At 37.4% G+C, this 121896-nt stretch overlaps 6 protein-coding genes across 6 annotated transcripts; 3 read left to right on the top strand and 3 right to left on the bottom strand.

The window, feature by feature from the left end:
* Positions 1-60195: 60195 nt before the first annotated feature.
* LOC128869685 (zinc finger protein 362-like) lies at positions 60196-71855 on the bottom strand. Its single transcript, XM_054112292.1, has 2 exons — positions 71614-71855; positions 60196-60317 (listed from the first exon to the last, which is right to left on the bottom strand). Exons 1-2 carry the CDS (start codon positions 71840-71842, stop codon positions 60301-60303), a joined length of 246 nt encoding a protein of 81 aa, XP_053968267.1. The 5' UTR covers positions 71843-71855; the 3' UTR covers positions 60196-60300.
* A 23079-nt stretch (positions 71856-94934) lies between these two features.
* On the top strand, positions 94935-95623 carry LOC128869206 (putative nuclease HARBI1). The gene is made up of 3 exons (XM_054111733.1): positions 94935-95152; positions 95188-95401; positions 95464-95623. Exons 1-3 carry the CDS (start codon positions 94990-94992, stop codon positions 95621-95623), a joined length of 537 nt encoding a protein of 178 aa, XP_053967708.1. The 5' UTR covers positions 94935-94989.
* Positions 95624-95686: 63 nt separating this feature from the next.
* Positions 95687-96202, top strand: LOC128870097 (putative nuclease HARBI1; the record flags this gene model as incomplete). Its single annotated transcript, XM_054112698.1, has 1 exon — positions 95687-96202. A coding segment is annotated over one exon (516 nt), but the record flags the coding sequence as incomplete, so codon positions are not given.
* Positions 96203-96258: 56 nt separating this feature from the next.
* Positions 96259-96836, bottom strand: LOC128870098 (uncharacterized). The gene is made up of 2 exons (XM_054112699.1): positions 96681-96836; positions 96259-96537 (listed from the first exon to the last, which is right to left on the bottom strand). The coding sequence occupies exons 1-2, from the start codon at positions 96708-96710 to the stop codon at positions 96259-96261; spliced, it is 309 nt and encodes a 102-aa protein (XP_053968674.1). The 5' UTR covers positions 96711-96836.
* Positions 96837-118147: 21311 nt separating this feature from the next.
* Positions 118148-119771, top strand: LOC128869266 (putative nuclease HARBI1). The gene is made up of 4 exons (XM_054111803.1): positions 118148-118423; positions 118479-118920; positions 118978-119122; positions 119189-119771. The coding sequence occupies exons 1-4, from the start codon at positions 118308-118310 to the stop codon at positions 119563-119565; spliced, it is 1080 nt and encodes a 359-aa protein (XP_053967778.1). The 5' UTR covers positions 118148-118307; the 3' UTR covers positions 119566-119771.
* An 818-nt stretch (positions 119772-120589) lies between these two features.
* LOC128870099 (uncharacterized) lies at positions 120590-121123 on the bottom strand. The gene is made up of 2 exons (XM_054112700.1): positions 120882-121123; positions 120590-120797 (listed from the first exon to the last, which is right to left on the bottom strand). Exons 1-2 carry the CDS (start codon positions 121019-121021, stop codon positions 120590-120592), a joined length of 348 nt encoding a protein of 115 aa, XP_053968675.1. The 5' UTR covers positions 121022-121123.
* Positions 121124-121896: the final 773 nt, after the last annotated feature.

The raw sequence follows: 121896 nt of genomic DNA on the forward strand, positions 1-121896 counted from the left end.
ATAATGGAGCTGCTAATAGCGGGTCAAATGATTGTTTGTTCACGTACGAGGAAATCACTCAACTGACTCTCGATATTATTTCTAAGCTTAAAACATGTACCAGTAAAGACCAACAATTTAATGTTATAACTCAACTAGCTATTAAATATTTGTACTCAAGTAATAAGTGATGTCTGAACTGTCTATAATTTTTTGGATCTGTAGAAGTATCCGTAATAAGTATTATGAGTTTTTTGATTTTCTATATCAAAACCACATCGACATTTGTTTGCTCAGCGAAATATGGCTCAAAAGCGAGAACAAATTATATCGTCCACACTATTCGGTCATACGTAGGGAACGACTTATTTCAGCTGGAAGTGGGGTTGCCATCTTAGTCAGGAAAACAATTAATTATTATGAAATAGAAAATATAAAAACTTAAGTAATTGAAAACGTAGGAATTGAAATTGTTGGTAAAAATAATAGCAAAATTAAGATTTTTAGTGTATACTATTCGGGTATACTATCAGGTTCACCAACAAATGATCTGCGTAAATTTTACAAAAAAGATTTCAGACGTCTTTTTAATGTTAAAGAAAGTGTAGTATTCTGTGGCGATTTCAATAGTAAACATCGTGAATGGGGTTGTGTAAGAGCAAATGCTTGGGGAAATATACTCAAAGAATTTTTAACATTTTTTTCAATTACCATTTCTTATTCAGATAATCCTACCTATATTCCATCTACGACAAGATCTTCACCGTCAAATCTAGATATTGTATTGACTAACATTCCAACTTATGTCTCTAAGCCAAAATTAATTGAATTCTGATCATTTGCGCGTAAAATTTAATTTGAAGATAGATCCATATATTTCCAATTTTTAACTGGGACTTCTGGGATATTTACAAAGATGTTGACGAAAATATAAAATTTTTGAGTAGTCAAATAATGAATGCAGTAAGAATTTCAGTGCCTCAGAAAACACCAAAGATTAATAGTGTCAAACTGGCACCTCATATATTATATTAAATTTAATTAAAATAAGAAATTACTTTCGAAGGCAATGGAGCCACTATCGGCAACAGGAAGATCAGTTAGAAATATTTAGATTGTCTGGGCTCATACGGAAAGAAGTCTTTCAACATAGGAACAAAGAATGGAATAAAAGGATAGGTGAACTAGATACAAGAAGTAAGCCTTTCTGGAATATAAGCAAAGTTTTAAAAAAGAGGCATATACAATGTCCAGCTCTCTTCGATCAAAACAAAACTATTGTGCTAAGCCACGAAAAAGCAAAGGCATTTGCTCACACTTTCCAAAATAATCACAAAGCTTCGAAGCACTTAAACTCTAAACTACATGAAGATGCGGTAAATGAAAAAATTTTAAAACTGAATTCTCTATATGTTAATACCTCACCAACCGACTATGTTAAGTGTGAATACATCGATTTATTAATTCAACAAACAGCTTTACGAAAATCCTCAGGTTTAGACGATATAAGGAATATAATGCTTAAGAATTTGCCTAAAATAGCAGTTATTTTCTTTACATTTATTATCATTGCATGTCTTAAACTTCAGTATTTTCCGGATACATGGAAAACGGCAAAAGTAACTCCAATACCAAAGCCCGGAAAACCCCCAAATGAAATCGGAAGCTATCGACCAATAAGCCTTTTAAGGAGTCTCGGTAAAATATTCGAACAAGTACTAATAGATTAATTAACAGCATTTATTAATGAAAATAATGTATTGCCTGCTGAACAGTTTGGATTTAGGAAATTTCACGGTACAACACACCAAATCCAGAGAATTTGCAACCATATAAAATCTAATTTCATTAATAAAAAGTCCATCGCTTTAGTCCTCTTCGACGTTGAAAAAGCCTTTGACTCCGTTTGGCACAATGGATTGATAATTAAACTCATAGATTTTAAATTTCCAATCCAACTTATCAAGATCGTTCAAAGCTTTCTAAAAAATTGTTATTTCTGTGTCTGTATAAATAATGAATTTTCAGACCTAACGGAAGTTCCAGCTGGTGTCCCTCAAGGATCAGTCATAGGACCTATTTTATTTAATATTTATGTGTCTGACGTCCCTAAGTTTGACAACTGCCACTACGCCGTGTATGCTGATGATATCGGTATTTTTTATTCGCACAATTCTGCTCATGACATAGTGAGTAAAATGCAAAGTGCGCTGAATCATATCGCAAGTTATTTTCACAGATGGAAAATAAAACTTAATGTTAGTAAAACGCAAGCCATCTTTTTTACCAAAAAAATAAGTCCATGCAATTTTCCCAGCATAAATCTAAATATTAATAGGCATGATATAAATTGGTCAAACACCGGTAAATATTTGGGCTAGTATTAGACAAAAATCACATTCACCACATAATCCATCAAAATGCTATATCCTTTAATCAACAGGAAACCGGAGCTCAGTACTGAAAATAAGCTTGTAATATGCAAAGTAATTTTCCAATCAATTATGCTCTATGCATGTCCTGTATGGTAAACATATGCAAAAACACATATAAAGACCTTGCAAATACAACAAAATAAGCTTCTGAGAATGATGCTTAATTTAGCATGGGATTATTCCACAAGACGGCTACACAACGAAAACAAAATAGAAGTGAATTTCCCACGAATCGAAAAACTTAATGATAAGTTTAAGATAAAATGTAGTTATTTTAATAACCAATTAACATTAGATCTGCTTCAGTATGTTTAAGTCATCAAATATCTGCATTGTACATGTACATAACTTCCCTTTTTTTGTTTTTTTTTGTTTTTTCATAAGGGTTTTTATAGTAGTTTTTCCCCTTAATTTAATTTATATATATTGTTCAACATTATCTTATGGAAAAAGTATATTTAAGAATTAAGGTAGCGTACACCATATTCTGCAAATTAGGTTTAACCCAAAAAAATTTTATATTGAACGTTTTTTACTACTTAATAAATAAATAAAAAAAGATTATAATTAAATGCATTTATACGAAACAATATCTTTCGAATAAAGCGGAAGAAAAAATAGACAAAGTAATTGCTGTAACTTCAATTCAACTCGCAGTACAAGGACGAGCTACTGGGAGCTCACTAAACGTATTGCTTGATCAAAGAAACAGAGTAAAGCGTACTGAAGTAAATTGTTTTAGTGGGCCTTCTCATATAAAATTTGTATTTAAAATATACCGGCATGATAACAAATAATATAGTATTTTCAAAAAAGCTAAAATTGTTCAGAATTTAAAGTGATATTTCAAAATTTGAGGCCTCTGCAGACGTCATTCGAGAAAGCAGCACAAAGCATATTCACAGACTACTAACACACACAAACGAAGATATGCTGGAAATTCCACATTCAGAACAGCAAAAACGAAGACTAAAACGAATAACTCCGACATCCCTAGCAGATACTTCATCACTAAAATAAATATCAACCTGTTCTACGTTTTATGTCATATAATTCTTATTTGCATTATCCCTCTTATGTTGTAAAAAGAAATGTACTTTAAATAATGATTTAATGTTACACTTATATTTCCATAATTTTTTATAAAAATTACTAAGAGTCGAAAGTTGCCAGATGTAATAAATTGAAAAAAAAAACTAAAGAAATGGTTACAAGTGAATCATTGAAAGTATTGCCCATCGCTGGCTACTACTTTTTCCCATCTTTCTGGTAGATCTCGTATACCATCGCGGTAAAACTGTTCATCTTTTGAGGCTATCCACAGATCAAGCCATTTTTTGATGTCTTCATATGAATGGAACTGCTGGACAGCTAGACCATGTGCCATCGATCGGAACAGGCGATAATCGGATGGCGCAATATCTGGAGAATAAGGATTTCTCATTTCAGTGTTTTCAGGTAGGTTTTAACGGGTTTGGCCACGTAAGGCCGAGCGTTATCATGCTGTAGAATCACTTTTTCATGCCTCTCCTCGTATTGCGGCCGCTTCCCGCGCAGTGCTCGGCTCAATCGCATCAATTGAAGTCGAAAACGATCCCCAGTGATTTTTTCGCTTGGTTTTAACAATTCATAATAAATAACACCAACTTGGTCCCACCAAATACATAGCATAACCTTCGCAGCGTGAATATTCGGCCGAGGCGACGACGTATGTAGAAGCTTGACCGGGCAGTCCCCATGACTTTCTTTTCTTTGGATTGCTGTAATGAATCCATTTTTCATCACCCGTCACGATGCGATGAAGAAAACCCATCCTTTTTTGAAGCTGGAGCAGTTGTTCACAGGGGAAAAAACGACGTTCAACATCCCTTCGTTTTTACTCATAAGGAACCCAAGTCCCCTGTTTCTGAGTCATTTCCAAAGCAAGCAATCGCTTGGAAATGGATTGACGCAAGCTCTTCGTGCGTTTGACACGGATCCTCATTGACCAATGCATCCAATTTAGCGTCTTCGAAGGTTTTTGGCCTTCCTTCACGCGGGCGATCGTCAACATTAAAATAACCGTCTTTCCATAACGCTATTAACGCTAAATCTGTCATAGCAAATAAAAACATTTGGTGAAATTTTCAAAGGCATGCGTGCGGGTCACGTGGCTAAAACTGTTCTTGATGAAGAACTAAACCAATAATGATATACCTGTTTTAACAAGTATTTACATATGTATACATCTTCTGGATTTATAATTGAATTAAATGATTCGTTCGTTATAATAGGGCCTTTCAAAGGACGCGCCTAGATGTTCTTTTAAAATGAAACAGGTAAAAATTTAGATTCTTTCACGTTTCACAAATACGGTTCTTAACAATTATATGTATGTGAAAAATTACATCATTTATAGTAAATGTCCTTCATGAGCATGTTTACAGGTAAACCAGTTAAATTCCGCCAAAGAGTCGATTTCTGATTGCCTAATTGTTGAGAACGTGTATATATTGTGATTGAAGATCAAAGATGATATAAAAAAGATACCGTCCAGGAATTATTCTTTCTATTCCCATGAATCATTCATAAAATGAAAATGCCTTTCAATTTCTCAAAAATAGTGCATATTCACTTTTTTCAATCAAATCACAATTTAAACACTCCGAACACACACAGTAATTGAAACTTCGATTAATTCTATGGATTTAGAAGCATCCTTTCGCCACTCTAACATTAGAGCTGGCTCTGTGTGAAAAAACCGACTATAACACGATTTAATTAAGATAAAGTGCTCTTTTAATTAGAGTATGGTCGAACTTTTAGACGGCTTTAACTTGAGTACGATTACGCGCCATAGTACAGGGTCCGGTACTCGAAGTGTAACCAAATTCACACTGCTCGCGCAGCCGATGCACGAGCATCAGCTGTCTGTTGATTAGCTAAATGACAGTCCAGAGTATTGTTTACAACCGCGCAGAGTATTGTTGCCAAGAGTAAATGCGAAAATAGAAAATCTGTAATGAATTTGAAACGTAATAGTGTGATTGCATTATATGTGGCTAAAAAATCACAACCAGCGATTGTTCCTGAGCTCGAGCACCTTAAAGTAAATACAGTTTTTGTTTATCGCACCATTACTCGTTACAATGATACTGGTCACATCGCGAAACGTTATGAAGGTGGTCATCAAAAGATTGCACCGTCACTTTGAGCAGAATCCCCGACGAAATGCCAATCGAATGGCGAAAGAATTGAAAATATTTGACCGTCGCATCCGCCGCATACTGAAAAATTATCTCAAAGTCAGGCCTTGAAAGATCCAAAAGGCGCGTGATCTCACACCAAAGCAGCAACAAGTCAGACTTGAGGGAGCGAAGGAGTTGCTTCGCTTAACCGAAAGTGGTCAATTTCCGAAAATTGTGTTTTCTGACGAGAAATTTTAGAGTTTATTTTACCAACCGTTCATACGAGAATCTGAGTCATCGATTGGCCACCAGGAGGCAGCACCCGCCACAGGTAATGGTTTGGGCCGCTGTAACCGCAGATGGGCGCTCTCTAATCATTTTCATCGAGCCAGGCTTCAAGGTAAGTGCGAAATATTATCGGGAAAGTATTCTGGAGGCAATCATTTCGGCGGCAGACCATGGACGTTTCAACAGGACTCGACACCGTCTCACAAAGCTTGAGTGAACCAAAAATGGCAAAAAAAACACGTTCCGAACTTCATAACGTCCACACAATGGCTCTCAAATTCACCAGACACGAATCCGATGGATTATTCTCATTGGGCCGTTTTGGAGAGCAAGGTGCCAACTAAAAGATTCACCAGTCACGAGGCGCTGCAGAAAGCCATTGTCCGCGAGTGGGCCAAAATACCTGAAAGTCACATTCGGGCAACTTACGATTCGTTTCTGGACCATCTCAAGGCCATAGTCAAGGCAAAAGTTGGTCATATCGAGCAAAAGTAAATTGATTCTTAATTTTGTATTATTTTCACACATGTTTTATTTTAAATTGAATAAAAGTAATTTTCCAAACTAAATTTGTGACCTTTTTAATTGGCTACACTTCGAGTCCCGGTCTCTGCATTGCTGCGGAGACTCCACAGGAAAACGTGTTTGATCTATCTGGATGACATCATCATCATCCATCTGAAAAATTTGGAAGAAGTCCTTCAGCCGCGGAATTACGATTGAATACGAAGAAGTGTGCCTTCTTCAAAACATAAATCACATATCTTGGACATAAGGTGGCAGCCGAGGGCATCAAGACGGACGAGGAGAAAATAAAATCAGCAAAAGTATATTAAAATGTCCACGAGGTGCGATGATTTATCATTCGGAAGAGGTTCCACTCCTTCAATGAACGAAGGTAATCATTGGGAAACACTGCACGATGACATGAATGAGTTACACAATCATGTGAGGCAGCATGCGCAGCTAAAGAGTGACAGATTTGACCGTGCTGTGAACTCCGAAGGATTCAGGGAAGGTAGTTTGGTTAGTTCTTATAACTCGCAAAGAAAGAAAAGGATTTATCCAACATTGTAAGTTTCCTGGTAAGGTCCATGCAATGCGATTAAAAGATTGAACGATGTGGTGTACCGCATGTAGCAATGCAAAACTGGACAGGGAAAAGTCAAAGTAGTGCAGATTTGGTGTCTAATCGAGACGATCAGACTTCATCGGAGGGCAGTGTTACTATAGCGAAATTTAGCAAACCGACTGGCAAAAATAGCGAACTAGAGGCCAAAACAAAAATATGAATTAGCCTTGATAGCGACAGCAGATAGCAAGATAGAGCACGCTTTCTGGGTCTACCGCTATATGAGTTAGACGAAGACGACAGGTGACTAGTAAACTGCTGCTAGAACAGAGCTCTCCGACCTGCCAGATCTAGAACTTACGATAGTTATTAAGTACATGTATATAAGCCGAGGGGCATGTGCATGGGGTATTCAGATTGAAATTTAACTTCTGAGCGAATAAAGGAATAAGAGTGATTCAGTCTTAAAGGGAACGTGTACTTTTAGATGTAAAGCATTGGAAATAAAGAAAAGCAAGTGTGTTGCCATTAATTTGTATCTTTCTTTCGATAATCCAGTGACCAAACTCAGAAAGTTATTGTAAGAGATTTATTTGAATTTTAACGTAAGAAAATTCGTAATAATGCATAATACAAATTATTGTGAAGTGTGTTCCAAAGATCCGATGAATTTTAAAAATTCGCAGGCTATGTACATTCGACTTTCGATCATTATTATTTTTTTTATTGGTACACTCGTCTCGAAGATATGTTCACGGTTTTAGCAATACAGAATGTTTAGTTTGTTTGTGAGAGATATAAATAAGACAAGTGTTTTGCATGTTCGACAATTTTCTGCTATCAAAAAAAATGGATCAAAGAAGTTGCATCAAATTTTGTGTAAAAAATAGAATTAAGTGCTCAAAAACACTTGAGATGTTGACAGTGGCATAAGGTGGAAGTACTTTGAATCAAAAAAATGTTTACAAGTGGTGCAAGCTTTTCACAGAAGGCCGAGAAGATGTGAATGACGACGCTCGCTCTGGACGCCCAAGCACATCAACAACCGATGAAAATGTTGAGAAAGTGAAGAAAATTGTTATGGGGAATCGTCGAATCCGAATTAGAGAATTTCCTGAGGATGTCGGCATATCGGTGGGCTCATGCTATGCAATCTTTTCGGAAATTTTGACCATGAAGCGTGTGCCAGCGAAGTTCGTTCCAAAATTGCTGAAATTTGGCCAAAAACAACGTCGCATGGGCATCGCTTATTAATTGTTGAATGACGTGAACGATGATACAGATTTTCTTAAAAGTGTCATAACTGGTGACGAATCATCGGCATACAGTTTTGACATCTAAACAAAAGCCCAATAGTTTCAATGGAAGGGTCCAGAAAATCGCCGAACACGCAAAACACAAACTAAACATGTTATATTGGTAAAACCTTGAACATATCTTCCAGACGAGTGTACCAACATAAAAAAAATAATAATAAAAAGTCCAACGTACGTAGCCTTGGCCCTATTCTCATACATATGCATATAAATTTTATATATATGTACTTAGTCCTGCCATAAGTTCTGTTACAAGTTAAATCCGTTATAGATATGAAATTATAATACTTTTTTAATTAAGCTAGTTTTGTTTAATCATCTAAATTAAAAAAAAAAGTAATTTTCATTCCAAATTGTTACCATTTTCTTTTACAAAGCCTTCAAACGACTAGGCCATTCAGATATTGCAGCACGCACGGTTTGCATGGATATTGACGTCGCTGCGCAAACCAAATATTGTTTGAGACTCTCCAAATTTCTGTGAAGTCTTCGACAGGCCATGCTCTCCAACTCTGACCACAAACTATCTTCATTTAAGATAGTACTGCTCAACTACTTCACCACGCCTTTTTTGACATCCTTCTGGTACACTTTTGCCCCGGTCTTAACCCCTATTTAGCAGAAATAAAGAGATGTAACACTTCCCACCAAACCATTAAGGGGGCTGGATGGTGGCCACGCTGAATCCTTGGAGCAACATTTTTTGGGCCTTTAGGAGTTTCAGAAGATTTTTTCGTTTTACTCATTGAAAACTTTTTCAACAGTGAAAATGTTCTCACTTGTGAAAATAATATTTTCATGGCCATTGATTGCGTGTCACCGAAGAAGCTCCTTGCATCTGTCAAGTCCAATTTTCTTCAGAGGTTTCATTTGGAGATCATCTCTAACTAGTCTTGACATGGATCTAGTCGATACAGAAAAGATTTTCTGCTTGTACATAAGTCTGGTAAAAGTGCAAGTGAGATTTATGAATTGCTAAAGAAACTTAATCTTTCGAGCATGTTTGTTTACCACACGATCAATCGGTTTTCCCAAACGTCTGAAAAAGAAGTGATCGTCCTCGCGTTGCTCGAACCAGTGCAGCCTACAAGCCGTTCGAGAAAGAATTCGTAGGAATCCACTCAGAAAGCAGAAAATCATGTCCTGTGAAATAAATGTATCGACCAGATCCATGTCAAGACTAATTAGAGATGATCTCCACATGAAACTCTTCCGTCGCCCAACTGGTCATCTTTTGACAATGCACTTGAAGACAGATGCAAGCAGCTTCTTCGGTGGCACGCGGTCTACGGCCATGCAAATACTCTTTTCACAATTGAGATTTTCATATAAGCACTTCCCGCTTATAAGCATTGACTATGTATTCACTCAAATCCACGGTTGTAAGCGTTACCGGTGCATCTAGTTGAACGAAACGAACGATTACTTGTATTAAATTAAATAAATTTCCATTTAAAACAAGAATATATTGAGATTTCGTTTATTTACAACAAATACATGTAGATCAAATGCGCAGAAAATTATACCGAATTTTCGATCATTCTCTGTGTTCTAAATATTTATATGATGTAATTTAAAAACAGTCTTTAATTTTCTACTGAATGTTCTTTTTAGCGAGGCCTAAATAACATAGTACTGCTTAATATTATATTATCAATTTCAAGCATACATATATATTTTGTAAGGATAAGTGGTTATTGCCCCAATAAAAAAGGAGAAGAGTGCAAAACTAAATTTAAGTGCTATAAACGGGAAGATGATACATTTTTCGTTGCTTGTAAGCGGGTAATGCTTAAAAGTGGAATGCTCATATCGTGTTTCTTGTGTATATTTGAACAGGTGAAATTCTCTTACAGTTTTTTAGTGCTTATAAGCGGGAAATGTTTATAAGCGAGAAATATTGTAGTTATGCGTATATTTGAACAGGTGAAATTCTCTTACAGTTTTTTAGTGCTTATAAGCGGGAAATGTTTATAAGCGAGAAATATTGTAGTTATGCGTTTTCAACTCATACCGGCTATATCAACACAAGTAGGATAACTGGGTTGCTGCTTCGAAAATTTTCCTGGTATTCTTTTGCAGTTGCGATACAAAAAAATACAGCGCTACTATACGAGAAATCCAACCGGTCAGGAGGGAGTTCTGTCGCCACCAATTCGAACCAGAATTATAATCATTATAATCACACACCTCAGTACGTATAAAATAAACCCTTGCAAAATATATCTCAACCTTTTTTCCACAGTCCAAAATAAATTGTTAAAGCAAGTGATTTTGCCTTAGTTTCCTTTAGCTTCCATTAATGTAATACCTACTTAAGATGTGACAGTCCAATAAAAGTAACATTGGTTTAGGCGGGATTTCGTTTGTTTTCGTTTTGTGCTGATTAATTTGTTGCATTATCGTATATTGAATTGTTGAGATGCAACGGTTTGAACGATAATTTTACTTATGTCTATCCTCAACAAATTTACCTTATTGTTGTGTTATTTTGCACACCGTTACTAATTATATAAGTATTATATTATTTTTATAACATTGCAAATTTTACTATTATGTTTCCGACAACACAGTTTCCACTGGCTTTGAATTTAGCTGTATTGTCATTCCGTGATACAGAAGAGGATAAGTGGAATAAATATGTGAAGGATGTCAGAAAAAACATAAAAATGTGAAATACGCAAATAGCAATTTAGCGAATAATTGGCACTTTGTGCGGCTAATTTACGTTGTCATCGTAAACATTGCTGACAATGACAGCAACATCACAATTTTTGAATATATTCGTATAGATGTATGTATATATGCAGGAAAAATTACACTTATAAAAACGCAAGCAAAAAGTGACTGGAATTGACATTAATGAAGCAGATGACCGCTTGAGATTCATCATCACCATCACAATCCACGTCCGTATAAGCACACCTTTTCTCACAAATCCCGCACGCCATTATGGACCAACTCGACCATACACCGTCGTTTAACCCTAATGGTAAAAATAAAAACAATAGTAATAATAAAAAAGACACATCGTGAATATATCAAACTCCTACCGTTACGTGCGAGCATTTGTATTCATACGTTGAAATTTTTTTAATTTTTGTTTGTTTTGTTTGTTTCTTTAGGGTTTTAAAGGGAATACGTTTAATTTTTTCAACGCTATCATGTTCAATGGCGCTTCAACCACGCTAAAAGACTTGCCAGTGGTGAAGGTAATGCTTCCGGTTTCTTTAAGTACAGTGTTTCAGAGCAAAACGGCTGTTGGAGTGTTCAATCTAATTATTGACAGAATAATTTTTTGAATTCGTCCACCGGTTAAATGGTAAAATTATGTAAAAACAAACACCGCAACTAGTTCTTGTTTTTTTGAGACATTTCCTTGACTATCAACAAAAACAAAAATTGCCGAAACATGCATCTAACACGGTTCCTCTTCCAGAACTGTCACAAATTCTGCGTTTTTAAACTTTGTCGCAAAAATTGTTTGAATGTTAAGCAAAAGCAAAAAGTAGCATTTCCCGAAAATTACGCTCATAAATCTCAAATGAATAGGTTTCACATGAACAATAATATTTGACTTATGCCGACTCCGTACGGCAAATGGTTACTTATGAGGAGCTTTTTCATGGTACAAAAACACTTGCAGTGTTTTACCGTGAACCTACGTTCTCTCTGTGAGTTCCGAATGGTAATCACGCACCAACCCATTCGGCTACAGTGGGTTTTAATTACTAAACCTTAAATAAGAAAACCCTTGAAGTTATATATATTTTTTTGTAATGACTTATTTATTTTCATTTATTTTTGTCTGTGCTGAGAAATTACAAGCAAAACTCGAGTGCGTGACTGCAGCTTGTTAATGCTGGTCAGCGCAATAAAAGCAACTGCATAAGGTGCGCAGCTATCTTCCGAATTGATTAATCGATTTAATGGTTATAAACACTGTACTTTGCCCTCAGTTGTTCCAAACCTGTGTGACATAAAAACACATTAGCAACGTTTTCAGCACGGCGGGTAAGTACGAGTAACGGCACCAGCCGTGGTGTTGAGCTACTCCCCAGGTGCCATCGCTTCACTCAGCTTGTTGCGCATTATCTTTTTCCTGTTGTTCAACAATCCTTTTTAATTTTTTCAGCTTTTCATCTGTTCTTGTTTTTCCCCCGCTCAAGTTACTCGCAAATTATTGAGCAGTAGTCACACATATTGTTACATTTTATATTTAACCTTTTCACGGTTTTTCATGGCGACTCCTTTTCGGTGTATTTTTTTTTTTGTCTTTTTTTCATTTTGTGATTATATATGGGATCGGCGTTTTGGTATGTAGGTGAGTAGCGGTGAGGTTTGAGTAATGAAATCTGATTGGCATCACTTTGGCGTTGTGGCATGCTTCGTGGCTTTACAAATGAGTTTTTAATTAAAAATGAAGTGGGCGAAAGAATTGCAGCAATTAAAATACCTCAAAAAATGTACCAACAGGTACTCGTATTAAGGTTATTTTTATTTAACTTCAATATTCATGAGGGCCGTTTATAACTCTTTCAACGTATTTACTGTGGTAGCGCTGTTATCTAGGATGTATGTACATTAAATCGCTCAGTGCCTAGTACCCATACCAAAATTTTCCGGGATTTGAACCATCCATCCCCGATGTAGAGTTCTGTAAAGGCCCGCAGTCTAGATAGCTCAACCAATAGAAATTATGTTTAGTTTAACCAATTGGACTTTCACGCTGTAAAATTTATATCCAGCTAGGCACCATTATGCTAGCAGCATTTGTGCGGAATGGTTTATCCTTCTTCAGCACAACATCTTCAAATTTAAGATTTCCACAGAGAAACCTCCGCATTAAACATTCTTCGGCCAAGTGGACATCGCTATCTCTGTAACCTATTCTTAGTACTTAGTAGCTGGGGTGTTTGACTAAAGGTGATAAAGTTATGGGAAGTTATACATTTCCAAAGCATCGACAGTTGGAATAGTGAGAAATGGTTGTAAACTCCTTATATTCCAAACATCATAAATTGTATGCAAAGAAACAAACATACCGCTTAGAAGATATTAAGGACTTTGTCTACTTATAAATCACACACACGTCGCTGCGCAAGGAGTTGTCCTAGATGCTTTAGGAAATTATTATGTAGATCATTTGATTAATTTGGTTATATTACATGATGCCCAAAACTTAACCGTTTTCTAGGTAATTGATTTTAAATATTATTTAAAATAAAATATTTTTTTTTGTTTGCACGTCGACTTTATTTTAACTGTTAGTTTAAGGGTAGATTTTTGGTGGAACCTAATATCTAAGTATCATATATTTAATTAGCTTTTTACTATAAATTTAGCTCTTGATTATTGATGTGATTAATTAACCTAAATACGATTATAGTTTTTGAATAATATTTTATGGAAAACAAAGTTCAATATCTTTCACACAGTGCGAGTTGAAGTAAGCTAATCGACACAAAAAGCAATAAGCAACTTTAACACAATATTATAACATTTACGAATGGCACAGCTGCAAATATAATTTTCTTGTAACCCTTTCCGCGAGTATATCTGTGATGATACTCTCGCATCAACAAAATCTGTAGTCTCTGGAGCGCATTTTAGCGCATAACCACATCACCTGGTCCGACTTCATTACTCCCATCATTGTGGTGGCCGCTGCTGTTTTATTTTATTTATTTCACGCTTTTCACACTTCATCGTTTTAATGACGACGGCACCCCCTGCTCGCAGTTCTAGCAACATTCTGTTCCTCCAAATGCGTGTAAGCAGTGAGGAGAATTTAAGTTCGAATTCAACTCATTAGGATAGGGTTGGGATGTGGTTTAGTTGGTGGTGCGTGCAACTTTTTATGAAGTAACGCCGCGACCGTTTCCAAAAAATTGATGAACTTTACGATGGTTACTATCGGTTCAAGAATGCAGTTAACTGTAACCAGCACAGGCACGTGAGCGGGATAATCACAGCGACCATTACAATTTCAAAGTGACAATACGGATACAGAGAAGACCACCAGAAAATTGAAATTCATAGTAATAATTACAAAATTGGGTTTGGGGAGCTTTTCTGACGCATGGCCGCTGAAGTGAATAAAACTATGTGTATTTGTAATTTTTGAGTAGAGGGAGTTTATTATTAGAGTACAAAGGAATACAAACTACACCAGTTGCAGTTCTTCCTACTGCAGGCAATGAAAAACTTAACACACTCGGAGGTTGTCATGAGAGAGCTTCTCATGGCATAAACGGCCTAAGATAAACCCTAAGGTAACCTGCCAATTACATAAATAAGGACTTACTTAAGCATATACATATATATATATACATGGTGGCCTATCTAGCCTTTGGAATTAAATTATGAATATGAATATTTTCTTTTTTTACTGAAACCGTACCATAAAACAAGTAAAGAATTCAATACAAATGAAATCCATGACTGGCCTCAGAACAGGCCATTCTGTCAACCCAATATTCAATACATTTTTGTGAGACTCGGCACTTATCTTACCACTGGCAACGTCGATTTCATGTTTCAACTCTAACCACAGCGTACCATGTATCCTTAACAGCGCCCATTTCGGCCAATTACTCGATTTTCGATATTCGATTTTAATATTTCCCATTTTTCTTCAAGCAAAAAGCGAAATAGTTTTTAAATATCTAACTATAAACTAAATTTCCGGCACTAACAAATGTTACTATAGTTTTGAAAGTAAACAAAAACAGCGTTAAACTAAGTATTAGGTTTAAGGACATAAAATAGTAAGTTCTTTACAGAATTCGCTTAAAATTTGTATGCTATTTATGCAATAAAGCGAAGTAAATAAAGTAATTTATATACCTTATTTCAGATTGGAAAAATTCCATTAGAAACCGCCGAAATAGTGAAATGTTTTGAAAAAATCCAATGGTTCGTCAATGGAAACTACTACCAAGAATGATAGAGGCAAGGTGAAAAAATGTATTGTTTATTATTTTAAGTCTTCCTATTATTTTATAGTCGAAATAAATTTCGCAGGAATTTCGCTTAGCTAACACATGGGCTGAAAAGTGCCGGGCCTAACACATAGATGGCATAACATTCATCTCTTTTGTAGTTAATACTGATCTTTAAAAAACAGCTGTTAAAATTTCATGATATTCTATTTATTAGTTCGTGAGTTATTGTGCTAAGAGTAACCCTACTTTTGTTATTTTCAAACCAATGGATCAAAAAGGATTTCGTGTTTTAATTTTACACTGCTTCTTGATTAGAAAAAATACCGTTCACGCGAAGCAATGGCTTGAAAAGTGTTATGAGAACTCTGCTCCATCAGAAACAACAATAAATCGATGGTTTGCTGACTTCAAACGTGGTCGTAAAGATACCGATGATATACAACGCAGTGAACGTCCAAATGAGACGATAACACTAGAAAACATCAAAAAAATGCACAAAATTAATTTGAATAATCGAAAAGTGAAGTTGCGTGAGTTAGCTGACATAGCTAAAGATATATATGTACATATGACATAACTAAAGATATCAAAAGAACGTGTTGGCTTTATATTGCAAGAGCATTCCGCGTATGCTCACTGTTGACGAAAAACAAGTGAATCACAAGTCAATTCAACCAATGGCAAAACTACATGAATTGAACTTCATATTGCTCCCATATCCACCGTGTTCGCCAGATTTGGCCCCTAGCGACTACTAGCTATTCGCAGACGTAAAAAAAATGCTCACTGAAACTGAGGCCTATTTTGAGGCAAAACATAAGTCGTTCTACAAAAGTGGTATTAAAATGTTAGAGCAGCTCTTGAATGATTGCGTTGTTCTTGATGGAAATTGCGTTGATGAATAAAGCTAATATTGAACAAAAAAACGTGTTTTCTTTGTTAGGCCCGAGACTTTTCAGCCTATGTGTTATGTGACCGAGATATGAAAAAACTGTTACTATCCAATAATTTTAAACAATGGATAACCTTTCTTAAAATTCTTGATATGGAGGTATGAGACGAAATTTAATTTTATGGAGTGATGGATCGACCTTTGTAGGTGGTTAAATCATTTACTCAAGATAGGTTAAATAAATACTGTAAGGTATACTTAAACATTTTAATAAAAGCCCGGTTTCACTTTTATTAAAATGTTTAAGTATACGATTGGGTGGTCAGAACAAGATCCTTACATAATATAGAGTTTGTGAAATGATTTAAACAAAAAATTAAGAAATTCCGCCACACATTGACTGAACATTAAACAAGCTGTTATTCTGTTAAGAGACGTGTGTAGGTTCGAAACTCCGTGAAACACCAAAAAGAAGAAAAAGTTTTTTCAAATAGCTGCTTATAAAAATATTTCTCATTCGGAGTCAGCTTAAAACTATATATATAATAGGACTATGAATAAGTTCGTGCGGTTTTTTTTCGAAATTTGAAACTTTATTGACGTAAAATGGTTACAAATTTAATATTCAAAATATTGTCCATCGCTTACTACTACTTTTTCCCATCTTTCTGGCAATTCACGGATTCCCTTTGTGAAAAATTCGGTCGGTTTTGCCGCAATCCACGAATCGATCCATTTTTTGACTTCATCGTAATTACGGAAGTGCTGGTCAGCCAGGTCATGTTGCATCGATCGGAAGAGATAGTAATCGGATGGCGCAAGGTCTGGACTATACGGCGGGTGGGGTAGGACATCCCATTTGAGCGTTTCTAAGTATGTTTTGACCACTTGTGCAACTTGTGGCCGAGCATTGTCATGTTGCAAAATAACTTTGTCGTGTCTATCGGCGTATTGCGGCCGTTTTTCTCGCAGTGCTCGGCTCAAACGCATCAATTGTCGTCGGTAGACATCCCCCGTAATCGTTTCATTCGTTTTCAGTAGCTCATAATACACAACACCCAGCTGGTCCCACCAGATACACAGCATAACCTTCAGGCCATGAATATTCTGCGCCGACGTCGATGTTGAAGCATGGCCAGGGTATCCATACGTTGCCCGACGTTTTGGATTGTCGTAATGGACCCACTTTTCATCGCCAGTCACAATTCGATGCAAAAAACCCTTTCTTTTGTGCCGTTGAAGCAGTTGTTCGCATGCCATAAAACGGCGTTCAACGTCTCTTGGCTTCAATTCATACGGCACCCAATGGCCTACCTTTCGGATCATTCCCATGGCTTTTAAACGTTTGGAAATGGTTGATTGATCAACTCCCAAAGTTTTTGCAACCTCTTCTTGCGTTTGAGCCGGATCTTGATCGAGCAATTCCTCCAATTCGGTATCCGTGAACTTTGGCGGCGCACCCTCGCGTTCTTCGTCTTCCAAGCCAAAATCACCACTTTTAAAGCGTGCAAACCACTTCTGGCACGTTCGCTCAGATAGAGCATGCTCACCATAAACTTCCACCAAGATACGATGACTTTCGGCTGCTTTTTTCTTCATATTAAAATAATGAAGAAGAATTCCCCGCAAAAACACATTATTTGGCACGAAATTCGACATTTTCAAGTGTGGTAAAAATATTGTTGTTTACGCTTCAAATAAAAAACTTATACTGACGTTTGTGCCTTACGACAGTAGCTCTCCAATGAATGTTTGGAAATGTGGATCGATGGAATAATAATCAAGTTACGCCATCTGTTGTAAAACCGTAACGAACTTATTCATAGTCCTATTATATATACACAATATATACACAATTTTGGGGTGTTAAGCCCGATTAAGCGATTATATATATATATACAATACAATATATATATATACTAGAATTTTCTATTCAGTAATAATAATATTTCTCTTCCGAATTCCTTCTACAAGAAATCACATAATTACAGGATAATAAATAGTTCTAGAATAATAAATGTAAAATAAACCAATGGCATAGAGAGTAGCAGAATAGACAAAATCTTACTTACGAGTATCGCGAATTTTGTGTTTTTTCAAAAATTATTTATTTATTCATTAATTTCTATTTTGTCCCCTTCAAAGTAGTCCCATGAGATATACACAGGTGCATAGCCAACGTTTTTTCGAATATTCGAAGCACTTTAAAAAATCATTTATCTTGTTCAGCTCCTCCTTCGATGCCGTCTTTATCTCGTCAATCGTAGAGTAGCGTCGTCCTTTCATGGGCCTCTTCAGTTTCGAGAACAAGAAAAAGTCCCAGAGGGCCAGATCTGGGGAATACGGTGGTTGTGGCACCATTAGCGAGTTGTTTTTGGCCAAAAAGTGGCGCACAAGCAACGATGTGTGAGCAGGGCGTTATCGTGATGCAAGAGCCAATTTTTGTTCTTCCACAAATCCGGGCGTTTCTGAAGGATTGCTTCGCGCAAATTGCGCATAACTTACAGGTAATATTACTTATTGACCGTTTGGACCCTGTGGCAAGAACACATGATGCACAAGGCCCTTGCAATTGAAGGAAACGGTAAGCAAAACTTTTACATTCGACCGAACTTGGCGCGCTTCTTTCGGTCTTGGTTCGTGTGGCAGCTTCCATTGAGATGATTGAGCTTTGGTTTCCACGTCATAACCATAAACCCACTATTCGTTACCAGTTATGACCCTCTGGAGCAAATTTGGGTCGTCGCAGGACAGAGTCTATCATCTCATTAGCAATGTTCATGCGATGCTTCTTTTGGTCGAGCAGTTTTGGTACGAATTTTTCGGCGATACGTCTCATGCCCAAATCATTGAAAAAATCGAGTGGTACGAGCAAATCGATATGTCTAGGTCCTCAGCAACTTCACTAGCGGTGATTCGACGATTGGCCAATACCATTTTCTTCTCTTCATCAGTTTTTTCGTCTGCCCGGTTTTCGTCGTTCACATCTTCCTTGCCTTCTGAGAACATTTTGTACCACCGATAAACGTTGCTTTGGTCCAAAGAAGCTTCTCTGTATGACACAGTCAACATTCGGAATGCATCCGCGAACTTAATTTCGGTTTTCACACAAAATTTGATACAGATTTGACCCATCTTTTTGAATAGGTAAAAATCGAAGACGAGCCGAAACACGTGCAAGCAAAGCAGCTGTCAACAATTAACTGAACATTCAAAATGGCCGAACTCATCGGCATGAGTGAGAGACATGAGTACCAACATATCGCCACACAAAAATCGAAATTCGAATATACGTAACCTGCGAAAATTCAAAATTCGCGATACTTTTTGAGCACACCTCGTATCTAAAATTAAGTAGCATTCAGTGTACTCAGTTTAAATTGTAGGGCCTTATTTTAGCATGGTGACTTTCACAGATAAGAATTATATTCCCTTTATTCGGATATTGAAATAGTTTCCGTTGCTAGATCTTTAGTTTTCTATTCATTTCTAGAGGGAATTTCAAATTGTGAAATTGTGTTTCAGCGAGTACCGTGATTCCTCTTCACATTTTTGACTATTTTCTCATCAATCTGCTCTAAAAACTTTGATTCTCCCCCGAACCCCTATGAGTTCATCTATGAGCATCCACTGATTTTAATCTGTCTGCCAGGAGACCAGGTCCTCCCCGAAAGCAAGACTACGCTCGTGTATACCTAATAATGAAACTAGAATGTTCATACACAATCGTTTCAACACTCTCTTGGCTAAGAAAATTGTTTCCGAAGGGACGAATATGCAAGAATGAGGACTGATAATACCCAATCGTTTATTAATTTATATATTTCCTAATTTATTTGAAAGAATGATTATTTGGGAATTGATCATTCTACATATCAGTTCCCCTATTAGCCGCGTTATAGGTTCTGCCTGACATCACAATATATGTACATATATGTATATTTGGGAAAATCAAAAACTAACTTTATTCATAAGAGTGGTTGTATCGCTACCGATAGGCAGAAGTCCCTACTATTGGCATAAGTTTTTGAATATCGTTTAACTGAAATGACTACAAACCATTATTTTGGTTTAAACAGTTAATTTTGTAAATGGGAACAGTGAAAGTCTTTGGGCGAATCTAAATACGTTACAGCGAAGAGAGTCGAAATCGTGAAACCCAAATCGTTTGTGTAGTTCCATCAGCAAGTGCGGTTTTAAGCGGGCGTCTGCCTTGAAGCAAGCGAAATTTAATACATGTATATAACGGGTGATTTTTTAGCTATTATCTTTTTAAACAGCTGGTTTAAACAGCTGTCGCACGTTTCGTGTTTTGTTTCACTGTCAAACATCTTCAGTTTGGTCTATAATTTAACAATGAATCGTCTTACAAACGAACAACGCTTGCAAATCATTGAATTTTATTATAAAAGTTCTGTTCTGTTAAGAAAGTATAAGATCCACTTTTTTGTCGACAAATTGTGTTCAGCGACGAAGCTCATTTTTGGATCGATGGGTACGTAAATAAGCAGAATTTTCGATTTTGGAGTGAAGATCAGCCAGAAGAATTGCAAGAGCTACCAATGTATCCAGAAAAGGTCACAGTTTGGTGCGGTTTATGGGCTGGAGGTATCATTGGACCGTACTTCTTCAAAGATGCTGCGAATCGTAATGTAACTGTGAATGGTGAGCGCAACCATGAAATGATATCCAACTTTTTTTCCCCAAAATGCAAGAGCTTGACTTGCATGAAATGTGGTTTCAGCAAGACGGTGCCACATGCCACACAGGACGCGTAAGAATGGACTTGTTGAGAGGCGAGTTCGGTGAACATTTTATTTCACGTTCGGGACCTGTCAATTGGCCACCCAGATAGTGCGATATAAAGCCTTTAGATTATTTATTGTGGGGCTATGTTAAAGCTCATGTCTATTCAGACAAGCCTGCTTCAATTAACGCATTTTAAGACAACATTAAAGCATTTATATCTGAGATGCCGGCCGAAACATTGGAAAGAGTATGCCAAAATTGGACTAAGGGGATGGACCATTTGAAGCGCAGTCGCGGTCAACATTTGCATGAAATAATCTTCAAACATTAAATTATATGGACTGTACTATCGATTTAAATAAACAGTTCATGCATTTTTCTGAATTTTACGTATGTTTTTTTGAAAAACTTTTCTATAGCTCTTAAAAAATCACGTGATCGTATATTTAGGAATCACATCTCGCTGAGCTTGCTCGTGAACTGAAAGTTGTTTTGTAGCCAGATTAGGCGAAGAAAAAATCAACGACCAGAATATCTTCTAAAGTAAGAAGTTTTCTGGTAGCTTATAAGTTTTAATACGCATCCACTCCTGGCAAAAAACATCGATTTGAGTCAACAACAATCCAATTAAATTTAAGCAATAAAAAACGGAAAAGTAAGAAAAATCTGTACATTTATAGAAAACAAATAAAAACACATTGAAAAATAAATACAAAAAAAAAAATAAAATATTTATTTTGTTTCATATTAATTTCATCGCACAAAATGAATTTTTAGGAAATTAACACAATTTTTTTTTTTTTTTTTTTCTCTTATTTTAGTTTGCATAAGCAGAAAGAATTTAAAAAAGGGAACGCTTAAGGTAAATGCAAAGGTTAAATATTGTCGGTTGGTGGTTGCATCTGCAGAAATAACAAGCATTGATAACAAGCATTTGTCTCAATACTACAACTTCGACACAACCAACAAGTGGAACTCACGGTCTCGGTCTAACGTTTACTATCTGACGTAATTGAGTGATTGATTTTATTTTAACAAGATTACAGTTTTTAAAGTGTCAGTAATACTTGGCAATGAACAACAGAAGATGCCAACCAGCGCGAAAACTCACTACCATGAACGCGGACAAAACAAAAACTGCAAAAACGAAAAGATCTCTTTTGAACACAGCACTCACATACACATAAAGCTTTAAGGCTAGGTAACCCAACTCCCCACACGCGCCTACCAAAATTTGACATGAAAACGGACGAAACCGAAAGACGACTTATGGTGAGTGGACGTGCATTTAGCATTTTGCGTTGTATTTGTATTTTTAGTGTTAGTTTAGTGTATTATAAACGATCTAGATAGTGACTCTTATTAATTTGTGTGGAAATGGCGTATGTTCCTGGCCATTTGTGGCACTTTTGTCTAAGTGTAACGAATTTTTCAATTAAACCTATGTAAACATTCATCCTTCAGATTTTAGTTTTCGCACCATGGTTGGCAAAAATAACAAGAAACATACAAAGCGCAATGAAACTGTTTTCTCTACTTATATGCGCACCGACAGCTGAGCTTATTGTTGACTATCGCTCCGTCTGAAATCATTTTCAACTTGCAGCTATAAAATTGACTTCAAGCCATATTTTGAATTTTGATCGTGTTTACCCTTGATATGACAATTTATATTCCATCATCCGCTATATTATTATTATTATTGTTAGGCTACTGCGCACTGCGACCAAAAGAGATATATGTATTGTGCAAAGCTTGTTGAGGTACCCTATATTTTAAGGTTTTTTTTAATTTTAGCACATTCTGTAATTTTGTTTAAAGGATATCTCAGGCTACATTTGCCTGTTAAGTAACAAGATAAAAGTCTTAAATTCACTCGGCTGGGCGAAAGTAGCTTATCAGAAATTTCTCTGTCCGGCGTTTGGAATTGTTTCGCTTGTCGCTGACCGATTGAATTCCGTCGGTGTTCAATGAATTTTTTCTTTTCTAAATTTCTAAGAAATTCGTTAATGTTAAAAAAACGACCAATTAGAGGCATATTTGACTCTCTTTTAACTATATGGTCAGCCATTTCATTTACCTCTTGTCCAGAAACTCAACCTAATAACACTGTGTTGAAGTTACCTATGTAAATGTTAAGAAGGTTCAGACAGTAATATACCATTTTTGAGGTGATTACTTCTGATAGAAGTGATTTCAAAGCTATAAAAATACTCAACAATTCGCAGATTAGGCCTACACCGCGCTTACACATATCGTATAAGAGGTACATAAGCGTTTAGATATAATAAAATTATATGAAAAATTCACATTTGTTTGTTAACAGTAATAGTAGCCCCGCCAGTGTCGGGTATATCACCTGTCATCTTCGTCTAGCTCATCTAGTGGTAGGCCCAGGAAACATGCTGTTTCGACGGGATGGGTCCAGAGGGAGAGGGGTGTTAGATGAGTCGGTTTTAGGGGGCATGTGAAAAGGTGGTTAGTGTCGTGCGGGGTGCCTTCACTTGCCGAACATATATTTGGTATGTCGGGGTAGATTCTGGATAGGTAGGAGTTTAACCTGCTACAATATCCAGAACGTAGTTGTGCTAGTGTTACACGTGTCTCACGAGGAAGCTGAAGCTCTTCATCTGCTGTAGGTGGTGGTTGGACTCCGATTACGGCATTCACAGGACGGGAGCTTAAGAAGGTGGTGACGGTCTCCCGGTGAATGTCGTTTATTGACTGTCTAAATACTGTCAGGTCCAGCAGATTGTGGTCCGTTTTGTAACATCCCGTTTAGTAACATTAAAAATAGGCCAGTCTCATCAGTATCGAAAATGTCTCGGGCATCATAGTTTCCAGAAACTTTTTTAAACACGACTCCATTCCTTTTTTTGAAATTTGTAAGCCACCCTTCACTTGCCGCAAAGTTTTGTATGTTTAGAGTAGACGCGACCTCTTTTCATTATTCCTTTAACAAAGTTCCACTAATAGATACTTTTTGTCCTCCACACTGTCTAAGCCAAATGACCAGGCGAGGAAATGCACCTTTAGTTGTTCTTTTCCGTGCTCCAGCAGTTTGAGCAGCAGTAACTTTCTCCTTGTTCTTTATCGCTTTTCTTCTCACCACCTTCTACTTTTTCAATTAATTTTTTCTTTTCAGCAATCGTCAAGTATTTATATTTTTAGGACTCATATTTAACACAAATTTTTAATCTGTATACCAACAAAGCGATACGTGCGGAAACAAGCGTCAAAATGTGCCTATGTTTTATGCGTAACACGCAATCACGCACAGTAAAGGTATTTTCGGTGGAGTCCCAAGTTTCAAAGCTCTTACTAACACACCAAGAAGCTTTGCAAATTTGAATTGTCCAGTGTTTGACCACATGAGTACGATCTCGACATGAAACCCTTCCGGCGCTAAACTGGTAATTTTTTGACAACGCTCTTGAAGAAAATTAAAGTCGTCAGATGCAAGCAGCTTCTTCGGTGGCACGCGGTCAACAGCCATGAAAATATTATTTTCTCAGGTGAAGGAATGGAGTCGTGTTTACAAAAGTTTCTGGAAACTATGATGCCCGAGACATTTTCGATACTGATGAGACTGGCCTATTTTTAATGTTACTAAACGGGATGTTACAAAACGGACCACAATCTGCTGGACCTGACAGTATTTAGACAGTCAATAAACGACATTCACCGGGAGACCGTCACCACCTTCTTAAGCTCCCGTCCTGTGAATGCCGTAATCGGAGTCCAACCACCACCTACAGCAGATGAAGAGCTTCAGCTTCCTCGTGAGACACGTGTAACACTAGCACAACTACGTTCTGGATATTGTAGCAGGTTAAACTCCTACCTATCCAGAATCTACCCCGACATACCAAATATATGTTCGGCAAGTGAAGGCACCCCGCACGACACTAACCACCTTTTCACATGCCCCCTAAAACCGACTCATCTAACACCCCTCTCCCTCTGGACCCATCCCGTCGAAACAGCATGTTTCCTGGGCCTACCACTAGATGAGCTAGACGAAGATGACAGGTGATATACCCGACACTGGCGGGGCTACTATTACTGTTAACAAACAAATGTGAATTTTTCATATAATTTTATTATATCTAAACGCTTATGTACCTCTTATACGATATGTGTAAGCGCGGTGTAGGCCTAATCTGCGAATTGTTGAGTATTGAAAATAGAAATTGGTGATTATGGAAATTTTATTTTTTCAGAATGTCCCGGTGGTAGCCTCAAAATCCTCTATACTTATTTCTTCATTTGTTGAGAAGTTATTAACCTTTGATAGTAGCAATGAAAGCAGGTTCTCTTTTATTTCTTCATCATCTAATAATTTCAAAATGTATATAACAGTTTCGTAGCTACAATGCTGGCAAATTCGTGACCATTTTCATTCAGCTTTTCGGCATCCTCATGCTTTACCACACTCACTTTAAAATCTTCGCAAGTGTAGCAGGCTTAGTGCACTGTATCGACATAAATGTCGGAATTGTTTTTGAACAGCGCCAAGATTCAGATAGCCACGCAGTATTGCCATAAATTCTGTAACAAATTTTACAATGCATATGGCGAGAACAAATTGTCAAAAAAAAGTTCAGTTATTTCTTCTTTTGTTTGTATACTTTGTCTACTCATAAATTATACTCAGTTTCGTGGCAAAACAGCAAAAGAAGTGGGCGTCCTCGCGTGGCTCGAACCAGGGCAGCTATAAAAGCCGTTCGAGAAAGAAATCTTAGAAACCCCCTTAGAAAGCAGAAAATCATGGCCAGTAAAATGAATGTCCCTACCAGATCCATGTCAAGACTAATTAGAGATGATCTCTGCATGCAACCCTTCCGTCGCTCAACTGGTCATCTTTTGACAATGCGCTTGAAGAAAATTGGAGTCATCAAATGGAAGCAGCTTCTTCGGTGGCACGCGGTCAACGGCCTTGAAAATCTTCTTTCAGCGGGATTCCGCTCCAGCCCTTAGGGGAAAAACAACCTAGCAGTGGGTGAAAAATAATATTCGTGGGTTCATGGCTGCAGAAGATTGGTCGTCCGGAAGTCCAGATCTGAATCCGTTGGATTACAGTTTGTGGTGAGAATTGGAGAACATTGCCTGTCGAAAGCCCCACGGAAATTTTGTGACAATTTCGAATGAAAAGCAAACTTTTTTTGTATATTAATATTGACATGATTAAATAAAACTAACTTCATTAAAAAAAGTATTATAAGTTCATATATACAACGGACTTAACTTGTAACAAAGCTTATGGCAAGGACAGTATAATTACACTGTGGAACAAATTCAGGTTAGCAAAAATTAGGTCCATTCTGAGAGTGGCGGGTGAAAATAGAGGCGAAATTAAAAGACCCGTATCGCGCCGTTTTTTTATGTTAGTTCGAACTTTTTTTTAATCGGCCTTCGAAGTTCGAAATCGGAGCAAAATTGTTTATATGGTTTTTTGACTATAACTCGTCGACTAATTGATATTTTTTCAATCTGTAAAAGCCAAATTAATGCTAGATGTGTAGCAATTACAATTTTTGAAAAAATTGATTTCGAAAATTTTTGTGGTACTTATGAAACAATATACTGAAAATCGGCATTTGACTGCAAACTTCGAAGGCCGATTAAAAAAAAATTCGAACTAACATAAAAAAACGGCGCGATACGGGTCTTCTAATTTCGCCTCTGTTTCCACCCGCCACTCTCAGAATGGACCTAATTTTTGCTAACCTGAATTTGTTCCACAGTGTTATCCGAGTCAAGTTTGAGCTTACGACTCTCATCGGATGTTCTGAATTGCGTTCTTCATTGAAGGAAGATAAGTTAAATTAAATTAATTTTTGCAACTTATTTTGTAAATAATTTGTACCGTAGTGCACCTGTTGATTGTTTTTTTTTTTGCTTAAAAAAAAATACATTTAAGGTGTTCTATGCTTAAGTAAAACAAGAATGCCTACATATGTCTTCAGCTATAGTAGTGACAGAATCAAAAAGGATGGATTCTTGCACAGCAGTTGTAACGACTAAAAATCTACATCATTTTTAACTTTAGCAATGCTGTGCATGTTTCTTCCAACTCATTTTCAGAAGATCGATGACAGCTTTTTTATTATTTTCGTTACCATGTAATTTTTCTTGTGGATTAGTATTTATACCTCTCGACCTTCGACCTTCTCAAACGCTACCTTCATTTAGTATTAAAGATGTTCAGATTATCAAAATAACCATCAAAAATAATGCTCACATTCGAACCAAAATGATCTTTGACATATATGAAATATTTTCCGCAAATAACTTTAGAGATACGATACGATCCCACACAACAGTGTGCACTTACCATCAATAACAAATTTCTTTTCTCCAAAATTTAGCGTTGTATCCAGAGGATTTAGAAGCATTAAATAAAGTGGACTTTGTACCTTTGTGCATAACATTTTTAGAAAATTATGCTATGCTAGCATTGAAGGTGCTAGTTCATACTCAAACTATTTTTTCCTCTTATTAATTGATTCCTTAGACACAAACATTCATTGGAACATAAGGAAAGGATCTAAAGCAACCGAAGATTTATGTACTACAATAGAACTCGAAGCTGCTGATGGAAAAAGTCTCTTACTTTTTTTTTTAAATCATTTCATGAAAATCATAATTGATAATTTCAGAAATCACGCGTCTCCAATTTTTTCAGAGCGAACACAGTTAATATTAAAGTTAGAATGATATCTTTACCTGTACTGTACATATCAGTTCAAGTATCGCAGAATTCGTGAGTTCCTGTGATCAACATGTTGTTTAGAGGTATGCATAAAAATATCACAGAACAATTCCATTTGCATATAAACATCTTGTAAACGTATCATTCCCTACGTCCAAAAAGCAAGAGTATTCGCATCTATGCCACCTCTATGGGATAATCGTTCAAATATTTTCATCATTTTCATAAAGGTTTGTTAAGCTCTTGTATCAGACATTTTTCCATTCCAAAGATTATCTGTTCGTCTGATAGTAAATCTACCACCAAATGTTATAAGAGTGAAATTCACTATAAGGCATTTGCTTATGCAATTCTCACATATCTTTAAGATATAAATTAGCTAATAGAAAAAACAGCCACATACATAAATAAAAAATAGTTTAAAAAAACTAAAAAACACGCTTTTATTGCTAATCGAACTAAAAAGTAGAAAATAAATTTTAATGACAAAGAGACCTATAATGAAGTAATAGCAAATCGAACGATCAGTCATAGTCAACTACCTCAGAACAGAATTATAACAAAAATTAAGATACAAATAGAGTAATTCAAATTAGAGTTAAAAGCGTGGGATGCATTTTGCTTCACTTTCATAACCTTCTGTACATAGGTAGTTGCCAATAGAATGATTGTTATATTTACTATATCAAGCATCCCACGCTTTTAACTCTAATTTGAATATTACTCTATTTGTATCTTAATTTTTGTTATAATTCTGTTCTGAGGTAGTTGACTATGACTGATCGTTCGATTTGCTATTACTTCATTATAGGTCTCTTTGTCATTAAAATTTATTTTCTACTTTTTAGTTCGATTAGCAATAAAAGCGTGTTTTTTAGTTTTTTTAAACTATTTTTTATTTTGTACTTTTTAGTTCGATTAGCAAAAGAGCGTGTTTTTTAGTTTCTTTAAACTATTTTTTGCTTATTATGAATGAAAATTATTGTTATCATTGCAGTCAGTGAATAAATGATTCGATATATTCGTGTTATATTTAATTCCTTTCTTATCGACTGTGAGTCTAAAGCTATGCAGTTATCGGCCGTGATAAAGAAGTAATCGGGATGAAGAACTTATTTCGTGGAGGGAGCCTGAGAAACTGATTTACAAGAATAAAAAAAGATTTTTCATTTTACAACCAAATTCACCTTACTTTTTGCCCACAGGTAAAAAAAGAAAATATTAATCCTGGCAGTCCTAATAATGATAATGGAAAACTTTTATCAAATTATTGCATTGTCATCGGTCCTTGATAGGTGTGCAAAATTTCAAGTCGATCAGATTTTTAGAACCCAGTGAAAATTAAGCTCAAAGATTCCGTTACATGCATACATACATACATACATACATACAACCCGACCTAATAAAAGTGTGTTAAAAAAAGATTTTTCATTTTACAACCAAATTCACCTTACTTTTTGCCCACAGGTAAAAAAAGAAAATATTAATCCTGGCAATCCTAATAAGGATAATGGAAAACTTTTATCAAATTATTGCATTGTCATGGGTCCTTGATACGTGTGCAAAATTTCAAGTCGATCAGATTTTTAGAAGCCAGTGAAAATTAAGCTCAAAGATTCCGTTACATGCATACATACATACATACATACATACATACACACACACATAGATACATACATACATACTAACATACATACAACCCGACCTAATAAAAGTGTGTTAAAGAGATTTTTCATTTTACAACCAAATTCACCTTACTTTTTGCCCACAGGTAAAAAAGGAAAATATTAATCCTGGCAATCCTAATAAGGATAATGGAAAACTTTTATCAAATTATTGCATTGTCATCGGTCCTTGATAGGTGTGCAAAATTTCAAGTCGATCAGATTTTTAGAAGCCAGTGAAAATTAAGCTCAAAGATTCCGTTACATGCATACATACATACATACATACATACATACAACCCCACCTAATAAAAGTGTGTTAAAAAGGAAGCTTTCTTTGTACAGTATCTAGGTCTAACAACCAATTTCCGGAACATTCAACCTCAATAAAACTATTCAATAATGTGTTTTTTTTTAACTAAATTTTTTTGGCGGCGACAACTGCGGATGAATGTGCTGGTGCGTTATCGTGGTGAAACAGCACCTTCTTTTTCGCGAAATGCGGCCGTGTCTCCTTCATTTTTTTGTGAAAGCGGTCCAATAACTCACTGTAGTATTGTCCAGTGATCGTTCTTCCTTTTTCTAAAAATCCATGAGGATGACGCCGTTTGCTATAACCTTTCCGGCCGATGGGACTGTCTTCGCTTTCTTTGGAGCAGATTCACCGGGAGAAATTCATTGCTTTGATTGCTGTTTAGTTTCTAGAATGATGAATCCACCGTTGATGAAGGTGACAACTCAACGTAAAAATTACTTCAGATTTTGCTTAAATTGCTTCAAACACTGCTTCGAAGTTGACAGCCGCATCCGCTTGTTGTTGCTTTTGAGCAATCGCGGCACTCGTCGGACCGACAAATTTTTCATCGCCAACTTATCATGTAAAATAATATATTAATTGCCATTCTGTTACTTCGCGTTCGTCGGTCAGCGAGAATCATGTCGTAGACAGCATCCAACTTTGCTTTTATCTCCTCCCTTTTTTCCTATCTAAAAACAATACTGCTCTTTTTCCATCTTAGCGAAAATCACGAAACACGTCTTATTCGAATAGCTTTCAATCAGTCTGAAATTTGTTTTGTCGTCGTTTGATAGATGGCAGCACACGATGCTAACACCAACTTCCCTCAAGGGTGTCCTCTGTCACTGGTACTTATTAAACCACCCTCGTATGTATGCAAGTCAAAACAATCAATAGACGTATATTTGTCTATGGAAAATAAGCCACCACCTGGATCTTCTAATCAAGCAAACCTTCGATAAGAATTCGTCGATTAGGCCCACGGGGTACACCACACAAAATAACGCGCGGAAGGCTCGTCTTATTAATGGTGTAGAAAGTAGTCTAATGAAATTTTTTTAGCAGCATAAGAACTATTGATATCGATAATTATGGTTTGACAGTTGAGAATGGCAAACTATGTGGACATTTCCGTTCAGTAAGGTCTAGCAAGACATCATGAATTGTTTAACGCCAGAACAATGCCTCCAAATTGTGGAAATTTACTTTGACGGTATTATTGGCCTGTATTTCTTTCGAAAAGAATGAACAACGAATGTTATCGAGCCATGCTGACTGAATTTTCGTTTCCAAAAATTAATCAGCCAAACTTCGACGACATTTGATTGCAACAACGGATCGGATGGACAATGTAACTCGTAGCTGTGGCGTACTTATGTAGAATATTAAAAAAAAAATGAAATTATCTACCAGATAATAATAAAGTAATATTGGAGGTTGAATTAGTTTTAAAGGTTTTTTTCGAAGATTTGGGGCTTTATTGTGAAAAAACGGTACAAAATATTTTATTCGAAGTATTGGCCATCGCTAGCTACAACTTTCGCCCATCTTTCGGGCAATTTCCGAATGCCGTTTCTCCAAAATTCTGGCCGCTGCTTGGCTATCCATGACTCAACCCATATTTTGGTAGCCTCGTACGAGGAGAACCGCTGGTCCGCCAAATCGAGACTCATATGCCGGAACAAATGATAATCGGAGGGAGCTATGTCTGGACTATACGGCGGGTGGGGTAACACTTCCCAGCCAAGCGTTCCAAGGTATTTTTTGACAGGTTGAGCAACATGCGGCCCAGCGTTGTCATGTTGCAAAATAACCTTGTCGTGCCTTTTTACCGTTTCCGGCCGTTTTTCTTTCAATGCCCGGCTTAAACGCATCAATTGCAGTCGGTGACGATCCCCCGTGATTGTTTCGCCCGGTTGGAGCAGCTCAAAATATACGACGCCGACCTGATCCCACCAAATGCAGAGCATGATTTTCTTGCCGTGAATATTCTGCTTGGCCGTCGACGTTGATGCGTGGCCGGACAAACCCCATGATTTTTTGCGTTTTGGGTTATCGTAGTGGATCCATTTTTCGTCGCCAGTCACCACCCGATGCAAAAAACCCTTCCGATTTTGTCGCTCGATCAGCAATTCGCACGTAAAAAGTCGCCGTTCGACGTCGCGCAGCTTCAACTCGTACGGGACCCAACGTCCTTGCTTTTGGATCATTCCCATCGCTTTTAGACGCTTGCAAACGGTTGATTTATCAACGCCCAATGATTCAGCAAGCTCTTCTTGGGTTTGGCACGAGTCCTCGTTTACCAATTCCCCCAATTCCGCGTCCTCGAACTTTTTGGGCTGGCCAAGACGCTCCTTGTCTTCGGTGTGAAAATCACCACTTTTGAATCGTCGAAACCAGTACTCACATGTTGAAATCGACGGAGTATGGTCTGGGTAGGCCTCCTGCAGCAATTCACGGGCTTGGGCTGTATTTTTTTTTCAAATTGAAGCAGAAAAGCAAAGCTTCCCGGAAATTGCGTTTCGACGGCACGAAAGTTGACATACTCGGAGCACGAAAACACTGCGTTGTTTATACTTCAGCGAAATGACAGATACTGATAAACAAAGCCTAGGGATGAGGCTTTGTCATGAATATATATTCAGTATTGCCATCGCGATAAAGGGATAAATAGCGCCATCTGTGTGTCACCTTTAAAACTAATTCAAATTTGTCTCTTTTGTATTATCGTTTTAAGTACTCAAGCTCTTAAAAAAACCGATACGTGCATAAAAATGCTTCGAAGTTCTAGAAGTTTCTCAAGCTACATACTACATACAGTCACTCACACCTTATTTGATACAGGAACGCTTTTTTTGTACAATATTCTATATATAATATTTTGCGAAAATGGAAAAACATTTCACTTCCCAACATAAAATACCAGCAAGTAATCACTCACGCCGTAGCTTAAATGATACAGTTCTCAACAATTAGCCATTAATGAATCGACTGTTTCGCGAATTTTACCTGGAGACGTGCTCATGGTGCACAATTGTATAATGTCATTTTCGACATATAGTCCTTAAGAACCGTTTTGAATAAAAATAGTAAACCTTGAACGAATTTAATGTTTAACGGGTTATATTATAAAACAACATCTAGGCGCAACTTTTGAACGACCCTTTTCACACCTTATTTGATACAGATACCATGTTTTGTAAGTTGTTCGATACTTTAAAATATTTTGCGAAATTGTAATTCCCGCTTGAATTCTACGTAGCATGGAGTCAACCAATTTTTTTGTGTATTCTGGACTATTTGGTTCCATTCTTCAAGTATTTCACTTTTAGGATAAGATTTGTCATGGATGTCATATTTTCTTATAAATGTCTTCAAAATCGACAACAAATCCAGTGATTGTACAGGAGTTTCAACAATATGGGGACCGTCACGCGCAAACTGCAATCTTTTACTGATATTTTACACTTACGAAAAGTTTATTACGTGGCTACCCTGTCATTTAAATTTGCTTTCACTCTTTCTTTGTGAAATTTTATTTGGAGTCTGTCATCCCTTATTTACCACACGATTTTCATGCATTAGGCGTTCAATAATGTGCTAAACTGTTGACGAACTGAAATGTACAATTTCAGCTATTTTACGATACGACATTCCTTTTTTTGAAAAGGTCCTAAACTAGCTCAAGCCCTTCTTTCGAAGTAATGGACCGTTCCCATGGTTAAAAGATCAGGCATACATAAAATTGAATATTGCTTTATGCCAAACTCACTCTACATAACTCGCATACTAAAAATACAATTTCATTCGCTGAAACTTGCGCCAGGAATAGCGGTATTTCTAGCTCTGTATATTTTTTGTTTTTTTTTTTGTATTACAATGAAATGAGTGGACACTTTTTTGTATTTTTTACTGATAAATGAAATAAATCAAAACAAATAAGACTTGGTTTTTCTATTTTCGCAAAATATTGTGAAATATGGAACACTTTACAGAATGATCGTATCTGTATCAACTAAGGTGTAAGTGACTGTATATAGAAAACTCTAAGTATTAATAGGTAAAAATTTTCGCTAAAAGCGCTACAAGAAAGCTCTAAAGACTTTTTGTTATCAAAAACTAATGCGTTTTGGAGGAATACATTACTAAATTTTGAATTTATTTTTGCCTATAACATTTAAACCAAATAGAATAGGTACAAAGAAAATTTTAGAAAAACGTTGTAGGTAACATTATTATCTACAAGAAAGCGCTCATGTTCCTTACATTTGACTAGATGAATTCAAAAAACTAATCAGCTTTTGTTGTCAAGATGACGGCCGCGGTACACTCCGGACCACGAAAACTGGAATTTAAGTTCATGGTGATGTGTTTTATTGCATCGAATATGAAGTGTACGGTCCGATGATGTATTTACTGCACTTCTTGAAAAATGTGTGATTTGAGGGTAGAGCTACCAGCATTGGCATGAATAGAATGAAGCGGTTTGTCAAAAATAACGAACTGCTTAACACGAAGTTAGGAAAACATTTGATCTAGCAATATCATAATGGTATCTATGTCTAAAGCATTCGCACGCACCTATCTGCCAAAAGTCAGTGACGAAAAGTCACGAAAGGTAATGAAATATGTTGTCATATTATTTAATTTTAAACCTTTTTATTACCCATCTAAGACATATATCTTTGGCATAGTAAAGTTCATGAACGAGCAATATTAACACTTAATGCTGAAGCTCAGGATAATGGCCGCAATCTTGAGAGTGCTCACTTAATATTCGATCTTAATTACTATCCACTGCATTGGTAGATAAATTCGAGATAAGAAATTCACTACTAAATGCTGGATGCCGTCTAAGGTCGTTCCTCCAAATCTTCCACATCAATAATACATAGAATCTTGTCGAGCTGACACTATGACACGTAGACATAAGTATATATACCTATATGTGTACATTAGATGCATTTGCTACTGATGTATTTAAGATCTTCGGCCGCTGTAGCCGAATGGGTTGGTGCGTGACTACCATTCGGAACTCAGAGAGAACGTAGGTTCGAATCTCGGTGAAACACCAAAATTAAGAAAAAGTTTTTCTAATAGCGGTCGCCCTTCGGCAGGCAATGGCAAACCTCCGAGTGTATTTCTGCCATGAAAAAGTTCCTCATAAAAAGTATTTGCCGTTCGGAGTCGACTTGAAACTGTATTCCCCTTCATTTGTGGAACAAACTCAAGACGCATGCCACAAAATAGGAGGAGGAGCTTGGCCAAACACCCAAAAAGGGGTGTACGCGCCAATTATATACATGTATATTTTTTTAAGGCTGGCGAAAATCCTCCATTGAACCCTCCCCGAGGGTGCCAGCTGGTAATAAGAACCACAGTTTTCCTATTTTCAGGAGGCACTTAGCTAAGTTAAGGGTACTATGGGTAGGGCTCGATACTCCTCAATAGTACAGCACTACTCAAAGTACTTTTAACGTGGTCGGGCTGGATTAAGGTGGATTAAGGTGTGATGCGACCCGTGCCGAGAATCTGTCCGACTTGGGGCCCTTCTAATAAATAACCAAGAACGGAGCTTACGGATAACTGGCGCCCTCCGTAATAACTAGCCTTACCCGTGTATTTCGGAGGTATGCACGGGTGGACATCCTTTCTCCGACACTCGTGGGTCCAAAAATGCAAAGTAACTATCCAAAAACAAAAAAAAAGGAGATCGGTCCTCCTTCTAATAGACCGACAGGAACAAACAGTTCCGCAATAAGAGCAACGGTCGCACCCAGCTAGAAGAAAACGGCCTCCATCGGCTTAGTAAGTCGATCGAAACAAACAGCGACAACCTCAGCGAAAGCGAGACCAGTTGCCACACAATCAGTACTGGACACAGGTCTAAGTACAAGTAGAGGTGCACTAGCCCGGCAGTCAACTGCGATTCAGCCCCCAAAAACGGTCCCGACCGGAAGCACTGCTACTGCTAGCTCCGGTACCGAAGGATGGCCGCTTGTGAGGGTGGTAGACCCAGCGAAAGCGAGCTACCAGGATTGCAGAAACGCAGCTAGGCTCCTAAGGAGGGTGCACGAAACTCACCCAAAGGAAGGTGAAATGTCACAGGAGTTGAAAGAGGCGACTGAAAGAGCGAAAGCGATCATTCCTGATTTCAACCCCGACTTCAAACCAATACAATCAGCTCCAAAACGACAGCGGTCCTTGGAAGATAATAAGCCAAGCGCAAAAAGGCACAAATCAATGGGCGTCACGCCCAGAAGATCATTTGCGGAAGTTGCAAAAGACCGCATTATCATAGGAGTCCTGGACGAGAACCATCCTGAAGGTATGATACCCAAGGCCCAATGGAAATGGATCGAGGCCGAGCTAACGAAAGTGGCACTGAAGGTTATTCTGGAGAACCCCGGACCCCCGCCTGCGTGCGAAGACTTAGGCTGGCACCAAGGCCAGATAAAAATAATAGCGTGCGACGATGAGAGATCGGTTCAGCTGTATAAAGAGACCATCTCCAAAGTCGGCGAAGTGTACCCAAATGCCAAGCTAGTGGTCGTGGACAGGAAGCATATTCCGTCCAGACCGCGAGCAAGGGTTTGGTTACCTTCAACTGTTGAAGACCCGGTAGAGATTATGAAGCTCATTCGGGTCTGCAATCCGGATATCCCAACGCAGGAGTCGAGGTATGTTAAAACACTTACCAACAAAAGCAGCGTGGAAGAATCGAAAGAACAGAAGCGCGCCACCATGCAGGCTCTCCTGCTCTTGACTGAAAACTCAATTGAACCGTTAGTGAAATGCGATGGGCAATTGAGATACGGTTTTGTAAAAGTAAAGCTTCACTTCTACAAAACTGCTACGGAAGCAATAGAGTTAATCACCACGAGGGAAAGTACAAAGTCCATGAGCGAACTAGAACCCATAAGCGAAACCGAGCCAATGAGCGAAGACGACCATCCCACCGAAGAAGAATACGCCTCTCCAGGCTCAGAAATGGGCTTAGGGAGGTTGTACTTCGAACGGGAGGGTAAGTATTCCGTACAACTGCGTAAGTATTCCGAAAGGGAACTTTTATGCGAAAACAAAGAAGACCCAGACATAACGCTGATGCATCTTCTGCAGATAAACCTACACCATTATAAGGAAGCCTGCCTTGCCCTCCTGGATCGTCTGGCAGAAGATCAGCCGGACGTAGTCCTCATCCAGGAACCCTGGGTACGGAATGGCGAAATCTGCGGTCTGAGGACATCAGGGTATAAAGTATACAAGACCAATTGTGAAGGTACTAAAGGAGCATGCATAATGGCAAAAGCACATCTTAATATATTTATGATTCAAAATTTCAGTAACGCAGATACTACGACGGTTAGCTGGGAAGTGAGCGGAAGCAACATCTGGCTAATCTCGTTCTATTTTGCCGGAGACGACACAGGTCCACTGCCGTCGCCGCTAATAAGAAGCCTTGTGGAAGACTGCAAAGCACACAACCGCGAACTAGCCCTAGGAGAAGATGCCAATGCCCACCATACCGTATGGGGGAGCTCGGATACAAACGAACGAGGTGAGTCTCTCTTTAATTATATTATATGTAGTAAGCTTTTAGTGTGTAACAAAGGCAACGAACCCACATTTATTATGCGCAATAGATAAGAAGTTCTTGATATTACGCTAGCATGTCACACCCTCTACGGAAAGATGACGCATTAGAGGGTTTTGAATGAACACTCTTACTCCGATCATCGCTACATAGAACTAAAATTTGGGGGAAACAGCTCACGGGCCCCGCCCGCCAGCAGGAACTTGAAAAAGACCAACTGGCTTATATATAAACGGGAACTTAAGGAAAGACTTCCAAATTCCCAAAATATTACTATTGAAGACAGAGAATCACTGAACGAACACGTACAAATCCTAACGGAGGTCTCTAGAACTGCGCTAAACAAGGCTTGCCCTTTAATTAAGTATAAGGGGAAGAAAAAGCCGCCCTGGTGGTCAGAAGACCTGACTACATTAAGAAACGACAGCAGAAGACAGTTTAATAGAGCGAAAGCGACACGAGAGAGTAAAGACTGGGACTGCTATTACAGTAAGCTAAAAATTTACAAAAAAGAAGTTAGGAAAGCGAAAAGGTCTGGTTGGAGAACGTTCTGTGGAGAAATCGAAGGAACCACAGAGGCTTCCAGACTGCGCAACATCTTTTTAGAAAAAACACTATTCCACCGGATACCTCCAAAAACCGGACAGGAGTTGGACTACTTCGAGTGACGAAACTCTGAAGTTGCTAGTGGACACACACTTTCCCAGCAACAATCATCTAACGTATTAGTCAACAATAGTATAGAAAGACCAAACTCTGACATTGAAGAAATAATCTCTGAAACTAGGATAACCTAGGCAGTGAACACGTTCAAACCATTTAAATCACCGGATCCAGATGGATTACTCCCGGCCCAAATACAACATTCACTCAACTACATCATGGAGTGGTTGACGGCCATATTTAAGGCTGCTCTGAAACTTGAAAGTGTCCCATCTCGATGGAAAGAGGTAAAAGTGGTCTTTATCCCTAAAGCGGGAAAAAGTTCACACACAACACCTAAGGATTTAAGGCCAATCAGCCTATCCTCCTTTTTGCTAAAAACATTAGAAAGAATTTTAGAGGAGCACATTAGGGCTAACATCAGCCCTTATAAGCTTAAAATCTCACAGCATGCGTATTGTAAAGGGAAATCTACTGAAACAGCACTTAACTCACTTGTTACAGAAATCGAGAAGTCAATGTATAATAAAGAATTCTAGATATCGAGGGCGCATTCAACAACATCCTACCGGATACCATAATAAAGGCACTGACGGATTTCGGGATCTCTGACGCTCTCGTTGAGTTCATCAAAAACATGCTCTTGAGCAGATTTGTGATCGCAACCCTAGGGGCCTCAGAGATCAAGAAAAAAGTTAGCAGAGGAACACCTCAAGGCGGTGTGCTGTCCCCTCTCCTATGGGTGCTGGCACCAAACTCCTTGCTAAAGAGCCTAGAGGAGAGAGGACAGCACGTAGTATCATATGCGGACGATGTTGCAATGGTAGTAAGATGAAAATTTCCCAATACACTTAGAGAAGTCATGCACGATTTATTAAACATGGTTGAAAACTGGTCAAAAGCAAATGGGCTAAGCGTCAACCCCAATAAAACTGAACTCATCCTATTTACCAGGAAACACAAAATTCCAAATATAGCTCCTCCGACTCTAGGTGGAACGGCCCTGTCATTTAGTGATGAGGCCCGCTACTTAGGACTAATACTAGACCGAAAGCTAACTTGGAAGGCAAATGTCGAAGATAGAGTAAAAAAGGCGACAATAGCACTATACTCTTGTAAACAGCTGATAGGACTAAGTTGTGTCTCTCCCCATCTATCGTATACTGGCTTTACACGGCAATTGTCAGACCAATCCTAACATACGGCATATTAGTATGGTGGCCAGCTCTAGATAAATTGTACATTAAAAGAACCATGGCACACGTACAAAGAATGGCCAGTCTTTGCATCTGCGGGGCCCTCAGAACCACACCCACAGATGCACTAAATATTATGCTTAACATTTTACCAATAGAGCAGTACGGTAAGCAAACAGCTTCCAAAGCAACTCTCAGACTAAGAGAAATCGGCCTACTCAGAACGAACCAAAGAGGACACTCCTCAATTTTAGAACAATTCCCCTGCATTCCCAGCACAACGGATTTCTGTAGGACCAAGGACATCAATTTTAATAAATCCTTTGTCACAGTGTTTCCTTCCAAAGAGGAATGGGATAACGGGCTTATTGTTAAGATAAATGACTTAAACATCTACACAGATGGCTCAAAACTGGACAACAAAGTAGGTGGAGGGGTCTACTCCGACAAACTCGGAGTATGCCAATCATTTCGCTTACCTGATCATTGCAGTGTATTTCAGGCGGAAGTCACTGCCATAAAAGAGGGACTTAAAGAAATAAAAACGAGAGTATTATCCACAAATGAAGTCTTCATTTACTCGGACAGTCAAGCAGCAATAAAAGCGCTGGAATCAAAAACACACTCGTCAAAAACAGTTCTAGAATGTTTTAAACTACTAGATGACGTATCTAAGTGCTACAAGGTGCACCTTATCTGGGTACCAGGCCACAGGAACATAGCAGGAAACTGTAAGGCGGATGAACTTGCAAGAACTGGTACAGCGCTCCATCTCGAACCGGATAAGGTGCTGATACCCATGCCCATAGCCACTTGTAAATTACTTATAGACAGGGAAACCATCAAAAAGGTAAATGCAAGCTGGGAAAACCTCACAACATGCGAATTAAGCAGACAGACATGGCCGAACTGGAACAGCGGTCGATCGAAGATCTTGCTAAGATTCAACAGAGAATCTATAAGAAAAATGATAGGTGTATTAACTGGTCATTGTTTAATAGGCAGCCACGCTAGAAGGTTAGGACTCCCTTACTTCGATTTCTGTAGAAGCTGTCTTAATACAGAAGAAGAGGAAACAGTCAGACACCTTTTATGTGAGTGTGAAAGCCTAGCTATGAGAAGGCTGTGCACTCTTGTTACAGCATTTCTAACCGATGTAGCGGATATATCCCATCTAAAACTAACAAAGCTCTGCTCGTTTATTAAAGCAACCGGAGGGTTTGAAAAGGAACACGTAGAGTAAGTATAAGCTCCAGTGGTATCACAATGGACCTGCGGAAGGTCTAAGTGTGTCATATGACAACCACCCTATCTACCTACCTACCTACCTATATTTTTAAGATCATTCATCCCGCAGCACAATATGCAAATAGGACGCTAAGCACCACACAAAAGGGAACAAATTTAGTATTTTATAAGCTGGATAAGCTGCCAAGAAAATTGTGCTTTATTGTACTTTACATATGATGCCAAGCAAAACGGAGTAGATTTTTTGAAAATTATAATTTTTTCCATTTACCAGTACGAATTCGTCTCAGATCAGTTAAAATGTGGGGATAAATAATTGGCAGGTACACTTCTGTTAGGTGTTTGGTCGAGTTCCTCTTCCAATTTGTGGTGTGCGTCTTGATGTTGTTCCACAAATGGAGGGACCTACATTTTTAATCCGGCTCCGAACGGCAAATGGTTTTTATGAGGAGCTGAAATACACTCGGACGTTTGTCATTGCCTGTCGATGGGCGACCGCTTGTAGAAAAAACTTTGTCTATCATTTTGGTGTTTCATGAACGGAGATTCGAGCCTACGCACTCCTGAATAGTAGTTACGCACCAAACCATTCGGCTACGGCGGCCGCGAAAATGTGAGGATTTTTACCATTGATTTTTGCTGCGAATTTTGGCATAATTGTCACATGTCAATCGGCCTCTTGAGCATTTAGGACTTTCGTTTCTGCCCACCACGCAAAAACCACCTAAATGGAGAAATCTTAAAAATAAGAAATCAAATTCAAAGTTCCCGCTTCTCCGAAATCCCAGTACTTTTGTTAATGGGTGTTCGGCTTAAGTGCCCTGTTGATTTGTTGAGATGGCAATTTGAGAGGAAAAACTAACATATCCTTCTGCATTTCGGCTGACATTTCGCAATTTTTACTTGTGCGATTTTTCTTATTTCGATAAATGTTTCTAATTATATCATGCCATCAAAAGTGCACTCGTTGACACCATCAAATCATTACTTTTTATTTTTTTAAGGATATATGGATATGAGGTTGGTTGTAGATTAATGAGCAATTTAGTTCATCGACAGACGGTTTGACAGATTGACGACTGAATACATCTCAATTAGCATATACATATGTATATGTATCAAGATGCACACATACATACTACTTCACCAGGGAATTAATTATAATGAAAGCAATAAAATTGTAATTAAATCAACTTAAAGTGCTTTTTTCGATGACGCACTTCCTGTGTATCCTGTTTCGATCGCTTTCTGGCTCAAATTTATTTTAATATTTTCTTCCAATCGGTCTAGCAAAAAATGAAAAAATATACTTTATACAATAATGTGCATGCAATGAAAAATTGTCCTGTTTGCGGAATATACGAGTAATGAAATTTTAACAGGAAATTTTTAATAGTAAATGCAAAAAACTAAAAAAAAATCGGAGATGCGAGTTTTTGTTCAACATTATTAGCTTCATTGAAATTTATTCTCAAGAGAAAATGGCACAAAAACTGGAGTGGGAATACAATTGACAACGATTCAAACGAGTTGCACGTATACAAAACAAATCAAGGAAACCGGATAACAAAACATTAATATCTACTGAAAAAATCTGGTAGCAATCAAAAAAATTCGAAATTTACACGTGAGTGAAATTTAAGACTTGGTGAGCAAATGCAAACAAGTTAGTTTTGCTTTAGGAATTATAGGCAAAAAATACTTATGAGCGTGAATGTCTTTTAGCTCCTGGTGACGCTCAAGCATGCATTTTCTGCAGCTTATATGTGTGCGTGTCGGGTGCTTGACGCTAATATCTACAATTTTTGATTTTCATCATGCAAAAGCCGACAACAAGTATGTGTGACACGAAGCAAGTACGAGTGTCACCCGACACGCACACACATAAGCCTGCTGGACATGCATGCTTGACCGTGACCAGGGGCTATTTTACAGGCACATAGCACGCACATAAGCACATACGCAAAAAAATTAAAATTGAGTTCATTTGAACAGTAAGCGGCGCCTGAACAAGATGTCTAATGCTGAGCATAGACGGATAACAAATCCAAACAATCGGTTGAAAATTAAACAGATTGATGCGTTTGTGCCGCAGTTTATAAACCGATCGAAAATGGGGGAAAAAATTGTGTCGACTTGCAATCGGTTGGGAGTGTGTGGCGAAGTTGACGATTTTCCCTTCGGGCTTTGCGATCGGTTGCGTGTGTGTGACCCGAATTTCACGATTTTTCTCATTTCTATTGAAATTTTGAAGTGTGCACATGAGCGGACACATGACAACATTAAGCAAAACATTTATTGAGGCAAGCACATAGTGTTATGTACTAGTGCCTTTCGTAATGTAATAATATAATTTCGTAAAAAATATATTTATATGAATATAATAATTATGTGGATATAATTATTCATAATAATATTTCCAATAAGAGAAATAATTTATTAAGGAAATCATAGATTTGTTCAAAAGCCAGCCATTATTGTGGAAAAATAAGAGCGATGAATATAAAGACAGAAATATTAAATTAAAATCGTGGCAAATTTTATTGGAAAAATACAAAGGAGTAGACAAAAACGCTAAAGTGTGAAAAAGAAGAAGGAGATTCAAGCACAAATAAATACCATAAATGACAATCATTCCGTGTTCGATGTTCACTCAGCAACGTACAGCGTGAGACTAAAATTGTCGACAAATCCACACGTGTATGACAAAATGAGTTTCAACCGATTGTTTGGAATTGTTTTCCGTCTGGGCCCAGCTCAACCCTGACACCCAGAGGGAGTACGGTACATAGAGACATGCAAAATTTTGCAATAGGGCTGCAGTCCACTTTTTTTGCATGCATCCAACAGCCCCGTCTATTAAAAATTTGTATTAAGTCTTCTTTTACACCATTTTCAGTAATGGGCTTAGACTTTTTCATTGTACAGAAAAGCGAAGTTTTTTTGTAACGTATTAAGCCAAAGTTGCACGAAGAAGTAAAAAAAATGTCGTAAGCCACATTCCTTCCACCCAGCCCTTCTGTATGCTGTAAAATAACTCGTTCAGCTAGATCCCCTTCGTTAGCACAAATACTGTTAAGTGCAAAATAAATATCCACATCATCTATAATGTGTTGGAGCATTACGCCAACTTAAATGGTTTATGCCATTTTGTGACAATAGTTCTCGACCACGGAAGTCAATAACTCTTTGCCCACAGTAATATGTTTGCTTGGAATATATAATATTATGAATCAATTTCAGGAGTTGAATCAATCTATAAAATATTAATTCTGAGCTAATTTATCACGAGCCCGAAAATTAAGTTTTTCTTCGCGATTTTCGAATCGTAAGCAATATTTGATCACTCAAAAACTCAGTAACACATTCGCCATGTGACTTAGATTTGCATTAACTACTTTGTAGCAACAATATTACCGAAAACATTGCCCAGTTCTTGCTAATACTCCGAACTTGAACAGATGAGTAGTGGAGCAGGTAGCCTAAAAAGCGCGATCAATTGTTTTACTCCGCTCCAAGCTACGCTTCGTTACTGCTAGTAGCTCAGAGTACTAGTCAAAAAAATTTTCAGTACTCTCTGTAGTTGGAGTAGTAGCACAAAATTTGGAATCGGAATTTCTATTGTCTGTCTGTACTTTCATGTTTTAAAAAAGAAACATTGTTTAAAGTAAATATTAATCACTTGATGCATTCCTGGGAATATCCAGCGTGATTGCATCTACCCACTGTTACTGCTTGCTCAATATTTAAGTTAAAAAATATTCAAATAAAATACTGAATGTGAGATAGCTCCATATTCCAAATAATATATTTATATAATTAATATTTTAAGTCGTTTAAAAAATAGTTATGATACCAATACATACCATACATTTATGGATTTTTTTTAATAAAAAGCTAGAGGGTTCAGGAATCATAAAAAATATATTTATTTATGTGTAAAATTGACTTAAAGAGTGGATCTTATAGGCTAGTTGTAAAATAAAGCGATAGCGTGGAGGCCTTACGCTTAAACTGTGTATATGGAGTGCTTTTGTATTGTGTCTTAAATTCTATAGCATAGGTTGGTTATTTTAAGGAATTTGGTTATTAAAGATATTGAATCGGAGGTTGGGGAAGATAGATGCGTCATTGGATTTGAGTTTCTGAAGATTTGTCTTCTGCGGGCGGTGTATAATGGGCACTGCAAATTTTTATAAAAATGCATCCACTTGTGCCCACCGTTTATATTGAGCGTACATGCTCTTTATGTTTAAGAGCAAAGCCATCATTGGTTGGTCGCCTTTATTACTCGACACGTTGATTTGCGTGTCCTCTTATTTTTATACTCCTTACTTTATGTTAAAAGAAGACGAACAGTGTATTTGTGTGGAAATGGGATGCCAGTACTGGCATTCGTAATGATAGTCCGAATGGACTAATAACTCGGTCAAATTAACAGGCATGTTCTCGTAAACGGGGACGTCCAATATCATATTTAAATGAGGATATCCCTGCCAGTCCATCGACACCTAATAAAAGACGTAAAGCTACACCATCGACTTCTATTCGATATGATGGAAACCAACATTGACTTCCGATCACACGAAGGGTAAAGGTAGATGCAAAATCCAAGAATGTAAGGGACAAAACGAGTGCTCCAAATGCAATGTTCATTGTGCATTCCTAATGGATGAAGAAATTTTTTCAGTGAATTTTATTATATTATAATATATCAAATGAATAAAATTTTACTAAGACAATTTCTTTTAGTTTTTTCTGTTTTTTATATTCTAAACATAATTTTTATTATTATTTATTTGAGTTTATTCAATTTGAAGTGTATAATTTGTATAGTATATAAGGCCCCGAATTGCGGCGAAACCATGAGGTTTTCATGTTTGGGTATTTAAAAATTTTGTTTAATAACAGGATTAGATCTTGCAGTTTATAATATTAGTTATTATATCAGTTAGATTTTGAACAGCTGGATTTAAATTAATGTTTCGCGAAGCATGCAAGAAATATAGACGATGAAAAAATTCTGTGTACGCCTGCCTAAATTATATGCTCATAAAACAAAAAAAATTAGAGGCACAAACTGACTATCGATTAAGCCCTGCATTGTGAATAGCTGGAGCGAAAAACACTGGAACAACGTAAAAAGTTCCACCCATCACCCAGCACCGCGAACTCCCTAAAGCTTTTAATGAATATGATGTACGCAGTATTATATTTTTTTCTTCACCCAAAGCGCATTCACTTTGCACAAAAAGTTTACCTTCAAAATATTTTAGATATTCTGATATATTTATGTTATGTCTTGTAAATTTTGCTGCTCGCTGGCTACCTCATTTAATTTGCAATTTCGGACAACTTTAAACTTTTGTTCTCGCTTGGAAGGAAAATACACCCGCTTTCTGGCATGCAGCTTACATCTGAAACCTAATCATTTGCTTTGAATTAAAATTCTAATTTATGTGTGCTTGGTTGTGCTCGGTAGGCACATTTTTGCTTTGGTGCTCTTGATATTTTTTTTGGTTATTATAACACTTTTACATAAAACCGGTTCTTTTGCGCACAAGACCAGCGAAATTCTTATGTTTTATTTTTAGAATGCAGATGGTATATCTGTCAACAAATAACACATCACTATCCATTTTATTCATTTTACAAAAATAATTTTCACTTGCAGACCTTTCAATAACTTCTTTGCATTTGATTTATTGTACATATTTTCAAGTATGCGAAAACGAGAAAGAGGTGAAAAAAGTGAACAGTAGATAATGTCACATTTCATGTTTATTGCAATTTACCAACTACCAAAAGAATTATCAAGCTTGCTGCAAGCTCGGTAATTGGTAAACCGAAAATAAAATAATTTTACGGCAAAATAAACGGGAGAAATTTGCTGAACATTGAGTACTAAGCGCGTGATGAACAGGGGTCTTCATTTATTTTACTTTATGTACATATGTAATATGTACAAGTTATCATATCATGCCTGCCCTAATATTTGACCCAGCAGTTAGCATTGCTTTGATCTTGTTTTTCATAAACAAGCGCAACAATGAAAAGCAGCAAATCCATTTACGGTACCCAGGTACCCAGACTAAGAGCATTGCTTAACAATAGCTTAGCGGTGTGATCTTGTTTTTCACAAACAAGTGCAACAATGAAAAACAGCAAATTCCTTTACGGTACCCAGGTACCCAGACTAAGAGCATTGCTTAACAATAGCTTAGCGGTGTGATCTTGTTTTTCACAAACAAGTGCAACAATGAAAAACAGCAAATTTCTTTACGGTACCCAGGTACCCAGACTAAGGGCAATGCTTAACAGCTACTTAACAGTGGCGTTCGCTAACAACAACATAGACAGACAAAGGGTATTTAAGGTGGCAGCGTAGAGTAGGAAGGCAGTTATTTGATTCGTGGGTTTACAACGACAAGTCGTGGACGGGAATAAATAAAGTCCTAGAAAAGTTGTTTTAAAAACTTAATTAGACTAGAAATAAAGTAATGTAAAAAAATGTATTATAAAAATGGTGTTTAAAACTTAATTAGACTAGAAATAAAGTAATGTAAAAAAATGTATTACAAAAATGGTGTTTTAAAACTTAATTAGACTAAAAATAAAGTAATGTAAAAATATATTATAAAAAAGGTGTTTTAAAACTTAACTGGCGCCCAACTTACGGGAACGAATTCCAAAAACAAAAATCGTGATAAACGAGAAAAAATCGTGCCCACAAAAACAAAAAAAAAAAAAAAAAAACTTAATAATGAACAAGTGAGCATCACCAAGTGAGCATTGCATAAAGTGGACTTGATATAAAGTCATCAGGAACGCAAAGTAAAAATTCCAAAAAACAAAATCGTAATAAAACGAGAAAAAAATCGTGCCTAAAAAAAAACTTAATAATGAACAAGTGAGCATCACCAAGTGAGCATTGCATAAAGTGGACTTGATATAAAGTCATCAGGAACGCTAAGTAAAAATTCCAAAAAACAAAATCGTAATAAAACGAGAAAAAAATCGTGCCTAAAAAAAAAAAAGAAAAAATCGTGCCTAAAAAAAAAAAAAAAACTTAATAATGAACAAGTGAGCATCAACAAGTGAGCATTGCATAAAGTGGACTTGATATAAAGTCATCAGGAACGCTAAGTAAAAATTCCAAAAACAAAATCGTAATAAAACGAGAAAAAAATCGTGCCTAAAACAAAAAAAAAAAAACTTAATAATGAACAAGTGAGCATCAACAAGTGAGCATTGCATAAACTTTGCGGCCAAGAATTGACGAAAACCCATCGTGGGGAACAGCCAGGAACTTGGAAGCAACGTAGGAGCATCTGTATCAACTTTGCGGCCAAGAAGTGACGAAACCCATCGTGGGGAACAGCCTGGAACTCGGAAGCGGTAATCTATTTATCATTGAACCAAATCGTAAGGCATTTAAAGTAAGATATTCAGTTATCTAATAGCCCTAAGATCACTATTGTACTTATATTTCTATTAGAAAAAGTAACTAAAAAAAAAAACAGAACAATGGATGTAAATATGGTTAATAGCATAGTGCAATCCGCGGTAGAAGTAGTCCAAGAAAGTTTTAATCAACAAATTTTAGAACTAACCCAAGCTATTCGAAATATACTTCCTCAAAAAATAGAGCCACATAAACCGGTAACAATAGTAGATGGAGTGCACAGTACTCATACCGATCTTAGTTTGATTAAGTCACTCCCAGAGTTTAAAGGCAAAATGTCGGAATATCCGGCATGGAGAGACGCGGCAAAATTTGCGTTAAGCTATTACAGTGAGGGTTCTGAGCCATACTATATCGCGATGGGAATTCTCAGGAATAAAATAACGTCCTCGGCTAACGAAAATCTTAGCGCCTTTAATACCCCACTAAATTTCAAAGCTATTATTGCAAGACTAGATCAGCTCTACGCGGATAAGCGCCCCCTTCATATATTAGAAAATCAGCTTAACACATTGAGACAGGGACAAATGTCTATTAGCGAGTACTATGATGCGGTTGATAGGCAGTTTACCTTGATATTAAATAAAATAATAATGACACATAGTAACAATGAGGAGCTCACGAATGCTTTTAATGAAAAGGCAAGGGAAAATGCGTTAAGAGTATTTATTTCTGGCCTTAAACGCCCATTATGTGACACCCTTTTCGCAGCTAATCCTCCAGACTTGCCCAGTGCACTTGCACTCGCACAGGAGCTACATCACAATCGGCAAAGATATGAGTTCGCTCAGACTTATGCCACAGGAAGAATGCCACAAAATACCCAAACAAGACCCTTTTTAAAGCGCTTTAGTAGCACAACTTTCAAACCAAATAGCTCCCAAAACGTTTCAACTCCTAGCCCTACACCGATGGATGTAGATCCAGGAAGTTCCTGCTTCAGGCGGCAGACCGAGTTTAAAAATAATACCTCTGGTCATTTATATAACAGTCCTCAGCCACAAACTTTTAAGCGAAGAAGTGATTGGAACTTTCAGAACTCGTCTCAATGGCAGATACGCCAACAAAGCCGTAATCGCGACCAGCCACAACAGAATGTCAGCACTTTTAAGAGACACGGCAGCAACACGTCCTCCCAAGCACCCATAAATAAACAGCAACGAGTTAATGCAATGAAAAACGAACCATATTTTTCTGAAATAGAAGAATATTAATGCGCAGATAATTCCTTAGATGAAATCAATTTTTTAGGCTAAGATCCCACTTGCCGTTCATTACGCGAACCCTTACGAGCGGACAAGTCCTTAACCTGCTAATAGATACAGGAACGTCTAAAAATTATATAAAGAAATATTCATTTTTAAAAGGCATTAATCAGGTAGAAATCCCCTTTCAATTAAAATCCATTAACGGAGTCAATAAAATCACAGAAAAATGCAAAATCGATATATTGGGGACAATTTCCACATTTTACATTTTACCCAAGTTAGATACCTTTGATGGAATCATAGGATATGATTTATTGAAAGGTAGCCAAGCAAATATTGATACACAAGCTGATCTCATCTTCCATAAAACTGGAAGAGAGAAACTCAACTTCTTTTATTGTCAGGGAGTCAATATGGGTACAACAATGGGTAAAACGAAAGTACCCGCAGGTATTGAGCTACTGATAAAGAAAAATCAAAATGCATTTGCAAACCCCAATAGAGCTCTACCATACAACACTAGAGTAATTGCGAGAATAGATACCCAAACCGACACACCCATCTATTCAAAAAGTTATCCATATCCAATTTCAGCAGCAAACTTTATTAACAAAGAAATCGAATCTTTATTGAGAGATGGTATCATAAGGAAGTCATACTCACCTTATAATTCACCTGTATATGTCGTTTCAAAAAAAGGGCTGGACGACGAAGGTAACCAGAAATTGAGAATGGTAATAGATTTTCGAAAACTTAACGAACAAACCACTTCCGATAAATATCCCATTCCGGATACAAGCGTAATTCTTTCAAATTTAGGAAAATCTAAGTTGTTTACCACGCTCGACCTCAAGTCGGGTTTCCACCAAATTTGCCTCCTGGAAAAAGACAGATGCAAGACAGCATTTAGTGTTAACAATGGCAAGTACGAGTTTTGCCGATTACCCTTTGGTCTGAAAAATGCACCAAGCATTTTTCAGAGAGCCATAGACGATATCCTGCGGGAGGATATCGGAAAAATATGTCATGTTTATGTCGATGACATCATTATTTTTTCGCCGGATGAGAATTCACACTATAAAGACGTCGATGCTATATTAAAAAAAATTGAGTGCGCTGGAATGCGAGTATCTATAGAGAAATCCAAATTTTTTCAGGAAGAAGTCGAATTTTTAGGTTTTACCGTATCATACAGGGGTATTCGAACATGCCCGAGCAAAGTCGAGGCAATACTAAACTACCAGAAGCCGAAGTCATTAAGATCCTTACGTTCTTTCTTAGGTCTTTCCGGTTACTACCGCAGATTTATTAAAGACTACGCTCACATATCCAAACCTCTCACAAAATACCTAAGAGGCGAAAACGGACACGTTAACAGCCGACATTCAAAAAAAATCAATATAGCACTTGACGAAGATGCTATCGTTGCTTTTAACAAGCTTAAGAGTATTTTAGCTTCGGAAGATGTCCTTCTCCAACACCCAGATTACACTAAGCCTTTTGAAATAACCACAGATGCATCGGCCGTCGCTTTAGGTGCTGTACTATCCCAAAATGGGAAACCGATAACGATGATATCGCGTACTTTATCGAAAGCTGAAGAAAACTACGCCACGAATGAGCGTGAACTTCTGGCGATAGTTTGGGCCTTCCAGAAGTTACGGCATTATCTGTATGGTATCAAAAATATTCACATTTTCACGGACCATCAGCCATTGACGTTCGCCATTTCAGACCGAAATCCTAATTCAAAGATTAAAAGGTGGACTGCATTTATTAACTCATTTGCGCCAAAATATTTTTATAAACCTGGCAAAGAAAACAAAGTGGCAGACGCACTTTCACGCCAGTACACACACAACCTAGATGATTCATTTTCAACGGCTCACAGCGAGATTTCCTTGTCAGGTGTAATAAAGACGATACAAAACCCTGTCAATCAATTTAAGGCTCAGTTAATACTTTCAGCATCAGAGGTTAACAGTAAATCCACTAAAATTTTATTTCAGAAACTTATTAGGCACACCATAAACTTCAAAAGCGCGGAATACCTTTTGCAAACCATCCGTGAAAAGATAAATCCAAACGCTGTCAATGGAATCTGTTGCGACCTCGAAACCCTAGCTAGAATCCAGTCTTTACTTTTGTCAAATTTTCCGGGTGTAAAATTCATACATACCGAAAAATTAGTAATAGACCTGGTAAAAAAAGAGGATCAAATCGAGGCAGCCACAATGGAACATAATAGAGCTCACCGCTCCATTCAAGAGAATTATAAACAATTGGTGTCAGAATATTTTTTTCCAGAAATTAAGAAGACCTTAACTACAATAGCCAAGAATTGTAGAATATGCTTGGAAAACAAATATAATAGGCATCCTACAAAAACAGAGATAGGCAAAACACCCATACCGGAATATCCAGGTCAGATTCTGCATATAGATATATTTTCTGTGGATAAATCCCATTTCCTCACATGTATTCATAAATTTTCCAAATTTACAGTCACAATTCCGATAGAGTCTAGATCAACAATTGACATCAAAAATGCACTTTTAATCGTACTTAACAAGTTCAGAAAAACTAAGTTAATAATTTCTGACAATGAAAAATCCTTTCAATCCCATGCCGTAGCCAATTTGTTGAAGGATCAGTTTGACATCAATCAATTTTTCATACCTGCTTTACATAGCAATAGTAATGGTCAAATAGAGAGGGTGCATTCAACTTTGACAGAAATCGCACGTTGCATTAAAGCAGAGCAAAATTTAACCGATACCATAGAACTGATCTTACTTGCAACTTATAAATACAATAATTCAATGCATTCGACGGTGAATGCAAAACCGATTGATATATTAAATAATTTTTCAAAAGACCATATAAGTTCAATTAAAGCTACCCTAATTACTGCACAAGAAAAAATCGTTAAAAAATCTAAAGCTACCCCAAGGACATTCAAAGAAGGAGAAAAGGTGTATGTTCGCCAGAATAAGCGCCTAGGTAATAAACTTAATAAAGTATATGTTGAAAATGTAGTACAAAACGACCTAGGAACAACCGTGCTAATAAATGGCAGAAAAGTCCACAAGGACAATATAAGATGATTTTTCACAACTACATACTAATGTAACGACAATGAACCAAAATACACGTTTGAGGAAATATTTTGGAATAGTTTGGAATTTTTGTTAATGGTTTTTTTTATTATTACACTCGAGCTGCTTCTTCCAACAACACTTCATTTTGTATTACGTAAATAACAATAATAATTCAGTACAAACCCACATACATATGTATATGGAAAAAGTCATTGTAAAAACTTAAATTCTTCACATTTTTATAAAAATTAAAAAAAAAAAATAATTATTTATATTTTTGTTATAAGTTTAAGAATTTATGAATTTATAAAAAATTAATCCTTCACATAACTGTAAAAATTTAATTTTTCACATTTTTGTAAAAACTAAGAATTCCTAAAACAAATTGTTTGATTAAAACCTATATCATACTCATGTCCAAGATTTATATTAAGACCACAGCTAACATACGTATGTATATACTTTTCATTTAATAAAAATACGCATATGAATTTGTAAAATATAATTATAATCGCTGTTGTGCAAAACTTCAATCATGTTATAAAAAAAACAGTTTTATAGAATATCATATATGTAAATTCAAAAAAAACAGCGATACACTCACTTATTTTGTAAACGTAGAAAGGCATACATATTTATCGTTAAAATTTGTTAATTATATGTTACGCAAAATTGAATTCACATTTTATGTTAGTTTTTTAAAAAAAAAGCTCGTCGGATCAGGGACGACCCGAATTTAAGAGAGGGAGGAGTTATTATATCATGCCTGCCCTAATATTTGACCCAGCAGTTAGCATTGCTTTGATCTTGTTTTTCATAAACAAGCGCAACAATGAAAAGCAGCAAATCCATTTACGGTACCCAGGTACCCAGACTAAGAGCATTGCTTAACAATAGCTTAGCGGTGTGATCTTGTTTTTCACAAACAAGTGCAACAATGAAAAACAGCAAATTCCTTTACGGTACCCAGGTACCCAGACTAAGAGCATTGCTTAACAATAGCTTTGCGGTGTGATCTTGTTTTTCACAAACAAGTGCAACAATGAAAAACAGCAAATTCCTTTACGGTACCCAGGTACCCAGACTAAGAGCATTGCTTAATAATAGCTTAGCGGTGTGATCTTGTTTTTCACAAACAAGTGCAACAATGAAAAACAGCAAATTTCTTTACGGTACCCAGGTACCCAGACTAAGGGCAATGCTTAACAGCAACTTAACAGTGGCGTTCGCTAACAACAACATAGACAGACAAAGGGTGTTTAGGCCGCACCCTAATATTAAATATAAATTTTTAGCCACCCTAATGGGAACTGCGCCTAGCGTTCCGACTGTTGCTAACCACCGTTTCCAGTCGCTGCAACGTGAAGGCCGTTAACCCTGGCATTTCCCCGCCGAACAGTTAAAACGTTTACCGTGTTAAACGTTGTTCGGCGAGGTTACTTTCACTTTAACTTTAACTAAAACTTTCACTTCGATTGTACGATCAGGAGAAAAAGGACGTGTCAGCCAGCCAACAGGTAATATGTCATAAACTATTAATTATACATAATCTAATAATACATATATGTACCATAATACGTAGGCAACGTATTGCTTATATGTATATTTCTATGCACATAACCATATGTATATCTATATATATATACTGCAATAAACATTGACGAATATATACTGACACTGTGTCTTTCATTTTTATAAAATATTTCATCGGAGCGACCGTGGAGGCCCACATTTCAAACCGCCCACTGCGTCGCATCCGAGCGAATACAAAGGGTATTTAAGGTGGCAGCGTAGAGTAGGAAGGCAGTTATTTGATTCGTGGGTTTACAACGACAAGTCGTGGACGGGAATAAATAAAGTCCTAGAAAAGTTGTTTTAAAAACTTAATTAGACTAGAAATAAAGTAATGTAAAAAAATATATTATAAAAATGGTGTTTAAAACTTAATTAGACTAGAAATAAAGTAATGTAAAAAAATGTATTATAAAAATGGTGTTTAAAACTTAATTAGACTAAAAATAAAGTAATGTAAAAAAATGTATTATAAAAATGGTGTTTAAAACTTAATTAGACTAAAAATAAAGTAATGTAAAAAAATGTATTATAAAAATGGTGTTTTAAAACTTAATTAGACTAAAAATAAAGTAATGTAAAAATATATTATAAAAAAGGTGTTTCAAAACTTAACTTACATAAGCCTTTGGGATTTAAATTTTGGTATTTTGAGTCTGGGGATTTTAATTTTGGTAATATTTTTCAAGTTGGGGATTTTGCGTGTGGGGATTACATTTCTGAGGTTTTTTAGCCCTTTCACATAAAACACACTCATACTGACATAAACCACGGATAATGATCTGAAGAGGGAACAAATTATGCCTGTGTATTAATTGGTGTCGGCGGCCGCCGTAGCCGAATGGGTTGGTGCGTGATTACCATTCGCAATTCACAGAGAGGTCGTTGGTTCGAATCTCGGTGAAAGCAAAATTAATAAAAACGTTTTTCTAATAGCGGTCGCCCCTCGGCAGGCAATGGCAAACCTCCGATTGTATTTCTGCCATGAAAAAGCTCCTCATAAAAATATCTGCCGTTCGGAGTCGGCTTAAAACTGTAGGTCCCTCCATTTGTGGAACAACATCAAGACGCACACCACAAATAGGAGGAGGAGCTCGGCCAAACACCTAACAGAAGTGTACGCGCCAATTATATATATAGGTATATATTAATTGGTGTCGTGCAATCCCCTATGATACACTGAAGTCAATAAGATAGGAAATTGTATGTCAGCTGTCCGGTGGACGTGATATCAAATCCTCTATTTTGAAGCTATAACAAATTTACTGCCTAACTTAAAAGAAAATCATGAAAATATTTCTGTCACATTTCCGTTAAAAATACTCTCGGGTATCGTGAGACCGCAAAATTTGTCAATTTCCAACAGTTTTCGGCCATTGACCTGCGCTCCAAAATCTATAGTGAGTGGAAGCACGTTTTAACATAGATGCAGTTAATCATGGCAAACGCGTAAAGTGCATGAAGATTGGAAATATATAAAAAATAACAAACTAAGAAATCAAATGAAGAAAAGAAGAATAAGCCTCGTTATTTTATTTATTACATTTACCTTAAATAATAATGGTTACTGAAACCGGAACAACAAGAAGAAATAACAAGCTGAAAGAATCGTTGACGACTTTTGGAATGAAATCAAGAAACAGAATCGGAGCCTGGAATGTTAGACCGCTTACGGAACCGTCACGCATCGAGAAATTATGCGAACTCTTTCCAGTTACAACCTTTATCTGCTCGGTATTTCCGAAATATGCTTGTGCGACGTTTGGGAATATGCAACTACTGAAGGTCTCACACTATTGTACTCAGGGAAGCCAGCACAGCAGCCTAAAATCAGCGAAGTTGGCTTCCTATTGGCCAAAGTCGCTCACAAAGCGCTTATGAACTGGGAACTAATATCGGATAGGATTATAATAGCTAGCCAGAAATATTACAGTCATGCAGTGCTAGGTCTCAACTGAAGCAGCTGACACTTTCAACGTGGTGCAAGCTTTCTACAGTCTCCTCAACAAAGTTATATCCTCTACGCACAAAATGGGTAACTTCAATACTCAAGTGAGTAATGACAACACTAATGCGGAAGCAGCAATGGCATCGGTAGGCTATTCGAAAATGGCAATATTTTCGCCTAGCAGATGTATTTAGTGACCACCACCTGATTATTGCACTAATACGCATAAAGCTGGCTGCACATACAAAATGTAATGTAAAAAGCCTGAAAAAGCCACAAACAGATGATCTAAAAACTTCGCTTAAACAACTCCCAGCTGATCGTAATTGGGACTCCTCAAAGAAAGCTTTCCTCGACTCTGCCGAAAAATTTGTAGGATACCTTGAAAAGAAATGGAAATAGTGGACCTCAGAGGAAACCTGGCAAAAGATAGCTGAACGGAAAAATGCTAAAACGGCTCTCAACAACGCAATTCCAAGCGGAATTCAACAAATTTGATCTCGTGTGAAACATAGTGCAAGGCGCTACAAGCGAAACTGGGCGGAGAATATGGCAAAGGAGCAAAAGCAGCAGCCGAAACAAACCGCACAAGTGATCTCTACAAAGCAGCACAAAGGCACCTTTTAAGCCAATAAAACACGATTGCGGCAAGCTGGTAACCTCCAAAGATACTCAACTGCAGCTCTGGACTGATTTCTTCAGAAAAATGTTGGAAACACACCGAGGTGAGTCCGAGTCAATATATGACTGCGTTGTTTACCGTGAAAATCTAAATGTCAATAGCCCAAGTAATTCAGAAATCTGCGATGCAACAATGTGCCAGAAAAAAAGTAAATCACATGCTGCCGATAATATCGTCCCTGAACTATTACACCCTGACCCCATAACAAGCGCGGAGCAACTACAGCCAATCATCGCAAACTTTTGGAAATCAGAGGTACTTCCAGATGAGCTTGCAGAAGGCTTAATTTTCAAGCTTCCCAAAAAGGCGTGTTTGTTCTAAACAAACACATCCCTGCATTGTCCTCTTAAATTCTGAAAAGTGAAAGAAGGACAATGCAGGAATGAATAACCGCACCAACATACGCTATACGTGACACCATAACAAATATAAAAACATATTTCATAGGCCTAAAATGAGTAAACAGAAAAACGCATAAACAGGTTTATATACATAAATATAATACATATGACGATTTGTCTGAGCGATAAAATTAACGGGGCATCACACTTATAAGCATGGTCAACAAAATTATACCGCATATCCTGATCAGACATTTAGACGCAGTGATATTGCCGAATATGAGGGAAGAGCAAGCCGGGTTCCACGCATCTTGCCGCATTCTTCATGCAAATCAACTTGTTAGCAAAATATGTAGCTGTTAAATGTGGTGTGAGACAAGGCTACATTTTATCACCATTACTTTTCAATACTGTGTTGGACACTGTGTTGCTTAAGGCAACTAAGGATCGAACATAAAAAGGAAAATGGAATTTGTGGTTAATTTTGCACCGAAAATAGAACTGCGGATAAACGTTGACAAAACTAAAGTTTTCCGAATCAGCATCGAATGTAACTAGCATTTTTTCATCTACAATAAGTCGGTGGAAAATCAAGACCGTTTTTGTTACATAGGCTCGATTCTTGACAAATGAGGTGGCTTTTCAGCAGATGTCCTTAATCGGATCGCAAAAGCTAGAGAAGTTTTCGGCGCCCTAGGCCCAGTGTGGATCTCACGCGTCATTTCCCGCCGTACAAAACTAAAAATCTTTGAATCGAACGTAAAATCAAGACTGATGTACAGATGCGAAACGTGGAATGCAGCACCAAAAGTCATATAGAAAGTTCAAGTGTTTGTCAATAAGTGCCTTTGCCAAATCATTAAAAATCCTCTGGCCCAATAGCAAATGACAGCCTGTGGCATTTAACACAGAGCAACCGATCAATACAGAAATTGTAAAACGTTTGTGGAATTGGGTTGGTCATACGCTACACAAACCACGAGACGAAATCGCTAGACATGGAACTTATAAGGCAACAGACGTAGAAGATGACCAGCTCATACCTGGATAAGGCAGCTGGTAATCGAAATGGATAATATCCAGCCAAGTAAGAACGAGATCAAACCCATGCAAACGACAGAACAGCTCGGAAAAAACTTTTTACGGTCCTTTGCTCCTTAACGGAACAATAAGAACTTGTACAGTGGCTCAATAAAGAACTCGGACATACATAGCATGCAGCTTCAAATTCAAAATTTTTATAAGAAATGCAAGTTAAATATTTTTATTTTTCTATTAGGTATGCAAATAAGATTTTAAAAATAGTAACAATAATTTAGAAATTCATTACCTCTTTGATATAAAAAATTTATCATGAGCATTCGCAAAATTGGTGTTAAAAAAGATTTAAATATATAGGGTGGTCCATTTAGCGTTTATAATTTTAATGATGCATTTTTTTCACTGGAATATGTCCAAGATATGCCAGAATAATAAATTATGTAAAGGTGTAATACTACATAGCTAAGTTTACAGTGTTTTAGAATCCTATTTAATTGCTAATTTTATCTGTATGGAATTATCTCAGCTGAATGAATTTCGTAATGAAATAAGCCGTATCTTAGATATGGCATACATATGTTAGCTTTAATTTAGAGTTTACGCTTTCACTGTCAACTTGTTATATTTCACCTACAAATCAGGATCATTCTCCATTATTGTTGAAGATTTCCTTCTTTAAATTTTTCGAATTACCAACAATTAGTCAGAGGGTACCTTTTAATTATTATCTTTATTATTTTACTCACCTGAATAACTCATTTGAGTTGGATTGGTCTTAACTTCCAAAGGATGTAACTAGTTGTTATTACATTCTGTTAATCGTTTTGCGATTTTACAGATGACGTCTTTCCTATTTTATATACATAGTTCTCTCAATTTTGGAATTTTTATGTTTGACCAACGAGTGAGTGTCATTACTAATTTAAAACTGTCTCCTTGAACGGATGTTGATGTTTATTTTGCTTAAAAATTGTCCTTCCTTAACCGTTTGAGTGCGATTCGTCGATATAGCGACGATAACTAATTACTCCAAATTTGCGGCGCGTTGCTATAGCGACGATTGCATCACTGTGCATTTGGCGTTCGGCTAGGAACGTGTTGAATATTATTTTGCGATATTTATAAAAAATTTATGTCATATAAAAGTATAAATTAGTGGAGACCGTTAAAAACAATTTTTATTTTTCGTTCAATATCGATATTTTGAAAATAAATTGCGCAAATGTGTAGTATGTAGTGTAAAAGGATCTAAAAATCCAAAGCGTTCCCGGCTAATATGCAACATTTGCAAAAAAGGTGTGCATGGTACATGTGTGGGGAACCACAAATGTGCCAAAATTTGAATAATAATGCCGGAACTTGTTGTAAAAAAAAAAAAAGATGATATTAAAAAAATGTAAATAAGTTTTTCTTATAATCATAACTAATAGTTTAGTCTACAAAATAAAAATAAAATTATTGAAATATGTAATTTTTTGTGTTCTCTATGCTTATATTTGTAAAGCCATCATATTTCAGTTTTCTTAGACCAAATTTTGCTTCGCAATTTTCGTATGTATTAAAGAAAATCGCTTAGCACTCAAACGGTTAACTGACCTTCTAATGCGCATTCATAACATGCGATTGTCTGCAGGAGTTTTTCTTGTTGACTGTAAACTAACCTTTGCTACTCCGATTTTTAAAAGTGGCAATAGAAATGAATTTGCGAATTATAAGCCAATTTCCAAACTCACTACTATCTCTTAGTTGCTATAGTGTTAAGTTAAGGATAAAATATACTGTGCTGTCCTCATTAACATGGGTTTATTCCGAATAAATCCACACTAACTAATTGGGTTGTTTTTACTGAGAACTATTTTGCCTCGTTTCATCGAATGTGGATTGCGAAACTTGTGAATTTAGGCTTTTACTCTGTATTTCTGAAGTGGGTTCTGTCGTATTTAAATAACAGGCGCTGTGTTGTTATAATTGACAACGTATCATCTCATTCGTTTATTGCTTCCTTATGTGTTCCCGAGGGTTTACACTTTTCTATAATTTTCCGAAACAAAAATTATATCCATATTGGAAGATACAAAGGTCGGTTTTTGAACAAGGAATCAGCCTCTGTAGGAATGCTTGCGAGGCGGTAAAATATTTTATTGTGAAATTTTGTATTATAAAATTCTGTACTGCATAGTTCAATATTGTTAAAATTCTGCTTTGCGAAATGATGTGTTTCAAAAATTCTTACAACAACGAATAATGAAAAGAATTCTTCTTCATTTCTTTAGTATTTTCACTGCAGAAGGTTATACCCTATGCCCAGATAGTACCGGAAATGTTTAAATAAAACCAGACAGAGTTAAATTTCAGGCAAATTTATTTTATCTCCTTCAAAATATGACTCGTCTGAAGCAACACACATGTGCCAAGGTTTAACCCAGTCCTCCAAGCACTCCTGGTAGGCCGACGAAAGAATGACCTTCAGCTCCTTCGTTGAATTCTCTTTGATCTCCTCTATCGACTGAAATCTCCTTCCACGAAGTGGTAACTTCAACTAGGGAAACAAAAAGAAGTCGTACGGGGCCATATCAGGTGAATACGGTGCTTTCACGATGGTACTTACTTGGTGTTTGATCAAATAATCCAGCACAATTTGGGCTCGATGCGATGGAGCGTTATCATCATGCAAAATCCAAGAATTGTTTGCCCACATTTCTGGCCGGCCAGGCATACACTAATGATCCGATGTCGCTAAAAAGTGACAGATGTGTGTATTAAAGTCCTACCAACATAAGAAAAAAATATAGACCATTTCCCGTGTGCGCGGTTCTTTTAAATTATCATAGGGTATAAAGTCAATATTATTTGAATAACTTCATTTTCTTGTATCGCACATCAGATATTTTTATTGTAAGAGATATGTACAAATCGATATTCAAACATTGACACCTGGTATCAGCCTTTACGAGTATATATGCAATGCAAAATATGTGTAAGTGCTTTGACTTATTTTAACTTCAATATTTTAACTTCCACATAACAATAAAGGCAGTATCAGGAACACATTTGAATATGTTTTGACATCGTTTTATTATTGTTGAATTGCCAATTATTTTAAATTTTTTTTGAGTTTGTAATAAATAAATAAATAAATAAAATAAAATAAATTTTCATTGAAAATGCATATACAAATAATTCTTTACTGTACTTAAAAAAAAAACAGAATTATGGCGGAAAAGTAATTAGCATAGAGGATTCAAGTACTCAGAATATTAATTTTATATTATTTGAAATTATCAGAATTGTGTTAAATGTTAAATGTATTAGCGTAGCCAAAGTTGAAGAGCTGAGTTATTTTTTAAGAGAAAAAAACACCCCGGATGGTGTAGCCGAAGTTTACCCGATGAGTATTATTTTTTAGAGCGCCGGAGCACAGTGTGACTTTTTCACTTTTAGGATGCCAAAATTAATAACAGACAAACCAATGGAGCAATTCATTTCAAATTTTGCAATGTGTTTGCAGATACCTAAATCTGATTGGAGAATAAAAATGGGCATGATACGCCCACTTTTTCTCCTTGCCCACATATAAGGTAAAATTTCACATAATCATATTTTCTACTTTAAAAGCATTTTCCAGTGCCAATTTAAATACAAATTGTTTAGATTTCTTAACTTTAGCTTAGAGGCTTATGACTAATATTTAAAAGATTTCATTCAGCCCCTGGGTACCTTTTTATACTACATTATACTGCTCAATGAAGGAGATAATCACAAATTGTTTCAATGATAAATATGTCACTAATCTTTATTTTATTAATAGTAAGCCAGTAAACAGTTTCTAAAGATTAAACATAACAAAACATAAACACTTATTCGAAATAAATTATTCATAATACTTCTTCCTGAGCCAGATGTAATTGCATCATCTTGAGGCAAAGTCCCGCGCTTGGTTTGCGATGGCTTACGCAAGCTGCAAATGTAGGGATCGGATAGAAGCCTGTGCAATAAATCCTCATTGGTTTGAGTTCGTGAACTTTTCATTGTATACCATTCGCGATAATTTCTGACATCTTTATTTCTCGATTCTTGCGCTTCTTCGGAAAGCTGACCAATAGGAACCATGCATGACGATATTATATGTCTTGAATGGAACAGTATTTTATGCAGACTGACTGCCATATTGTACCACTCATATTCCCTCAAATAAAGATCGCGTGTGTCTCTCACGTATACCTCAAAGGCCTCAGCATTTATCTGAATTCACACCCTAAGCAAGACAATATGGTGAAAAGCCTTTTTAAGAGACATAAGTTAACATAACAGTAACTTCTGCATTACTAAAAAAACGTCGTGATGTGTTTCCGTCATTTGTATTGCCAGATTTCTCTTTTGGCATATCAATTAAAAGCCCAGTTTCGTTTCTAAATCTGCTTTGAATGCTTTCCTTCTTCTGTTTCAGTTTTTCCTTATTTTCGGCGCCGCTTACACACCATGTCCTTAGTTCCAATCGATATGCAATGTGCAACATACACTCCATGCACCGTATCCATGAGTGAAGTGGTGAGAAGCCGAATCTTAGCATGTTTGCGTCAACTTTCCGTCCCGACAAAGCGCTAAAATTATTCATATCCTTTGCTGAAGCACCACATATATAACACGCTTGAGATAAGGTATATGCTGAAAGTGCATTACATACTTTACCGTCAATCATATACAAAATTAGTGTACTAGTAACTTTAAAGTTTAAATTTTCCATCTTAATTATTGTAGGAAGAAGATTAGAAATTTGGTCTTCCACAATCTTTACTTCTCTCACAATAGCATCTCGCGTTTCTTTTTCAAACAAAAATTTAATGGGACGGCAATATCTGGTTGATGATGGAACAGGGTTCCTCCATATAACAACTCTACGTTCATTAACTAGAGTATACATTTGGAGAAGTACGAGTGAAACAAAAACATGCTGCTATCAGATTGATTTTCTTTGCTGAACTTTTGCTTATACCGTTTTTGTTCCGAGCCATCGGAACCCCATTTGAAAGTCACGAAAACTTCTTGAGTACTGGGAATCGACAGCAGTACTTCTTTTTGTGCGTTACACAACCTTTTTATACTATGATCAATAAGCGCTTGCAACTCAATTTCGGCATACGTTTCGGTTACTGTGATTTTTTCTGGGTAACATAAAGCTTGGGACTTTTTTATGCAGTTATACGACGGATATAATTTGGGATTTATTTCTGCTGTATGCTGTCTATGCATATTATAGTCATGTGTTGAATCATATGCATCTATTATCAGCGCAAGTGCTTGGTCTGGCGATAAACTTTTGTTACGCTCTTTCGAAAGTTGAGATTTTTTCAACACAGTACCTCTTGACGGTGAAGACAAACACAGCTCTTTAAATAATATTGCGGAATTTCTCTTACCGTTTGATCTAAGTCCCATTTCTGCCGCCATTAACACTTGTTCGCTATTTGATACTGCTAAAAGACACTTTGCTTTTCTTTTCTTTGTGCGAAGAGAAGAATCGGAAAACGCCACATGTGGTCTACCTACATTGGATCTAATAAAGGATGAAGTTGATGGATCAACATCAAGACGGTATTTTCCAAAGTCTTCACTCTTGGAAAACCAACTATAATTACGGGCTAGAACACGGGCCTTAACTCGGCAAGACCCCTCCCACTTTGAAGAAAATTGGTAACATAGTTTTTTTATACGCTCTCCTAGCTTTTTAGTATCCACGTCTCTTCCGATCACCGCAAAAATTTTCCCTAACACCGCATCACGACGCGTTTCTTTTGAGCTCGTCAGCCAAATTTCAAAAAGTTCTTACCGAGGAATCGCCATGAAAACTTCTTTTAAAGCTGTGGTAGCAAATTGTAGCAAAATTTTATTCCACCATCTGAAACACAGAATCCTAAAGGTCGTTTCGCTGTTAAAGAATGGACGGAACTCGACGGACCAATATAAGTTTTTCTCAGTAAAATATCAAAAATAATATTAAGCTATGGCTGTTTTAGGGATATTTTACTGAGCGGATTTGTATCGATAGTAAAAACTTTATAATCCTCTTACTTACCCCTGAAGTACAAAATTGTAGAAATTTAATCAGCAAATACTCAATTTTATGAAATACATACTTATTCGTATTATATCTTTTGACAAACTTCACAGCGATGTTCGGATAATAAATAAAAATTATTCAATTGACGCACCGGCTTGCGTGTGTAAAGGGTTATCTTTCTTAAAACTATTGTTTTGATAAATTTTGAGTACATTGTCGTAAAATTTGGTCATTTTTACACAACATACCGAAAGAAAATCATTTTCGCAGAAATTTTTTTTTTTTAATTTTGGCATCCTAAAACGATAAAAAGTCACAGTGTGCGGAGGTCAACAATACGGAAAGGAGCTTTTAGTGAATATTCTGTGGTGGGCGCTACCACTGTTGCTTAGGTTTTCCAAATTCGAGTTTCTTTCCCTTTTTGTGAACAGGAAACCGGAGCGATAATTGGATTGCGGTTGTGCACAGTGTGGTGTTAGCTACTGACGGAGTTCATTTGCTATATCGGCACGCATTCTAAAATAGTGAGAGCCAAGACGTCTAAATCCAATCTGGATTGGAAGTAATGTCAAGTCTCACTCCATGCATACCATGCACATAATGTCCAGTAGATAACTTTGCATAATATCTGACAGTAAGTGTCATGTCATCACTCTGCAGCCCCTATTCACCAGATCATCTAGCAAGTCATTGACAAGTTTAACCCAGAGAACTGTGAGAAAGCATCGCCTTGCGTAGTGTCCCTACTCACCTGCTAGCCATATCACAAGGTGAAAACCTGTTCGCCGATTGATCCTCCCGAGAGATCTAAATTTACGCCCGGTGTTTCCGGGAATAGGATCTGCAATATATATTCCAGTCCGTTCTCCTTATCTTCCTGCAGTAGGCTCTTTTTGGCCGGGTTTTGGTTAAAGAGAACTGAGTATAACTTTGATCCCAAAAACAGTGAGCATTCAGTACCAACCAAATAAGTGCGTTCAGATCTTTCCTTTTGAGCAAATAGAGCCTTGATTTACCTCTCAAGCTGTGCGCTTTCAGCTTATGGCCTTTCAATGAAAACCCGAACTGCTTAGTCACGGCTACTCCAGCAGGACTATGCCAGCTCCACCTTGTTCAATGTGTAGTAGAGAATTGGCAGACGCTGTCTTAGAGTGCTAAAGATTTTCTCTTACCACCTTCAAGAACACATATTACTCTTTGTCCACGTTTCCCTGTTTCGGAGGGCCTGAGTTGTGAGGTCTCTTCGGCGGCTGCACGACCTCTCAAAGAAGCCGCGAAATCGAAGAGCGTGGCTAGGAGGGAGAGAAGAAAGCGGCGGGCAAGGCTCATGCGGGAGAAATCCTCATGTGGCTCTGCCGGCTCTTCTGCGTCTGTGTCTTCCAAAAGACCTTGATCAGCGGAAGTGACACCCACGGAAGCTACCGAATCCTCGGTACCCCCCAAGGTACGAGCGCGGTCTTGGCGCCAGTCAATGTGGCGGGAAAAAGTTCTGCTGAGCCACGTCCCTATCGGCGACAAAATATCCAGCACAGCTGTCTGCCCGGCGAAATCTTCGTCAGTGGAGGACCGGGAGCTGGACTTTCGCCCAAGCACATCCAAGGGTGCGGCCAAGCCATCCCATAGCGAGAAGGCTGCTGGCCCACGACCTGTGGCTGTGATTGGAAAACTGGGGCCTGACCATCAGCTGACGGATGCAGAAATCAAATACTGCTAAAGTCAACTGATGCGTCAGGTTATTGCCTCCGGTCCTGAAGCCAACGCGAAGGGCTATGAGACAAAGGACGGCACCATAAAGGTGACGTGCGCGTCTCTGGCAAACTTCGAGTGGATCAGGACCGCGGTCAATAACGTGCCCCCCATGGGGACCACTCGCTTCGCAGTCTACAGCGAGGAGAGTGTACCCCTCAGGAAGGCCATCTACCGAATTCCGCATCCAGACCTGTCTACTGCGCATTTCCTATCCTGTCTACGTGCTCAGAATACGGGCATCAACACGAGGCTTTGGCGAGTCCTCTCATGCACCAAGAGCAAAAACCGGGAAGGAAAGGAAGGGGCTGCTCTTGTGGTGCGAGTGGATGAGGCCAGTGTTGATGTCATGGGCTCCCGGTACGGGAACCGTCTGAGTCTCTTCTTTGGGACGGTCAGCTTCCATGTCTTTCCCAAATGATTGGCTCGGACGGTTCCTGTAGCTACCGTCCCTTGACGGTGACGCAGATTAACTTGCAGCATTCCAAAGCCGCTACTGCATTACTAAGTAGAAGGCTTACCCAGCTGCACACATTGCCCCACATAACAGCAGTGCAAGAGCCCTGGGTCTTTAGGGGCCGTCTCTGTGGCTTAAGTGCGCTGAAAGGGGCCACGTTATTATATGACAGGAGTTCGAGGACACCTAGGACCGGTCTTATAGTATCATCCCACCTCACTGTGATGGGTCTTGAGGAATTCTGTTGCCAAGACCTGGTAGCGGCTGAGGTGGGTTACAGAGGTAGACGCGGATGGTCGAAGTTAGTGATTGCATCTGCTTATTTTCCTTACGATGCTCTGGAAGGGCTGGTGGCCCGGGAAGGCCACTAGTCTCGTGAGGTTCTGTGAGCGGCGCAGTCTAGGCCTCATCCTATGTTGCGATGCTAATGCCCAGCATACAATCTGGGGCAGCAGCAAGTGCAATGGACGGGGCTCTCGACTATTCGAATTTATCGCGTCCTCCTGCCTAGACATACATAACAAGGGCTCACACCCAACGTTTATAACAGCTAGAAGGCAGGAGGTGATTGATCTAACCCTATCAAACTCAAAACTTGGGTGGTCAATCAAGAACTGGAGAGTCCTTGCGAAAATTCGTGCTCGGACCACAGGTACATTGAGTTTCAGAGTGGCGAGGAGGCACAAATGCCATTGCCCTCTAGAAACCCAAGAAAAACAGATTGGCAGAAGTTTAGGGAGGCGTTGCGGGACCTTGACGTTACGCCACCAAGACTTCGAAAAGAACAGGCCTTTGAGGCGGCTGCTGAGAAACTCAACGCTACCCTAACCGAATGTTTTGAGTCAGCCTGTCCAATTCGACCTCTCCCTAACCGGACTCCCGTTCCTTGGTGGAATCGACAGCTCCAGATGTTAGGGCGTGAGTCGAGAAAACTTCTAAACGGGCCCTCAAGACTAATCTTGCAGAGGACTGGGAGCGATACCGTGATGTTCAGAAGAACTACAAGAGGCTTATTCGGGAATCGAAAAGAGCGTCATATAGGGAATTCTGCAGCGGTATTGAATCTCTGAGTGACACGGCGAAATTGGTTAGGATCCTGAAAAGGGACCCAACTACAAAGCTGGGGTCACTTAGGAAATCTGATGGCTCCTTCACGGAGCGGAAAAGTGAGACACTCTGCTTGCTGATGGAATCTCACTTTCCTGGTAATCAGATAAGCGTCAGCCGGCAACAGCTCTTATTGATAGAGGCAGTTGTCAGAACTGTTACACCTTCTCGGCATGATTGGTTCGTTGCCAGATCTGTGGTGAATGAGGCCGCCATTCGATTTGCCATCAAATCTTTTGGCGGCTACAAGTCGCCCGAACCAGATAGAATATATCCTGCCATGCTGAAGGAAGGTGCAGAGTCCGTCACAGCAGCCCTGAAGAAAATCTTCTCGGCATGCCTGGCACTGGCTTACATACCACGCTCTTGGAGGATGGTGAGGGTCGCTTTCATCCCAAAGGTTGGAAAAGACGACTACACCAGCCCCAAAAGCTTTAGACCCATCAGCATGACCTCCTTCATGCTGAAAAGTCTCGAACGACTGGTGGAATTGCGCATAAGTCAGAAGTCGCTGAAGGCTCACCCTCTGTCTCCATTTCAGCATGCCTATGTGGAAAATCCTGCGAGTCGGCACTGCAAAACCTTGTTGTTAGGGTAGAGCTGGCCATCGATAGGAGGGACTACGCTATGGCCATCTTTTTAGACATAGAGGGGGCGTTTGATAATGCCACTTTTGTTAGTATGTGTAACTCTGCTAGTAGGCACAGCGTAGACCGGGTGCTAGTAAATTGGATTCGTTCGATGCTGGCCCAAAGAATCGTTTCGGTGCGAGCAGAGGAAGATCTGCTGGTGTCATCTGGGGTTAATAGAGGCTGCCCCCAAGGCGGTGTGCTATCTCCATCTGGTGCATGGTAATCGATCGTCTGCTCACCACCTGAAACGATTCGGGAGTCTACGCACAAGCATATGCGGACGATGTAGCTTGTTTGGTAACAGACCCTTCGCTTATGAACATCTGCAGGAAAGTGCAGAAAACTCTGGATCGGATTGACACTTGGTGCTGTGCGAATGGGCTATGCGCAAATCCCGCCAAGACTGGTATTGTCCTCTTTACCAGAAGGTGCCAGCTTGATGGACTCGTTCTGCCAAAGCTAAAAGGAGTCACAATCCAGCTATCCAAGGAAATTAAATATCTTGGAGTAATCCTCGATAGTAAGCTCCTATGGAAATCACACGTTGAAACAAAGGCATCCAAAGCACTGACAGCTTTCTGGCAGTGCAAAGGTGTCTTTGGGAAAACGTGGGGTCTCTCTTCTAGCAAGGTCCAATGGATCTACACGGGTATGACAAGACCCATTATCACCTATGCGTCAGTGGTCTGGATGAGTGGACTCCCTCTAGTGGGAGTCAGGAGGACCTTATCGAGACTACAACGAACTGTGGCCATTTGTTGCACCGGAGCTTTTCCGACTACTTCAGGCCCGGCATTAGATGCTCTAATTGGTTTACCACCACTTGATGCTTTCATCCAAGGAGAGGCCTTGAAGGCCATCTGCAGACTGAAACACAATGGGAACTGGTACGGCCCCTGTCCGGCATTGGAACACAGAGAAGGCATGCTCGACGATCCAACGATTCTCTTCATGCCCCTTGACTCCATGCCATCAAGAGTCGTGCTTGAAAAGAGATACAGTCTACACAGATTGCTCCACCGCTCATTTAGACTCAAATTATATATCAGTGAGATTTGAAAAGAGCCACGTAAACTTTTAACACGTTAAGACTAAATTCTCGCCCGCCCGTCCGATGTTCAGCTCGAGCAAAAGTATAAATATTTTTGCGAAACAAAGACACTTATTTTGGTGCATGGGAAGTTTGTGTTCAAAATGGCCGAAATTGCTCGCCAACCCCGCTCATCTCCCATATAACGTTACTTTTCAAAAAAGAAAAAAAAACACGTTGTATCCTCAAATTTGGTACAAATGTTGAGCGTAGAGAAAAAATACACCCTTTTTTCCACAAATACATTCTTTTGAAAACAGGGGGAAATATCGTGTAAATAATATATATAGTAAACTAGAGGTATTTTCATCAATTTAAAAAATCTTGTGAGATGAAACATATATGAAATATATATATAATATATATAATAAATATAATTGGCGCGTACACCCTTTTTGGATATTTTTATGAGGAGCTTTTTCATGGCAGAAATACTCTCGGAGGTTTGCCATTGCCTGCCGAGGGGCGACCGCTATTAGAAAAATGTTTTTCTCAATTTTGGTGTTTCACCGAGATTCGAACCAAAGTTCTCTCTGTGAATTCTGAATGGTAATCACGCACCAACCCATTCATCTACGGCGGCCGATGAAATAGCTTAAAATATTTTACCAAAAATCAGTGCAAAAAAGGAATAATCACATCCATGTATTTATGCACTTGTAAAGCAAAAAAAATTCATTTTTGTTAAAAAATAAATATGAATTTGTGTGAATCAAAATCTATTTCGGAATTATTCACCGCTACTTGGTGGCAAGCGTTCACGTTTTGTTCGTACTAGATTAAAGGTGATATCATTATTTCGTTTCATTACCATGTTTCGACAAATACATATGTATTACATAAGACACATGATCAATCGTGCTTGCCATTACCTACTTGTTATTTGTATAAAACTTTATAACATTTCACTTACAAAAGTAGGTGTTTTTAAAACGTTTCTAAAACTTTTCATATACAAAATAAAAAACAGTTGATATTTTTGGTTAAATTTTTTGTGAAAAAAAAACACGAGCGTCAAAAGGTTAATAAAGCTCGTACATATATGCACTGGTACATATATAGGGTTGTTCAATAGGTGCGCTTCAACTTTTTTCCGATAGGCCCTCCCTACGACGCAATATTTTTTATTTTTCGCTTGTCATTTGTAAACTTCATTAGTATACATTTCATCACGGAACGCTACACACTTGAGCAACAATTGCAAATCGTGCAAATTTTTTATGAAAATAATCGTTCTGTTGCTGCTACTTTAAGAGCATTACGGCCATTTTACGGTCCATTTAACAAGCCGTCCCATTTTGGGGTTATGTGAAGTCATTGGTCTACAGTAACAAGCCGGCGACGATTTGTGAGCTCAGAGCCAATATTGAACGCGAAATTGCTGGAATTTCGGCCGTTTTATGCAAAAGAGTGGTCGAAAATTGGGTTCAACGATTGGACTTCGTAAAACGTGCACGCGGTGGTCATGAAAAGAAATCGAATTTCATACTTAAATGTATATGTTCAAACTCGATAATAAAAAAAAAATTAGTTAAAAAAGTCAAACCGTTTGTGTTTTATTCAAAAAAGTTCAAAAGTTGAAGCGCTCTTACTGAAAAACCCTATATCTACTTACATAAAGTTCGATCCAGAGCAAATTCAGCTTTCATTACTTGTTTATATAAGATTTCTGTTTAGTGACAGCGCTCTGATACTTAATTTCAATTTTTAAACGATTTTCAATGGGTGTATCCAATTGCTTTTTTAAATTTCACAACTTGCAAATCGCACGTTTTTTACTCTACATATATACGATAAGCAAATCATGACTTATTTTTTGAATGCGACACTAACATGCTATACATATTGAAGTAAACGAGCGTATTGAAAATGTTTTACTCTAAATGCAAATTTAAGTATTTTTTTATTTTAATTTAACCCATATTACGTGTCACAGTGTTTGATTTAACGTTTTAATTCGATAAAACAAATCAATATGCCCTAAAAAGTTGAAAATGTGCGTATGCAATATGCCCTAAAATTCAAAACTATGCTTCATAAACTAACAAAATATGCAATATGGTATTTTAATTTGTTTATTAAATATTCATGTTTTAGGATACTTTTTCCTGAAATAATAATAATCAAAATAGCAAAGGCGTGTGTTGCGCCTACTGCCAACCATTCTGAAATCAATTTTTCCTTTTAAATAAGACAAACTTAATTAATTAACCCTTTGCGATAGGCGAATTTCTCTGAGGGTGGCACTAGTCGGAGCAAATCTAGCTTTCGGAGTTATTTAACTGACTCTTATATATAGCTCTGTACATTGAGAATAACTGCAGCAGCGAATAAACTGAAGCAAGCAGTTGTTTATCTTCAATGTACATTACTAACCGACCGACTAAATACCGTACTTTCCGCTTAAACTGCTAAGAGGTCACTAAAAATTTAGTACTATTGAAAAAAAAAATTAGACTATTACTCAACAAATGATAATGCAATTTTTGAGCCTTTAGACATAATGGAAAACATTGCCCTATCACTAAACATTTAGTGAATAATGATAATTAATTAATCGCTTCTGTGGAATCAGGTTTTAGAGACTGCTTTTAAATATTTTTGAAGTAATAATTAATTTAATAAATTTAATGACACTAAATGTTTAGTGGTAATGCAATTTTTTGATCACTTTTATACAAGTGAAGTAATAAGAGCAGTCCAAAATATCTGACACTGCCTTATTGGAACTGTGTACCCCTTAATTTTTCTAAGCGGGGTAAAGTGCACAATTATAAAAAATTTACTTTTTTTGACTATTAAAGGAGCAATTACTTGAATGTTTCTTGTAATACAAATAAGATTAAAAAAGTAAAATGTGTCTTAATTGTATCAATATTAAAGTTGAATGTAAACAAATTGAAAAAAAGGTATTTGTATTTGATTGAACTGTGCGTACTCACCAGTGTGTAATCGAGTGTGTTGTTGAACGTGAGAAAGCTGCTTAAATCTACGATCACAATATGAGCATTTGTACGGTTTTTCGCCCGTATGAACACGGATATGCTGCACCAATTGATGATTGCTGGAGAAGCTCTTCATACATTGTTGGCATTGATGCGGTTTACTTTCGGTGCCCATACTACCAGGAGCACCGATTCCGACTCGTGGTATTTGCTGTATCTGTTGCATAGCGCTTTTGTGCATGAAAAGCTGAAGCCCACAAGTGCACGGTGACGACGATGATGGCATATAGTTGTGGGAACATGAAAAATATTCAAAAATAAAACCAAAACACAAATGCAAACTCAAGTTAATTCATTAAAACATTCCAAGGTTACTCTTTGGTTTAAGGATTATTGCATTGGTAAACATGTGTGTGTAATTATTATGAATGTTGTGAAAAATCTGCAGTAAACCGAAAAAAAAGAAAACGTAAATTACATATATGTATTATACTTGTGTTAATTTTTGTCAACACAAATTATCAACCTCCAATGCTTCTTGTTTATGATTTTTTATTTATTGGTTATAGCGATAACACGACTAAGTTAGTTTGGATTTGTGTTTGAAGATGCCAAAACTAAAATAATTATATCGTACTGTTGAAGACCGAAGTTATAAACTTCAGCTTAAGATGGCTCATTATCTCGGTTGCCAAGTATCTACTATGCGTTGATTTATATATGGAATTGAGTCACCATTAAAACACGCTATCTTATAGGAACAATCATGTTTGTAAAAAAATTTGGATTTACTATCGCGTAAGATCATTCCTAAAGGAACTGAATACCACCGGACTCATCGATGCAACCGACACTGCATTTACTTCGAAGTCTGTTGTATTAAAAATAGGGAAGAAATTCGATTTCATCTTTTATAAGATTTTAAATCCTATGGTAGGTGTGACCAAACATTTGTGTCACAAGTTCGAAACACGACACTTAGGATTTACCATAAGGAATTGAATAGACTACAATTAGGCAATTCCATTTAAAAATATAAAAAATCTAATATGAAATAAGCCACCAACAAAACGGGAGTTTTTTATTATTGTAAGCTGTTTTGTTTGCATTTACTAACTTGTTTTTCATATACTGTACCTATATATGCTCACGTTATTCGGTAATACTGTGACCCAAAATGGATGTTTTTGTATCTCAGTATTTGATGAAATCATATGTAAATGACAGCTTTTACTACCCATAACAAAATCACAAAATAATTTTTTCGGCCTATATATCTAATTTTTTTTCTATACGTATTAGTCCAGTCATTTGGTAAAAAAAAGGGAGTTACCTGGAAAGTTTTTCGGGAGTTTGCAAACTAGGTAATTTTTATAGATTTTGGCATGCTCTTTTCGAATTTCAACTTTGCCACCTCGTATCTACGACGCTAGCGCCGCCATAGTGAAAAAATGGCGCCTAAAGACAGTTTTTTTACAATATCTCCATTCCGACGCATTTTATGAGAAAAACATATGTAAACAAAATTAAACAAGATATAATTTCCTACATTTTATGTTACTACGATTTTATAGAATCTATAGTTTTTCGCGTACGAGCGCCACAAAGTAATATTCACCTAAAGCACCACGTTTTTTCGTAGTTTCTGTCGGTAGAACTGAAGAGAAGTATCTAGTTTAGACTGAGTCATCAGTATACGTCTATCGTTTTACAGTGTAGTTTGTGTTTTTAGAGTAATGGCTTCTGATGAAAGAAATTGTTTTATTTGTGATAATCCATTATTAGAAAATGGAATAAAAATTATCCAGTTTCAAAACTTCCGCAAAACTTTCCAGGTCAAACTACCAGATGTATGGACTATATTTATAGTTGCTGTTTTTGAACTACCCTGCAAAATTTGTTTAAATAATGTCCTTGATGATTATGTCTAAATGATGTTAGAAATGTCATGTAATTATTTTGTTCACGTTTTCTCATGATAATCCTATTTTTTGTAATAAAAAAATTAAACGACCTTTAAAACTTACTTACTTAGCTGGCAACTACAACCGATAGTCGGTCTTGGCCGCTACCAAAATGTTGCGCCAATCGCCTCTGCATTGCGCGCGTTGACGCCAGTTAGAAACACCAAGGGCGGTCAGGTCGTTGTCGACTTGGTCTTTCCAACGTAGATGAGGACGTTCTATTTTGCGAGTTTCACCAGGGCATTTTGAACAGAGCACCTTCTTTGCTGGAGCGTTATTGTCCATTCGCTCAACGTGACCTAGCCAGCGCAGTCGCTGAATTCTAATGCGCTTTGCAACGTCGACGTCGGCATACAGCTCGTGGTCTCATCGATTTGGATTTGGCGTAATGTGAAAATCTGGTCGATGGTAGATTTACCAGGCCTGAAATCACACTGATAAAGCCCCATCAGTTTGTTGACGAGGGGTTTCAGCCTTCCACAAAGTACGCTTGATAGGACCTGGTGTGTGATACTGAGGAGGCTTATCCCACTGTAGTTGGCGCAGTTTGTAGGGCCCCCTTTCTTGTGGATTGGTCAGAGAAAGCTGAGAAGCCAGTCGCTGGGCATGCTTTCATCCGACCATATTTTGCCTATGAGTATTTGCATGCTTTTCGTTATCGAATATCTTTATTTTGCAAAACGGAGGTCACTTGTAACAAACGCTATGATCAACGAGTCTATGACAAGTAACGAGTCTTAAGATCTAGTTACAGTGAAAACTTAGCAACTAAGTCTTAAGGTCTAGTAAGCGCATGCATACTCTGCTAAAGGCCTGTTCATGTGCACGCTCATGCCCACAACTACTGTTTATCTTACAAGATTGAAAATTCTTTTGGGATTTTGTTATGGAAAGTGCAATAAGTCATTTATTTTTGATATCATCAAATGCGTAGAATCTTGATGTACCGTATAATTAATAATAATTTGAAATTTTTAAAAAGTAAATAATGCAAAAAAGCGCAACTATTTATCAATGACTCTTATTGCTTTATTCTATGATATTTTTGCCTGAGCGTGAATTTCTGGTATTTTCCGAATTTCTGCGATAATTTTCTAATTTTGTCGTGACATTAGGAGTTTTGTTCGCTATAAAATTATTGCAATTAAGAAGCAAAATCAATTATTGGTCGTATAGCATAAGAAGCATGTTAATAGAAGCAATTATTTTTTGTTTAGTTAATTTAGCTATACACTATGGTAGCTAAACATTTTCACACTGTCACAAGGTATTTTACCAAAAGAAACTACAAAAATAAAACAAAATAAAGTGTGCATAATTGCCCAAAGATTTATTGGTTTCTATGTTTTTATTTATTCATGAAACAAGCTTTTATGAAAATGAAAACAAGAAGCGTGAACAATTTTTTGACAGTCACTTTTGGCGAAAAAAGGAGTTTTTTTAATAGGTCTATTTATAAGTTCGTGCGATTTTACAACAGATGGCGTAACTTGATTATTATTCCATCGATCCACATTTCCAAACATTCATTGGAGAGCTACTGTCGTAAGGCACAAACGTCAGTATAAGTTTTTTATTTGAAGCGTAAACAACAATATTTTTACCACACTTGAAAATGTCGAATTTCGTGCCAAATAATGTGTTTTTGCGGGGAATTCTTCTTCATTATTTTAATATGAAGAAAAAAGCAGCCGAAAGTCATCGTATCTTGGTGGAAGTTTATGGTGAGCATGCTCTATCTGAGCGAACGTGCCAGAAGTGGTTTGCACGCTTTAAAAGTGGTGATTTTGGCTTGGAAGACGAAGAACGCGAGGGTGCGCCGCCAAAGTTCATGGATACCGAATTGGAGGAATTGCTCGATCAAGATCCGGCTCAAACGCAAGAAGAGGTTGCAAAAACTTTGGGAGTTGATCAATCAACCATTTCCAAACGTTTAAAAGCCATGGGAATGATCCGAAAGGTAGGCCATTGGGTGCCGTATGAATTGAAGCCAAGAGACGTTGAACGCCGTTTTATGGCATGCGAACAACTGCTTCAACGGCACAAAAGAAAGGGTTTTTTGCATCGAATTGTGACTGGCGATGAAAAGTGGGTCCATTACGACAATCCAAAACGTCGGGCAACGTATGGATACCCTGGCCATGCTTCAACATCGACGTCGGCGCAGAATATTCATGGCCTGAAGGTTATGCTGTGTATCTGGTGGGACCAGCTGGGTGTTGTGTATTATGAGCTACTGAAACCGAATGAAACGATTACGGGGGATGTCTACCGACGACAATTGATGCGTTTGAGCCGAGCACTGCGAGAAAAACGGCCGCAATACGCCGATAGACACGACAAAGTTATTTTGCAACATGACAATGCTCGGCCACATGTTGCACAAGTGGTCAAAACATACTTAGAAACGCTCAAATGGGATGTCCTACCCCACCCGCCGTATAGTCCAGACCTTGCGCCATCCGATTACTATCTCTTCCGATCGATGCAACATGGCCTGGCTGACCAGCACTTCCGTAATTACGATGAAGTCAAAAAATGGATCGATTCGTGGATTGCGGCAAAACCGACCGAATTTTTCACAAAGGGAATCCGTGAATTGCCAGAAAGATGGGAAAAAGTAGTAGTAAGCGATGGACAATATTTTGAATATTAAATTTGTAACCATTTTACGTCAATAAAGTTTCAAATTTCGAAAAAAAACCGCACGAACTTATTCATAGTCCTATTATTTTATGAAATTATTTATTGGGAAGTACGATATTATTTTTTAAAACATATTTTGTTGGTTTTTTGGTTTGAATATCAAAGAATAAAGTTATAAAAAAATATATATAGTACACGAATACAATACATGAATAAAAGATGAGTTTTACGTTATACTTACATCTTACATATTTCATACAAGTCAGGTTTTGTTTTGCATTTTAAAAATAATTGGACAGCATATTTTTAATAAACGAATGCTGTTCGAATTTAGCAGTGTTGACATCTAATTGATCTAGTGCTTCATTAAATGGTTTGCTTATAACGATTGTCTAGTTTCTGTTTCCAATTGACTCTGGTGATATCTCAAATGTTGGATTATTTGCATACGTATCAAACGTTGGTCATGCAATGTTCATTATCCAATCTTTATAATATACTTTTTTAAACACAAGGTGTTCGTGCTATGAAAGCGGCAACTGTGCACAATCGCACCCACGGACAGTGGGGATTTTCTGACACATCGCGCAATTTTCGAAGAAAATCATCTTCAGCGATGAGGCACATTTTCACCTCAGTGGATTCGTCAATGAGCAGAATTGCCGCATTTTGGCGAATGATAATCCAAGAGTGATTGCCGAAAAACCAATGCACCCACAAAGAGTGATTGTTTGGTGCGGTTTATGGTCCGGCGGCATCATTGGGCCGTATTTTTTCCAAAAGAGGCCGGTCAGGCAGTTACTGTGAATAGTGTTCGCTATCGTGAGATGATAACGAACTTTTCATGGCCTGAAATGGAAGATATGAATGTGGACGATATGTGGTTTCAACAGGATGGTGCCACTTGTCACACAGCTAACAAAACAATGGCTCTTTTCCGCGAAAAATTTGACGGCCGAATAATCTCACGTCGCGGCGATGTCAATTGGCCGCCAAGATCATGTGATTTGACACCGCTGGACTTCTTTCTATGGGGTTATTTGAAGAAAAGGTGTACGTCGATAAGCCAGCAACAATTCAAGAGCTAAAGGATGAGATAATTCGGCACATTAACGGCATAGAACCTCAATTATGCCTCAGCGTCATCGAAAATTTGGACCATCGGATGGAGGTGTGCCGCCGAGGCCGCGGCGGCTATTTGGCCGATACTTTTTCTACACGTAATTGAACCATATCAATATTATCATAATAAAGAGAAATGATAATATTTTTTTTTAAAAATGGCCCTTGAAACTTAACCACCCTTTATTTCCAAGCGCTCCAAAAGTTTCCGCATGAAGCAAAATCCAGATTCTTTTGTTCTTAAATTTTGACCTTTTTCTTTGCCGTTTTGAAAAAATTTTCCGAAAATGCAAAAATAGGAAAAACATTTTTATTTTTAAACGATTTTAGAGCACACATTAGAAATCTCATAAAAAAATATACCAGCTTCGTACATTTTGATTTGGAAATGAAAATGAAAATCAAATTATAGACAAATCAGCCGAGACAGCTAATCTAGGAAGCATATAGTATAATGTATGTTTACGACATTTATGTTTCATATATTCAAATCATGTCATTATACTCGAAAACTATTTACAAATCGTAAAAATTGTTATTATACGATTAAGCGATGCTCTTGCGACTCCATCATATAAAAAAAAAATTACCGCTTCGTGATGTTTGCATCATTGGATAATGCATTTAGCAAAGTTTACATGGGCCGAAAGTTACCGCCAATGCGAGACATATTATATCCAAATATTTGACTTTCCAGTAAGACGGTGCAACATCCGCTGTAAGGGGTGAAACCATTATTATTGAAACGAACTTTTAGCAGACATAGCGCAGCGGATAAAGATCCTGCGGGTTATGTCGTCACGTTCCGACGTGACGGTCTACCTGAGTCACTTAGCAAAGTCGTTTAATAGTTAGTATTTAAAAGTTAATACTCACTCCTTTTAAAATTATAAGTATATTCAGTTCTATTTCACTGAAATCCCGCCAAAAAAAAACCTCTTACAGTAACCTGAGGGGAAATGGCTGGGATCTAAAAACCTCGATATCCTTCTGGTAATTGGAGGATCGGAGACAGACTCCTACCCGACTTTTTCAATCAATTTTAATACTTATTGGGCTGTTAAAATTTAAAGTTGTACAACTTCAATATGAAATTTTGCTAATCTAAATTATAGCTGTCTCATAAATTTAAAATTGATTAGTGATTAGTGATTAGTCGGCTTCTTTGAAATCCGATTTTACAATTTGAGTATATATTTTTGTGACAAATACGAATTTAATTTTTTTCGCCGACAAGTATTTTCGTTTAGGCATTTTTTTATCTTCTTAATAAATCTAAAGAAATCACTACTGCAGTTTTTTATTTAGGTTTATGGAGAGATAAACATAGCTGCTCTCTAAATAATTACAAGCAAAAAAAAAAATAGTTTACACATTTTATTGATTATTGATTGAAAATAAGAACAATTTCGTTCTCGTACAAACGAATATGCCCGATGTATGTATATGCGATAATGAAGACTTCCCCCATTATTACAACAATAACAAATACAATACGACTTTAACGACTATATAGTGGTTTTTTTAATCATATTTTATTTTGGCAGTAGTAGCTCTCTCGCGCTGAAAATCCTGACGGAAAGTAAATATCACATCTCCGCATTATGGAATGAATCGCTGTATGCGGAAAAATTGCAATCTTCTTTCCAAAGTCGATGCTGTGCAGCTCAAACAATACGCTTATCGAAAAACCATCATTCTTGATGAAGTGCATTTTCATTTCGGCAGCTATGTTAAAAACATTAAAACTAGCGCATCTTGGGATCGGAAAACATACTCCCGTCGAGACACCAATACATCCTCAGACTGTCACAGCGAAGACATCATTGGCCCATTTTTCATCAACAATACTGCTAGAAATTCTATTATATTTCGGCCAACCGTAAGGGCCATGGAGGCATGATAAAAAATTTTTTGTAGACGGGAATTTAAGACATGGTCTAAGTGAACTTTATGCCACAATCGAATTTTTGACTCATGGCAAATATCGAGCACATCATTAGTGAGATAGAACCATAAACCATAAGCATGGTCTTGGAAAACTGAGTTAATAAGATGCGCTACTGCGAAGTTATCCAGGGCAGCCTCATAAATGAAATCGTGTTGCATAAATAACAGGAGCATTTTCTCTAAAACATTTTTTTATTTAAAAGAGTTTTTTCATGTTAGAAATATACTCTAATGCTTGCCAATGCCCGCTAAGGGCGATCTTTCGAAAAGAGGCTGTTATGTTTACAATCAATCGCACTGAATTACACCTAATTCTCTTTTTACATGATGATATGTTCCCAAAAAATCGTTTTTATATGGTAGATATGTTCCCAAATTTGTTCAAAAAGAGAATTAGGTGAAAAAAATATTACAAATTTTTTTTTTTAGAGTTCACTTAAGAATTTATTTCGCGCTTTTACATTGTAATTCATTAAATATATTATAAGAAATAAAGTATTAAACGGCAAGAGCAAAATCTACTGAGTCTCAGAGACTTTTCCTGAGACTAATTTAAGCGCTTCGTACATGCGTCGAAAAATTTCACTAAATTTTTTGTTCTATGAGGTTAAAGAAAAATTCTTAAAATATTGAAAATCGTGTACACAATTTTTTTTAACTCATGTTAAATCAAATTCATTCAAAAAAGAATTGAATAATCTTGCAGCTTTGGCACATAAATAGAAGCATACTTGTGTGTTAGTTCGTACATTTATTATATAATATATTGCATCATTGAGTTAGTAATAGCATAGTCACAATCTCGAACAAAAATTATTTTGTATGGGGGGTGCCACTGAAACCTGTTGCGTGACTCATATTTGCGAAGTATGAGAATAATTCGGCATCATGTGGAATGATCAGGACATTGAAAAATTTGGCATGCTGTGGTGCAAATACAGGAATTGTTTTAGAAGTCAGTTGATGTGTGAATTCGATATATACGTTTGTTGCAATCTTGGAGAAGCGCTTTTGACTGCGATGTTTTATTGCTTCACTGAATTACTCTATGATTGCTTTTAAAAGATCCTTAGTTGATTGGCACCAGGTTCAAATCCTGAGACCGGCATCTCTGTATATATCCACTTTTAATTTTTTATTTTAATTTTATGTTCGTGATAATTATTATTTTTTAAATCTTCTTAAAAATATGTAACGTTTATATAATGTTATTATATATTCAAATATACGCTTTTATGTAGATAACATACATACACATTAAGGTGGATCCAAAACTGTATGGAGTTTTTTGAAATTTTTATTTCAGCCTATGCGGGAAAGTTGCCCCATTTAAAGACAATCAAATGTTTATATGGAGTCATGTCAAAATTTTGAGCGCAAATACTACCACACGTCCTTCAAAATTCTTTCAAATGAGTAAAATTCTGACATAGTTGCAAAGAACTTCGATTGTGCTCATATTACAAAAAAAAATTGTATACCAACCTTGTTAAGCTATTTATGTGTGAAAAACTCTACAAACGAAATGTTTGTCTATTTTCAATATTTAGCGAAATATATTGAAAAATATGAAAATTCAACTGCCATTTAATACCAAGAACCTTCATATCATTGTCAAGAAATCAATAACAATTCCTACATATTTATCAAAAAAGGTATAAGTGTAACAAAATATAGCATTTCAAACATTTCTTTTATTCAAATTCATTTCAAATTGTATCAAATTTCATTTTTAAGCATTAAAATTAAAATTAATCTTTACAAAGACTGTAATATTTTATAGAGTTAAATATTGGCATGGCTTTACGAGATTCCAATCGCACTCTAATAAATTAACCCACTTCTGGGAAATCCTCCCGTCGAGCAATCGACGGCTCGGGCATCGGATGTGCAGGCCCGAACCCCACACTCCCCTATGACCGGAACTGACACCCAGGGTTCCGGAGGAAGCGAACTACTAGTGGTGAAACATGGCACATTGGCTATGCCAATGGAGAGCCGAGTGAGTGTGAGTGATACACCGCCGTCGAAACGATCTGAAGCAACTGAACAAGTTGTGGAGGATGTGGAGATGGCGGACAATCTCTCAGTAGACTCAGACGGATCTCTGGTACCGAGTAAGTCTTTGACAACGGTTAAACCTGGTGCGAATCAGGTAAGTACCGGTAAAAAGACCGAAGTTATTGGAGATTCGAACGCAGGTGTTGGTCTAACCGCAAGGCAGATCAAACGAAGGAGACAGAAGGCGAGGCAAGCCGAAGCACTAGCTAAGGCAAGGACTCAAGCTCCGTCAACTTCGACACCTGTAACGGAAACGGGAAAGCGTGGCAGAACAGAGGATTCCTCTGTAGCGCTGCGCTCTTCCGGAAACGAAACGGGGTCTGTGCCAACGACCGGGAAGAGGAGAAAGGCAAAGAAGAGGAAAGTCGAGAGACGGAATTCGGAAATGCCTGCATCCTCGACCCAATCCAAGGCAGACAAACCTTTGCCTGACAAGGCAGAGGCTAAGGGACCTCAAATGTCGAATGACACTCTTCCGTCAACGTCTGGCGAATCATTCGCGAGAATGGCAGCAAAGGCAATGACGGTGGAGATACATACCGACAAACAAGATGGTCTACTGTCCAAAGGGCAACAAGACTATCTTGACAGCTATCTTTGGAAAGCTATCGGTAAGTCGAAAGACGCGCCGACGTTCGAGGGGAAAAGCGTGGTAGACGGCATCGTAAAGGTGCACTGTTCCAATGCTTTTTCCCGAGAATGGCTAGAAAAAGTTATAGCAAAGATTCCAGCCTGCGAAAACAGCAAGTTTATTCTTGTTGAGAGTAGCAAAGAAAGGCTGGTACGAGCGAGTGTCTGGATTCCGGGTCCTTCCTGTAATTCAGCAGAACTCCTCAAACGCATCCGTGTTCAGAATAAGGATCTTGACACGACTCTCTGGAGAGTATACTCGTGCACCAGGCAGAAATCCGCTACCACTTCGGAGGCGGGTTCCCACCTGGTACTGGGTATCGATCTTGGGTCCCTCAAGGTGCTTAAGTCGAAGTACGGTTGCCGTCCTCACCTACATCTGGGGCGGATCCAGTTCCGCGTCCAGGATAAGGTGGAGGACAAAGCGTAAATATACTCAGTCTCATGACTGAAGTAATATTTACACAGATTAATCTGCAGCATAGCAAAGCGTCTACGGCTCTCTTGTGCCGTAGGCATGCAAAACTGCAAACAAACCCACACATAATACTTATACAAGAACCATGGGTATGTCACAAGCGTATCTGTGGTCTAAGTGCTATGTCGTGGGGACAAATACTTCATTGTGAAGGGAATGTGAGACCGCGAGCATGTATTATCATGCCGAGGTTGATCGAACACACGATGTTAAAAGAGCTATGCTCTGGAGATATCGTTGCTGCAAAAATAAAGTACTGAAAAAGTGGGAACAGTGTCGAAGCTATCATAGTTTCGGCCTACCTACCCTATGACTCTGTACAGCCACCTCCTTCGAGGGAGCTAAGAGAAGTGGTCAAGTAGGCAGAATCCAATAATCTGGGGCTAATAGTGGGATGTGACGCAAATTCACAGAACATTGTGTGGGGAAGCAGCAAATGCAACCCCAGAGGTCTCAAGTTACTGGATTTTATCCTGTCATCCGATTTGGTCATCCAAAACACTGGTAACAAACCAACTTTTGTGACCAGAAGGAGACAAGAGGTGATTGATTTAACACTTACCAATAGGTCAGTTGGAAATCAAATCAACCGATGGCGAGTTTTGGAAGAGGACTCTCTTTCTGATCATCGTCTTATCGAATTCCGACTGGGAATTGACACAATATCAATACCTTCCGGTAGGAATCCTCGAAATGTGGACTGGGACAGGTATGGTGAGTTTGTAACAGAGCGATTACCAAACCTGAAAAAACTCAAATCAGCAGAAATGATTGAAGATGCTACTAAGAAATTAGAAGGTACTTTAATCAATTGCTTTGAGGAACTGTGTCCACTCAGGCAAAGCAGACAGGGGAAAGCGGTTCCTTGGTGGAACCCTGAACTGTCGAAGCTTCGTGTACGGTCCAGGAAACTTCTTAATAAGGCCTTGAAGACCAAAACAGAAGAGGACTGGGCCAATCATCGACTTACACAGAGAGAATATAAGAAAAAAGTACGGCAAGCCAAACTTGAATCCTATAGAAATTTCTGCAGTAACGTCGAAGAAATGAGGGAAACAGCGAGACTTTGTAAGGTCCTTCATTTAGACCGCTCAGTAAGGCTGGATTCCATTCGAAAACCTGATGGTTCATACACCATTTCCAAATCGGAAACGTTTAATGCTCTACTCGAAACCCATTTTCCGGGTAGTAGAACTCTCTCTGAAGCTGAGAGTGGCATGAACAATGACGGTGGCAACGGTGGAACCTCTAGGTACAGCTGGTATATTGCTAGTCGGATAGTGACAAGGGAATCGATAAGGTTTTCCTTATCTTCCTTTGACAACTTTAAGTCCCCTGGACCTGACGGAATATATCCAGTAATGCTTAAAAAAGGAGGAGACAGGCTGATTGAGGCCCTGAAAAGGATCTTCACAGCCTGTCTTGCATTTGGTTATATACCATCCCAATGGCGACGCGTAAGAGTAGTATTTATTCCAAAACCAGGAAAAGATGACTATTCCCTAGCAAAAAGTTTCAGACCAATCAGTTTGACATCGTTCATGTTGAAAAGTCTGGAACGAGTGGTGGAGAAACATATTCGAGTGGGGGTATTGCCGAGAAGTCCACTTAGTAGAAATCAACACGCCTACCAGAGTGGAAAATCATGTGAATCAGCCTTACACGATCTTGTTAGCAAGATTGAAGCTGGGCTGGAAGCTGACGAATACACAATGGGCGTGTTCGTGGACATTGAGGGGGCTTTTGATAATGCCACTTTCGGCTCGATATGTTCTTCTGCCGAACGACACGGAGTTAATCAAGCAATTATAAAATGGATATACTCCATGCTCTCTGAGAGGCTGTTAACCGCTGGTGGGAGCGATGACGAGCAAATCACAGTCAAGGCCAAGCAAGGATGTCCCCAAGGGGGTGTTCTTTCCCCGCTGCTGTGGTGCTTCGTCGTAGACTCCCTATTAGCGGAGATGCAGGAACTCGGCTTTCACGTCCAAGCATATGCGGACGACGTCTGTGCGCTAACATCGGATAAATCCTTAAGGAGGCTTTGCACGAAAGTGCAGAGTATCCTTGACAAAATCGATGATTGGTGCATGAGACAAGGTCTTTCCGTTAATCCGAACAAAACAACCATAGTCTTGTTTACGAGAAAACGGAAATTGGATGGACTCAGTCTTCCAACACTGAAAGGTGTGACACTTGGTCTTTCCAACGAAGTTAAATATCTAGGAGTAATCTTGGATAAGAAGCTGACCTGGGAGACACACGTTTCACTGAAGGTGAATCGTGCATTGAAGATTTTTCAGCAATGCCGTAGAGCCTTTGGCAAAACTTGGGGTCTGAAACCTGCTGTGGTCCTATGGATATACACGGCACTTATCAGACCAATCATCACTTACGCTTCTGTGGTCTGGTGGCGACGGAGCATGGTTAAGTCCACAATCCGGGAACTATACAGGCTGCAAAGAAGTGTATGTTTATGCATCACGGGTGCCATGAGTACAACCTCTGGTGATGCCCTAAATGCTATGCTTAATCTGCTCCCCCTGGATCTTAAGATACAACAGGAAGCAATAAAAGCAATGTGTAGACTCCATAAATATGGTTTCTGGTACGAAGATGGAACTTCGGGACACAGAGAAATCTTTAAGTTGCTGTCGGAGCAGTATCCACTGTTTTTGGCACCTAAAGATGACCTGATACCCACAGTTTCGTTCGGAAGGAAATTTGATGTCAGCAATCCAGAATGCATGCAGGGAGGTTTGACGGATATTTTCTTTACCGATGGGTCCAAGACTGAAATAGGGTCTGGAGCCGGATGGTACTTAAACGATAGTAATAAGTATCACTATGCTATGGGGGGAATGGCAACTGTTTTCCAAACAGAAGTTTTTGCCATCCTAAAAGTAGCCGAATGGATAATCGAGAGGAGATGGAGCGGGAAACAGATTGGAGTCTTCAGTGACAGTCAGGCTGCATTGAAGGCCCTGGAGAACGCGAAGCAAACCTCGAAGATTGTTCAAGAATGTAAGAAGAAGCTTAATTCTGTCGCAAGACAAAACAGGCTTGTACTTATATGGGTTCCGGGACACTCCGGTGTTCAAGGAAACGAAATTGCCGACGAATTGGCCAACCGTGGATCAGCGGTGCCCCCACAGGGGCCAGAGCCAATAATCGGAATCAGTCCCGCAGGAATCAAGAACTGGATCAACGATTATGTAGGCAATCTACATAAAGAGCGATGGTCCGGTCTAGAACGCTGCAGAACTGCAAAGTGTTTTGTGACAAGTCCGAACAGAAAACTGTCAAACTTTCTACTAAAACTTAGAAGGAAAGACATTCGGTTGATGGTCGGCATCATTACAGGACACAACCCATGGGGTCAGCATATGACCACCATTGGAATCATCGAGGACCCGGTATGCCTGCCCTGCTTGGAGGAGGCGGATAGCACTGAGCACTTTCTCTGTGAGTGTCCTGCCTTTGCTAGAGCGCGACTACGGGTATTGGGTTCCGATGTCATGGGAATGAGTAATATTCGTTCTCTAAAACTGGAGGATATTTACAGATTCGCCAAAGAATCTGGAAAATTCTCACAGGACTAACTATCTCTATCTCTGTCTCTATTCTTTCCTATCTCTTTCTCTGATACTTTTCTCCCTCCCTCCTTAACTATCTACCCCCTTTCCAGAGCTTTAAATACAATGGGCTTTTTAGCCTGAGTGTCTTAGGAGCCACCAAATCTCCTGGTGCTCCTTGGCTCGACCTCTTCAAATTCAAATTCAAATTCTAATAAATTAATCTCTACTAGTTTCTCCACAAACAACAGTTGATGATTCAGTTACCAGTTTAACACATCTTTCTGTGGCTTGAGTGTGGTATGGGTACTTTTTTACCGTAGACAAAATTAGTGCATCTTCATTTTGGGGTGATTGTTTGCATTCATTATGTACATCTGTGCTTATTTTCGTTACGTGTGGTGGCTCAGTAAGTGTAACATCATTCTAGTTAATCATTTTCGTGTAGCCTTTTGCACTAAAATTAAATTTTGGTATTTTAAAAAATCTTATGCTTACACCGGGTGTTTCTCTACTCTTAATTATTTTTTCTAACGTTAAAACCTTCACGTCCATTCTTTCATCAACCAACATTGCCAACAACATGTCCGAAAAAACTATTTCTTTGAATTACAGAGTTCACTATCTTTTTTAGACTTTCTGGTAGATATCTCAATTGGACTATAGTTGAATGTAAATGTTTTGACCCATATATGGAACTTGGTTTAGTTTTTATTTCAAACCACATTGGTGCACAAACTTTTACATGATGACTAAAACTACATACAATGATGACTTGTTGATACATATATATATATACATATAATTGGCGCGTACACCCTTTTTGGGTATTTGGCCGAGCTCCTCCTCCTATTTGTGGTGTGCGTCTTGAAGTTGTTCCACAAATGGAGGGACCTACAGTTTCAAGCCGACTCCGAACGGCAGATATTTTTATGAGGAGCTTTTTCATGGCAGAAATACACTCGGAGGTTTGCCATTGCCTGCGGAGGGGCGACCGCTATTAGAAAAATGTTTTTCTTAATTTTGGTGTTTCGCCGAGATTCGAACCAACGTTCTCTCTGTGAATTCCGAATGGTAATCACGCACCAACCCATTCGGCTACGGCGGCCGCCTTGTTGATATATACAGTCTTAAAATTCTATTCGCTATATAGTCCAGTCAAAAGAAGATTTAACTTAGTAATTTTAGGAGTATGCGAGTTTATGGTTTAATTATGTAAAGCCCATCACTGTGAACTTAAGTTTGAGTTTTCGGGGTCGGGGGTTGTGTCCTGCGGCCGCCATCTTGGAAATAAGGGTGCAACTGGTTTTTGCGATTATCTCGTGAATTTCGAAAGTTACGAAAATTTTGTTAAATACTTTTTTGTAGATAATAATATTATCTACAACTTTCGTTCAAAACTTTTTATTGTAAAATTAATAATAAAAAAGTTATAAACAAAATTACGCGAAAAATTAAGGGATGAATTGTTTTAAAGCGTAATAACTTTTTTTTTTAATAGTAAGCCACCTGGAATGAACAATTTTTCCGGGGTTTTTCTTTTTTCAGCTTTCGTTGCAATGCCCACTTATAATAGCACCACAAATATCAAATAGGTATTTTTGATCCGTACTTAAATCATTTTTACTGGATATATCTGGTAGTGAAATATAATTGGTTTATAATTGACGAAAGAAAGCTTCTCACAATCCTTGAATTTTTTCCCTATTTCACCATTAAAGCTTTCAGACGTGGAGCCATCAATGTATTCAAACAAATGTCTAAGCGAAGGTTCATTGGCATGTAATTGGCAGATGAACCATTGTAAGGGTTATTGAAGACTTTCTTCTAAATATCGTATTACTCCTCCTTTAAAACCTGTGTTCAAAACAGTTCCATCACATCCAACCGCAACCACGTTATTGTTATCAAGGCTTTTTCTATCAGAAAATTCTTTAATTTTCATACTCACCATTTTTGCTTTTCCGCTTTTTACTGTAATATGCCCAAAATTCTTCGGTTTACTAAACTTATGTGCTCCTCAATAGTAATTTTTCTACAACCATCAACCATTGCATAAGTTTTGTCCTTTCTCCCATCAAATTAAAGCGCAAATGGTCCCGAGATTAACGAAGGCGTATTACTTAAAATATTTCTCTGTACAGTACGGAAACGCCTTATTTTATTTCTGTCAACAACTTTACTTAAATCATCTTTCGTTACTAATCCAACATCTTGAAGTGTAGCTGTCACGAGAGGTGCTGAAGATCTATCTGATATACCGTATCTGGCAGCTGTATTAGCTACGGTAGCCATGGAAGCAATTTTTAATTTTTTTGACACTGCAATCTCCTCCAAAGGCTCAGACGATATCACTGGTATAGGTTCTGAAGGTACCATTTCGTTATCATTATGCTGATTACCAGAGAAAGTTGGTTCATCCATTTTTTTATTTTGATTTTCTTCTTTCCATTTTTTTCTTCAACTTTATGGAATTCTTCACGTCTGTGCCACCAATTCCCATTTTCCTTACTGTGTGCTGGTCAGTCAAATAATCTTTCAAGAATTGGTACTTTTTCTGGTATTGCACACCTATATGAATCAAAGTTCTCGCATTTACATGATGCAATATCGAAAAGAAATTGAGCTTCCTTTCTAAAATTTTGCATTTTCTCTTGATAAGAATTTTGGTCTTTTCTAGATTTGTACGATTTGAGTAAAGTACGGTATTTATCATGATACTGTTTTATTTTTCGAACAACTGATCGAGGCTCTATTGTAGGAATAGAAGCTAGTTTCCAAATATCTAATAAATTTTGAGATGCCACGGAAGTCTCACTTGCAAGATTTTTAATTTGATTTTTCTTATTCTCACTAATCGACAAATAACATAGAATTACATCTTCGTAACTAGGTAAAACATTAGGTTTAAACACCCGTCCATGTCCAAATACTGGACATAATAATTCACTACGTAAAGCCATAATATTTATATGAGAACAAGCTAATAATTTTAAATTTTATGTCTTATACACACTTATAGTAGAGATGGGACAATGCGTCAGTGATGTGAGAGCGCCCAAATTAAAAGTTAATAATAAAAGCTTTACAAACTTTCAATGAATCGATATTCAAAAAAGTGTGTTTAAAGTATTTAAAAGAACATAAAAAGTTTGACAACAAGCTAATTTTTATGAAATTTGCGTAATCAATGGCTCGATATATCAGTTTTAATATTTTTCAATATATTTCGCTAAATATTGAAAATAGACAAAAATTTCGTTTGTAGAGTTTTTCACACATAAGAAGCTTAACAAGGTTCGTATACAATTTTTTTTTTGTAATATAATATGAACACAATCGAAGTTCTTTGCAACTATGAAAGAATTTTGAAGGACGTGTGGCAGTATTCGCGCTCAAAATTTTGACATGACTCCATATAAACATTTGATTGTCTTTATAGGAGGCAACTTTCCCGCATAGGCCGAAATAAAAATTTCAAAAAAAATGTTTTTAATCCAACCTAATATACATATCACTACATATTATAAAACAAAGTCGCTTTTTCTGTCCCTATGTCCCCTTATACGCTTAAATCTTTAAAGCTACGCAACGGATTTTGATGCGGTTTTTTTTTAAAGATAGATTGATTGAAGAGGAAGGTTTATATCTATATAATGTGAAGAAATATATAAAGGGGGCGTGGCAATCGGTCAAAATGAGGCAAAAAAACATAAATTTTTTTGTTTTCACGGCCATAAATCATAAACGAATCAACCAATTAAAATGAAACTTTCTTGAAGTTTAACTTTGAAATATTTACTTTCGTTCTGCATCAAAAAAAATAATTGATTTATTTGTTATTTAACCAAAATTGTTTAAACAAAAGCAGCTGTTTTTCCAATAAAGCTGTTTGTGTGTTTGTTCGCTGTCAACCGAATGAAGCAACAGGCGTTAAGCGATAATCTCACCACACCTCATTAATGTTGAATTACATCGTATGGTGACGTATGTATGTATGTATTTACGAATCGCTCGCATTATTTCATTTCGAACGTATGTACATATGTATCTATGTATGTACTGAATTCCATCTATACTAATATTATAAAGAGGAAAACTTTGTTTGTTTGTTTGTTTGTACTGAATAGGCTCAAAAACTACTGGACCGATTTTAAAAATTCTTTCACCATTCGAAAGCTACATCATCCACGAGTAACATGGATTATATTTTATTTTGGAAATAGGGCTCGAGATATAGGTCAAAACGTGGACCCGGGTAACCTTCGGATGTGTATGTACAATATGGGTATCAAATGGAAGCTGTTGGTGAATGCTTTAGTCCAGAGTATTTTTCATGCCGCTCCGTGACTAGGGTCTCGAGATAGAGACCAAAACGTGGACCCGGGTAACCTTTGGTTGCGTATGTACAATATGGGTATCAAATGAAAGCTGTTGATAAGTGCTTTAATACGGGGTAATTTTTATACCTATTGATAACTAGGGTCTCGAAATATATGCCAAAACGTGGACCCGCCGTGTCTTTGCACGGCATTAAACCAAACTTACACACATTGTTAAGGAGGTATTGAAGATGGTTTCCGTATAGTTTGGATACCTATTGGTAGATAGGGTCTCGAGATATAGGTCAAAACGTGGACCCGGGTAACCTTCGGATGTGTATCCATACTAATATTATAAAGAGGAAAACTTTGTTTGTTTGTAATGAATAGACTCAAAAACTACTTAACCGATTTGAAAAATTCTTTCACCATTCGAAAGCTACATCATCCACGAGTAACATGGATTATATTTTATTTTGGAAATAGGGCTCGAGATATAGGTCAAAACGTGGACGCGGGTAACCTTCGGATGTGTATGTACAATATGGGTTGTTACCGACGAAAAGTACGGCCGAGCAGTAAATATCATTCTCTTATTTTTGTATGTTGCCATTATTCTCATATTCGCATTCTTTCTCACTTGCACTTTATTTCTGTTATGTTATGAGCATCTCTCATTATTTGCATTTATACATACAGTAAGCATAATTACAGTAACATACATTCTATTGCTATTTATTACATATTTACTAAATCTAACTGTAATATCAGGCCACTCTGACTAGCTATAAATATGTGTCACTTGGTGTAAATCGGGGTAGTCGTAAGAAATAAGAGAGAAATACAAAAAGTTTTAAAGCGTACGGACGCTGTTGGAAATTTGTGTTTGAATTTGAAACAATACGACTGCCGCGCTTGAAAAATACGCGCAACATGGGTATCAAATGGAAGCTGTTGGTGAATGCTTTAGTCCAGAGTATTTTTCATGCCGCTCCGTGACTAGGGTCTCGAGATAGAGACCAAAACGTGGACCCGGGTAACCTTTGGTTGTGTATGTACAATATGGGTATCAAATGAAAGCTGTTGATAAGTGCTTTAATACGGGGTAATTTTCATACCTATTGATGACTAGGGTCTCGAAATATATGCCAAAACGTGGACCCGCCGTGTCGTTGCACCGAATTAAACCAAACTTACACACATTGTTAAGGAGGTATTGAAGATGGTTTCCGTATAGTTTGGATACCTATTGGTAGATAGGGTCTCGAGATATAGGTCAAAACGTGGACCCGGGTAACCTTCGGATGTGTATGTACAATGTGGATATCAAATGGAAGCTGTTGGTGAATGCTTTAGTTCAGAGTATTTCCATCCGCTCCGTGACTAGGGTCTCGAGATAGAGACCAAAACGTGGACCCTAGAATGTGTTTGTACAATATGGATATCAAATGAAAGCTGTTGATAAGTGCTTTAATACGGGGTAATTTTCATACCTATTGATGACAAGGGTCTCGAAATATATGCCAAAACGTGGACCCGCCGTGTCTTTGAACCGAATTAAACCAAACTTACAAACATTGTTAAGTAGGTATTGAAGATGATTTCCGTATAGTTTGAATACCTATTGGTAGATAGGGTCTCGAGATATAGGTCAAAACGGGGACCCGGGTAACCTTCTGGCGTGTATGTACAATATGGGTATCAAATGAAAGCTGTTGGTGAATGCTTTAGTACAGAGTATTTTTCATGCCGCTCCGTGACTGGGGTCTCGAGATATAGGTCAAAATGTGGACCCGGGTAACCTTTGGTTGTGTATGTACAATATGGGTATCAAATGAAAGCTGTTGATAAGTGCTTTAATACGGGGTAATTTTCATACCTATTGATGACTAGGGTCTCGAAATATATGCCAAAACGTGGACCCGCCGTGTCTTTGCACCGAATTAAACCAAACTTACGCACATTGTTAAGTAAGTATTGAAAATGGGTTTCGTAAAGTTTGGTTGTATTCGGAGCACTGGCAACGGGTACAGCGTTCTTTTGAACCAGCCATAATGTCGCATACTTTTTTAACGCTTGGGGCGGAACTGAACTGTCAAATTGACAGTGTGAGTTACAATGTGTCAATATTTCTTTCTGATTTGGATGCCATAAGGAAAAAACGTAAGTGCAACATGTAAAAATTGTTTGTGAATTTTTTTGGAGTGGATTTTGGAACAGTGAATAATTTCTTACGAAATTTGAGAATTTAATGTGAAATCCGAATGAAATTATGTATTCGTGGAAAAGAAATTTTTTTTCGTTTTTTTTTTTTTGAAAAATATAAATGGATAATGGTTAAAAAAGCTCCAATGCTTAATAAAACATATAAATTGAAACGAAAAATTCATGGATGATCAGGAAAAAAGACGATTGTTTATTCATATGCGTTGATTTGAAATTTAAAAACAATCTTCTTTTTTCCTGATTTTCAATTTATATTTTATATTTACTCAAAAACAAATAGAAAAACAAAAAATATTGTTTATGCCAAAGCGCTTGAATAAAGAATAAAGAAATAAATAATATGAAAATCATATATTTTCTGTTCTAAACCATATCTATTCTATTTTAGTGTGCCCAGCGAAGGGGGCCGGGTTTGCTAGTATATGTATATATACATATATTCTTAACTTCGCAATATAGAATTGTTCCGAATATGGTAAATGGTGATATTTTTGCTATGGCGAGAACATACCCGGGAACATCTATGTATGGCGACTTATAATATATGTACGTACATATGTATGGATTATACATATAACGGGTGATATTTTAGCTATTATATTTTTAAACAGTTGGTTTAAACAGCTGACGCACGTTTCGTGTTTTGTTTCACTGTCACACATCTTCAGTTTGGTCTATAATTTAACCATGAATCGTCTTACAAACGAACAATGCTTTTATTATAAAAATGCGTGTTCTGTTAAGAGAGTTTATGGTCAGTTTAATCGACCCACTGAAGCGGCTATTCGAGCTATTGTGACAAAATTTAGAACCAAATTTACATTATTGGACATCAAACCACCAACACGCTTACGTTGAGTGCGAACTGAAGAAAATATCCACAAATGCAGGGACCTACAGTTTCAAGCCGACTCCGAACGGCAGATATTTTTATGAGGAATGTTTTCATGGCAGAAATACATTCGGATGTTTGCCATTGCCTGCCGAAGGCGACCGCTATTAGAAAAATGTGTTTCTTAATTTTGGTGTTTCACCGAGATTCGAACCAACGATCTCTCTGTGAATTCTGAATGGTAATCACGCACCAACCCATTCGGCTACGGCGGCCGCCGTAATCCATATACATACATATATATATTAGTATACAACATATCTTATAAGGTATGTGGCAAATATTACCATACATTTTGTCCTTCATATATAATAATAAATTAATAATAAAAACATTAAAAGAACAGGTATTATTAACAACTAATCGTCACTAATTATAAATTCGGTATATAACTATATTATGTATCATTTTTTTATATTTGTATATCATTATTTATATTTTTATATATATATATATACAAATAACCAATTATTTAAATATTATTGTTATATTTATTTGTACATAAAAATTATAATAACATATATAAGCATCATTATTATATTTATTTTTATATAGACATAACAACAATAATATATATATCAACACATCATTGTTATGTATATAAACATAATAACGCACACAAGCCAAAATATAATAAAACACTACATAACACCACATAACATAACATAACATAACATAATATAACATAACATAACATAACATAACATAACATAACATAACATAACATAACATAACATAACATAACATAACATAACATAACATAACATAAAATAACATAACATAACATAACATAACATAACATAACATAACATAACATAACATAACATAACATAAAATAACATAACATAACATAACATAACATAACATAACATAACATAACATAACATAACATAACATAACATAACATAACATAACATAACATAACATAACATAACATAACATAACATAACATAACATAACATAACATAACATAACATAACACAACATAACATAACATAACATAACATAACATAACATAACATAACATAACATAACATAACATAACATAACATAACATAACATAACATAACATAACGTAACATAATATAACATAACATAACATAACATAACATAACATAACATAGCATAACATAACATAACATAACAAACTTAACATAATTTCAGTTTCAATTTTTTAATTTATTTGATTTGTTTAGTACATAGTAAGATAAATGCCCGAATTCTGTAAGCAGTCTCAAGTCACTAATTGAGACTTTTCGTGGTGAAATTTGATTTTGAGACTAGTTGGTATTCAGTAAGCAATCTCACGTCATTAGTCTCAAAAAAAAGTCACTAATTAGTGATCTACTTCTGAGCAGCTCACAAAACGAAAAATATGGAAGAGGAATTAATTATTTTATATTGTATATATTGCAAAAAAAACGCGAAAATGAAGCGAAGTAATATGTTTTGGGTAAAAATTTCTTAAGAACACGAATAATTGTGTATTTATTGACGTTTTAGAAACATGCGTAGACGGATTCTGGCAAGTTTACGCAGCACGGAAGACCCATTCCTTCTGGAAGAAGACGTTTTCAGGAGGTTTTTAAGATTCCCGAAATCCTTCTGCTGGGAACTTATTCAAGATCTCAAACCACTTGACAAGTTTGAGCGGAATTCGAGAACTTCGGGTGGGCTTGATATATTAATAAAAATATATAGGTAGGCATTACAACATATTACTTTCAGTTTGTTTCAGTACTATATTTTCTGGCAAATGGCTCCTACCAAAGCGTTATTGGAAACTGCCACTTCTCGGCAATGAGTCAACCAAGCGTGTCGAGATGTATTGAGCAAATTTGCAAGATGGTAGTGGAACACAAACACTTTGAAATTAGTTTTCCCAATGAGGCGGAGCATTACAACAGCATAAAGAGGGGGTAAGTTTTAAACATGGTACAAAATATGCATTTGCACCATTTCAACGGCTTAAAATTTGCAGCTTCCATAACAAATTCGGAATAAAAGGCGTCATAGGTGCTATTGACTGCACACATATTGCAATACTTTCCCCGCAATCTTTAATTGCTGGAGTAGTACCTCATGAGTATATGAATCGCAAGGGATACTACAGCATTAATGTTGAAGCCGTGAGTTTATAAAAAATAAATACTGGTTTATCAACATTTTGTAATGTTTATAACTAATAACCCCATTCCTAGATTTGCAACGACGAACTAATTTTTCAAAACGTCAATGCACGATTCCCAGGATCTTGTCATGACGTCGGTATATGGACAACTTCGCCGGTGAGAATCAAACTCATCAGGGAACACATTGTGGGGGCATTTAAATGGCTTTTAGGTGATTCAGGTTATCCTTTGGAGCCATGGCTACTAACACCAATAGCAACACCTTCTTCCGCTAGCGAAGAGATTTTCAATAAAACACATATAAAAGCAAGGAACACAATTGAACGTGCCTTTGGAGTCCTGAAATCACGATTTCGGTGTCTATCCAAAGAGCGCGTTCTTAGATATTCGCACAAAAATGCGGCAGCTATCATCTATACATGTGTAATATTCCACAATATGCTGCAAAAACGTGGCATATTCACTGATGAGGCCATGCCACCAGAAGACCCATCGAATGATGAAAATAGTGAACCAATAAGGTCAACAGAATATTATTCTGAAGGCAGAAGGGCGCGGCAAAATTGCATGAACGCACTTACACTGTAAAACTTTTGTAAAAAATAAAATTCATGAATTATAACATAACATATATAAACTTTATTTTATTTATTATTATAATCTTTATTGACAACGGCTTGCGATAAAGCTAGAATAGCATTGGCCACGTTGTTCATGGAGTCACAAAACTGTTCCATGCAGTTAAGACTTCGCTCTCTAAATTTTCTTTCTTCCTCATTCCTTTCGTTCATAGATTTAATCATTTTTTTGATTAACTCATCCGAATCTGTTTTGCGGCGACGTGAAGGTCGTGGACTGTTAACTGATTCGTCGGTTGATTCCACAGAAGGAGTCACGGGGTCGTTTGTAATTACTATTTCGCTCTGAAAAATTAAAAAGTAGTTAAGTTATTAATGTGCAAATTTTTTCAATTCAAAAATGTTCATTTTATGACCTTTTATCATTGAAATGAACACATATATGTATATATATATATATATATATATATATGTACACGTCTATTTACCTCGGCCCCAATATTTGGAATATCTGGCATTCCGTCGACCACGACTGACCCGAGCGTTTCCAAAGCGAGATTCTCCCTCTCTGTCAACTCCTCTTGCAACCGGGGACCTCCACCTGTCACTAGTCGATCAGCCTTTGACTTCCTAGCTCTGCTTCGAACTTGGTTTTTCCAATGGTTGACGCAACTGTAAAATAAATATTTTATTAAGCAATTTGTTTGGGATATTAAAAACATACATCTTTCCATTCAGCCGCTGATCGTTTCGGGCCTTTAAGAGCGTTAAGCTGCTCTGCGATCTCCTTCCACAGCTCCTCAATTCTTTTTGGGCACGTTGGATCGTTTTTGTGGAGTTTGATCTCCGGATGGCTCCTAACAAAAGTAAGATAGCAATCTAATTGCTCCTTGCTTGTCCGCTTAGTTTTTCAATGTATATCTGTAAAACAAATGATACATATTTTAAAAGAAATCAGGAAATTTCTTTTATTTTACAACTTACCCAGCTCGTTCATTTCAACGGATTGTATATAAAGATGCAATTCAACATTTATCGATTACTAATTTTGTTTGTCTCAATTGAATTGTTGATAATCCGATTCAGGTAAAAGGTTTATAAAACAGAAATTAAAAACGTTATTTTGTATGAGCTTAGTAATATTCATATTCTTTATGTTTTTGATGAAGAATTTCGCGTGATAAATGAGTTTAAAAAATTCCATTACATATGGAATCGATAAGGGAATTTTTGCTAAACTTTTTGACTATCTCTAGCCGATACGTGCCATCAGCTGACTGACTCTATTTATTTTCACCATGATATTTGGTGAAATTCTTATGACGTTCCCTTACTGAATAGCAAAATCGTCTCAAGTCACAAAAAGAGTCACTAATTTATAATCTCAATTTTAGTGACTTGAGATGAGATTCGCCTACAGAAATCGGGCAAAAGTCTTGTGGGTAGTACATGTTATAATTCTAGAATACGAGGATGGTATACATAAAAATGCTACTTAAATTTTAAAACTATTTTAACTATTAAACTTATAGACTAAAACTTAGAATACTAATTGAGAAAAAGAGAAAGACGGTGGGAATGGGAGAAGGGAAGGGGAATTAAAGGTTAGAAGTAGTTAGAAACTGCAGTTTTAAAACACGTTGCTTGTTTTATAAGCTTTATTGTAGGTTGTATAGAATTCCATAGTTTTATGGCACTAACAAAGAACATGCGTTCTGATTCCAAGTAAGTGTAGCTCGGAACAATCAGATTCAATGTTCGGGTGCACTGGCATTGTTTAATGTTTTTGTACAGGTACAATGGCTTTTGTGTGTATATTAATTTATGCAGGAACAAAAGAGAGCGTATTTTGAGATACGAGTCGAGGTTATGATCGAGAATCTGTTTTGAGTAGATAGATATATGGTCATATTTCCTTTTATCAAACACGAAACGCGCTGCATTATTTAAAGCGATTTGCAATTTATGTTTCGAATTATTATCAAGCCTGCAATATATTAATTCCGCGTATGATACATGAGGAACAATGAGTGATCTAACAAGTTTTAATTTAGTTTGCCGTGGATTTAAGTAGGCAGCACAATATAGCTTTCTAAGAATATTATATACCTTGTTTACAACAAAGTTTACATGGTCAACGCATGATAATCTTGAATTTATTCTGAAACCCAGGTTAGTTACTATCTCATCAAAGTTAATATTTACTTCATTAAGTAATATTGGCGGCAGAGCTAAGGTCATACTTTGAATGAGAAATAGCAATCGCCTTCGTCTTTGACTCATTTAATTTCAAGTTGTTAGATTTGGTCCAGTTAGAAATTCGAGAGAGGTCTTCATTAAGCCTTGCTATCAAATCCTCAATAAGACCTATTGGCCTTGACAGGTAGATCTGGGTGTCATCAGCATAGAGATAAATCGACGAATTTTGGCAACACTCAACAATATCATTAATAAAAATGCAAAATAAAATTGGACCTAAAATAGAGCCCTGCGGCACACCTGACGTAATTGGTTTTTGGCTTGAGTAGTTATCACCACACTTAACTTGTTGTAGCCGATTCGAACGGTAACTTTTTATTAATTGCAGAGAAAATGCTCCAAACTTATAGTGATAGCACAATTTTTGCAGTAAAATGTTGTGATCAATAGTATCTAATGCAGTATGTACACACTGTATCAAATCCATCTCTGTTGCGTCTTCAGCACGCTCTCGTAGAGGAACTTTTACAGGTATGTTGAGTGGAGCCATGTTAGATGCTAGAAAGTGAGTATTTATGATTTCTGGGACCAAACTGCACACGGGCTTATCCTCTCCTCAGACGCCTAAGGTTCTAAGGTTTTTCCATAGGACTTTCGGAGGTAAACTATCATTGAGCTTCCATTGTAGATATGCCCTTTAAGCATCTCTAGTGATTGCAGTTACTTTATTTCTTGCTACACGATATTTTTGCCACAAGTGAGTGTTTCTCTCATTTTTCCATTTCTTATATGCTTTACTACGCTCTCTAATTAAAAACAATACCTCACATGTAAACCATGGTTTCCTGTTTCCATGGACTTTAACTTTACGCAACGGAACAAACCTATCAAATAAATGGCTGACGAAAACATTGAAATGTTGTAGTTTTTCATCCATTGTTGTGAATAACTGACACATATTCCAATTAAACTCGGCAGCCTCCTTATTTAAGAGATCATGTTGAATAAGCTTAAAGTCTCTAAAAAATAACTCCTTTACTCGATTGTGTCTGTTGAACTGGATGTTGTAAGATAAGAATATCAACTCGGGGTCAGAAACCCCAGCCATAGGAAGCTGATCACTATGACTGACGTAATCTCTGTCACTGACGCAAAATACATCCAAAAGACTTGGTTTGCAGTGGGGTGCAAAGCGAGTAGCATATTCATTGATTAAGGAAATTCCTAATGATTGGAAACTATCTATCAAACTCCTGGAAGAAAAATTATCACAAAGAAGGTCTACATTTAAATCACCACACACAATGATATGTTCATAGGAGATGTGAAATTCCGCTAATTTATCAAATATCACTGAGAGGTCATTTCTATTGCTTACAACCCTAGCATGCAAAAAGACATTTGGTATTATTATCATAAAATTCAACAAAAATGTATTCGACTTCTTGAAAATGATTTGATCTGCAGATCTCTTTCCATTTAAAATTATATTTAAAATATAAAGCAATGCCACCTCCTCGAGTCTTCGTAGTCCTATCACATCTAATAATAGTCAGAGAACGTTAATGTATAGAGAAGTCTCAATGACAGGAACGTATGGAATTTTCAGGGGTACTCATTTTGCGCACGAGATACACCACAGCCACATTTTTCACCAAAGTTAACAGTAAGGGGCTGAATTCTGTAAATTTAGCAGCAGTCGATAAGGATTTGTTGGTGATTAGAAGCATAGAATGTTGGTAGCTTTTTGATATGAATATATTTGAATTTTCCAAATCATCCAAAATTATATACATATGTTATGTCTGTCTGTCTGATTGTCTGTAAAACTTTGTTGAATTCCCTTCAACTGAATCAAAATCCTCTATAGAAAACGCTTCATTGCCAGGCGCACAGGAAGATGGCATATGCAAATGTAAATTTGTGAATTTATATACATTTGCGCATATGTATAAGCTGTGTGTATGTATGCTCACCAGCCACAGCTCAAAATAAAACGGTAAAACTTCTTAAGAAATCCAGCGCGCATTCAAAGGCACAGCGCACATTCATAGGCACAGCATTGTATGTACAGTAACCTTGACATGTTTACAGGCACCTTCAAATGCTCTGATTTCAGAGTAAGTTTCTAACTTTGCAGATATATGAATAGGTTTTGTGCACTTTTTATCATTTCAAGAACTACATACGTAAAGTAATCTACTAATTAACTATTTGCCTACTATCAGTTAACATAAAATAATTGTTTCCAAATTTTCTCTTAGTATTAAAATGTTCGAATCAGGCCTTTTTTTTAAGCTACTTGTTTTCTTCTGCAACTTACTGTATGCTCATGCGCGCACAGCAGCTGCGGCTATCGAGCATTTAGAAAGACATATTTACATACATATATTGATGCATACATATGTATGTACGATGCCGCGGGTACTCGACTTGACAAAAATTCAAGATTTATCAAATATTGGCAAATACAGGTATCCCTTGTATAACGCGGTCTTATACAACGCGGTTTCGATGTAACGCGATTTGGAAAAATTAGGTTTCAGTACAACGCGAAATTTAGGCTTATATAACGCGAAGGGGAAAATACATAATTATAAAACCTGATAACACTAATTTGCGTACCACATATTTATAACATGTAATGTATTTTTAATGTAAACCGGGAATTGCCCTTTTTTGCCTTAGATAGATAGAATAGATGTGGGAATGGTTGACAACAACCCTGGTTGACAACAACGGCAAACGAGGCACTTGGGTTTCAACTGTGTAGAAGGGCACTTGTGTTTCAACTGGCGTAGAAGGCGGTTCCTCAATAAAATTTATGAATTCCTCAAATCAAATTTATAAACTCACATTGTAAAATTTCAATAAGACGTTCAAACCTATATTGTAAAATTTCTTAAATTTGAATAAAACGTTCAAACCTATATTTTGGGGGCTCGTCCGGGAAAAGGAAAAGGAAAAGGATAAAGAAAAGAATGGCATGTCTTGGCGATTTAATTAGAAGTAGCCTGCGCAGTGGCAGTAAGGCCAAAATCACGACGCTGCATAAGTATATTTTTGAAAGCGAAGGCGACAGAAGTAACCGCCAACGACTTAGAGCGTTCTGTGGCTTCGCCTATAACGAAGGCAGCGCGGAATTCGAAGTTAAATCTCGATACGTGGATGCGAATTTAAGCGAGCGTGACCTAGTCACCATTTGTAACGTTTTGGGGATCGACTACAATGTGGCTGATGTGAAAATACACATATTTCACAATTTGCAGAAGGGACGCTTACTCGTAGCAAGCGGTGCAGAAAATCACGACGATGACGACGATGACGACGACGGCGTTGGCAGCGAAGACGAGGCAGCCAACAACTACGACGGCGCAGAACAACGTGCTTGTTCTACATTGCGGAATAGGAGAAACGACGATTGTTTTTTTTCTATCGACGGCAACGAAGGTAGGAAAGAAGCTCACAAAACTGCTGAACGACGGGAAAGAAGGCGTATTTGTGACGAACGAGAAGCAAGTATAAGTGCAAGTGAAGTTAACGAAAACGAAATGCCAATGCAAATGTCGCGGTTTGCAATAAATTTTCGTGATATTGAAGACTCAGTAAGGCCGTTTGATGGTACTGACAAATTGCCAATAGATGTGTGGGTAAATGAATTTGAAGAAACTGCTACCCTCATGCGTTGGGATGAATTTCAAAAATTTGTGTTCGCAAAGAAGTCGCTGAAAGGTTTAGCAAGAATGTTCATTTTAAGTGAAAGGGGAATCACATCGTGGTGTAAACTGAAAAAGGCATTAATAGATGAATTTCAAGCTGTGGTAAATAGCGCTCATTTGCACAAGCAGTTGACAGAAAGAAAGATGAAGAGAGAGGAGAACGTGCAGGAATATTTTTTTTGTATGAAAGAGTTAGCAGCAAGAGGAAACATTGAAGAAAATGCTTTGATTCAATACGTAATTGATGGTATACGCGATATGAGTGTGAGTAAGACAGTTCTATATGGCGCAAAAAATATTCGTGAATTTAAGGAAAAGCTTCGATGTTATGAGGGAATACGTGAAAAAGTGAAAACAGACGATACTAAAGAAATTATAAAAAAGGGGATGGTGAACAAAACCGAAAGAAATGAACTTAAATGCTACAATTGCGGGGCGAAAGGCCACAAAAGCGTTAATTGTGAGAGTAGAGAAAAGGGGGCAAAGTGTTTTCAGTGTAATGAGTATGGTCATATTGCTAAAAATTGCACAAACAATAAGAGTTTAAATAAAGGCGCTCAGCGAAACACACGACTTATTACAGGAAAACGAAGCATAATGAACAAAGATGTAATAATGAATGATAAAAAATTAATAGCATTATTTGATACGGGGAGTAAGTTTAGCCTCATTACTGAGAGTGTGTATAATGTGTTGAATAAACCTTATTTAAAGGAATGTAATATTTCACTATATGGCTTCGGTGAGTGTGACACTAAAAATGCAGTAAAGCCAATGGGTGCGTTGAAATATAAAATTGAGATAGACGGCGAAATATATGAACTAGAATTTTTGGTTGTACCTTCGAAATTCCTGGATTGTGAAGTGATAATTGGAGAGAACTTTTGTGCTTACGCTGAAGTGAAGATAGATCGTGAAGGGTTGCATATCAAAAAAGTAGAAAATGACAGTGATGATAATTCAAAGTTTTTTATGATGAAAATTGACATAGCTGCAGACGAAAAAGAAATTGATATCGGTGAAATGGTCCAAATAGGATCAAAACAAAAGGTGCGCGACATGGTAAAAACTTATCAACCAAATAAACAAAAATTTACAAATGTTGAAATGAAAATTATTTTAAAAGATGAGTCGCCAATATTTTCGAGGCCGCGACGTTTACCTATAGCTGAAAAACTCATTGTAGACAGTCAGGTGGAACAGTGGTTAAGTGATGGCATAATAGAAGCCTCGGATTCTGAATTTTGTAGTCCGGTTGTGTTGGTAAAGAAGCGTGATGGTACGCCAAGACTGTGTATCGACTTTCGAAGACTAAATAAAGTGATGATAAAGGATCATTTTCCTTTACCTTTAATTGAAGATCAACTTGACCAATTACAAAATGCTAAAATTTTTTCTACAATTGACTTACGAAACGGGTTTTTCCATGTGTCCATAGCTGAGTCTAGTCGTAAATACACAGCTTTCGTAACACACAACGGTCAGTATCAATTTTTGAAAGTGCCTTTCGGGTTGTCGAATTCTCCGAGTGTTTTCCAGAGGCATATAAATGCAATTTTTAGAGACTTGGTGCGTAGAGGTACCGTGTTACTTTATATGGACGATGTGATTATCCCTGCTCAAAACGAAGAAAGTGCTTTAAAAAATTTAGAAGAAGTAATGCAAGTTTGCAAGGACTATGGACTCGATATAAATTTTAAGAAGTGTCAATTTTTAAAAACAAAAGTAGAATTTTTAGGGCATGTTGTAGAAAATCGAAAGCTATCGCCATCGCCAGAGAAAATTGAAGCTGTAACAAAATACAAAATACCACAAAATTTGAAACAATTACAGGGGTTTTTGGGCCTTGCGGGATATTTTCGAAAATTTGTTAGAAATTTCTCGGTGATAGCAAAACCGCTCAGTGACTTAACGAAGCAAAATGTAAAATTCGAAATGAAAGACAGAGAAATCGAATCGTTTCAAACACTAAAAAAATGTCTAAGCGAAAAACCGGTTCTAAGCATTTTTAATCAAAAGTTTCAAACTGAAGTTCATACTGATGCCTCTATCGACGGATAGTGAAAACTATGTTGAAGAAATATCTTCTGATGAAGCTATTGCTCCCCCAAAACGCCCACGTGCAAAGATCTTTGAAGACAGTGAAACAGATTAATTACCATATGAAGTTTGAAGAATAACAATAAAGTTTTTAATAAATCCTTAATTTGTTTTTAAATTTTTTGTTTTGTGTTTTTAATTGTACAAGAAAGTCTGAACTTTATTATTGAGTTGAAATATATATGCATCTGTTATTTTGTATGTATTTAAAAAAAAAAAAAATCTATTGGAACATAACCCCCAAATTTATATGAAAACTATGTTTTAGATAACGCGGAATTACATAACGCGCAATTCTTCTGGAACGTAACTATCGCGTTATACGAGGGATACCTGTAATTCTACGCGAAATATTCCAATATTGACTATTTTCGAATTGTCGAGAAAATTGGCATATGGGCGGCTCGTTTTATGAATGAAAGTACTTGCTTTTAGAACTATGAGCTCGAATTTATCAATGAATTTTTTTATGATGAGTTTTTGTTGTACAGTACAATAGTTGAAACTGTTCGGCGCCGCCGCGACTCTTCAGCGCTATGGCAACTAGAATGATGGCCACTACGCCTGCGTCTATGACTGCATTTTGTTCTTGTAGTCGCAAGGCATAGAATTTTAGCTTTGAACGACATACGCATTTTGAGGAATAGAGTGAGTGCCCTGTGTGTGCGGTTGTATGTACATGCATATGGTATATTAATAAGCATTGTTTTGCTTGAATTCAATTCACATATTTATATTTGCATATGCCATCTTCCTGTGTGCCTGGTAATGAAGCGTTTTGTATACAGAATTTTTTGATTTGTTTGAAGGGATATGGGCACCAAGTGTACATACGCACATACAAATATGTACATGAATATTCAAAAGAAATTTGTTTTAGCATTTGTGAGGCAGGAATTTGATCATTATTTACATGAAATATAAGGCGATGCTCGTGAGGTAGGTCATGTTGCTTCAGTGCACACATATGCGTGCAACACTATATTTAATAAAGATGCAATTGAACTTAGTTGTCCCATATATGCAAATACGTTTCATTGAAGTTTTCCTTTATTTATTTTAAAGTTTCATACTATCTACAAAATGCATACATACAAATGTATGTATGTATATTATTATTCCCTGTAAAAAAATGTAAATTGAAAAAAATTTGGTTTGCCAAAGGAACAAATAAATGCATATTCAAATGTAAATACATATGTCGATATACCAAAACACTTGTATGCTATGAATTAATTTCGACTCAAATTATTAGTAAAAATTTTCATAAAATTTGTTTAGTTTTAAATTTACTAAAACGCACATACCAAAATGTGAGAGGTCGTTTTATAATGTTTTTTTTTTTTAATTAAATCAAAATATTAAAGTTACTTTGATTTGAAATGTTGGCGCATATAATAAATATTCAATCATTTTTTCTTCATCACCTTTGTCTGAAAATACAAATTGAATAAATTTTCGGTTATCAAGGGAACATAAAAATGCACAAGCAAATACTTTGCAAAATGCCGTCAGCTATTCGTGAATTTGATTTCCTACAGAGGCCAAAAACTGTGCAGGGCCAATATGCTGAAGGAGAAATCGCTGTAAAACATCTCTGTTAAAAGTTTCACCACACCCCGGCGGCGGTTAGACTTCATTTTTGACAATTCACACTATTCGTAGCTCGTGAGAATTCTCTATATTTAACGTTCTCTGTAATAGTGTAGTCGCACAGATAATATGCATTATTATCAATATACTCTTTAAACCATACATGCCATACATACCATACATACCATACATACATACATACATACATAATACAAATTATCAAAAACAAAATTTAGATAGTCAATTTTTTCAGCATTCAAACTTCGAGCATTCAACTGACAGACATTAAACCCATTGTAGCGATTAGAAATTAGTTTCAGCATTCCTCTTACATGTTCTTGGTCTACTTGTTTTTGCTATTTCATTACACATTGGCAGTTTATAGTTGGGAGGATACGCAAGGTGGGGGAATTTAAATAAAGCAAGGGGATAATCAGATAGATAGGAATGAGATCAAAATAAAAAAGATTACATTGTAAAGCCAAGAATATGAATAATACAAATGAGATGAACGAAATAGAAATGAGACTAAAATAAAAATGATTACAAAGCAAAGCAAAGAATTTGGAAAACATAATTGACAAATAATAGAATAAACTTAACGCAGACATAACATTAATAATATAACGCAGTCTAAATAAATGTTTTTGTTTTTACATATTAGCAGTTGCAATGCTCTCTATACTCTTTTTCAGTTATAATTACCGCATCAGCTCTAACAAACACTTGCCCACGAACAGAGAAAACTGACGTTAGACGCTTTTGCTTTTTATACTGCATAGCCAAACGCATTAGTTCACGATTTTTTCTCGTAAGATATTCGTGGATAAATAGCTTCCCTTCAATACTGACGCCGGCATCACTAAGAGAAAGTGCCCGTCTCTTATCTTTGCAGAATTTAGCTATAGCTTTCAGCAGTTGAGAGCGATCTGCAGCAGAGCTCAATCTGATTATGATAGGAGCTACGCTTTTATTGTTTGGTCGTAACCGGAAAGCAGAACGTATAGGCGCTAGTTTTACTTGAAGCGATTGGCACAGCTTGGAGAAATCATTTACACTGTCCTCATCTTTCCTTATAGGCAACCCACTAACAATCACATCTGATGATATTACGTTGTTCTCATATACATTTAGTTGTTCGGTAAGTGCATATACCTCGCTGCGCAATTTGTCTACATTATCACATTTCTGTTCAGTCTGCCGACTTCAAGTTCATAACATCCGCTGACAACTCACCGAATCGCTCCATTACTCGCTCTTCCGATTCTCTTAATCGTAATGTTAGCTCTTGAATGATGCTCTGCTTTTGTGATTCTAGGCGACTCTCAATTTTCGCAAACCACGCATTGAGAGTAGCGCTTGATGCATCGGTACTAAGGGACTTACTTTGTACTGAAGGTGTTTGCGGGGATGGCTACAATTTGTTCAAGGCCGTTGTTCGTGTTGACATTTTTGGCATGCTAGTAAATTCAAAGAATTTAACAGGTGAAACAACAAGGTTTTTTCGCAGTATTTCAAGTAGTAATGTTAAACTTTACTATGATTTTGATTTACCCGGACAAAAGAACCGCTTTTAGAGGATTTACGCAGTTTTTTAGTAAACTAACACTCAGTGGATTAAATAAAATTACGGATTAAACTGCAACTACTCAGAAACACGTCTACTCAGTCTGCTGATACATTTTCATTATATAACATAACATAACATAACATAACATAACATAACATAACATAACATAACATAACATAACATAACATAACATAACATAACATAACATAACATAACATAACATAACATAACATAACATAACATAACATAACATAACATAACATAACATAACATAACATAACATAACAGCAGTGCAAGAGCCCTGGGTCTTTAGGGGCCGTCTCTGTGGCTTAAGTGCGCTGAAAGGGGCCACGTTACTATATGACAGGAGTTCTAGCAGACCTAGGACCGGTCTTATAGTATCATCCCATCTCACTGTGACGGGTCTTGAGCAATTCTGTTGCCAAGACCTGGTAGCGGCTGAGGTGTGTTATAGAGGTAGACGCGGATGGTCGAAGTTTGTGATTGCATCTGCTTACTTTCCTTACGATGCTCTGGAAGGGCCACCACCCGGGAAGGCCACTAGTCTCGTGAGGTTCTGTGAGCGGCGCAGTCTAGGCCTCATCCTATGTTGCGATGCTAATGCCCAGCATACAATCTGGGGCAGCAGCAAGTGCAATGGACGGGGCTCTCGACTATTCGAATTTATCGCGTCCTCCTGCCTAGACATACAAAACAAGGGCTCACAGCCAACGTTTGTAACGGCTAGAAGACAGGAGGTGATTGATCTAACCCTATCAAACTCAAAACTTGGGTGGTCAATCAAGAACTGGAGAGTCCTTGCCGAAGATTCGTGCTCGGACCACAGGTACATTGAGTTTCAGTGTGGCGAGGAGGCACAAATGCCATTGCCCTCTAGAAACCCAAGAAAAACAGATTGGCAGAAGTTTAGGGAGGCGTTGCGGGACCTTGGCGTTGCGCCACCAAGACTTCGAAAAGAACAGGCCATTGAGGCGGCTGCTGAGAAACTCAACGCTGCCCTAACCGAATGTTTTGAGTCAGCCTGTCCAATTCGACCTCTCCCCAGCCGGACTCCCGTTCCTTGGTGGAATCGAGAGCTCCAGATGCTGAGGCGCGAGTCGAGAAAATTTCTAAACCGGGCCCTCAAGACTAACCTTGCAGAGGACTGGGAGCGATACCGTGATGATCAGAAGAACTACAAGAGGCTTATTCGGGAATCGAAAAGAGCGTCATATAGGGAATTCTGCAGCGGTATTGAATCTCTGAGTGACACGGCGAAACTGGTTAGGATCCTGAAAAGGGACCCAACGGCAAAGCTGGGGTCACTTAGGAAATCTGATGGCTCCTTCACGGGGCGGAAAAGTGAGACACTCAGCTTGCTGATAGAGTCTCACTTTCCTGGTAATCAGATAAGCATCAGCCGGCAACAGCCCTTATTGATAGAGGCAGTTGTCAGAGCTGTTACACCTTCTCGGCATGACTGGTTCGTTGCCAGATCTGTGGTGAATGAGGCCGCCATTCGATTTGCCATCAAATCTTTTGGCGACTACAAGTCGCCCGGACCAGATGGCATATTTCCTGCCATGCTGAAGGAGGGTGCAGAGTTCGTGACAGCAGCCCTGAAGAAAATCTTCTCGGCATGCCTGGCACTGGCTTACATACCACGCTCTCGGAGGATGGTGAGGGTCGCTTTCATCCCAAAGGTTGGAAAAGACGACTACACCAGCCCCAAAAGCTTTAGACCCATCAGCATGACCTCTTTCATGCTGAAAAGTCTCGAACGACTGGTGGAACTGCGCATACGTCAGAAGTCGCTGAAGGCTCACCCTCTGTCTCTATTTCAGCATGCCTATCAGAGTGGAAAATCCTGCGAGTCGGCACTGCAAAACCTTGTTGCTAGGGTAGAGCTGGCCATCGACAGGAGGGACTACGCTATGGGTATCTTTTTAGACATAGAGGGGGCGTTTGATAATGCCACTTTTGATAGTATGTGTAACTCTGCTAGTAGGCACGGCGTAGACCGGGTGCTAGTAAATTGGATTCGTTCGATGCTGGCCCAAAGAATCATTTCGGTGCGAGCAGAGGAAGATCTGCTGATGTCATCTGGGGTTAACAGAGGCTGCCCCCAAGGTGGTGTGCTGTCTCCGTTGCTCTGGTGCATGGTAATCGATCCTCTACTCACCACCTTAAACGATTCGGGAGTCTACGCACAAGCATATGCGGACGATGTTGCTTGTTTGGTAACAGGCTCATCACTTACGAACATCTGCAGGAAAGTGCAGAAAACTCTGGATCGGATTGACACTTGGTGCTGTGCGAACGGGCTGTCGGCAAATCCCGCCAAGACTGGTATTGTCCTCTTTACCAGAAGGAGGAAGCTTGATGGACTCGTTCTGCCAAAGCTAAAAGGAGTCACAATCCAGCTATCCAAGGAAATCAAATATCTTAGAGTAATCCTCGATAGTAAGCTCCTATGGAAATCACACGTTGAAACAAAGGCATCAAAAGCGCTGACAGCTTTCTGCCAGTGCAAAGGTGTCTTTGGGAAAACGTGGGGTCTCTCTCCTAGCAAGGTCCTATGGATCTACACGGCTATGATAAGACCCATTATCACCTATGCATCAGTGGTCTGGATGAGCAGACTCTCCCTAGTGGGAGTCAGGAGGACCTTATCGAGACTACAACGCACTGTGGCCATCTGTTGCACCGGAGCTTTTCCGACTACTTCAGGCCCGGCACTAGATGCTCTGATTGGTTTACCACCACTTGATGCTTTCATCCGAGGAGAGGCCTTGAAGGCCATCTGCAGACTGAAACACAATGGGAACTGGTACGGCCCTTGTCCGGCATTGGAACACAGAGAAGGCATGGACATCGATCCAACGATTCTCTCCATGCCCCTTGACTCCATGCCATCAAGGGTCGTACTTGAAAAGAGATACAGTGTAGTGCTACCAGAGGCTCAGTTGTGGGGAGACTCAGAAAATGAGCCCGGCAAACACTGTTTTCGCATTTTTACGGATGGCTCCAGGACCGAGCATGGCTCCGGCTCTGGGGTCTACGTGGAATCCAGCGGGACAAAACTGCACTTTGCTCTTGGAATGCATGCATCTGTGTTTCAAGCGGAGGTGTATGCAGTTCAAGAAGCGATGAACTTTGTTGTGGAAAAACGATGGAGAGGCAGATCTATATGTGTCTGCAGCGACAGCCAAGCAGCGCTTATGGCCTTAGACAGCCCTCAAACCACATCAGGGGTAGTGAAGTCCTGTAAATCCAGGCTGAACTATGTCGGCAGACATAATAGCCTGATGCTAACATGGGTCCCGGGACACGTGGGTATCGCGGGTAACGAGGCCTCTGACTCCTTAGCTAAGATGGGCTCTGAGGCCAACTTCTTTGGCCCAGAGCCCGCTTTGCCACTCCCCTCTGCGGCCATCACGGCCACGGTTAGCAAATGGGTAACTACTACCCACAAGCGAGCTTGGCAGGCTGAGAGAGGCTGCAGATGGACAAAACTGATGTTACCTGTCATGTCCGATCGACTGTCGCAAACCCTTCTGTCATTAAGCAGAGGGGAGTGCAGACGGCTGGTAGGACTGATGACGGGCCACTTTCTGTGGGCAAAGCACATGGAAAGGTTGGGCATCTCAGACAGTGTACTCTGCCCAGCTTGTGAAGAGGAGGATGAGACGGCGGACCACTTCCTGTGTGTCTGCCTCGCCTTCGCTCGAATCAGGTTTGAGGTCTTTGGCACTGATGTGTTAAGAAGCGACCATCTTGGCTCCTTGGCACCACAAGATCTACTCAGATTTCTTCGGAGATCGGGTAGATTTAAAGAAAATTAAAAGGGAATCCAAGTGTAGTACAATGGACTCAATTAATGTCTGAGTGCTGCACTTGCTAGTTGTCCCGACAAAAAAACAAAAAAAAAAAAAAAAAAAAAAAACATAACATAACATAACATAACATAACATAACATAACATAACATAACATAACATAACATAACATAACATAACATAACATAACATAACATAACATAACATAACATAACATAACATAACATAACATAACGTAACATAACATAACATAACATAACATAACATAACATAAGATAACATAACATAACATAACATAACATAACATAACATGCAGTTCAAGCAAGGTAACGCCGCATGAGCAAGATATCGACAAGATTTACTAAACATGGTTGAAAACTGGTCAAAAGCAAATGGGCTAAGAGTCAACCCCAATAAAACTGAACTCATCCTATTTACCAGGAAACATAAAATTCCAAATATAGCTCCTCCGACTCTAGGTGGAACGGCACTGTCATTTAGTGATGAGGCCCGCTACTTAGGTCTAATACTAGACCGAAAGCTAACATGGAAGGCAAATGTCGAAGATAGAGTAAAAAGGGCCACAATAGCACTATACTCTTGTAAACAGCTGATAGGACTAAGTTGGGGTCTCCCCCCATCTATCGTATACTGGCTTTACACGGCAATTGTCAGACCAATCCTAACATACGGCATATTAGTATGGTGGCCAGCTCTAGATAAATTGTACATTAAAAGAACCATGGCACACGTACAAAGAATGGCCAGTCTTTGCATCTGCGGGGCCCTCAAAACCACACCCACAGATGCACTAAATATTATGCTTAACATTTTACCAATAGAGCAGTACGGTAAGCAAACAGCTTCCAAAGCAACTCTCAGACTAAGAGAAATCGGCCTACTCAGAACGAACCAAAGAGGACACTCCTCAATTTTAGAACAATTCCCCTGCATTCCCAGCACAACGGATTTCTGTAGGACCAAGGACATCAATTTTAATAAATCCTTTGTCACAGTATTTCCTTCCAAAGAGGAATGGGATAACGGGCTCATTGTTAAGATAAATGACTTAAGCATCTACACAGATGGCTCAAAACTGGACAACAAAGTAGGTGGAGGGGTCTACTCCGACAAACTCGGAGTATGCCAATCATTTCGCTTACCTGATCATTGCAGTGTATTTCAGGCGGAAGTCACTGCCATAAAAGAGGGACTTAAAGAAATAAAAACGAGAGTATTATCCACAAATGAAGTCTTCATTTACTCGGACAGTCAAGCAGTAATAAAAGCGCTGGAATCAAAAACGCACTCGTCAAAAACAGTTCTAGAATGTTTTAAACTACTAGACGACGTATCTAAGTGCTACAAGGTGCACCTTATCTGGGTACCAGGCCACAGGAACATTGCAGGAAACTGTAAGGCGGATGAACTTGCAAGAACTGGTACAGCGCTCCATCTCGAACCGGATAAGGTGCTGATACCCATGCCCATAGCCACTTGTAAATTACTTATAGACAGGGAAACCATCAAAAAGGTAAATACAATCTGGCAAAACCTCACAACATGCGAACTAAGCAGACTGACATGGCCGAACTGGAACAGCGGTCGATCGAAGATCTTGCTAAGATTCAACAGAGAATCTATAAGAAAAATGATAGGTGTTTTAATTGGTCATTGTTTAATAGGCAACCACGCTAGAAGGTTAGGACTACCTTACTTCGATTTCTGTAGAAGCTGCCTAAATACAGAAGAAGGGGAAACAGTCAGACACCTTTTATCTGAGTGTGAAAGCCTAGCTATGAGAAGGCTGCGCACTTTCGATACAGCATTTCTAACCGATGTAGCGGATATAGCCCAACTAAAACTAGCGAAGCTCTGCTCGTTTATTAAAGCAACCGGATGGTTTGGAAAGGAACACGTAGAGTAAGGATAAGCTCCAGTGGTATCACAATGGACCTGCCGAAGGTCTAAGTGTGTCTTACGACAACCACCCTACCTACCTACCTAAGATATCGACGCATGAGCAAGATAACGACGCATTTTTTGGTGCGTGCAGCCGGCTACATCGAATTATTAGACGGAATCACGTCAAAAAGTTTCTTAATTTTGGTGTTTCACCGTGATTCGAACCCACGTTCTCTCTGAGTTCCGAATGGTAATCACGCACCAATTCATTCAGATACGGCAGCCACCGATAGGGCTAGGGATAGGGAATTATTGTCACACGGAACAGTGTATGCTTTTTTGTAGGTGCGTTTTTGTTTCTACGTTCCCATAAGAATGATGATATTTCGTATCCACGTACATACATATTTATAAGGACAAAATTGTGAAATCTGAAATTTGTTTAAATATAATATGAACCAGAAGGACTTAAGGTTTAAGAGACTGATAATTGATAAATGTGTTTTATTTACAACTATCTGATTTATTTTTTATTTATTATCTCCTATACCTGATGTGGCAGTAAAATTCTTAATTTGTGCAAGCGAAGAAGACACTGTGCGACGCAGCCAAGCAAGTTCTGCGCCGAGCGCATAGAAAAATGTATATTTAAACATTACATACATATATTAGATACACCACAGCAAAAAAAAAAGCAGCAATCTGGTTTCAAAGTAAATTTCTAACTTCACGGCTATATTAATTATTTCGTACATTTTTTGTTAATTGGATAATCCCACAAGTGAAGATATTATCTTAATTAAGTATTTATCTTCTATAAGAGAACAAAAAGGAAAGGATTTGAAATTTTTAATAGTACGAAATTTCGAAGACGTAAACTTGTTTTAAGCTAACGGTGGCTTTTGTTTACATCACTAGTGTATGCTTCTACGCACACTTGACACACAGCAGGTGAAACAAACCCCATTCGCTACGACTGTCGCCATTCTGTCGCGCATTTAGAAGACCTATTTACATACATATGGATATGCATACATATGAATATAGGGGAGACCGGGGTAGCTTCGGCACTTTTTTTTTGAAACTCCATACCTCACTAGATATTCAACAAATTTAAACTTGTGTATGTTTGAACAAATCCCACGTTATTTAAAAATAAAATGTTATGGAGACATTTTTTGAAATGGTAGTGTAGACAAAATATTTTAAGGTCATTGGAAAAAATTAAAATTTGCTGAATGTACCCCATGACGGGGTAGCTCCAGCACTTGACGGGGCACCTTCGTCATTCATGTTGTAAGGTATAGTTATTAAATAAAAAGTTCTTTCAAACATTTCTTCTTAAATTATATTTTAATAAATAGTATATCAGTACAAACGAAAAGCATATTTCATTTAACTGTAGTGAAAAATAGTGCGTCCAGGGCCAAAATAATAGAAAGTTATTTGATGTTGAAAGTTATTTGTTGTTAGATCAGTCTCAAAAATATATTTAGTGCAACAACGTGATGTTGAAGCAGGATTCACAGGGTTTGGAAGTTTAAATAAAATTTCACTTTTCAAAACCAATGATATATCCTCGTTCTCGGGCTTTACAAATATAAGCTGCGGAATGTCAAGCTTCCTAAGAAAGTTAACAGTGAATGTAAGCAATATAACACATTTTTGTTTTGCAGGTTTGAGAAGGTAAGGTAAGAACGAAATTTCCTACACTAAGTTCGAAGTCGTTTGTCAATTTATCGTTTGAAAAATTGTCCACCTCCGGCGTTTCCTTACCATCAACAAAAGATCAAATTGATTGGTCAATATCTGCGTATTCAATGCTTATGTTACTTTTGTCAGAGGAATCAATTTCCTTTCGAAACATACGTTTAGGCTGTTTGGTCTTTGGGCGAGAATCCTTTTTAACATTTTTAGTATTTTTGTCGTTTCGAAAATTTCCTAATTTCCGAATGTGCCCCAAGACAAAACGCTGTATCTACCCCAACCCTTCCCTTTTCTCTTTTCTCTATTTTTTTTTAAGTTTTGACATTTTGTATATCCCTTAATCACACTTTTTCACAAAATATACATTTTTACCTTTCAGTTACTATCAAAGTTTGTTAAAAATGTGAAATACAAAGGGCAGAAAACACTTTCTTGTAATAACAGAAAAACACCTTAAGCACTCGCGAAAACACAAAAACACGTGTAACTTTATCAGCTGCTCAAATAAAGATGTGAAACTTTGAATCAATATTCGTTATTAGTGGTGGGAAAGTGTTCATCTCTATAGGGTGATGCCAGACTGCTCCTCCATACTGAAAACGCTATTGCCGAATGTACCCCACAGCCGAAGCTACCCCGGTCTCCCCTACGAAAATACCGGCACTTCCCACGACAAAAATTGACGGTTCACCAAATATTTTTGTCTTCCTCAAGAAAAATAGGCTTATGGACAGATCAGGCGGGTGAGGGAATATTTGATGGGCTCGTTTTGTGAATGACGGAGCCTCGCTTTGAGAAATATACGCTTGCGTTTATGATTTAAATCAAGGGTTTTGCAATAAGAGGTGTTATTTTGATATTCAAAGAAAAATGCTATTTTTAATGTAAATGATCGAATGTTTATTTCATTATAAATAAGAAGGTATGCCGTTAAAAGTGGAAAATAACGTCAGGCAAATGACCATCACGACCACGCTTACAGGACAATATCCTTTTCATGAAAATTTCCATAACCGAATTGCAAAGTGGCTGCCCTACGTCCTCGATAGCCTCACGCATTCCATCTTTGAGGTCTTGAATCGACCCTGGGCTGTTGGCGTACCCCTTCTCTTTCACGTGGCCTCAAAGAAAAAGTCACGAGGTGTTAAATCAAAAGATCTCGGTTGCCAATTGTGATCACCTCTTCGAGAGATAACACGGTCCGGAAACTTTTCCCGTAAAAGATCAATGGTTTCGTTGCTTGTGTGGCACGTAGCGCCGTCTTGTTGAAAATAAACGTTGTCCAGATCAATACCATCCAATTCCGGCCATAAAAAATCGTTAGTCATCTCTCGATAGCGCAATCCTATTCAAAATAACACCTGTTATTGGAAAACCCTTTAGTTTTTGAAGTGTTAAAGAACATTTTAGAATGCTGCTTCTGTACCTATGAAAGTATTTTGTTTTCGTTAGTAGAATATTTGGAAAATATACTGGGGGACAGCAAATTTCATTAAGGAAATAATAAATAAAGAACATATCGCACCCTAAATACAAAAGGGTCACAACTCAAAATGAGCAGAAGCTCAAATATGAACGAGACGTTATCAATAAAACGGTCCGCGGATGACATATGGCAAAACTAATTTTTTTGTTTTTTGGTAGGACTGTTATAAGCTTACATGGCAAATTTCAGCGTGATATGTCACATAGTTTGTTTTCTGTGCTACTGTAAACAAGTCAAGCTCGAGTGTGGAAAATTTTGAGTTGTGCCCCTTTTGTATTTAGGGTGCGATATATTTTATTAACCTTTATAGAAAAATTCAAATATGTATGTCCATATATTATACATATGTATGTATGTATATATGTAAGTCAAAACTTTGATCTCTTGATATATAAGATCCTCTAACTCCTAGTAGGAGCATAGAACGTTTTATGGTAATGCATGGTATATACATATAAAGAGAAACTATTATATATAAATAATAAGTGTAGCAATTAATCTAAAACACTGGCTGTGTATTTATAACTGAGGTAAGGATATTTGATTATATGCTTGTTTTACATATGTAGAGATACAAAGTGTGATGCTGGTGGCTTAAATAAAATATTTTATATAAAAATCCTACAAAAAGAGGTTGTCTGTAAAGTCGGTTTACTGACGATAGTTTAACGTGACAACGTCATAAGAAAATATTGATGGAATGGTTACAATTTTCAAAACAAAATTTTAATTTTATTTGTTTGATAGATATTTTGTATGGATATAGAGAAGGAGGTAAAATGAAAAGTGACGAAACATTTATCAAATTCATGAAAGATGTGTTCAATTTCGATTGTGCATCAGACGTTAATAAGTAAACAACACTAAGAGGCAACATCATCGATTTGCCTTTTTCAAGACACATTACACTCGACTCGAAACACCTCCTTTCATTTCTTACTTTTCCTATCATCGTCCTATTCTCAACAGAGAAATGGTTCATTACCATGCACACAGGAGGAAGGCATATGCAAATACAAGTATGTGAATTTATATACAAATGCTCATATACATTCATATATATGCTCACTCAAGTAGGACAGAGCCAGATGTCGAACGTTGCCGAACGCGGGGGCCGATTGTGCTCTTTGTCATTCGTTCCGCGCTCTCGCTTGCAGTTCAAGCACATTAGCTTACATTTGCTTGCATACGGAATAGATTCGTATATTTGATATGTCTATATGACTTGTATGCATCTTTACATATAGATTTATTCTTTTTGAAAATTGCGCGAAATTGTATATGTATATGCATGTTTATATGCATATATTAGTATACAACATATCTTATAAGGTATGTGGTAAATACTATTGTACCATACATTTTTTCCTTCATATATAATAAAAAAATTAATAATAATAACATTAAAACAACAGGTATTATTAACAAACTTGGTTTTATTTTAAATTTTTCAAGTAAATCAAATTAATAATAATCAATAAGAAGCCGTATGCAAATACAAATACGTGAATTTATATATGTACATATGCGCATATACATACATATATACGCTCACTTAAGTAGGAGAGAGCAAGATGTCGAACGTTGCCGTTCGTTTGCTTTGTTTGCTTTGTCGTTCGTTCCGCGCTTTTGCTTGCAGTTCATTCAAGGTAACGACAATGAGCAAGGTAACGACAAATGAGCAAGGTAACGACAAATGAGCAAGGTAACGACACATTTTTTCGTGCGTGCAGCCGGCTAAATCGAATTATAAGACGTTATCACGTCAAAATCAAAAATAGGCAAATCAAAATTTGGCCATAGCATCAAATAAGATATACATGCCTATAATGATAAACGTCGGATGATATGCGGCGGGAGTTAACTCGATCCGCACTCGATTCACTTTTTCACAAAAATGGTATTATTGTTACCGACGGATGCACTGCATTACAATCCGTGAACTGTGTTATCAGCATAATCAGCTGTGCAAAAGACCAATAAATATTTGTTAAATAAAATGGATTCAATAGCTTTTTTTTTGGATTTTAATGAAAGTACAAACAATGATGCAAGACGAACCCGGAAAAAAGTAAGGGATAATGCTGTTGACGTGTTCCAGTTGCCGGATGATGTGTAAGTTCACTTTTTAAGGACAATTGACGAAAATTTATGTGAACTCCTCTTGTAGATTTGTTAAGCAATTCCGTCTTAATAAGATAGCTTTCCAATATGTTCTTAACATATTAAAGAGGGAAATGCTTCCTGTTATTAAAACATGGTCGATATCGCCAGAGCTCAAACTAGAAGCCTGTCTAAGATTTTTTGCTGAAGGGGGTTATCAAAATGGTACTGGGCAGGATTTTAATATTGGCATGGCGCAGTCCACAGTGTCCATAGTACTGTCAGAAGTTTTAAATATTTTAGAGGCAACACTATGCCCCAGATGGATAAGTTTGGCAATGACCGAGACTGAAGAGCTTGAAGCCAAAAGATATTTTTTTGGAAAAACAAGAATTCCCGGCATAGTTATGTGCGTAGATGGCACCCACATAAAGATTTTGAAACCTGCTGGAGACAATTCGCACCTTTATTATAATAGGAAAGGATATTACAGTATTAATGCAATGATAGTAAGTTAATTTCTGAAATTTTAATTGACTAATAAAATGACTTTTTTCTATCTTAAGATATGTGACCATAAGCAGCGAATAAGGTATGTGAACAGTAGGTACGCAGGTGCAAGTCACGATTCCTTTATTTGGGAAAATAGTGAGGCTTCAAGACATTTCCAAACCATGTATGAAAATGGACACAGAAGCACTAGATTGTTGGGTACATATATGACAAAAACGAAACAGTTAACAATACATAAGTAATTTTGATTTAAATGTTCCCTAGGTGACTCTGGATACCCACTTTTACCCTGGCTGATAACGCCCTTCCGAAATGCCGGAGCGAATACACCCCAAAGCCGTTTCAATAAAAGCCATAGCTCGGGTCGCAATATTGTTGAACGCACAATAGGTGTCTGGAAGAATTGGTGTCGATGCTTGCTCTCAGCTCGCCAACTTCATTATTCTCCGGAAAAAGTGGCTCAAATTGTTAATGTTGCGGCGGCACTTCACAACATTCGGATCCATTATAATATTTCAGACGAATATTTAGAAGGGGTTTTTGAAAGTGAAGAGTATGAAAATGGCGAGCCTGTACAACATCAAAGGTATACCAATGAAGCAAACCAAATCCGGAATGAAATGCTACACAGCTTTTTATAAAGAAACATTTTTTTGTTTTCATTTAACGTACATAAATATATGTATGTTTGTATATATTTCTTAAGAACAAAATAAAAACAGCCTTCTTGGCAAATGTTGCACATTAAAACTTAAACTTAAAATATAAAAGCCTTCTTGGCAAATGTTGCACTTTAAAACTTAAGCTAAACAAAATTTCTAATTCACAGTCATTTTTTAAGTCTCAATTGCACATTAAAACTTAAACTTAAAATATAAAAGCCTTCTTGGCAAATGTTGCACTTTAAAACTTAATCTAAACCAAATTTCTAATTCACAGTCATTTTTTAAGTCTCAATTGCTTGTTAACTTCTCCTAATTCAATGCTTAAAAGTTCTTGTTTCACCCTTAATTTTTCAATAGCATTTGTCTCCATGGCTATATTATGTCTTTTTGTCTCCTCAAGAAAAGCTTGGAGAATTTCATTGTTTTTCTTCTGGTGATCACCCAGACGGTCAACCGACCTGGTCAGATCTTTCAGTTCTTTTTTTACATTTTTAAAATGTAGTTCCTGTGCCCCAACACTTTCCGAAACTTTTGAATATAACCTCTCCTGCACACCGATTTGCTTGTCTAACAAGTCAAACTGCTCTGGTCTCTTTTTTTTTCGGAGTTCATTTCGAATGTTTTGGTTATTTTCCACATCTTCATTTTCCAACAACTCTATGCAGATGGCGTCTCTCGAAGTATATGAATTTGTACGAGCTCTCTTCGATGTAGATGGAGTAATGTCTTCAACCACCTGCTCTGAATTTAGTGGAGTGGCATGCTCAATAATTCTCCTCTGAGGCACTCCAAACTCTTTTGAATTTTTAATGCCCCCAACACAGGCGTTTAGGCCCACTAGAGCAGCAACATCTTCTTCTAGCGACGATAAAGGTAGTTCCCTATTTTCGCCTCCACCAGTTGCTTGTAATTCCCTTTTATTGTGCGCCAACTTTTTCTTTACTGCTGATTTAAAATCTGACCAAACCTTTAATTAAAACGGAAATAAGTACTTATATTCTCAATGAACTTTTGAATTATCAACAAACCTTTTCCATTCTAAAATACTCTTCGATGGAGGCCCTAATGAATTCAGTTCCTCACGCACACTCTCCCAAAATTGCTCTACCTCGTTAGGAGCACTTCTGGTAAAATTTTTTGCAATATCAGGATGCTCCTTCATACGAGATATTAAACCTTTAAATTGCTCTCTGGTGGTTGTGCGTTTCCTAAAAAATATTAATTTTGCCATTTGTATAAATTTTGCCAATATATATAATCCGAAAAAAACAAATAAAAATGTTTTTCCTTACATTTTATTGCTCTCCATCTTTATTATAATAATATCCGCAACACAATGACCTGCGGATGAGAAACGAGTAAATTTCTTTGAAACGCGTATTGAGTGCGTTGTTGGTAATGCCATTTTTTTTAATCGATCCGTAAACCACATTATCGATCCGCATACTGCTTTATCCGACGTTTATTATGATACCGAATACTGTCGGATCGAGTATAACTCCCTCCGCAACCATCCGTCGGATACCATAATAGGGGTGATATTAGTTCGTACATACAAATGTATGCATAAATATATGTATGTAGTACATTCATACGTTTACCGTACGCTTGCTCAGTGCTTAGACAAAGACAAATCGACGCATTTCTTTTGTGTACCTATATGAGCAAAATCATCGTTTCTTGCGTCTCGAACTGTTCGTTTATTGACAGTGTCGAAATAGTGTGTTATTTTTTTTTGTTGTTTCAGTTTTTATATTTCCAAAAAGTTTGAAATTTCTTTTATTAATTTCCTTTAACATTAAACCTACCGGTATTTTATGTATTCCTATTCCTACCAATGTGCTTCAAATGACCCGTATTTAAAATATTATATATATTATTAAGATCACATATATTCCTCGGTAAAACAATTAGCAAGAGAAGAGTAAATCTTGAAAAATACATCCGATGTATTTTTTAATAAAAGTCGTGAAGGCAAACGACGATTTAATATAATAATGTTATTTCTAAGAACTTCTGACAAAAAGTTTATAATGGGTCACTTGACCCGTCCATGGTAGGTTTAGTGTTAAATGCTGTAAATAAATATGAAGCAGCGCAAAAAGAAATCAAAGATAAATAAAGACTGCTACTTTTTGCTATTGAAGTCGAAAAATGAATTTATTTTCTACGTGAAAACTCATTCTTGACATACTGTATATACATACATATGTACATACATACATGTGCATACATAATTATATGTATCTATAAAAGTTCATTTATTTATATGTCCTTTATTTCTTATATGTATATTCAAATAAATTT

The sequence above is a fragment of the Anastrepha ludens genome, chromosome X (assembly GCF_028408465.1).
Source record: "Anastrepha ludens isolate Willacy chromosome X, idAnaLude1.1, whole genome shotgun sequence".
Lineage (NCBI taxonomy): Eukaryota > Metazoa > Arthropoda > Insecta > Diptera > Tephritidae > Anastrepha > Anastrepha ludens.

What these genes read in the sequence shown, in the direction of transcription:
- LOC128869685 (XM_054112292.1), bottom strand. Translation starts at nt 71,842, where the DNA reads ATGCAACAGATACAGCAAATACCACGAGTCGGAATCGGTGCTCCTGGT.
- LOC128869206 (XM_054111733.1), top strand. Translation starts at nt 94,990, where the DNA reads ATGCGTAGACGGATTCTGGCAAGTTTACGCAGCACGGAAGACCCATTC. An exon ending in GCGGAATTCGAGAACTTCGG is followed by an intron (nt 95,153 to 95,187) that starts GTGGGCTTGATA and finishes ATATATAGGTAG; the next exon opens with GCATTACAACATATTACTTT. An exon ending in TACAACAGCATAAAGAGGGG is followed by an intron (nt 95,402 to 95,463) that starts GTAAGTTTTAAA and finishes TAAAATTTGCAG; the next exon opens with CTTCCATAACAAATTCGGAA.
- LOC128870098 (XM_054112699.1), bottom strand. Translation starts at nt 96,710, where the DNA reads ATGCCAGATATTCCAAATATTGGGGCCGAG. An exon ending in TTCCAAATATTGGGGCCGAG is followed by an intron (nt 96,538 to 96,680) that starts GTAAATAGACGT and finishes TTAATTTTTCAG; the next exon opens with AGCGAAATAGTAATTACAAA.
- LOC128869266 (XM_054111803.1), top strand. Translation starts at nt 118,308, where the DNA reads ATGGATTCAATAGCTTTTTTTTTGGATTTTAATGAAAGTACAAACAAT. An exon ending in ACAGTATTAATGCAATGATA is followed by an intron (nt 118,921 to 118,977) that starts GTAAGTTAATTT and finishes TTCTATCTTAAG; the next exon opens with ATATGTGACCATAAGCAGCG. An exon ending in CAGAAGCACTAGATTGTTGG is followed by an intron (nt 119,123 to 119,188) that starts GTACATATATGA and finishes AATGTTCCCTAG; the next exon opens with GTGACTCTGGATACCCACTT.
- LOC128870099 (XM_054112700.1), bottom strand. Translation starts at nt 121,021, where the DNA reads ATGTGGTTTACGGATCGATTAAAAAAAATGGCATTACCAACAACGCAC. An exon ending in AAGATGGAGAGCAATAAAAT is followed by an intron (nt 120,798 to 120,881) that starts GTAAGGAAAAAC and finishes AATATTTTTTAG; the next exon opens with GAAACGCACAACCACCAGAG.